Source organism: Somniosus microcephalus, chromosome 31, assembly GCF_052327205.1.
Source record: "Somniosus microcephalus isolate GS21.2 chromosome 31, FLI_Smic_1.0, whole genome shotgun sequence".
NCBI lineage: Eukaryota > Metazoa > Chordata > Chondrichthyes > Squaliformes > Somniosidae > Somniosus > Somniosus microcephalus.
In genome coordinates, this window is record NC_141017.1 from 31,623,982 (window position 1) to 31,740,288 (window position 116,307).

Here is a 116,307-nt window from a genome sequence, read left to right on the forward strand (position 1 = left end):
ATGTTCTGACCAATATTTATTCCCTAGGCAACATCACTAAAACAGATTTTATGGTCATTTGTTTCAGTGCTGTTTGTGGGAGCTTGCTGTGCTCAAATTGGCTGTCGTGTTTCCTACATTACAACAGTGACTGCACTTCAAAAGTACTTCATTGGCTGCAAAGCACTTTGGGATGTCCTGAGGTCGTGAAAGGTGTAAATTCTTTTTTTTATTCTATAGTGACATCCCTGGGAGTTTAAGCTACAGTAAGAATAGTTGCCAATTAATCTTGAGATCAGTGTACCTTTCCTACACTATTTCCAGGACCACTTCAAAAGTAATTCATCTTATACATCATTTGGCACTTTTACAGCTGGGTGCAGCTGAAGGAAATGGATAAATGTCTCTGAAAATGCATTCTGGTGGGTGATAAGAGCACAAAGTCCCAGGAGAATTTTCAGTAAGGTCACCAGTAGGCAAACCCAGAGCTTTTTCACACCTCAATGCATCGATGCATTTAAGGGGAAGCTGGATAAGCACATGAGGGAGATAGGAATAGAAGGATGCGCTGGTAGGGTGAGATGAAGAGGGGTGGGAGGAGGCTGATGTGGAGCAGAAGCACCAGCACGGACCAGCTGGGTATATTAATGATCCAGATGTAATAGGCAGGAATTTAATTCAGGAGTCGGGTAGGAGGCGGGACTACAACTTTCGGGGTTGTAGTCCCGCCTCCATCGAGATGCAGCCAGTCCACACGATTTTAACTTGATTGACCTTGTTGAGCCTGCCCAGCAGGCTCAGCAGGCCAATTAAGGGCCACCCGGCAACAGGTGATGTCACAGACTGAAATTTCATCTGTCAAGAGCTTTTGACAGATGAAATATCAGTGTTTCACAGCTGTTTGAAGCTGTCAAACACTGACAGTCTTACTTCTAACCCGAGTCCTTCTCCACAGACTCAGTTAGAAATCTCTCTGGCACAGAAAGCTGCAGGCTGTCACTTTTGACAGTTCGCAGCCATTCTGCTTTCTGTGCCGGTGAGATGAGGGACTCCCCGAACCTAAAGGAAGGAAGGCTGAAAAGGTAAGAAAAGGTAATTTACACTTCTTTAATCACTTTAGACACACCAAACACACTTACCTTTGCACTCATGCACCCGTCACTCACCTGAACACCGACATCTCGACCCCTCCAAGTCCTTCAGCCCGACGGCCCGCCTCCTCTAACTTGGCGTGGTTTGGAGCCGTCGGGAATCCCACACTTCAACCTTAAAAATAGGGATTAGGCTAAAAACTGCCTATTAACTACCTGTTAACAGACAGTTAATTGGCACTAATCCCTTCCCTTCGGGTAGGCGGGTCCCAGTGCGGGGCGGGTACCCACCTCCTTTTAGTACATTTACAATCTCTCTGTCGCGACAGGTGCCCGTTATGTCTGGAGCATTTAGGCGTTTTTCCAAAGATTAGGTGTCAATGGGCGCGATCTTGCCAGCCCTGGGGAGGCGGGTTTGGAGGCGGGGCTGCCGGGAAAATGGCAGAATCTGAGGGCGGGTGCCCAACCCGCCCCCAACCCGCTTCCGTGCCATCTTCCTAGGAGGCAGGTAGCCGACCCGTGCCGGGTCCCATCTCCTTGGAAGCAGGAAGGGATTAAAGCCTATTAACAGGTAGTTAACAGGCAGAAAATAGGATTATCCCTTTTTTGCCCTCACAAGTGTGGGCTTCCCGAAGGCTCCGAAAACAACCAGCTCAGCTCAGCTCAGCTCAGCGAGTACTGGGTCTGCGGGGGTTGGGGGGGGGCGGGGGGTGGGGTGCAAAAGTGTGGTGTGAAGGTAAGTGATGGGTGCAAGAGTGGAGAGGTGAGTATCTGAGGTAAGTGCAACGTGTTTTTAAAAGTGTACTTATCTTTGTTTCGTCCTGCAGGCTTTAGTCGGTTTGTATGCGGAGAGTCTTGCACCCTCCGTGTTGCAGATGAGAGATGGCCGTTGCATTTTGTAAAAGAAAGGCCTCATCAAACTGCAGAGAATGTCAGTGTTCACAGAGCTGTCAAACGATGACAATTCATCCGTCAAAATTTTTTGACAGATCAAACGTCATACGCTGACGTGCTCTGCAACTGGCTTTTCCTTAATTGGCCTGCTGAGCCCACTGGGCGGGCTTAACAAGGTCAATCAAGGGAAAATAGCGTGGGTTGGCTACAAATCGATGGAGGCGGGACATCGACCCCCCAACGCGCCCCCAGTCACAAAATCACCCCTAATATTTCAGTATCCATCTCCAACTAATTACCTTCATTGTCAGAGATATATTTTTACGTCCTCCTCCCCCCCCACCCACTATTCAATTTCTGTTCACCATTTTTCCTCTGTGTAGACAATAGTGCCCAGTTACCCATCTATTTACATGCCATGAATATCGGAACATTATTAAAATTGTGCATGGGCAATTCATGCAGGTAACAGGAGAAAATAGCGACTGCGTGCACCTTGTGAAAAATGACTATTTATACATAAACTAATGTGCAAACTGTTATAAATCTCATCATTCATCAAGAAACTACTCGTGAAATAACGCTGGACGGCCAGCTGGTGGCGCCGTCCAAGGAGTATAAATACTCGGGCGTGGGCCCAGCTTTCCAGGGACATTTTGTAAGACAAGGAACTAGTGAAGTACAACTAGACCTCCATGTTCTGAAACAAGTTGATTAAAGCCTTGCTTTATACTGAAACCAAGTGCGTAGTGAGTTTTATTACGTCACAAACAACAGGGTAATTTGAGACGTTAGCGATGTAATAGATTGCTAGACAGTGCTGCGAGGCACAGCTTTAAAATCAGCGCAGGAGAGAAACAATAGTGCCCGAATGAAGCTCACGGTTTATGGTGCCTGAATAATTCAAAATCTGCTTTAATTATGTAGAATTCTGAGTCAGGACATCAAAGATTTGGTGGATGGGGGGATTTATATGTAATGTGGCGCCTCCTCCCTTACATTTATTTCTATCTCTTCTAAAGTGTTTATACTCCTCCAGTCTTGTCTCCTGTTTGTGCTCCTATCCCTGCCAGGAATCCGGGGGAATGGGCCCCCCCGCAGGACAGAGAATGAGTGTAGTGGAGTTGGAAATCTCAGGGAATGAAGTTATTGGGATGGTTTCCAGGAGCAAGCAGTGGGAAAGAGGTTTGCTACTCTAGGAGTGCAGGTGGCCAGTGCTGTTGCAGCTCTGGGAGAGCCAGTGGCCGGCTGCTCTGGGAGAGCCAGTGACCAGTGCAGTTGCTGCTGGAGAAGAACCAGTGCTGTTGTAAGAGAGCCAGTGTCCAGTGCCAGGAGAGCCAGTGTCCAGAGTGAGGAGAGACTGTGTCCAGAGTGAGGAGAGCCAGTGTCCAGAGTGAGGAGAGCCAGTGTCCAGTGTGAGTAGAGCCAGTGTCCAGTGTGAGGAGAGACTGTGTCCAGAGTGAGGAGAGCCAGTGTCCAGAGTGAGGAGAGCCAGTGTCCAGACTGAGGAGAGCCAGTGTCCAGAGTGAGGAAAGCCAGTGTCCAGTGTGAGGAGAGACAGTGTCCAGTGTGAGCAGAGCCAGTGTCCAGTGTGAGGAGAGCCAGTGTCCAGAGTGAGGAGAGCCAGTGTCCAGAGTGAGTAGAGCCAGTGTCCAGAGTGAGGAGAGACAGTGTCCAGAGTGAGGAGAGACAGTGTCCAGTGTGAGGAGAGCCAGTGTCCAGTGTGAGGAAAGACAGTGTCCAGAGTGAGGAGAGCCAGTGTCCAGTGTGAGGAGAGCCAGTGTCCAGTGTGAGGAGAGCCAGTGTCCAGTGTGAGGAGAGCCAGTGTCCAGAGTGAGGAGAGTCAGTGTCCAGAGTGAGGAGAGCCAGTGTCCAGTGTGAGGAGAGCCAGTGTCCAGTGTGGGGAGAGGCAGTGTCCAGTGTGAGGAGAGCCAGTGTCCAGTGTGAGGAGAGCCAGTGTCCAGTGTGAGGAGATCCAGTGTCCAGTGTGAGAAGAGCCAGTGTCCAGAGTGAGGAGAGCCAGTGTCCAGAGTGAAGAGAGTCAGTGTCCAGAGTGAGGAGAAACAGTGTCCAGTGTGAGGAGAGCCAGTGTCCAGTGTGAGGAGATCCAGTGTCCAGTGTGAGGAGAGCCAGTGTCCAGTGTGAGGAGTGCCAGTGTCCAGTGTGAGGAGATCCAGTGTCCAGTGTGAGGAGAGCCAGTGTCCAGAGTGAGGAGAGCCAGTGTCCAGAGTGAGGAGAGTCAGTGTCCAGTGTGAGGAGAGCCAGTGTCCAGAGTGAGGAGAGCCAGTGTCCAGTGTGAGGAGAGCCAGTGTCCAGTGTGAGGAGATCCAGTGTCCAGTGTGAGGAGAGCCAGTGTCCAGAGTGAGGAGAGCCAGTGTCCAGAGTGAGGAGAGTCAGTGTCCAGTGTGAGGAGAGCCAGTGTCCAGAGTGAGCAGAGCCAGTGTCCAGAGTGAGGAGAGTCAGTGTCCAGTGTGGGGAGAGCCAGTGTCCAGAGTGAGGAGAGCCAGTGTCTAGAGTGAGGAGAGCCAGTGTCCAGAGTGAGGAGAGCCAGTGTCTAGAATGAAGAGAGCCAGTGTCCAGAGTGAGTAGAGCCAGTGTCCAGTGTGAGGAGAGCCAGTGTCCAGAGTGAGGAGAGCCAGTGCCCAGAGTGAGGAGAGCCAATGTCCAGTGTGAGGAGAGCCAGTGCCCAGTGTGAGGAGAGCCAGTGTCCAGTGTGAGGAGAGCCAGTGTCCAGAGTGAGGAGAGCCAGTGTCCAGTGTGAGGAGAGCCAGTGTCCAGTGTGAGGAGATGCAGTGTCCAGTGTGAGGAGAGCCAGTGTCCAGAGTGAGGAAAGCCAGTGTCCAGTGTGGGGAGAGCCAGTGTCCAGAGTGAGGAGAGTCAGTGTCCAGAGTGAGGAAAGCCAGTGTCCAGTGTGGGGAGAGCCAGTGTCCAGAGTGAGGAGGGTCAGTGTCCAGAGTGAGGAAAGCCAGTGTCCAGTGTGAGGAGAGCCAGTGTCCAGTGTGAGGAGATCCAGTGTCCAGTGTGAGGAGAGCCAGTGTCCAGAGTGAGGAGAGCCAGTGTCCAGAGAGCCAGTGTCCAGAGTGAGGAGAGCCAGTGTCCAGAGTGAGGAGAGCCAGTGTCCAGTGTGAGGAGAGCCAGTGTCCAGAGTGAGGAGAGCCAGTGTCCAGAGTGAGGAGAGCCAGTGTCCAGAGTGAGGAGAGCCAGTGTCCAGAGTGAGGAGAGCCAGTGTCCATAGTGAGGAGAGCCAGTGTCCATAGTGAGGAGAGCCAGTGTCCAGTGCGAGGAGAGCCGGTGTCCAGAGTGAGGAGAGCCGGTGTCCAGAGTGAGGAGGTCCAGAGTGAGGAGAGCCAGTGTCCAGAGTGAGGAGAGCCATTGTCCAGAGCGAGAAGAGCCAGTGTCCAGAGTGAGGAGAGCCAGTGTCCAGAGTGAGAAGAGCCAGTGTCCAGTGCTGTGCTGGGGCCTAGTGTTGTGCAGGCCGGGGTGAAGCCTGGGGCTGGGTTTCAAGCGCGAGCCCCGCCCTGTTTAATGTTCGCCGACTTTAATCCCGGAACCGAATCTCCGTCTGAAAGGGGCGGGGCCTGGAGCCCCGGAGGTGAGTCAGAGTCTGCACTCGGGGGAGGAGGGCTTTCCTGGGCCCTAACACCCCAAACCCTGCCCCCTCACCCCAAAACCAGCTCCCCAAACTCTGGCCCCCCTCACCCCAAACCCTGCCCCCTCACCCTAAACCCTGTCCCCTCACCCTAAACCCCCCTCACCCTAAACCCCCTTCACCCCAAACCCTGCTCCCTCACCCTAAACCCCCTTCACCCCAAACCCCCTTCACCCCAAACCCTGCTCCCTCACCCTAAACCCTTCACCCCAAACCCTGCCCCCTCACCCTAAACCCCCTTCACCCCAAACCCCCTCACCCCCAAACCCTGCCCCTCACCCCCAAACCCTGCCCCTCACCCCCAAACCCAGCCCCCCTCACCCCAAATCCAGCCCCCCTCACACCTCCCCAGCCCTGCTTGCCCCAGCCCTCACCCTCACCCCAGCCCTGCCCCTCTCGGGTTGCCCAACCTCCCGGTGATACTAGGGAATGGAGCGGGGGAATGGGGGTCTGGGGAGAGAGAGAGATGCGGACTGGGGAGAGAGAGGGGGAATGGGGACTGGGGAGAGAGAGAGGGGGCAATGGGGGTCTGGGATTCAGTCGGGGGTGGCGAGAGTGAGACTGGGGTTCAGGCTGGAGGAGAGAGGGGGAATGGAGATTGGAGAGATTGTGGCTCAGGCCGGGCACTAGATGGAGACTGGGGGTGGGGGTCTGGGGGCTGTGGCAGAGGGGGAGGAGAGGGAGACTGGGAATGGTGGTGGTGGTGGTGGTGGTGGTGGCAGGGGGGTGGTTTGGGACCAGCATTTTCTGCCAAGCCGGAAGTACTGCAGGAACACAGTGAGTGAAAATGGTGCCGAGAGCAGCAGCCAGTGAAGGGGTGAGTGAAACCTGGGGACCTTACTGTGGGCAAACAGTAAAAGCTAGTTTCCACAGGTGGGCGAGTGAGGAACAAGGGGACTGAGAACTATTAGACCATGGGATGCTTCACCTCATGACCATTGAGGTAGAGACTAGAACATCATTTAAAAGGGAATGGGGTAAATATTTGAAAAGGACATATATAAAAGGATCTGGGGAATGGGGTTAGAATCATAGAATGGTTACAGCACAGAAGGAGGCCATTCAGCCCATCGAGCTCGTGCCGGCTCTCTGCAAGAGCACTTCAGCCAGTCCCGCTCCCCCGCCATTTCCCCGTTGCCCTGCAAATTTTTTTTCCTTCAGGTACTTATCCAAGGTTAAAGAAGAAAAGAAAGACTTGCATTTTTCCCGCGCCTTTCACGACCACCGAACGTCCCAAAGTGCTTTACAGTCAATGAAGTACTTTTTGGAGTGTAGTCGCTGTTGTAATGTAGGAAATGCGGCAGTCAATTTGCACACAGCAAGCTCCCACAAACAGCAGTGTGATAATGATGTTGATTGAGGGATAAATATTGGCCCAGGACTCCCCTGCTCTTCTTCAAAATAGTGCCGCGGGATCTTTTACGTCCACCTGAGAGAGCAGGCGGGGCCTCGGTTTAACGTCTCATCTGAACGACAGCACCTCCGACAGTGCAGCACTCCCTCAGCACTGCACTGGGAGTGTCATAGAAACATAGAAACATAGAGATAGGAACAGGAGTAGGCCATTCGGCCCTTCGAGCCTGCTCCGCCATTCAATGAGATCATGGCTGATCTTCGTCTGAGATCATAGCTGATCTTACCAGTTCAGTACCCCGTCCCCGCCTTTTCTCCGTAACCCTTAATCCCCTTAGCCTTCAGAAATATATCCAATTCTCTCTTGAAAATATTTATTGAATTAGCCTTCACAGCCCTCTGTGGCAGGGAATTCCACAGGCTCACCACTCTTTGAGTGAAGAAATTCTTCCTCATCTCTGTTTTAAATGATTTGCCCGCTATTTTTAGACTGTGGCCCCTGGTTCTGTGCTCCCCTGCCATTGGAAACATTCTCTCTGAATTCAGCCTGTCCAGGCCTGCCATAATTTTATATGTTTTGATGAGATCCCCTCTCAATCTTCTAAACTCCAGTGAGTACAAGCCCAAACTATTCAATCTCTCCTCGTAGGTCATTCCCGCCATTCCAGGTATCAGCCTGGTGAATCGCCGCTGCACTCTTTCCATGGCAAGAACATCCTTCCGCAGATGGGGCGACCAAAACTGTACACAATACTCCAGATGCGGTCTCACCAGCACCTTGTACAGCTGTAGTAAGGTATCCCTATTCCTATACTCGAACCCCCTTGATATGAAGGCCAACATACCATTTGCCTTCTTAATCGCCTGTTGCACCTGCATGCTCTCCTTCAGTGACTGGTGCACAAGAACACCCAGGTCCCTCTGCACTTCCCCATCTCCCAATCTATTGCCATTTAGATAATAATCCACCCTCCTGTTTTTACCCCCAAAGTGGATAACCTCGCATTTATCCACATTATAGTGCATCTGCCACGTATCCGCCCATTCCCCCAACCTGTCCAAATCGCACTGTAGCCTCCTGACATCCTCATCAGAGCCCACCCCTCCTCCTAGTTTAGTGTCGTCAGCGAATTTGGAAATATTGCATCCAATTCCCTGATCCAGATCATTTATATATATTGTGAACAGCTGGGGTCCCAGGACAGATCCTTGCGGCACCCCGCTGGTCACTGCCTGCCACTCCGAAAACGAGCCGTTTATTCCAACTCTCTGTTTTCTATCCGCCAGCCAGTTCTCTATCCACGTTAATACTTTGCCCCCAATCCCATGAGCCTTAATTTTGCATGATAATCTTTTGTGTGGAACCTTATCGAAGGCTTTCTGGAAGTCAAGGTACACCACATCCACTGGCTCTCCCCCATCTATTTTACCAGTTACTTCCTCAAAAAATTCCAGCAGATTAGTCAAACACGATTTACCCTTTGTAAATCCATGTTGACTCTGTCCGATCCTTTCCCCATTTGTCAAGTGCTCCGCTATTTTATCCTTAATAATGGACTCTAGCATTTTGCCCACAACCGATGTAAGGCTTACTGGTCTATAATTCCCTGCTTTCTCTCTACCCCCCTTTTTAAATATTGGGGTAACATTAGCTACCCTCCAATCCACGGGTACTGTTCCCGAGTCAATGGAGTTCCGGAAGATGATCCTTAGAGCATCTGCTATCTCCAGGGCCACCTCCTTAAGTACCCTAGGATGTAGTTTATCAGGCCCCGGGGATTTGTCGGCCTTCAGTCCCCTCAACTTACCCAACACCATATCCCTAGAGATACTAATTTCTGTCAGCTCCTCCCTCTCATTAGTCCCTATGTTTGTCGATATTCCTGGGAGGTTATTTGTGTCCTCCTTTGTGAATACAGAACCAAAGTATGAGTTTAATTGGTCTGCCATTTCCTTATTCTCCATTATATATTCTCCCGAATCGGACTGCAAGGGACCGACTTGGGATTTTACCAGTCTTTTCCTCCTGACATACCGATAAAAGCTTTTGCAGTCTGTCTTTATGTTTGCTGCAAGTTTACTTTCGTATTCTATTTTCCCCTTCCTGATTAATCCCTTTGTCCTCTTTTGCTGTATCCTGTACTGCCCCCAATCTTCCGGTCTGGTGCTTTTTTTTGCCAGTTGATATGCCCTTTTTTTTGATTTTATGCTGTCCCTAATTTCCCTCGTTATCCACGGTTGAGTCACCTTTTTAGGTTTATTTCAGCCTAGATTTTTGTGCGCAAGTCTCTGGAGTGGGACTTAAACCCACAACCTTCTGATTCAGAGGTAAGGGCGCTGCCCACTTTTTTTGTATAAATATACTTTATTGAACATTAAGGACATTTACAACATCTTGATCATTACATTGTATGATACAAATCAATTCCGCCGCTCTGCACAGCCATTCCGCCACCACACTTTAACATCAAAACCTGAAGTTTAATTTGTCTCCTGTAACATATATTAATCGATTGTACTTTAAAAATTGGTTGTAAAATACTATCCTTAAATTCCTTTCTGAATAAAACATCCACAGAGCCTTATAATGATCTTTTAGCTTATATTTAAAATACTCTTTTAGATTGATTCTCCTCCCCTTAACAAACAGAGCATTCCTTCTTTGCACAATCACGAATCTAGCCAAACTGAACATTAAATTAATTGCCGCTCCGCTAGACTCGGGCAGACTCTCCTGCAATCCCCATCTCAAAATTGAGTCCCACGGGATTCCCATTCTCGCTCTTCGGTCCCCACCCAGCAAAAAAGCTTCACACAACTGTCGAACATAGTACTTAAAGTCATTTAACTGCGGACATAACACCAGTAAATGGGACAGAGTCTCATCCCGTGTCCCACACACTGGGCAAGTTGCCGCCTCCACTCGCCCAATCTTGCACAAGACCGTCATGGTAAAAATCCGGTTGTGAGCCAATTTGAAATCCAGTTCAATCCACTCTGGGCATTTAAAATTCGCCCGCACTCCCTTCCAAATTCTGTTGAAGTCCAGCTGTGGGTATATACTCTGCCAAAACTCCTGACCAGCAGGTGTCTTGAATCTCCATTCTCTGAATACTTCATAGAAATCTCGAGTATTATAGTTGTCAAATTGGACCAACTCTCCCCCTTTCTCCAGTACAAAGCTTGGAAAAGCAGGACGCATTTTACTTCCTTTGGAGATTTCCGCATTTATTTCTTCCATCCAATCCTGTGGCATTGCCCTCACAATCTTCTCATACATGATTCCTATTGCTTTTCCTTCTACCTCCTGATCCTCCTCCCACACCATGTCCCTCACTATCGCTTCTGACAACCAACCTGGAATCACCTCGTATAATACATCTTTCACAGATATAATCCCAGCTTTTATAAAAGCTTGATTAAATAAAACCTCTCCTTCGATGTTGACCCACCTGTTCAAAAATAAGGGCTGTTCTAAAAATTCCTCAGCCCCCTTGGGCATAAACTGCACACTTTTTAAAAATTGGGCCCAAGTCTCTACAACCCCCTTATAAAACCTAGGGAGAAGTTTAATCGATTTCAAAAACATATTATTGTATTCCATGTACAATATCCCCTGCCCTCCTATCCCACTTCGTTTTTAAAAATGCTCAAAACAGCTCTTCCAAAAACTTGTATTTGACTTCTGAAGAAATCTCTTCACCCATTTGATTCTAAAGGATTTTTTCTTCAAATCAATATCTGGGAAATTGAGTCCTCCCTGATTTCTCCGCCCAATGATGGTATTGTAAGCCACCAAGGCTGGTTTCCCTTCCCATAAAAACCTCACACAAGCCTCTCGGACGGACTTTTTCGCCCACTCAGGAATATCCTCCACCGTCAATAAGTACCATAGCTTAGATAGCAGGAGGGCAGACACCACTGTCGCTCTTCCTTGCACTTTCAACCACCTTCTTTCCCATCTTCCCAAAATCTTTTTAATTTTCATAACCTTCAGTTCCCAATTTAATCGATCCACTTCATCCCTGTCTTTCTTGCACCCCCAGAACTTCCAAAACCTCCACCATCTTAAAGGAACATTCCCCCAACCATTCCCCCCTACCCCTCCCTGCAACCAGGCATTGGGACTTATTATAATTCACTCTGGCTCCTGAAGCTCTACAATATTCCTCCACTACCTCCATAGCTTTCCTCACTGACTCCCCATTTCTCAATGTTAAGGTTGTGTCATCTGCATATTGGTGTATCACCGACACCAGCCCAGAACTGGGTACCACAATCCCAACTACACCTTGTTTCTTTCGCATCATGTAACCTAATGGTTCTGCTACCAAGGTGTACAACAATGGGGACAGGGGACAACCTTGTCTCACTGATCTCTGTATCGGAAAATACTTGGATAAAAAAACATTACATTTAACACAGCTAAATATGTTTGAATAAAAAATCCTTATCCACTGAATGAAATTTTCCTTGAAACCAAATGCTTCCAAAACCTTCAATAAAAACTCATGAGAGACCCTATCAAAGGCTTTCTCTTGATCTATCTTTAATACATAACCCTCCCTCCCACTCTCTTCCATGAACGCTATCACATCTCGGATTGAGACCACAGAGTCTGCGATGTCCCGGCCTATGACTCCATAGGACTGAGAGGGCCAAACTATCTGCGGTAACACCTCCTTCAAATGATTTGCCATAACCCTCGCCAAGATCTTATAATCCACATTTAATAATGTGATGGGCCTCCAATTCTTCAGATCCCGTCTATCCCCTTTATTTTTATATAAGCTAAGCTTATGATCCCTCTCCTCATAGATGGGGCCAGGCTTCCCTCAATTTTAATTTCCTTAAAAACTTCTAAGAGCAATGGACTTAAAATCTCGCAAAATTCTTTATAAAACTCTGCACTTAGTCCATCGGACCCTGGGCTTTTCCCCCCCTTCATTCCACTTATTGCTCCTTTTATTTCCGCTAATCCTACTTCTTTGTCACACATGCTTCTCTCATCCTCCTTTAAACCCTCTTGAATAAAAGCAGTAACCTTTCCCATCGCCAAATTGGAAATGTCTTCTTTTGTATATAACTCTTGATAAAAGCTGCTAGCCGCCTCTAAAATCTCCCCACTTTCATGAATGATCTTCTCCCCAACCTTCAACTCTTCAATTAACGATAATCTCTGTCGCAGCTTTTCTTGCTCTAGAAAATATCTAGTGCATCTTTCGCCCTCCAATGCATCTCTAGCCTTTGCACGGAGAATGGCCCCCTTGCATTTTTCAGCTTGCAATAATTCCCACTCTTCCTTTAGCACCCGGAACTTAGTCTCAGCTCCCTTATCCCCTCCGTCAACTGCTTTACAGACATCCGTAAACCTTTTGTTTATATTCTCTTCTCGACGCCGGTTAGCTGCCTCCCTCTTTTTCCCATAACGTACCGAAAAAACTTTTACCTCATATTTGAAATTATCCCACCAAACTCTTCTTTCTTTCAAGAACAAAGGTTCCTTCCGAGCATCCTTTATTATATTTATAATCCCTTCTTTATAAGCAATTTCTTTCAGGTATTGATTGTTTAAAATCCACACCCCTGAACCGATCTTAACTCTGCTGTTCCTAATTCTAAGAACCAAAGCCGAGTGATCACTAAAAAATACTTTTTTATAATAAATCTCCATCACCTCAGAACTTAACCGTTCCCACATTAACACAAAATCTATTCGGCTCTGTTTTAAAACATCACCCACCCAACCTGATCTGGAGAACTCCCTTTTTATGGGGTTCCGGTCCCTCTATAAGTCTCTCAAATTTAAATTTGCCATAATTTTTACAATCATCCCTCTGGAGTTATCATCCTTAAAGGTCATCTGGGCTGAAATATCCATCCGAGATAAAAATACATTAAAATCCCCCACTATACAAGGATTTTCCACCTCTGCCGCTTCAGTGAATAACCCCCGAAAAAACTCACAACGTTTGCAATGGTCGTTCGGTGCATAGATATTAAAGAGATCGCAATTAAATCCCTCCATTTTTACCCTTAGCCGTAAAAATCTCCTCTCAGTGTCCTTGTCCATCAAGGCAACATTCTCTTTTATGGACGGACTCACCAAAACAGCCACCCCTCTACGGTTATTGTTTGCACAACTTGCAAACACCTCTCCCTTCCAAATCTTCTGAACTCTTTCTAGGATATCCTCATCCCAAAAGGTTTCTTGCAGACACAAGTCCGTACCTTTAAAACCCTGCAACAACTGCTGCAATTTCTTCTCACCCCTCAGTCCGTGCACATTAATCGAGACCAATGTAATCATGGCTCCAAAGAAGGGAAGTATGCCTGATAATCTCCCCATCATTTAATCTCTGGCCCTTCCCTCCTCTCATGCTCCTTCCCAACTTCTCGGGCAGCTGTTGCTTTTTCCTGCAGCCTCCGGCTCTTTTTCCCCTCCTGTTTAAACTTTCCCTGCTGTTTCAGCCTCTTCCTTGTCTTAAGTTTGGACCCAGGAGCTGCCCTTTCTCCCTCCTTCTGCCCCTCACTAACCTTTCCCTTTCCACATGATGCCACCCCACCCCTGACTTCCATGTCTCTGTCCCCCTCTAATTCCCCACACTCAAGCTCTTCTGCAACCCCCTGTGCCTGCTCCCCGTCAGATACATAATCCTGCTCCCCATCAGATACTTCATCTCCCACAGAGAGTCTTCCTGCTATCGCAGTTTCACAGAATCACAGAATCTACAGTGCAGATAGAGGCCATTTCGGCCCATCGAGCCTGCACCGACACATAACCCACCCTATCCCCGTAACCCCATGTATTTAATCCCCTAACACTAAGGGTCAATTTATCATAGCCAAATCAACCTAACCTGCACATCTTTGGACTGTGGGAGGAAACCGGAGCACCCGGAGGAAACCCACGCAGACACAGGGAGAATGTGCAAACTCCACACAGACAGTTGCCCGAGGCCAGATTTGAACCCGGGTCCCTGGCGCTGTGAGGCAACAGTGCTAACCACTATGCCACCGTGCCCCCCACTGTGCTGCTCCCTTCGACCACATCTCCACCTCTGACCCTTGCACCCTGTTCCCTCTCTCCATGGGACAATGGCACACCTAAATTGTTCCCTTCTGACGTCTCCATCTCGCCGATCCCATCCTGCTGTCCCTTTAAGGCTCCTGCCTCTTGCTCCCTCTCCCTGTCCTGCCCCCTCCCGCTCACCAAGATATCCGACTGCCCGCCTCTCCCCGGAGCACCCACATCCACCACACACCCCGCTCCCGCCTCCTCTCCCCCCGCAGCCACCAGACTCCCCAGGGGGAGCCGAACTGCACTAAGACTCGAGTCTGCACTCGACCCTCGCTGCCCACTGCTGTCTTTGTTCCCCTCCACAGCACTCGGCATGTTTTCCGCCATCTCCATCCCGTCCTCCGCTCCGCCATCCTCTGCCTCTTCCTGTGCTCCTTTCTCCTTCATTTTACCGGCTGTGTCCTCCGACTGCACCGCTCCTCCAGCCATTCCACTCTCATCTCCTTCTCCTTCTCCCATCTCCTCATCACTCATATCGCTCCCTTCTGCCACACACTCACAGCGGGTGGGGCCTTTGTGACACACCCCACAGCTCTCCGTCTTGCAGCTCCGAGCGATATGTCCCGACTTACCGCAATTGTAACAATACAAATCTGGACAGTTTCTTACGAGATGGTCATGTCCCAGACAATAATAGCACACCTTTACTTGGTTATCGTGCAGCACACGAAAGTACTGCACTCCTTCCAGTGTCTCGAACTTCATACTGTACGGCAAAGACCTCACCCCCTCTGGGAACTGCACCTTTACATACCGGGTTCCGTCTGCTACCCGTGTTCCCGGATAGTACCTCCTCTTTATTTCAGAACAGATTTTAATGTCCCACGACTCCAACTTTTTGCTCAGCACTTCATCCTCAATGTACACTGGCAAGTTCAAAAATGAAACCACCACCTCCTCTGAATATAGCAGAGTCACCTCCAAGAATTTCTCACCAACTTTCAGACTGAGTAGCAGTTTTTCCACCTCCTCACGGCCACTGACCGTCACCTCGAATCCCACATTCAGCTTTGGTTGGCAGGCAAAGCAGCTTCCCTCGCCACAGTCCTCATGAACCGCCTGGATTATATCCCAGGTGCGAATCTTCTTATCTTCACACTGCACCACCACCGTATTTTCTTTACCAAACCTCCTGAGGTCCCGGCCCAAATCTTTGGGCCTTTTTTTCCCCCTTCCCACCACAGTTTCTTCCCTAATTAAATTCCTCTCGGGAACATTGTCCTCTGAGGGGCCCGGCTCTCCGGACCCCTCAGCAGCCATCTGGCTGTTTTTTGTGGGCCAAAAAAGGCCCTAAAACCTGAAAACAAAACCCACCACCAACATTTTACAAAACTCCCTCCAACACCCAGCTGCAATCAGGCAACCAGTAACACCTGGCTCACTCCTAGCCCCTCCCACCTAGAGAGTGCTCCCCACTGAGCCACAGCTCTTACAGGAGTGTGTACCAGCACCGGGGGCTGAATGCCCCCCTCCTGTGCTGTAATTTCTATCATTCTATGAAAACTCTCCTTTCTTGAGACCCAGCCCAGGGAGTGCTTTAGAAATGTTGGTGTTGAACTGAGTTTAGGATGATGTGTTGGGGCTCAGGCAGGGAGGAGAGAGGGAGACTAGGAGCAGGAGCAGAGCTGAAAAATCAGTTGGGGAGTAGAAGACTCCAAATCTGTTTTAATGGACCTGGGTGTCCTTGTGCACCAGTCACTGAAGGTAAGCATGCAGGTGCAGTAGGCCGTTAAGAAGGCAAATGGTATGTTGGCCTTCGTAGCAAGAGGGTTTGAGTACAGGAACAAGGATGTCTTGTTGCAGTTGTACCGGGCCTTGGTGAGACCACACCTTGAGTATTGTGTGCAGTTTTGGTCACCTTATCTGAGGAAGGATGTTCTTGCCATGGAAGGAGTTCAGCGAAGATTCACCAGACTGATACCTGGGATGGCAGGAATGACGTATGAGGAGAGATTGGGTCGATTGGGCTTATACTCGCTGGAGTTTAGAAGAATGAGAGGGGTTCTCATCGAAACTTATAAAATTCTAACAGGACTAGACAGACTAGATGCAGGAAGGATGTTCCCAATGGCGGGGGAGTCCAGAACCAGGGGTCACAGTCTAAGGATAAGGGGTAAGCCATTTAGGACAGAGATGAGGAGGAATTTCTTCGCCCAGAGAGTGGTGAACCTGTGGAATTCTCTACCACAGAAGGCAGTGGAGGCCAATTCATTAAATATATTCAAGAAGGAGTTAGATATATTTCTTAAGGCGAAAGGGATCAAGGGATCTGGGGAGAAAGCAGGGACAGGGTACTGAATTTGGATGATCAGCCATGATCTCATTGAATGCCGGAGCAGGCTCGAGGGGCCGAATGGCCTACTCCTGCTCCTATCGTCTATATTTCTATGTTTCTATGTTAAAGAACAACTGATCCAGGAAAGTCGAGTGCTTAGGGTCCTGAGGCTTTTCGAGTAGCTGTGATCTGGGAGTCAGTCGAGCGAGGCCATCAGGCGGTCAAGCTGGTCAGCGATCTGAGGCCGTTTGTGGTCAGTGGTCCTCAACTTCTAGGCGGGCAATGATCTGGGAGTGGAGGTCTGGTGGGCAGTGGTTCTCAAAGTAGCCTTGAGGCAATTTCCAGGCAGATCGGCAACCTGAAGACTTTAAGGCTAAAGGGATCAAGGGATATGGGGAGAAGGCAGGGACCGGGTACTGAATTTGGATGATCAGCCATGATCTCATTGAATGGCGGAGCAGGCTCGAGGGGCCGAATGGCCTACTCCTGCTCCTATCTTCTATGTTTCTATGTTAACACCCTAACAATATGCTGAGAGGTTGTTTCCCCCTAGCTGGAGAGTCTAGAACTAGGGGGCATAGCCTCAGGATAAGGGGTCGGCCATTTAAGACCGAGATGAGGAGGAATTTCTTCACTCAGAGGGCTGTGAATCTACATAAGAACATAAGAAGTAGGAGCAGGAGTAGGCCATACGGCCCCTCGGGCCTGCTCTGCCATTCAATAGGATCATGGCTGATCCGAACCTAGACTCACGTCCACTTCCCTGCCCTCTCCCCGTAACCCCTAATTCCCTTATCAGCTAGGAAACTGTCTATCTCCGTTTTAAATGTATTTAATGTCGCAGCTTCCACAGCTCTCTGAGGTAGCAAATTCCATAGATTTACTACCCTCTGAGTGAAGAAGTTTCTCCTCATCTCAGTTTTGAAAGGGCAGCCCCTTATTCTAAGATTATGCCCCCTAGTTCTAGTCTCACCCATCAGTGGAAACATCCTCCCCGCATCCACCCGATCAAGCCCCCTCACAATCTTATATGTTTCGATAAGATCGCCTCTCATTCTTCTGAATTCCAATGAGTAGAGGCCCAACCTACTCAACCTTTCCTCATAAGTCAACCCCCTCATCTCTGGAATCAACCGACTGAACCTTCTCTGAACTGCCTCGAGAGCAAGTATCTCTTTTCTTAAATATGGAAACCAAAACTGTATGCAGTATTCCAGGTGTGGCCTCACCAGTACCCTGTGCAACTGAAGCAAGACTTCCCTGCTTTTATACTCCATCCCCCTTGCAATAAAAGCCAAGATTCCATTGGCCTTCCTGATCACCTGCTGTACCTGCATACTAACCTTCTGTGTTTCATGCACCAGGACCCCCAGATCTTTGGCATTCTCTGCCCCAGAGGGCTGTGGATGCTGAATCGTTGAGTATATTCAAGGCTGAGATCGATAGATTGTTGGACTCTTGGGGAATCAAGGGATATGGGGATCGTGCGGGAAAGTGGAGTTGAGGTTGAAGATCAGCCAGGATCTTACTGAATGGCGGAGCAGGCTCGAGGGGCCGAATGGCCGACTCCTGCTCCTAATTCTTATGTTCTTATAATATGCACATTCGTGCTGACAGGCTTGGTGTGTTAATGCGTGCTCCTGTAAATATTATCTAAAGATAATTTACAGCTACAACAACATGCAAACCAGTGTGCAATCTTGTTTTCCAAAAAGTGACTGTTTTACTTCCTAAAACAAAGACTCACTGTCAAGCAAAAATTGTTATAAAGGGACACAAATGTGTGAGTCATTCTTGGCAAGTAGAGGTGCTGTCTGAATCAGAATGTTGGAAGGTACATAATCCTGTTAACAAATAAAACGATTTGTTCCAGTATATTAAAAAACCTCGTGGGATCCTCCAGGGCTTTTAAATATGGGAAGGAACACCGGTTTGCCACAAGGGGGCAGATGGTACCACAAGCGGACATCCATTTACCAAGGGTGTTCTTTCTCTCCCTTTACTCATCACATATTAACATTTCTTTTATCTTAAGATTATTCATTTCCTAAAAGCTAAATGTTAAAGGGATGCAGACTTCATAAGTGTCTAAAATAAACCAAAAACAGGTTTTCCCAAGCAAAAATCCTGATGATATATAAAAAAAATACATAAATTGCATTGAATTTTATCACCTGCACTAAGTGTCACTGTAACATAAAGCAGTGTGTACCATCTGCAAGGTGCACTGCAGCAACTCGCCAAGGCTTCTTTGACAGCACCTCCCAAACCCGCGACCACTACCGTCTAGAAGGCTCCTGCGAACACCGCCACCTCCAAGTTCCCCTCCAAGTCACACACCATCTTGACTTGCTCAAGGGGGCGCTAACGGGGTGCGCAAAGCGCCTAGCGCCCGGGTGTGGCGCCGCTAACGCCTCCCGTGAAATTCAGCGGGAGGTTAGCGGTGGCGGTAGCCGGTAACGCCCCGCAGCGCGGCGCCTCCAACGATGACGTCAGCGCCCCGGCTGCGAATTTGGCTCGCGCCCTCTGACCTACCGCCGGACGAGGTGTCCGACAGGGTCAGGGTGTCGTGTTTCCGGCCGGGTCGGCGCAAATTAAAGGGCAGGTGCCGGACGGCCATTTTTTTGGGCTGCCGGCCAGCACCTGCCCCCTCTGGCCTCCTCCCGTGGGGTGCCGGCTGCGATCGGTCAGCCCGGCGCTCCTCTCGAGTGCCGGGTTCTTTTGCCGGCACCCTGCTCCCCGGTGGTCCAGCAGGACCCCGGTGCGCGCTGTGTTAGGCCCCTCCCCTTTAATCAGGGGAGGGAGGCCTGCAGTACCACGGCACTACCTGCTGGCGCAGGTGGCGCTTGTTGCACGTAGCACCGCGATATTCAATGGGCGCACCCCAGGAGGGAGGGGGAGTGCTTCCAGTAGCCCCGCCTCCTGCTTGGGGCGTTACTGTTCAATTTCTGGCGCAGGGGCGCTAACTTTTTCGCGGCGCTAAAAGTAGCGCCCCGGCGAAGATATAGCCCCAAAGGGGGCGCGAGCTAATTGACGTAAGAAAACTACTAGGCACTTGGTCTAAGCGTTAAACGAAGCTTTAATCAACTGTTTTACAACATGGAGGTCTAGTTGTGTCCTTCACTAGTTCCTGTTAAGAATGTCCTGCGCAAGCTGGGCCCGTGCCCGAGTATTTATACTCTCTCTGGACAGCGCCACCTGTCATAAATCTCATCATCGAGAAACTACCTATGAAATAACACTGGACGGCCAGCTGGTGGCGCCGTCCAAGGAGTATAAATACTCGGGCATTGGCCCCAGCTAGCCAGGAACATTTTGTAAGACAGGAACTAGTGAAGTACAACTAGACCTCCATGTTCTGAAACAAGTTGATTAAAGCCTTGCTTTATACTCAAACCAAGTGTGTAGTGAGATTTATTACGCCACCACCCACAGGCTGCTCAGTATTATTTCATAAGTCTTTCTTTCATGAATGACTGATTCATGTCACTAATTTTTCTCCCATAATATTTATTTCGAATTTATGCCAATTTAGTGTTACTTTATGTCACCATGTCTGTCACGTCACAAACTTTCACGAAGTCAACACTGGTAAGTCCAGCCCAGCAGGATAGAAAATAAGTAATAATGAAGTTGGGCACAGTCTTTTTTTGACTAATAAGTGACAGTTTGGAAATAGAACATATATCGCGGACTATTAAATCTGGAACTCTCTCCCCCAAAAAGCTGTTGAGGCTGGGGGTCAATTGAAAATTTCAGAACTGGGATTGATAGATTTTTGTTAGGCAAGGATGTTAGGGATACGGAACTGAGGTGGGTAGATGGAATTGAGATACAGATGAGTCATGGTCTAATTGAATGACGGAACAGGCTCGAGGGGCTGAACGGCCTCCTCCTGTTCCTATGCTCCTATTGGTTTGTAAAGAATAAACTAGTTGTGTCAGAGTTGCATAACTCACTTGTACCTTACTCAAAAGTTACTAAGTTGTCACATGTAGTGAATTATTTTCCATAGCTCACCAGTCCTTGACCAATTCCTCATAATATTCAAATTGAGAAAAGTACAGACATTACACGTGCCGATACACTGCAACTTGAAGTGTTATTTTCTTTAGAGCACAGGAGGTTGAGGGGAGATTTAATTGAGGTGTATATAATTATGAGGGGCCTCGATAGAGTGGATAGGAAGGACCGATTTCCCTTAGCAGTAAGGTCAATAACCAGGGGGCATAGATTTAAAGTAATTGGTCGGAGGGTTAAAGGGGAGTTGAGAATTTCTTTCACCCAGAGGGTGGTGGGGGTCTGGAACTCACTGCCTGAAAGGGTGGTAGAGGCAGAAACCCTCATCACATTAAAAAAGTACTTGGATATGCACTTGAAGTGCCGTAACCTGCAGGGCTACGGACCAAGTGCTGGAAAGTGGGATTAGGCTGGGATAGCTCTTTATCGGCCGGCACGGACAGGATGGGCCGAATGGCCTCCTTCTGTGCCATAAATTTCTATGATTCTATGAACATATTATGTATGATGTTACAAAGAAAGCAATTTTAGAATGAGAAGTGCACAGGATAGTTTAGTGGGGCATCGTTGTCTTATTAGGGAGTTTTCACAAGCGGCACAGATCTTGAAACATCCTTGTACCAAAAAGTCTTCTTTTGGAGCTGTCATGTTGGCAACTGGGAAGTTGCTTGAAAAGTTGTTGCAATATTTGCTACTGTGGAACCTTCCTGATGTGTAAGGCTCAGCAGCTCCTTGCCTTTACCAACCGAACCATCGAGAAGGAGCTGGGATGAGAGGGTTGTCCTATGAGGAGAGATTGAGTAGATTGGGCCGATACTCTCTGGGGTTTAGAAGAATGAGAGGTGATCGCATTGAAACATACAGGAAACTCTTTGGTATCTGGCACCGACGGGACCGGCGTGTTGCCGGTTGATTAAAAATTCCGGATGACGGAGAGGGTTATCTACCGAGGCTATTTTTAACAAACAGAAATTAAAAAATCAAGGAATGTGCAGTGTACAGTAATTGGGTACTCACCTACAGAATGTTGTGTTAAATGGATGGTGGAAGATGCTTGATTAAGTACAGTACTGCCAGTTGAGGGTAATGCATAACTTTTTAATTACTTAACAGTGGCGGATCGGAAGAGACTCCCGGCAGCGCGGGAGAGTCAGACTCCTGTTATTGAGGTGTTCGGACTTCCGACAGCGCCAAGAAGCCGAGTAGTGGCAGTTTGGAGAACTACGCCCACTGACTAACTCGACCACCGCGGGAGACTCAATCTCGGACTCGGCAACATTTCCGGTTATTGAGGTGTTTTCAGAGTATGAATTTTGCCGGTTAATAGAGAATTCCGGATATTTAGGTGCCGTTTAAATGAGAGTTTCCTGTATAAGATTCTGAAGGGGATTGACAGGGTAGATGCTGAGAGGTTGTTTCCCCTGGCTGGAGTGTCTAGAACGAGAGGTCACAGTCTCAGAATAAGGGGTCGGCCATTTAAGACTGAGATGAGGAGGAATTTCTTCACTCAGAGGGTTGTGAATCTTTGGAATTCTCTGCCCCAGAGGGCTGTGGATGCTGAGTCATTGAGTATATTCAAGGCTGAGATCGATAGATTTTTGGACTCTAGGGGAATCCAGGGATATGGAGATCGGGCGGGAAAGTGGAGTTGAGGTCGATGATCAGCCATGATCTTATTGAATGGCGGAGCAGGCTCGAGGGGCCGTATGGCCGACTCCTGCTCCCAATTCTTATGTTCTTTCTCAATAATCTCTCTTCCTCTCCTGATGTCACTGTTATGGTGCCTTGTACAACTGGCCATTTTTCCTGTGTGACAGTGAGTTTCAGCAAGCTATTTGACAGTGGGAGGCGCCACTGCCAAGCCTAATCCTGTTCTCACACGTCAGTACACGCTTCCCAGCAGTGGATATCAATCAGCAAGAAACTTGCTCTTATTTCCACTGCTTAACTCAGGAACTCTGAAAAAAGACTTGTATTTCTACAGCACTTTTCACAACATCCCAAAGCGCTCTACAGCCAATGAAGTACTTTTTGAAGTGTAGTCACTGTTGTAATGTAGGAAACACGGCAGCCAATTTGTGCACAGCAAGCTCCCACAAACAGCATTGTGATAATGACCAGATAATCTGTTTTAGTGATGTTGATTGAGGGATAAATATTGGCCCCAGGAGACCGGGGAGAACTCCCCTGCTCTTCAAATAGTGCATTGGAATCTTTTACATCCACCTGAGAGAGCAGACGGGGCCTCGGCTTAACATCGCTTCCGAAAGACGGCACCTCCGACAGTGCTGCACTCCCTCAGCACCGACACTGGGAGTGTCAGCCTGGATTTCCGTGCCCGAGTCACTGGCACGGGGGACTTGAACCCACAACCTGCTGACGCTGAAGGCGCGAGTGCTACCCACTGACCCACGGCTGGCACTTCTAAACGGACACCGACTGAGCGGTCCGACACCCACCAGCTGAGAGACAGCTAACTCCGAACAAACCAGGGGCCAAACCGCAGCTTTCTGGTCTGCGGGAAGGGTCAGTATCCTTTACTAACTGAATGACCAAGAAACAACCTTCTTGAGGCAGTTTTTGCAGTGGGGTGGAGGGGGAGGCATCGGGGGGGGCCAAGGATAATATTTGTTTTACAAAGTACGATTGGTAAGACTGGTAACAGCTTTGCCAAGCAGTGCCGATGATGCCCCTTTAAGCGTAATATGACAGACGCAAGTTACATATTACGCAGTCAACGAGGCGAAGATGCAAAGCTTAACTCAGTTTTTTTCCTCCAGTGGAGAAAGAGTCGGAGAGATCAGGTGTGGAAGCAGAGTTTACACCAGGGGATCTGTGTGTGGGTGTATCTATGTGCGAGTTCAAAAGACAGCTTTCACTCAGGCTTTTAAAACAACACCACTCCTGCTTTGCATAGCAGATATCAAACAGGATTATAGACACAAAAACACTGGGCTGAGACAGAAAGGAAATCGAATCACCTGCAGATTAGGGGAGAATACAGCAGAGCTACTGCTTAAGGTAAGCAAATAGCAGTATTTGTTTGTCTAGTTTTCCTGCAATCGTGGGCTTCAGTTTCCGACTGCTATTAAATCCTGATTGTGTATGCACATTTCAATTACATGATTTGATTGAGATTTTCAGTTCTTTTTTTATTCGTTACTGGGATGTGGACATCGCTGGCAAGGCCCAGCATTTATTGCCCGTCCCTAATTGCCCTCGAGAAGGTGGTGGTGAGCCGTCACCTTGAACCGCTGCAGTCCGTGTGGTGAAGGTACTCCCACAGTGCTGTTAGGGAGGGAGTTCCAGGATTTTGACCCAGCGACGATAAAGGAACGGCCGATATATTCCCAAGTCAGGATGCTGTGTGACTTGGAGGGGAACTTGGAGGTGGTGGTGTTCCCATGCGCCTGCTGCCCTTGTCCTTCTAGGTGGAAGAGGTCGCGGGTTTGGGAGGTGCTGTCGAAGATCTTGTAGCTCTGCATCTTGTAGATGGTACACACTGCAGCCACGGTACGCCGGTGGTGGAGGGAGTGAATGTTTAAGGTGGTGGAGGGAGTGAATGTTTAAGGTGGTGGATGGGGTGCCGATCAAGCGGGCTGCTTTGCCCTGGATGGTGTCGAGCTTCTTGAGTGTTGTTGGAGCTGCACTCATCCAGGCAAGTGGAGAGTATTCCATCACACTCCTTACTTGTGCCTTGTAGATGGTGGAAAGGCTTTGGGGAATCAGGAGGTGAGACACTCGCCGCAGAATACCCAGCCTCTGACCTGCTCTTGAAGCCACAGTATTCATGTGGCTGGGCCAGTTAAGTTTCTGGTCAATGTTTTTAGTTTATTGATAAAAGATTTGCCCTGTGAGATGGCATATTTAATTCTACTTTTATAATATGTTCCAATTTTAAATTAAAAAAAACAAGCAGCTCTTAGAGTAAATTTTAAGTATGGCCAGAAACAGTAGCTATACTTTGGGTGGAAGAATGACTATTCACTCCCCCAGTTTGTTGAGTTCCTGGCCCAGTGGCATGAGGTGGGAGGAAAGTGAAGGGGAAAAGTCTAGCTGGTGTCACTCTGCATTGAGTTAATCTCATGTGCTTCCTGTTAGTTTAGTGATGGCCTGGGAGAAGGTCAGGACCACTTGAGTTACACGGCCTTTGTGAAAAAGAGAGGGAAAGGCAAAGGGAAGCATATTTACCAGATCAAATTAAAGTCAAAAAGACTATGAGGAAAGATTGAGTAGACTAGGCCTATATTCCTTAGAGTTTAGAAGAATGAGAGGTGATCTCATTGAAACATATAAAGCTCTTTAGGGGCTTGACAGGGTAGATGCTGAGAAGATGTTTCTCCTGGCTGGGGATTCTAGAACACGGGGTCACGGTCTCAGAATAAGGGGTCGGCCATTTAGGACCAAGATGAGGAGAAATGTCTTCACTCAGTGTGAATCTTTGGAATTCGCTGCTTCAAAGAGCTGTGGATGCTCAGTCGTTGAGTATATTCAAGATAGAAATCGATAGATTTTTGGATACTAAAGGAATCAAGGGATATGAGGATAGTGCGGGAAGGTGGAGTTGAGATAGAAGATCAGCCACGATCTTATTGAATGGCGGAACACGGTGGCATAGTGGTTAGCACTGTTGCCTCACAGCGCCAGGGACCCGGGTTCAAATCCGGCCTCGGGTGACTGTCTGTGTGGAGTTTGCACATTCTCCCCGTGTTTGCGTGGGTTTCCTCCGGGTGCTCCGGTTTCCTCCCACAGTCCAAAGATGTGCGGGTTAGGTTGATTGGCCATGATAAAAAAATTGGCCCTTAGTGTTAGGGGGGATTAAATATGTGGGGTTACGGGGATAGGGCTTGGGTGGGATGGCTGTCGGTGTAGGGACCGGGTGCTAGGGTTTGGATGATCAGCCATGATCTCGTTGAATGGCGGAGCAGGCTCGAAGGGCCGAATGGCCTACTCCTGCTCCTATTTCTCATGTTCTTATATACACCTCAACAACAAGAGGGCTGAGATACAACAGTAAGTGGACAGATATCTGCCCAGTTCTAAGAATTAAGATTTTGTAGCATTTTTCTTTAAAAAATTTAAACAAATTAATAAGCCACAAGCAATACTTTTTTAAAAATTCAAACATTTTTACAGCCTCCAAATTTAGAGTCATACAAGAAGCCTTGAAGTGATCAAAGATTGTTTTTTTGCTTAATTATTGTTAACTATTCTAAATGCATTTTTCACTGGTGAAGAGGGCTCCAGTTGTTCAAAACTGTAAAGCTTGGGTGGATTCAGCCAGCGTTGGTTGAGTGAATGATTAATTCTTGTTAAGCATTGAAGTCCTTTAGTTTTGAGACTGTTTGTCTCTCCTTGTATGTAAACTTTAATTGTGAATTTGTGCGCTTAATAATTGAAATGGGACAGATACATTTTGGTTCCTTTGCTTAAAAGTAAAGTAATGCCCAGGTAGGCTTAAAAAAAATTAATTGGCTGGAGCTGAGATTGTGGCTTGAATTAAAGAAGCAACTAAGGGGGAAAAAATTCGGTCTCGGCCATTTTGGGGCGCTAATATCGGCCGGGCGCAAAGTTTAGCGCCCGGTGCTAATTATCGCCTCCGACTGCAAAATTCGTCTCTATCGCCCCCCTGGAGGTGATTTGAGCGTTAAATCAGACGCTACACACCTCGCTTAAGGCGCAAACGTCAGGGAGCGAGGCGCTACCTCAGAACGCTACCGAAGCTCAGGCGATGTCCGTTACCATGGAAACCAGACAGACTGGCGCCGTCCAGTTTTTAAAGAGGAGGGGCCATCTTGCTGGCCAGCCACACCCTGCTCATTGCAGCCTTGAATCTCGGCCCGGAGAGACCTCCAAAGCAATTGTGTTGGAAGCACTAATGGAGAGGCCCAGGGAAAGAGCTCGGTGCTTAGGAACCTCAAAAGTGGTGCTGAGGGCCAAAACTCCTTAGGACAGCGTTAAAACCAAAAATTTTGCCGACAAGATAAGGCTGGAAGCGCCTGCCTTTAAATAGCGCTCCCCCAGCCCCTTCCCAATTTGAAAACGTTCCCCTCTACCTGTCGTTCCTAGCGGCAGGCGCTAAGGCCGGGGGCGCGACTCAATATCCAGTCCGGGGCGTTGCACGCTTGACTGACGTCACGATCTGCGGGCACAGGAGATCGTGGCGGTAGTGCTTAGCGCTGCCGCAAAACGGCTGGTCAATTTCACGAGTGGCGCTAACGGGAAGCGCTAACCAACCGAATTTTTCCCCCTAAGTGTCAGCTGTGGCTCAGTGGGCAGCACTCTCGACTGAGTCAGAAGGTTGTGGGTTCAGGCCCCACTCCAGAGACTTGAGCACAAAAATCTAGGCTGACACTCCCAGTGCAGTGCTGAGGGAGTGCTGCACTGTCGGAGGTGCCGTCTTACGGAGAGGCATTAAACCGAGGCCCCATCTGCTCTCTCAGGTGGATGTAAAAGATCCCCTGGCACTATTTTGAAGAAGAGCAGGGAAGTTATCCCTGGTGTCTTGGCCAATATTTATCCCTCAATCAACATCACTAAAAAGAAAAGAGATTATCTGGTCATTATCTCACTGCTGTTTGTGGGAGCTTGCTGAGCGCAAATTGGCTGCCGCGTTTCCTACATTACAACAGTGACTACACTTCAAAAAGTACTTCATTGGCTGTAAAGCGCTTTGGGACGTCCGGTGGTCGTGAAAGGCGCTATCTTTCTTTCTAAGATGGGATCTTATGGACGTACGATAGCAAATGGTACAGAAAAAGTAAATTGAGAATGCGTGCGTCACGTTAAACTCGGACAGTATGACAAGGTGGCACAGGTTCAAAATTCACAGGCAAGTTTAGGACTGTGTTCAGGAAGTTTTTCTTCACTCAAAGAGGGATCAAGACTTAGAATAGCTTTCTGAGTAGAGTGACGGAAGCAAATCTTGGAATCTTTCGATGGTGTGGTTGGGCACTCTCTGTGGGAGCTGGGCTGAGCAGAGTGGCCTTCCTGATCCATATCCATCCTGTGAGCTTGTGGGAGGAGAAGTAGTTGTTACCCGGTTGCTCCTACTCCGTGGTGCGCTTGTGTTGGTTATTGGGTGTATCTAGCCCCATGGCCCAGCTGTTTGCTGTCAATCACTGTTCAAGCACACGGCCTTCAAAGGAGCGAGTTACTGAGGGCAGCCACCACCTTGGAAATGATAACCCAGCATGGGTCACCACCTGAAGGGAGAAGGTAGAAAAGGGAACGGAAACTTCCGATTAGGCACTTTACAGCCTTCCGGACTCAATATCGAGTTCAACAATTTCAGATCATAACCTCGGCCCCTATTACATTTTTACATATTTTTTATCCACACCTTTGTTTTGGCCCTTCCCCCTTTTTTTCTCTCCCACATGGCAGCTGTCTCTCACTCTGCCAACGCATTTCACACCTAATCTAGAGCCGTCTTTTGTCTCCACTAGTCCTATCACCATCTCGTCTGGTTTTGAATACCTCTTAATGTCTCTTCACTTCTCCATTGTTCTCTCATCCCCATTTCCCAGCCCCCAAACTGGCCTTTTAATCTGTTTCATTTCCTGTGCTTTTTCAGTCCTGACGAAGGGTTTCAACCTGAAACGTTGACTCTATTTCTCTCTCCACGGGTGTTGCCTGGCCTGTTGAGTTTTTCCCAGCGTTTTCTGTTGTTATAAAGAAAAATATAGGTTGGCGTGCGTTACAACAAATCCTAGGATTGAGCCCTTTAATGCACAACACGTTAACGACTCACCCCGTTGAGTGGATTAGCTAACGAGTCCCATACGTCGAAGCATGTTTGTGTTATTAGACAGCTGTGCCCCTTGACTTATACAGTCATTTCAGAGGTGAACTATGCGCATGAAATTCACAGAAAAGTTAAAAGGGACTTACCGATCTAATAGACTGAATTATTTAAATATTGAACAATGGGTGTTTGTGAGCAGTGAGACATGATTTGCATCGTGTACTTCTTGCAGCCACCGGCAAGTGGAGTGTTATACTGAACCCTCTGGGATCAAGTCACTCTTTTTCCATGACATTACATCAACATTGTGCCCGCAAATAACAATAAAAAACAGTACTGTTTGTGCAGTTTAAATTGGACCCGGATACCCATGTGATTAAAGGCGGCAATAATAAAGGAGCTACGTGCCATTAGCTCAAGTTTAACATTCAAAGCAACTCCTCCAATTAAAAGGGACTCGCATAGCTCTTTTAAAGAGACAAATAAGAAGTCATGACAAAATATTTTTCCCGTGTTTGCCAAATACTAAGAAATGACGATGCACTCCTGTATGTGCTCAATGCCATCCTGCCAAAAATGACGCAGAGTTGCTCTTTACCAGCAAGAGTCTGACTCTTTAACTTGTTGCTTATTTAAGAATATAAAAACAGAAGGTGCACTAACTGTGGAACAAGAAGCTTAGCATTTTTTTTGAAGAGTAGATGCCCCATTTACCAGCCCAACTGAATCTCAAACTTTTAACTTGTTTTCTAACATAGTCATTGTGTCCGTGATACACCTGGCGAGACATATGTTGTCATTTTTTGTGGATCACAGTTGGCAAAACTGATTGTGTGTTATTCACTTAACAATATAAATCTTCCTTTGTATTTCAATCTCCGTCCAAACTTTGTTCACAATCAGTTACTTGGATACATTAATCTGGTGTTTTCATTTCTACAGTTTAAAATAAATCTCTCTATTTCGCCCCATTTTTAAAGAAACGTTTATCTGTACATCCTCAGAACATCCCAAAGTGCTTCACAGCCAATAAAGTACTGTACTTCTTAAAATGTGATCGTTGTTGTAACGTGGCAGCGAACTTGCACGCAGCCAGGTCCCACAAACAGCAATGAGATAACTGACCAGCGAGGTCGCACAAACAGCGATGAGATAACTGACCAGTGAGATCCCACCAGTAACAATGAGATAACTGACCAGTGAGATCCCACCAGTAGCAATGAGCTAACTGACCAGTGAGGTCGCACAAACAGCAATGAGATAACTGACCAGTGAGATCCCACCAGTAGCAATGAGCTAACTGACCAGCGAGGTCGCACAAACAGCGATGAGCTAACTGACCAGTGAGATCCCACCAGTAACAATCAGCTAACTGACCAGTGAGATCCCACCAGTAACAATGAGATAACTGACCAGCGAGGTCGCACAAACAGCAATGAGATAACTGACCAGTGAGATCCCACCAGTAACAATGAGATAACAATGAGATAACTGGCCAGCGAGATCCCACCAGTAGCAATGAGATAGCTGACCAGTGAGATCCCACCAGTAACAATGAGATAACTGACCAGTGAGATGCCACCAGTAGCAATGAGATAACTGGCCAGCGAGATCCCACCAGTAGCAATGAGCTAACTGACCAGCGAGGTCGCACAAACAGCAATGAGATAACTGACCAGTGAGATGCCACCAGTAGCAATGAGCTAACTGACCAGCGAGGTCGCACAAACAGCAATGAGATAAGTGACTGGATAATCTGTTTTAATGATGTTAATTGAGGGATATAGGTTTTCCAGGACACCGGGAAAGCTCCCCTGCTCTTCTTCGATTAGTGGACTAGAATCTATTACATCCACCTGAGAGGGCAATCGTCTTGTCCGGGGTACGGTAGCCTAGTGGTTATGTTACTGGACTTGTAATCCAGAGGCCCTGGACTAATGATTGGGGAAACTAGAGTTCAAATCCCACCACGGCAGCTGGGGAATTTAAATTCAGTTAATTAAATAAATTTGGAATGAAAAAGCTAGTACCAGTAATGGTAACCGTCAAATCGGACTGTTGTAAAAACCCATCTGGTTCACTAATGTCCTTTAGGGAAGGAAATCTGCTGTCCTTACCTGGTCTGGCCTCTATGTGACTCCAGACCTACAGCAAAGTGGTTGACTCTTAACTGCTTCTCTGTAGTTCAAGAAGGTGGTTCACCACCACCACCTTCTCAAGGACAATTTAGGGATGGGCAATAAATGCCAGCTTTGCCACCGATGTCCACATCCCATGAACGAATAAAAAAAAAAAAAAATCTTGTCTGAAAGATGGCACCGCTGAAGGTGCGGCACCTTCTCAGTACTGCACTTAAGTGTCAGCCTGGATATTTGGGGGTATTTTCATTATTTTATACATCACACATTTGCTTACATTTGCCTGGCACCTTCATCAGACAATAGAGAATTTATAAAACACCGTTGACAGCCTCGGGATATAACAACGCATTTCACAGCCAGTGAGTTACTTTTGGCATGTGGTCACTGTTATATAGGCAAATGCAGCAGCCAGTTTGCACATATCAGAAGGTTGTGGGTTCATAGTCCCACTCCAGGGACTTGAGCACATAAAGCTAGGCTGACACTCCAGTGCAGTGCTGAGGGAGTGCTGCACTGTCGGAGGTGCCGTCTTTCAGATGAGATGTTAAACCGAGGCCCCGTCTGCTCTCTCAGGTGGACGTAAAAGATCCCGTGGCACTATTTTCGAAGATGAGCAGGGGAGTTCTCCCCGGTGTTCTGGCCAATATTTATCCCTCAACCAACATAACAAAAGCAGATGATCTGGTCATTATCACATTGCTGTTTGTGGGAGCTTGCTGTGCGCAAATTGGCTGCCGCGTTTCCCACATTACAACAGTGACTCCACTTCAAATGTACTTCATTGGCTGTAAAGCGCTTTGCGATGTCCGGTGGTCATGAAAGGCGCTATAGAAATGCAAGTCTTTTTTGTTTTATATCAAGGTCCCACAAACAGCAATGAAATAAATGGCTCGTTGATCAGTTTTGGTGGTGTTGGTGGAATAAATGTTGGCCAGTGCATCAGGGGAACTGCCTCCTCTTCTTTGAATAGTGTTCTGCAACCGTTTACATTCATCTGATTAGGAAAATAAGGCCTCAGTTTAACATCTCATCTCAAAGATGGCATCTCCAACAATGCAGCACTCCCTCAGTATTGCACTGGAGTGTCAGTATAGACTACGAGCTCAAGGAAATTTAACTTGCGTCCAGTGTTGAATCACAGAATGTTTAGAGCGTAGAAAGGGACCATTTGACCATTAAGCCTGTGTTATATCTGAGTAGTAAGGTCCAATAACTACGATAAGTGAGACTTCAGGAACTCAAAACTTTACTTTTAATTACACAGAATAAGGAGAGAACAGAGCACTTACAAGCTACAGGCATGCACTTCTAATTCTACTGCACGAGCAAACCAACATGGAGGATGCTATGATGTCATACTACCCATAATGCAATTTTACCTTAAGACTAGTAAATATAATCCCTTTGCATTTGTCTCCCTCTGGTGGATAACTTAAGCATTACATCCGAGATTACTATATCCCCCCCCTCTTAAGTTACAACAATTCTTAACAACATTCTTAAAAAGTCCATAAGGAAACTCCTTTAACAATAGTCCATCCTGAACAAATTTAGCAGGTCGTGATCAATCGCTCTGGCGGCTTGTGAGACCTTGTTGAACGTCTTACAGTCAAGTCCCTGCTTGGTTGTGGTAGAGCCACCTGCTGCTCCTGAGCAGTACTCAGAGTATCTGACTCTGCTACGATGGTTTCCTCTTGATTAAGGGGTCCAGGTATAACTGTCTCTGTTCGTGGTGTTGGTACCACCAAGGCATTTGGATAACTGGGGACCAACTTGTCCTCCAACATTTCCTCTGGAACCTCCAGTTCGAGTTCCCTTTGTCTGGTCAGTATCTGATCCACATGTCTGCGTACTACCTGACCAGTTTCCAACATGACCCTATATGAAACTGGACCAGTCATTGAATCTATGACGCCAGGAATCCATTTTGGACCATAACTGAAATTTCTGGTAAGGACCGCATCTCCTTCTCCAAAACTGCGGCTCTTTGTCCTTCTGTCATGGTTCTCCTTTTGTTTGAACTGTCGGTTTTCCACCTTCCTTTTTAGATCTGGGTGAACCAGGTCAAGAGTGGAGCGTAGTCGACGTCCTAACAATAACTCAGCAGGAGAGAGTCCTGTGGTAGATTGAGGTGTTATTCTGTAGCTGAACAGAACTCGTGACACCTTTGCTGTCAAACTCCCTTCTGCACTTTTTTTCATCATCTCCTTAAATGTTTGTACGGCTCTCTCCGCAAGTCCATTTGAAGACGGATGGTATGGAGCTGAAGTCACGTGCACTATGCCATTGTTTCTCATGAACTCTTTTGTTTCTGTACTCACAAAACACGTGGCATTGTCACTTACTACAATCTCCGGTATTCCTTGATTACTAAAACTCCTACGCAGGCAGTCTATAGTAACAGTAGATGAAGCAGAATTTACAGGATACACATCCATCCATTTGGAATGTGCATCAATGATTATGAGGAACATCTTTCCCATGAATGGACCCGCATAATCTACATGTAATCTTCTCCATGGTTTATCCGGCCACTCCCAGGGGTGGAGTGGAGCCGCTGCCGGTGCCTTCCTGTGTTCTTGACAAGTGCTGCATGTCTTGACTAGATGTTCTATCTCCTCATCTAGCTTTGGCCACCACAAGTAACTCCTTGCCAAGGCTTTCATGCGCGAAACTCCAGGACGACACTGATGTAGTTGCACTAGGATAGACTGTCGTGTTGGCTGTGGAATAATCACTCAAGCTCCCCACAACACGCAACCATCTTGCACACTCAGCTCTGTTTTCCTGACACTGTAAGGTGTGAAATCAGTCCCTTCCGGATGTTGTGGCCAACCCCTCATTACATATTCGCGGACGCTAGACAGTACTGGATCTTTACCTGTCCATGTCCTTACTTGTTCTGCGGTCACAATTGCCATGTCCGTGTCCTCCAACATCAAAACTCTGTCCTCTGGAGCTGCACGGATAGGTGTACCTGGTAGTGGAAGGCGGCTCAAGGCATCTGCGTTCCCATGGTACTTGCCCGCTTTGTAAATGATGACATACTCATATGCCCTCAACGTCACCGCCCATCTCTGGATTCGGGGTGACACCATCTGTGGTACTGCTTTCATCTCATTTAAAAGAGATAGAAGAGGTTTATGATCGGTGCATATGGTGAATTTCCTGCCATATATGTATTTGTGAAACCTCTGTAACCCAAACATTACTGCTAATCCCTCTTTATCCAACTGGGAATAGTTTTTTTCCGCTGTGGTCAGAGTTCGAGACATAAACCCAATCGGTCTTTCAGTTCCATCTTCCATACAGTGTGAAAGAACTGCCCCCACCCCGTAAGGTGAAGCGTCACAAGAGAGAATGATGTCTTTCTCTGCATTGTAGTGCACCAGCACATCTGAGGATAGCATCAGTTTCTTGGACTGTTCAAATGAAACCCTCTGTTCCTCCTCCCACTGCCACTGTGTCTCCTTGCGCAGTAGTTTGTGAAGAGGTGCTAACACTGTTGACAAGTTTGGCAAAAACCTGTTATAATAGTTTAGCAGTCCCAGGTAAGCTTTTAACTCAGTCACATTTGTAGGATCTGGTGCCTCCTGCAGTGCTTTTATCTTCTCCTTGATTGGATGGAGCCCTGTGGCATCCACTCTGTGTCCCAGGAACACGGCCTCATTCCCCATGAAAGTACACTTACTCCTTTTGAGCCGTAACCCAGCCTTATCCAATCTTAGTAGTACCTCTCTCAGAGTGTTCAGATGCTCCTGGTCGGTTCTTCCCGTCACCAGAATATCATCCAGATAGATGGAAACATGTGGAATCCCTTGCAGTACACCCTCGATAGTTCTCTGGAAGATAGCTGGGCTAGATGAGACACCAAATGGTAAGCGGTTATAGGTAAACAAACCCTTGTGTGTATTTATGGTTACATACCTCTTGGATTCCTCATCTAGTGTAATCTGCAAGTATGCATGACTCATATCCAGCTTCGTGAATTTCTTCCCTCCAGCCAGGTTTGCAAAAAGATCCTCAGTTTTAGGAATAGGATACTGTTCTAGTTTAGACACCCTATTTACAGTCAATTTATAATCTCCACAGATTCTTACCGAATTGTCCGGTTTTAAAACAGGTACAATTGGAGCTGCCCATTCTGAACATTTCACGGGTTCCAGAATGTTCTCCAGCAACAGACGATCAAGCTCAGCCTCTACCTTCGGTTTCATGGCATAAGGCACAGGTCGTTGTTTAAAAAATCTTGGCAGTGCCTCCTTGTCGACATAAATCTTAGCTGGGGGGCCATTAAATGTTCCAAGTTCTTCCTTGAACACGTTCTCATGTTCAATCAACACGTCTTGCAAAGACTACTGGTTGCCTCTCTCCATTTGATTTATTGCTCCCCAATCTAATTTAAGTTCTTTTATCCAGCCCCGACCTAACAAATTTGGTCCAGAACCCGATACTACAACTACAGGTAGCTGTTCCACGGTGTCCCTGTGTTTCACAGTTACAATAGCTGTACCCAATGTTGTCACTCGTTCACCGGTATAGGTTTTAAGCTTCATAGAGCAAGACTTTAACTCTGGAACTTTTGCACGGTTCCACAATTTTGAATACTCTTCCCTGTTCATTATGGTTATGCCACATCCAGTATCCACCTCAAAGTTGACCTTAGTGTCATTTACTATCAGTTGCAAAGTGATAGGATCCACTTTTGGAATGTCCTCTACCATACTATGCAATATGAACACGTCATCTTCTTTCTCAGCTTCTCCACTGATGTGATGTGCTCCGTTTTTTCACTTCTCTTCCAAGGTTTTGCTTTTCTCCCCCTTTAGGTTTGTATACCTCCCGGGTAGCTTTTGCTCTACATGCACGTTTTATATGTCCTTTTTTCCCACACTTGTGGCACTTTTCCTCCAGAAACCTGCATTCCCTTGCCAGGTGATCTCCATTGCATCTATAACATGCTTTTAAATGCGCACGTTGTGGTGTACAACTCATATTTAACTTGTGCACCAGCATCTGACCTGCAACTTGCTTTGTAGTAGACCAGTCGCAACCTTGTATTTCTTTCACATCACGGCTAGCTGTCTCTATGGCTTGAGCAAGTTCCAACGCTTTTTCATATGTAAGCCCAGTCTCGGATAATAATCTCCTCTGCATTCGAGCATCCATTATTCTGCAAACCAGCCTATCTCTCAGCATGTCCTTCAAGCTGTTCCCGTAATTGCAATCATGTGCCAGTTTTCTCAACACTGCTACATAATCCAACACAGACTCTCCCGGTATCCTGTTCCGTGAATTAAATTTGAAACACTGTACAATCTCACTCGGTCTGGGATTGGAATGTTCCTTTAGCAAGTCCACTAATTCAGTAAATGATTTATCTCCAGGCTTTGCAGGACTGCATAAGTTTCTCAATAAACTATACGTCAGACTTCCCACCAAAGTTAGCAAAATAGCTCTCCTTTTCCCGACATCGACAATATCATTTGCTACAAAGAAATGCTCCAATAACTCACAGTACTCTATCCATGTTTGATTTTGAACATCAAAAGCAGAAATCTCTCCTACTCGAGTAGCCATGATTCAGATGCAGTGTTCTTGTATTTTCCCTTCTTCAAGTTGAAACAGTTAATCCTCGTCGCCAAATGTTATATCCGAGTAGTAAGGTCCAATAACTACGATAAGTGAGACTTCAGGAACTCAAAACTTTACTTTTAATTACACAGAATAAGGAGAGAACAGAGCACTTACAAGCTACAGGCATGCACTTCTAATTCTACTGCACGAGCAAACCAACATGGAGGATGCTATGATGTCATACTACCCATAATGCAATTTTACCTTAAGACTAGTAAATATAATCCCTTTGCATTTGTCTCCCTCTGGTGGATAACTTAAGCATTACATCCGAGATTACTATAGCCTGCACCTGTGTTTTTCTCCACAAGCCACCTCGTCTAATCCCAGTCCCTTGCTTGTTCCGCAGACACTTTAACGTTCCTCTTTCTCAAGGAACTAGGTCCCTTTTAAACAGATTCACGGACTCCACTTGTTTGGGATGAGGCTTTTTTTGTGTGCTTGTGCTAGAGGGGCCAGGGGAAGATGTTTTTCGAGGCATTTGCTCCTGATTTTGGACATTGCGGCCAGAGTCAGCCAGTAAAATGCTCTCCTCCACCTCTCCATTAACGAGTTTTCAATTCCGCCTCCCATTTGCAGTTCCTTGATGCCTGCCATTATACTCTGTAAACCGGAGAAGGTGCCTCTTGGCAGACGGTAGCAGCAAGTCTGTCTGTGGGTGACTCCATAGGGTTTAGCAGAGCTTGGCATCCTTCTTGGCTTCAATGCCAATATGGAAGAATCAGTAATTTTGAAGTCTACATGACCATGTTATTGCATTCAAAATAGTCATTGAAGAATCAAAAAAATACCGTCTCTACAACACTTCACCTGGCTGGAACATTCATGAATGGATCCCAAAGCTGGGCGCTAACAGGGAGCATCCACTTTTTTTTGTGTGAGAAATTAGCTGAAAATAATACCAACAAGTGCTTCTATAAGGCATTGCACAATGAAACATACAAAATTCTTACAGGGTAGATGCAGGGAGGATGTTTCCCCTGGCTGGGGAGTCTAGAACCAGGGGTCACAGTCTCAGAATAAGGGGTCGGCCATTTAGGATTGAGATGAGGGAGAAATTTCTTCACTCAGAGGGTGGTGAATCTTTGGAATTCTCTACCCCAGAGGGCTGTGGAGGCTCAGTCATTGAGTATATTCAAGACAGAGAGCGATAGATTTTTGGATATTAAGGGAATCAAGAGATATGAGGATAGTGCGGGAAGTGGAGTTGAGGTAGAAGATCAGCCATGATCTTATTGAATGGCTGAGCAGGCTCGAGGGGCCGAATGGCTGACTCCTGCTCCTATTTCATATGTTCTTATGCAACAGGACAATGGGGGGGATGAGGTAGCGATCGGGGAGGGTGTGGGAGGGAAGAGATCAATAGCCAGCAGGAGGGGTCTATGGTTTTTACATGGTGAGTAAAGTATCTTTTTGGTGGCGGCATTTAAGGACCGCTGGTTAGGCCGCATGTCGACCTTAAAATGATAACGTGTTTGTGCTTATAGAAATAAAGAGTGTCAATATTGGAAGGGAGCACTCACAACTTGTACTCCCAGTGTCACCGTTAAGCAACTTTGGGTCGTCAAGTAGAGGCGGACTCCATACAATTTGGTAAAGGAGGCATCAAACAGATGTTAGGCCCCTTATTTGCAAATGCAAACTGCCCCGAGGCCTGTTTTAGGCATGGGCCCTGGAGGCCTCTTTTAATGCGTGCATACCAATATGGTGGTCAGCGCACTTCCGGCTCAGCATGCGCGCGCGCGCATGAGATTAGACAGAAAGGTTGCAGGTATTCCATTCCTGAATATTAACGCTCTTCGGCCGCGATTTCACCTACCGAGGCACGGCCAGGGTCGGTGGCGGGTTGCGACCCCGCTGCTGGCTCCATCCCGCTCTGTGAAATGAATTTTACGCTGATTGGACCTGTTAAGCTCGCCCAGCGCGTCTCCCGTCCAATTGAAGGAAGCGGGTCTGACGACGTCACTTGATTACACATCATCAGCCGGTTTCCTGAAAGGGACCGTGCGCAAATTGATTTGGGCAGTTGTGCTGTCAGTGTTCTACAGCATTGAGGTGCTGCAAATATTGACAAGCACTGCACAGAGGTGTACGGCTGCATGCAGGTTCTCCCATGACTCCCTCCAAATGCTTATGGAGGGAGTCACAGCATGCAGGGAGATTCTCTTCCCTTCCCATGGGTGGAAGAGACCTCCCCAGGAGATCGACGCAGCCTGGTTGCACATTGCACAAGAGGACACAAGCAGTGATGTCGTCAGGTGGACCAGGCTGCAGTGGCGCCAACCTTTCAACGATCTCAATAGATCACAAAACGTTACTGCAAAGCAACACTCAACCTCATCCTGCTGTGCCACTCATCACATCCCCATCACTCTGCCTTCCCTACCCTACTCCTGCACATCCTTACTCACACCAACTTACCTTGCACCTCCACCCATCCCTCTCTATCTACATTATCATTCCCCTCTCACTAGCCACCCCTCACACTCACCCTCCTCCTGGTCCAATCATACCAACTAACACACAAGGATAGGCACTTGGGTGTTTTAGCCAATGTTCATGTGAAGTTTCTGTTAATGTGTTGTCAAACATTGAAATCTTTATTTTCAACACTTTGCATTTTTGACAGATTTTTGTGCACCTTTGGAAGTGGCTTAGTGAGTTGCAGTGAATGGTGAGACAGAACAGTATCCCCCACAATGATGATGAGTGTGAAAGGAATGGCTTGGACATTGTAGGGATGCTTTATGGTGTTGGTGTGGGGTGGTGCCAATCTGGCGCACCATGTGGCAGCCAGGGTACACAGCGTCAAGTGAAGTAAATCTGGCCATGGTGAGGCCATCCCTGGCGTCCCAGGCAGCAATGTGGTCACGTGCTGATGCCCTGTGTCCTGTGCAGCATCAGTTGATTTGGGAGAAGGTTGGTGTTGTTGTTGGTGCTGCTGGTGTTGGGGCTGATCGTGGTGGGATTCTGAGGAGCAAGGTGAGATTTTTTTCAAGGGCACCGATGCTGATGGAATAGAATGAGGTTGAGATGACAGAAGCGATCTGTCAATGGTGAGAGAGGTTGTTCCAATGAGGTGGCACTGGATAGAGAGTTTACTCCAAACACTTGCAGGCTGCATAATCCTCAATCTGTCTTCCAAATGCAGTAAGCAACAGCTTCTAACCTTGCAAAGTGAACACCTATGAAATGTGAGCTTTTATAGACCATTTGCAGCAGTCAAGTTAAGAAATCATCCCATGCTGACACAACACCCAACACCACCTTAACTGACGTGATCCCTGAGCAGCGGGGAAGCCTTTGGCGAACTCTAAAAATCTAAAGGTATGCTTAAAATACTACTTAATTGCCTCTTAACAATCTCTTAATGATCTAAATCGCCTCCCCCGCCACTTGATGTTGGGTCTGTTCAGCGCTGACAGACCCGACATCTAGGAGACTAGCGTGGAGGCGGGTTGACAGCGGGTTCCCTACCCGCTGTCAAAAAAAACATTTTCCCAGCCGACCTGCCACCAAATGCGTCCCCCCGACACCACTGAAAAATTCCGGCCTTCATTTCTATAAGCACAAAAACTTATCATTTTATTTTTAAAAACTGATAAAACTTCCCAATTTGGATGGGCAAACAACACAGCCAGGCAGGAGGCTGTCCAAATATGCAAATCGTCGTGCTACGCTGTTGCAGGACCAATTAAAATTCTGAAGGGCAGAGTGTGTGCCGCACGCACTCTGCCCATCTGTGCCAGGCGATGAACTGCCGAACCTTTGGTTCTTAAAGGGACTGCTGGTTGGCTGCTCCACAAAAGGACCCCACACCTCCAGTCCCCACTAGTGGACGAGCGGGAACAAGCACCCGTCTTGTGCCTACAGCTCGCTGGCTTCATTTGCATGGGGAGGCTTTGGTCCTCCTGGCACTGGCTTCGGGCAGGCAGCGCAGCCGCTCTCCCGGCCTCATGTCCATTTTCTGCAAGAAATCAAAACTCAAAAAATGCACAACTTTTGGCAACTAACCCATGGTGAATATTTACATCTGCGCAGTCGTAGTTCATTGTCTTTGTTCCACTGTAACAATCCAATGATCAAAATTCGCCGTTTATCGGGATTCACGCCTTTTTAACCTGGACGACTGCTAAATGGGAGCTAACTGCAGCGGACCAAGATCAGCTTCGAGTGAACCAGCAGCTCCACAGATGTCCTGAGAAGCCAGCATTCTCTGCTCTAAATAACAACAGAAAACACTGGAAAAACTCAGCAGGCCAGGCAACATCCGTGGAGAGAGAAACAGAGTCAACGTTTCAGGTCAAAACCCTTCTACAGAACTGAGAGAAAAGGCAGGAAATGAAACAGATTAAAAGGCAGTTTGGGGGCTGGGAAATGGGGGAGGGGATGAAAGAAGAGACATTAAGAGATATTCAAGGCGAGACGAGATGGTAATAGGACAGGTAAAGAAACAAACAATGGCTCTAGATGAAGTGTGAAATGCGCTGGCAGAGTGAGAGACAGCTGCCACGTGGGAGAGAAAAAAAAAGGAAAAGGCACAAACCAAAAGTGTGGATAAAAAATATAAAAATGTAATAGGGGTCGAGGTTATGATCTGAAGTTGTTGAGCTCAATATTGCGTCCGGAAGGCTGTAAAGTGCCTAATTGGAAGATGAGGTGCTGTTCCTCGAGTTTACAGTGAGCTTCCGTGGAACAATACAAGAGGCCGCGGACGGTGAGGTCTGAGTGGGAATGGAGCGGAGAATTAAAGTGACAGGCGACCGGAAGCTCGGGGTCACCCTTACGGACTGAACGGAGGTGTTCCGCAAAGCGCTCACCCAATCTGTGTTTGGTCTCCCCAATGTAGAGGAGACCGCATCGTGAGCAGCGAATACAGTAATACTAGATTGCAGAAAGTACTCTGCTCTGTTCCCCCTACTTGAAGAAGCTGGGTTTTGCTGGGGTCCAATTGCAGAGGCACCGACAGCCCTACACTACCTTGTATTAGTGGCCATTCTTCACTTATGAGCCCAGTGGTGCAGCCACAGGGATGTCAGAATTCAGCCCAATTCTGCCCTCACCGAATAGCAGTCAGAAAAAATCCTAGCTGTTTAGTTTTCTCTCTCCCACACCAAGGATGCTGGAGCCATCTGTCACATCCCAGCTAAAACCACAGACTGAAGATTGAACCTAAGCCATCCTCAATCCTGGTTAGGTATGGATTAATCCCACTCCATGCAGTTAACAAATTAACTTCTTTCACCAAGTCCCAAGCATTCCATTTTTAATTGTTTTGGATTCTTGTGTCTCATTCAGTAGCTATGGAGCGGATTATTTTTTTTGTACTCAATTCATGTGATGTGGGCGTCGCTGGCAAGGCCAGCATTTATTGCCCATCCCTAACTGCCCTTGAGAAGGAGGTGGTGAGCCGCCGCCTTGAACCGCTGCAGTCCGTGTGGTGAAGCTTTTCCTAGCGGTTTGGTATAACTGAGTGTCTCACTGGGCCATTTCAGGGGGCAGTTAAGAGTCAACCACATTGCTGTGGGTCTGGAGTCACATACCGGCCAGACCGGGTAAGGGCAGCAGATTTCCTTCCCTAAAGGACATTAGTGAACCAGTTGGGTTTTTACGACAATCCGATAGTTACATGGTTACTATTACTGATACTACCTTTTTATTCCAGATTTATTTAATTAGCTGAATTTAAATTCCCCAGCTGCTGTGGTAGGATTTGGATCATTAGGCCTCAGGATTACTAGTCCAGTAACATAACCACTGTGCTACCATCCCATAAATTATCTACAGTGTAGGAATCTCTCTTTCCCAATCTTGCAGATGCTGAATCTTGTGCTTTTTAAATCTTCAGAGTATTTACTAATATTTCAATCAATGCTTTTGCTTCACTTGGTCCCACTGGAGATTTTGGCAATAAGATGTAAGATTCAAGGCTTTGGTCTTCGAAACATTAATGCTTCAATTTTCTGGTGAGCAGCTGGTAACCAGTCGCAGACAGGGAATCTGTTTCGACCACACTTTATCCAAGAGAAGAACAGGAGGAGGAAGACCCACTGCAGAAAAAGCCTCATCTTTAACTGGTCTCGTTCCCACCAGAATAGAAAATATTGTGGTGTGTCAGCAGTTCCAGCAACCAGCCTCTTTAGCTTGATTCTTTCTACCCAATTGTTCTAGGTCGCAGATCAGCCATGATCTGATTGAATGGCGGGACAGGCTCGAGGGGCTGAATGGCCTCCTCCTGTTCCTATGTTGGCAGCAACCAACCATTAGCTTTAGTGGCAATTTAAAAATGCCCATTGGCAGCCATGTTACTGCCATGAGGGATTTTAGTCCATTGTTTTTAAGAAGCGGCTCCTTGATAGTTAAATTACAATGGGGCGCTAACGAGCAGCAAAGCAACTAGTGCCTGGGCGCGGCGCCGCCAATGCCTCCTGCGAAATTCAGCGGGAGGTTAGCGCCCCGCGCCGTTGCGCCGCCGGCGATGACATCATCGCCATGCGCAGCGCCCCGCTCACGATCTTCGGGAGTGCCCCCTGACTTACCGCCGGACGCTATGTCCAACGGGGTCAGGGGGGGCTACCTGCAGCCGGGGCGCCGCTATTTAAAGGCGAGGTGCCGGGCGGCCATTTTTGTTGTTGACCGCCTGCCCCCGCTGCTGTCCCCGGCCTCCTGATCTGCCCCCCCGCAGAGTGCCGGCTGCGCTCCATGAGCCCGGCACTTCTCTTGAGTGCTGGGCTCTTTTGCTGGCACTCCGATCCCGGTGGCCCAGCTGGGCCCCTCCCCTTTAAGAAGGGCAGGAAGGCCTGCAATACCGCGGCACGTAGCACCACGATATTCCCTCGCAGCGCCCCAAGAGGGAGGTGGGGCGCTTCCAGTAGCACCCCGCTTCCCTTTTGGGGTGCTACCACTCAATTTCGGCCGCTATGTCTGACGGGGTCAGGGGGACCTACCTGCAGCCAGGGTGGCGCTATCTTCTACCTCATCTCCACTTTCCTGAACTATCCTCATATCCCTTAATATTCAAAAATCTATCGATCTCTGTCTTGAATATTCTCAATGACTGAGCCTCCACAGCCCTCTGGGGTAGAGAATTCCAAAGATTCACCACCCTCTGAGTGAAGACATTTCTCCTCATCTCAGTCCTAAATGGCCGACCCCTTATCCTGAGACTGTGACCCCTGGTTCTAGACTCCCCAGCCAGGGGGATGCGTCCTCCCTGCATCTACCCTGTCAAGCCCTGTAAGAATTTTGTATGTTTCAATGAGATATATAGGTGAATAAATTCAAATTCAGATGCCAGTTTGTGTGTCTCCTTCACTTAGTTCATAAGACATGTTTACCATTGTTGCTAATTGTATAACTGTTTTCACACACAAACTGTTTGATAATTAAACATTACTTGGCAGGGACGTGGTCATAACTAGTAAATTCTTAATGGGTCTGTCTCTATGGGAGCATAAAGAGTGTCCTAAGGAAGAAATGTCTGAAGAGAATTGTTCAATGCCTCTTGCTGCTTAGGATGATGGTAAAGATATGTGAAGTAACAACAGAAAACGCTGGAAAAACTCAACAGGCCAGGCAGCATCCGTGGAGAGAGAAACAGAGTTAACGTTTCAGGTCGAAGACGAAAGGTCTTCGACCTGAAACGTTAACTCTTGTTTCTTTCTCCACGGATGCTGCCCTGGCCTGCTGAGTTTTTCCAGCATTTTCTGTTGTTATTTTGGATTTCCAGCATCCGCAGTATTTTGCTATCGTAAAGATATGTGACCTCTCTTTCATAAAAGATATGGGGGAAAAAAAATCTTTCCTTTTTAAATTTCAGATAACACAACATAAAACAGAAGATGGGGTGTTTCAAATTTTTGAAGATAATGATGTTCTGCTTCAATGCCATCGTCTTCGTAAGTAGCCCAACGACTGGAAGTTCTTGGTGCTGTCGCCTGTTCGTAGAATCACAGAGGGACAGACACAGGTTTGATGTCCAGACCCACCTTGAGCTGTGCCAAGTGGGGCAATACCAAGCAGAGACTGCAGAGTCTCCCTGTAGGCGAGAGAGAAAATTATAGAGGAAACTCTTACATGTGTTACATTCCGTGCTGCAGGTGGAATGTAATACGTCGACTCTGTACTACAGACTAGAAACTAGAAGATAGGAGGAGTAGGCCATTCGGCCCCTCGAGCCTGCTCCGCCATTCAATAATGGCTGATCATCCAAATTCAGTACCCTGTCCCTGCTTTCTCCCCATATCCCTTGATCCCTTTAGCCTTAAGAAATATATCTAACTCCTTCTTGAATATACTTAATGAATTGGCCTCTACTGCCTTCTGTGGTAGAGAATTCCACAGGTTCACCACTCTCTGGGTGAAGAAATTCCTCCTCATCTCTGTCCTAAATGGCTTACCCCTTATCCTTAGACTGTGACCCCTGGTTCTGGACTCCCCCGCCATCAGGAACATCCTTCCTGCATCAAGTCTGTCTAGTCTTGTTAGAATTTTATAAGTTTCAATGAGATCCCCTCTCATTCTTTTAAACTCCAGCGAATATAAGCCCAATCGACCCAATCTCTCCTCATATGTCATTCCTGCCATCCCAGGTATCAGCCTGGTGAATCTTCGCTGCACTCCCTCCATGGCAAGAACATCCTTCCTCAGATAAGGCGACCAAAACTGCACACAATACTCGAGGTGTGGTCTCACCAAGGCCCTGTACAACTGCAGCAGGACATCCTTGTTCCTGTACTCGAACCCTCTCGCTACTCTCTAAACACTTTATTCAGCATAGTTTCTTTTCAGTTCGATTGCAATTTAGTTTCTTTCTGTAAATTTTCTTCAAATTTAGCTTTGTTTTTGTAATTTCCCGTGCCACATCTTTTTTCTTTTCATCACAAAACTGAGCTGCCGAACTTTCTAGAGAGAAAACATGATACGCCTTTATTCATGCACAGACCAATTTTTGTGCGGAAATTTCCTTTTCTGTTGTTCTGAAAGAATCATGGCTATTTACACAGCACAGAACGAGTCCTTTCGGCCCATCGTGTCAGTGCTGGGACTTTGCAAGGCAACACTAATCTGGATGCCTTGTATCTTCCTCTGCTCCGACCGTTTACCCTTGAAAGACGCAAGATCCTGTGGCTCGGTGACTCCTGGAAGCAAACGTGACTCCCCCCAGTGACAAGCGGGTGGTCATCAATTTAAAACTGTCTGTCGGAACCATTTAAGATGGGCTACAGGTTCATAACGTGTAAATGAAATTCATGCATTATGTTGTCTGAGAAGCTCCTCAGGACCATTATCTAATTGGCTAAGAACCAAAGTTCTCTGCAAAAAGCCCACATTATGTATGACGGAGGGAAAACATGTTTGACCAGGCTCAGGGTCGCCCTCGCTGATTAAATTACAAGTACTCCCAGCTATTTCTCATGGGGAAGGAAACGCGACGGATGTTGTACTTACAGCATTGATGAGATTTGTTTGACATATAGTACAGAAGATGCCTACATCGGGCTTTGTGGGTTGTTTATTCTGGGATTGCCCATTAAAGGTGCTAAGGAACTGAACGAGTGGAATGCATTGTGGTTCTGGACTGACTATGTGCCTGGTGTTCCCACTCTTCTACTGCACGAACAAAACCCAGTTTCAAGTATAACAGCTTTTAGTTTTTGTTAATTAAAATGTAGTTTTTGAAATTGTATCTCACAGTGATCCTGATAAGAACATAGGAAATGGGAGCTGGAGTCGGCCATGCGGCCCCTCGAGCCTGCTCCACCATTCAATAACAGGAGAAACTTCTTTACCCAGAGAGTGGTTAGAATGTGGAACTTGCTACCACAGGGAGTAGATGAGGCGAGTGGCACAGAGGCCTTTAAGGGGTCGCTAGATAAGTAAGGAATAGAATGATAAGCAGATAGGGTTAGATGGTGGTAGGGTGGGAGGAGGCTCGTGTGGAGCATAAACACTGGCACAGACCAGCTGGGCCGAATGGCCTGTTTCTGTGCTGTAAGATCATGGCTGATCTTCTACCTCACATCCATTTTCCCCATATCCCTTGATTCCCTTCATTCCCAAAAAATCTATCGATCTCTGTCTTGAATATACTCAACGACTGAGCCTCCACAGCCCTCTGGGGTAGAGAATTCCAAAGATTCACCGCCCTATGAGTGAAGAAATTTCTCCTCATCTCAGTCTTAAATGGCCGACCCCTTATTCTGTGACTGTGCCCACCGTGTTCTAGACTCCATTTGTTTAACTCTGACATAGTTAAACAAATATATGTAAATGTCAGTTGTGTGCAGTATGTATAGATTGTGTAGACGGTCTATTCAAATATGTGCAGCATATTTGCATAGAATATTCAACCAGAAGTTATATTTACCATTAATTAATCTAGAGATAAGATGCACTCCTTCACTAATGCACCAACTCTTTCCAATTGAATTCACTAACAAGGATGCCACTCTTTTTGGCCTTTTCTAGCTCGGAGGCGGTACTATATTGGGAGTAGGAATCTGGATTAAAGTGGATGGCGGATCCTTTCTTGATTTCCTGGCGAAGCTGGCACCACAACTGCAGCAAATGGTGAACGTGGGGTATCTCTGCATCGCCATAGGGAGCGTCCTGGTAATCATTGGCTTCTTGGGATGCTTCGGAGCGGTGAAGGAAAACAAGTGCATGTTGATGATAGTGAGTAAAAACGTCTCATGCGAAAAGAAAACACTGCGGATGCTGGAAATCTGAAATTTAAAAAAAAACAGAAAATGCTGGAGATGCTCAGCAGGTCAGGGCAGCATCCGTGGAGAGAGAAACAGAGTTAACGTTTCAGGTCGATGATCTTTCATCAGAACTGGAAAAAAAGCAGGAAAAGGAACAGATTTTTAAGCAAGTGAAGGGGCTGGGAAAGGGGGGAGGGGATGAAGGAACAAAAGGGAAGGTCTGTGATAGGGTAGAAGGCAGGAGAGGTTAAGAGACATTAAGAGATATTCAAGGCAAAAGGAGATGGTAATGGGACAGGTTAAGAAACAAAGGATGGCTCTAGATGGAGTGTGAATTGCGCTGGCAGAATGAAAGACAGCTGCCATGTGGGAGAAGAAAAAAAGACACAGACAAAGAGTGTGGATAAAAAATATATATACAGGAAACTTTTTTTTATCCGGCACGGACGGGACCGACGTGGTGCCGGTTCATCAAAAATTCCGGATAACCGAAAGCTATAGTAAAAGATACGGAGCTGAGAGCTCCGTATAAAGCAACAAACCCTGTTGCTTAGCAACAGGTTCAGAACAATGGCCACAAGTTGCAAGCGTCTCTGTAGCTTAGCAACAGCTGCAGCCACACCCTTGCACAGCAACAGATGGAGGAACGCAAGTACAATATGAAGTAAAACTTACCTGAACCTACTCCTGAATTTTGCCGGTTAACCGAGATTTCCGGTTATTTAGGTGCCGGGAAATCGACAGTTTCCTGTATGATAGGGGCCGAAGTTATGATCTGAAATTGTTGAACTCTATGTTGAGTCCAGAAGGCTGTAAAGTGCCTAATCGGAAGATGAGGTGCTGTTCCTCGAGCTTACGCTGAGCTTCCGTGGAACAATGCAAGAGGCCGAGGACGGTGAGGTCTGAGTGGGATGGGAGTGGTGCGGAGAATTAAAGTGACAGGCGACAGTAAAAATGCCTTGTTTGTTATGTCTCAGGGCCCTGCTCTAAAGAGAGACAAAAGAGCAGTGGGTCTGTTTACAGGCTCAGCCGTTGAGACAGTTAGTGGAGCCACCCAGCTCAGCAACATCTCAGGCTCAGTTATCGTTCTGTGGTCCTCTTTTGTTGAACCAAATTAACTGTAACTTAATAAAACTTTAACTAAAACTTAACAAATTAAGCTAAAATTTGGTTTGCCGGGGTGACGATGCAGTCCAGTCCCCGCGGCGCCCACCGGTCTCGGAAGGCCTCGAGCGTGCCGGCGGACACCGCGCGCGCTCCATCTCCAGGGCCACCCGGGCGCGAACATAGCCGCGGAAGAGAGGCAGGCAATCGGGCCGGACGACCGCCCTCGACCGCCCGCTGCCTGGACCAGTTGATGGCCACTTTGGCCAGACCCAGGAGCAGTCCTACGAGGTGGTCCCCCTCTGACCTGCCTGCTCCCCTCCGCACCGGGTGACCGAAGATCAGGAGTGTGGGACTGAAGTGCAGCCAAAAATCGAGGAGCAGCCCCTTTAAATTATTGTTCTGTGGTGGGTTAGCTGGCCTGAGCTGGAACAGTGATGGGGATGTTCCAATTGCCCTCAGGACTCCCACGTTAACAAGGCGAGAAGACAGCTGGCATTCCTGCTCCTGATCACTATCGCGCGACCCTTGCTGTGCGAATGTCAGCTAAGGACAGGATTGGGCTTGGCTGTGAGACTTCTTGCAATCAAATTACAGGATACTCTCTCTTAACCGGCAAAATTCAGGAGTAGGTTCAGGTAAGTTTTACTATATATTAGTGGCCGTGTAACCAGGATTCCTGGAACTGTGGCCGTGTAACCGGGATTCCTGGATCTATGGCCGTGTAACCGGGGCTCCTGCACCTGTGGCCGTGTGCGGGGCTCTCGTACCTTGGTAAGTATACCTCTCCGTAATCCGGACTTTTTGATCAATCGGCACCACGCCGGTCCCGTCGGTGCCGGATAAAAAAGAGATTCCTGTAGCATGTTAACCCTCACATGAAAAAACAATGGGCACGCGGTTAAAAGGTGCCGAGGCTAATTCGCACTCACGCTTGGCTGAGGAATCAACTCCTGCAGAAGAGGGGAAGAAATTGGAAGAAGAAATAAAAAACGCTAGGGAAAATGAGAAATAGAAATTGTGCTGGCTCGGGAGCAATGCTCCGGGGGTTAAGCTGCACTGCTGCGGTCTGGAGCTCCCACGCAGCCGGCTCACCGGCGTATAAATGGAAAAAACGCACGCGCACACGGAATTTTGAACGGGCTGTGCAGCCCGTTAAAGGGGCCGACCCGGCCCAAGAAAAAAAATAAAGGGAGCATTGCTGGGGAGTGCGATTCATCTCTGTGTAGCGTAAGGAGGGAGCGTTAGTTGGATGTTTTTACTATTAATCATGCTGGGTCTTCACACCACACAGTACGACAGTAAACATTTCAGAATTACACAAGTCAGGTCAGAATAAGTTCTTTCCATTTCCAATATTCGGGTATGATTTAGCGCGCTGTCCTTTCACCTCTAGTTGCACATCCAGCCCTACTGGCATGAAAGTCTCCTCTCTCTGCAGGTGTAAGGGCAAAAAAATCGATATGAACTTATTATCAAAAGCAAATTACTGCAGATGCTGGAAATTGGAAATAAAAACAGAAAATGCTGGAAGCACTCGGCGGGTCAGGCAGCATCTGCGGAGGGAGAGAAACAGAGTCAGCGGGGGTGATTTTCATTCAGAAGTCGGGAAGGAGGCGGGACTACAACTTTCGGGGTTGTAGTCCCGCCTCCATCGAGATGCGGCCAATCCACGCGATTTTAACTTGATTGACCTTGTTGAGCCTGCCCAGCGGGCTCAGCAGGCAAATTAAGGGCCACCCGGCAACAGGTGATGTCACAGACTGAAATTTCATCTGTCAAGACGTTTTGACAGTTGAAATATCAGTGTTTCACAGCTGTTTGAAGCTGTCAAACGCTGACAGTCTTACTTCTAACTGAGTCCTTCTACACAGACTCAGTTAGAAATCTCACCGGCACAGAAAGCTGCAGGCTGTCACTTTTGACAGTTCGCAGCCATTCTGCTTTCTGTGCCGGTGAGATGATGGACTCCCGAAACCTAGAGGAAGGAAGGCTGAAAAGGTAAGTACAGCTAATTTAAACTTCTTTAGACACACCAAACATACTTACCTTTGCACTCATGCACCCATCACTCACCTGAACACCGACATCTCGACCCCTCCAAGTCCTTCAACCCGACGGCCCAACTCCTCTAACTTGGCGTGGTTTGGAGCCATCGGGAATCCCACACTTCAACCTTAAAAATAGGGATTAGGCTAAAAACTGCCTGTTAACTACCTGTTAACAGGCAGTTAATTGGCACTAATCCCTTCCCGCCTCGGGGAGGCGGGTCCCAGTGCGGGGCGGGTACCCGCCTCCTTTGAAACTTACATGGAGGAGGGTTGGGGGCGGGATGGTGTCAGGACCCCCAAATTCAGGACTTTAACCCCCCCCGCACGCCTCCAATCCCGACTCCACGGGACAATGAAAATCGACCCCAGCGTTTCAGGTCAATGACCTTTCGTCGGAACTGGAAGATGTTAGAGATTTAACAGTTTTAAGCAGGAGCAGAGGTAGGGAAAGGGGGGAGGGGGAGGGGAGGAAAGAACAAAAGGGAAGGTCTGTGATTGGGTGGAAGAGCAGGAGTGATTAAAACACAAATGGGATGATGGTGCGAGGCAAAAGGGGGTGGTAATGGGACAAGTAAAGGAACAAAAGATGGGTTCAGAGGAGGTGTAAATGGTTACAGCAGAATAACAGAAGGGGAGCGAAGCATGGGAAATCTGGCAAAGAGGATCCATAGAATGATAACTACTCCTAATTGGCAATCTCACTGAGAAAGGGCACGAGGACAGTTAAGGCACAAAACAGAAACATCACAAGAGCAGGAAGTGCTTTTCCGAGATTGCGATCGAGACTGCTGGCCGCGCTTTCTACCCTGTAACAGGAGATCTGCACCCGTACTGTTGTATCTGGGTATAATAAGATACAGACTGCAGCAGAAACGGTACAACAGGTGTTTACTCAACGTGGCTCACAGTTGAACTGACTGTACAGATTACTACTCAGTGCTATATACAGGTGTGGTCACTGCCAGTACTACAGTATACATGAGCTGTAAAAAGTAGTTTCCCCCCTTAAAGGTATATACATTACACGTACCGCTAACGTATTGGTGCCATTATGGCTAAAATAAATCAAGAAATTCCACAAGCGTAGAAGTCATGCGCGATTATGTGTGTTGGTGTGGTATTAACAGGAAGGTCGCAGATTCAGTCCCTTGTCACCACCGATCTAACAGCCTGGTGAATGAGCAAATGTGGATGTCAGAGGAGGGAAGAATCAGCTTTTGTGCCTTTATAGACAAATAACCCACCGACACGCATTGTCTGGCTTACAATTGAAGGTTGCCTTTTAGGTGAGATGGCAATGGCTAATATCCACATCGTTTCTCCTGTATGTGGACCTTCTTACTACACAGCGTTCACCTGGAACATAGTCCCCTACAAGCAGAAGTTCAATTCATAATTCACCTTTACTGACTGAACTTGGGGTGCTGGGTCAAATATTAGGCCACAGGGAGCTAAAGAAAGAAAGAAAGAGAGAGAAAAAGGGAAAGAAAGACTTGCAATTATACAGCACCTTTCACAACCTCAGGACATCCGAAAGCGCTTTACAGCCAATGAAGTACTTTTGAAGTGTAGTCACTGTTGTGGATCTGTTGGCAAGTTCTCTTAGTGTTTTCTCTCTCCCACATGGCAGCTGTCTCTCACTCTGCCAGCGCATTTCACACTTCATCTAGAGCCATCCTTTGTCTCTTTACCTGTCCTATTACCATCTCGTCTCGCCTTGAATATCTCTTAATGTCTCTCCACCTCTCCCAGACCTTCCCTTTTGTTCTTTCATCCCCTCCCCCATTTCCCAGCCCCCAAACTTACTTTTTAATCTGTTTCATTTCCTGCTTTTTTTCTCAGTTCTGACGAAGGGTTTCGACCTGAAACGTTGACTGTGTTTCTCTCTCCACGGATGTTGCCTGGCCTGCTGAGTTTTTCCAGCATTTTCTGTAGTTATTTCTCTTAAGTGTTTTTGTGTGCACAGTAACTAGTAGGGTTAATGGATCGACGCATCGGTCCACTTGATTTGCCTCCAGCTATGATTTGTTGTTATCTTACCAAATATACAAACAAAAATGTTTTTAAAGTACCTTGAATTCCCATGGTACCAGTCTATTAAGAGGCAGAAGTGTTGATTTTTGCTATTTCTCTTTACAGTTTTTCATCATAATACTGCTGCTCTTCATAGCTCAGATTGCGGGCGCTGTGGTCATCCTTGCGTTTTCTGGCTTGGTAAGTATCTCTGAAATAAAAAGCTTCATTGATATTGGAGCAAGGTCAGCCAGGGAAGGAAAAACGTTTAGGAGATGCACGTATAGATTGCACAATAAAACAACAAGAAATCCCGCAGCAAGCTCAGTAGCTGAAGGCAGCACGTAACTGAGCATATCGATCAGAAGATCTGTGCTGAGTTAAGCTGATCTTGCCCAGGGTAGCAGTTGCGCAGCTTGAATTACCCTCAGTAACCGGGTAAGAAAAAAGAAAGACTTGCATTTCCATAGCACCTTTCACGGCCACCGGACATCCCAAAGCACTTTACAGCCAATGAGGTACTTTTTTTGAAGTGTAGTCACTGTTGTAATGTAGGAAATGCGGCAGCCAATTTGCGCCCAGCAAGCTCCCACAAACAGCAATGTGACAATGGACAAAGGAGCTGAATTCCAGAGGTGAGGTGAGAGTGACTGCCCTTGACATCAAGGCAGCATTTGACCGAGTGTGGCATCAAGGAGCCCTAGTAAAACTGAAGTCAATGGGAATCAGGGGGAAAACGCTCCACTGGCTGGAGTCATACCTAGCACAAAGGAAGATGGTTGTGGTGGTTGGAGGTCAATCATGATGTGCAGTCATCAGCGAACATCAATGATCTTCCCTCCACCATAAGGTCAGAAATGGGGATGTTCGGTGATGACTGCACAGTGTTCAGCGCCATTCACAACTCCACAGATAATGAAGCAGTCCATGCCCGCATGCAACAAGACCTGGACGATGTTCAGGTTTGGGCTGATAGGTGGCAGGTAACATTCGCGCCACAGAAGTGCCAGGCAATGACTATCTCCAACAAGTGAGAGTCTAACCACCTCCCCGTGACATTCAATGACATTACCATCGCCGAATCCCCAACCATCAACATCCTGGGGGGTCACCATTAACCAGAAACTTAACTGGACCAGCCACATAAATACTGTGGCAACAAGAGCAGGTCAGAGGCTGGGTATTCTGCGGCGAGTGTCTCACCTCCTGACTCCCCAAAGCCTTTCCACCATCTACAAGGCACAAGTCAGGAGTGTGATGGAATACTCTCCACTTGCCTGGATGAGTGCAGCTCCAACAACGCTCAAGAAGCTCAACACCATCCAGGACAAAGCAGCCCGCTTGATTGGCACCCCATCCACCACCTTAAACATTCACACATTCACTCCCTCCACCACCGGTGTACCGTGGCTGCAGTGTGTACCATCTACAAGATGCACTGCAGCAACTCGCCAAGGCTTCTTCGGCAGCACCACCCAAACCCGCGACCTCTTCCACCTAGAAGGACAAGGGCAGCAGGTGCATGGGAACACCACCACCTGCAAGTTCCGCTCCAAGTCACACACCATCCTGACTTAGAAGTATATCGGTCGTTCCTTCATCATCGCTGGGTCAAAATCCTGGAACTCTCTCCCTAACAGCACTGTGGGAGTGCCTTCACCACACGGACTGCAGCGGTTCAAGAAGGTGGCTAACCACCACCTTCTCTAGGGCAACTAGGGATGGGCAATAAATGCTGGCCTTGCCAGCGACGCCCAGATCCCATAAACGATTTTTTAAAAAAGAATCTGTTTTTGTTATGTTGATTGAGGGATAAATATTTGCCAGGACACCAGGGAGTACTCTTCTTCAAAATAGCACCATGGGATCTTTTACGTCCACCTGAGAGAGCAGACAGCGCCTCGGTTTAACGTCTCACCTCCGACAGTGCAGCACTGCACTGGAGTGTCAACCTAGATCTTCGTGCTCAAGTCTCTGGAGTGGGACTTGAACCCACAACCTTCTGAACCAGTGGCTCAGTGGGTGGCACCCTCGGCTTTGAGTCAGAAGGTTGTGGGTTCAAGCCCCACTCCAGAGCTTTGAGCACAAAAATCCAGGCTGACACTCCCAATGCAGTACTGACGGCGGTGCCGTCTTTCGGATGAGACGTTAAACCGAGGCTCCGTCTGCTCTCTCAGGTGGACGTAAAAGATCCCATGGCACTATTTCGAAGAAGAGTAGTGGAGTTCTCCCCGGAGTCCTGGACAATATTTATCCCTCAATCAACATTACTAAAACAGATGATCTGGTCATCATCACATTGCTGTTTGTGGGAGCTTGCTGTGTGCAAACTGGCTGCTGCGTTTCCTACATTACAACAGTGACTACACTTCAAAAAGTACTTCATTGGTTGTAAAGTGCTTTGAGACATCCTGAGGTTATGAAAAGCGCTGTGGAAATGCAAGTCTTTCTTTCTGACTCAGAGGCGAGAGTGTGAGCCACGGGTGAGAGAGCAGACGGGGCCTCGGTTTAACATCTCATCCGAAAGACGGCACCTCCGGCAGTGCAGCACTCCCTCAGTACTGCACTGGAGTGCCAGCCCAGATTTATGTAGAAATATATTAAATTATACACTCTAGTGGCAGTCTACAATGTGTTTTTTTTTATTCGTTAATGAGAAGTGGGCATCGCTGGCAAGGCCAGTATTTATTGCCCATCTCTAGTTGCCCTCGAGAAGGTGGTGGTGAGCCACCTTCGTGAACCGCTGCAGTCCGTGTGGTGAAGGTACTCCCACAGTGCTGTTAGGGAGGGAGTTCCAGGATTTTGACCCAGCGATGATGAAGGAACGGCCGATACACTTCTAAGTCAGGATGGTGTGTGACTTGGAGGGGAACTTGGAGGTGGTGGTGTTCCCATGCGCCTGCTGCCCTTGTCCTTCTAGGTGGTAGAGGTCGCGGGTTTGGGAGGTGTTACATATTCGTTATTTTTCAATTTTAATTTATGTCTTTAGCTAAAACAATTTTCAGGAACAGTGAGCCTTGTTTTCAACTATTTAGTACAAGTATTTAGAATTGAGGATCCCATGAATGTACATTTCTAGAACTGGATAAGACCAGGAATATTTAAGGATGCCAGAAACAAGGCGGACCAAATGACACGAGAATCCCATCTGATTGTGTATTCGGGCTATATTTTTATTTGCATCGTTACTGAATTGCCTTACAAAATATGCTAACAAATCGAACTTTATTTGTACAAAAAGGATCAGAAAATCAGGTGTAAAAGTAGATGTTGCAGAGTGCACTGTGTCAGTAACAATTAATGAAATATGCTTCAACTAAATGCCTACCAAGCTGAATACTGTAGTTAAAGCTGGCCCCGCTAATCAGGGTGATAGAAAGAAAGACTTGCATTTCTATAGCGCCTTTCACAACCTCAGGACATCCCAAAGAGCTTTACAGTCAATGAAGTACTTTTTTGAAGTGGAGTCACTGTTGTAATGTGCAAACGCGGCAACCAATATGCACACAGCAAGCTCCCACAAACAACAATGTGATAATGACCACATCATCTGTTTTTTTTGTTATGTTGATTGAACGATAAACATTGGCCAGGACACCGGGGATAACTCCCCTGCTCCTCTTCGAAATAGTGGCCATGGGATCTTTTACGTCCACCTGAGAGAGCAGACAGGGCCTCGGTTTAATATCTCATCCGAAAGACGGCACCCCCGACAGTGCAGCATTCCCTCAGCACTGCACTGGGAGTGTCAGCCTGGATTTTTCTGCTCGAGTCCCTAGAGTGGGGACTTGAACCCACAACCTTCTGACTCAGAGACGAGGGTGCTGCCCACTGAGCCACAGCTGACACAGTAAAGCAATCTTAGATAGTCTTTTTTTAATACTTTAGAAGTTACAACATTGTATGTGTACATAGATATGACTCTTCATTTGAAAATGATTTTTTTTTTAAATCTTATTGTTTGGTTTTCCAGGCTGACATTTTTATTGGCTACATTAAGATTGAAGCAGTGAAATCAATTAAAGAGGAATATGGGCAAACATCAGACATAACCGCAGTATGGGCAGCAGTAATGAAAGAGGTAAATAATGTACAAGACATATAAATGTTTTAAATTGATAAGTGTGCAATCTAATATAAAGTTAAGACTCGGTTATACTGAATTTTCTAGTGAAAGTTTATTTTGTTTAACATGGCGTTTGATTGTCCTATCTACAGTAACACAGGATAATGTACAAGTTGCGTGCACCATGCAATAGTAACCAGTTCAGTTACAGCATAAACTACAAGAGTTGGTCTTTGGCGTGTCACTGGGCACAGGATTTTTTTTTTTTAATTCATTCACGGAATGTAGACATCGCTGGCAAGTCCGGCATTTATTGCCCACGGGAAGATGTGGTGAGCCTTCTTGAAGGCGGCTGTCGTGACTAGGCCATATCAGAGGGCAGTTAAGAGTCAACCACATTTCTGTGGTTTCATATAGGCCAGACCGAGTAAGGGCGGCGGATTTCCTTCCCTGAAGGTCATTAGTGAACCAGATGGGGGTTTTTACAGCAATTCAGGAGTTTCATGGTCACCATTTCTGATACAGTACTAGCTTTTTATTCCAGGTTTATTTTAATTGAATTTAAATTCCACAGCTGCCTTGGTGGAATTTGAAGTCACGTCTCTGGATCATTAGTCCAGGCCTCATGGATTACCAGCCCAGTAACATAACCACTATGTTACCGTACCCATTAGGACATAATTAAGACAAGGTACCTTGTCAGCAAAAGGAAGGGGAGTGGAAGAAAATCATTAAGCCATCTAACTCAAGACACACAAAAAAAAATACTTTGGAGTTGATGTGAACTTTGGGCGGACTTTGGGCAGGCAGGAGGCCGCTCTACGCCTGGTACCAATAGGCGGAGTGTGCGCGGTGCACGCACCACCCATTGGAACTTCAAAATGACATCGGGGGTCATACAACTGGCGCAAAACCTCAACGTGCACATTGATAATAGGCTTCCACCTGAAACAGGACTGGGAATGGGAGCAGGACAGTAAGTGGTGCCCTGTCACTCTGGGCCCACTACGGCCCTGTTCCTTCCAGCTGGAGTTAGTGAAAATCAGCCCTTTCTCTCAAATAAGCCTGTTGGCTCAATTTTCATTTGATGGGTTAAGCTGTGTAAAATGCTGCTTTTTTAGTTCAATTTTCCACTATTCTCACCTCACAGTTGTTATTTGTTAATGTTTTGCCTGGTTTATCGCAATACACTCTGGGCTAAAATTTGGTCTGAGGCACCCAAGCGGCGCAAAGTTCACCTGGGCGCTGGAATTTGCACCGCGATTGCCGCATTAGCGATCGCCGCAAATTCAGCTTGAGCGCCCCAAGAGGGACACGGGGCGAGGCTCAAGGCGCTCCGTGTCCCTCTTAGGGCGCTGAAAATGAATTTCGCAGCGCAACGTGCCATGCGCCACACGCTGCGGCACGGCACGCTGCGGTACTGCAAGCCTTCCTCCCACTGTTAAGGGGGAGGGGCCTGCAACAGCGCGATCCCCGATCGCGGGTGCCAGTAGAAGAGCCCGGCACCAAGGAGAAGTGCCGGGCTCTCGGGAAACAGCCGGCATTGCCGCGGGGGGGGGGGGGGCCAGGAGGCCGGGGAGGGAGGTGCTGGCAGGCGGCCGCTGAAAAAAGCGGCCGCCCCGCACCTCCGCCTTAACTTGCGCCTCTGCCGGCGCAGCAAGGCCCCGGGAACCTGGCGCTGTTTGCGAACGGCGCTACAGCGACGTTCGCAAACAAATTTCACGATCGGGGCGCTAATGGGGCGCTGCGCACACCGATGACGTCATCGGTGGAGGCGCAGCGCAACAGGCTAACGTCACCATTAGCGCCCCCGCTGAATATCGCAGGAGGCGCAGCCAGTGGCGCTACAGCTGACTGCCTCTTTAGGCGCTAAAATGTGGCGCTACTCACCCAATTTTTAGCCCTCTAGGTATTGCAGTGCAGTGTAGAAGCAAGCTGAAAAGTGCGGCTCACATGTGAGGATTTCTCCTCACACAACTTTTCAACAGGACCTAAAACCATTTTTTAAACCCGATTGTCACACGATGCGGGTTGTCGTGGTGAGACTTTGGCGCTGTAGTTGCACATGAGCAGGTTAAAACCCCCGCAATGCATCTCTCTCGTACATACACAGAACTTGTCAATGGCCACTGGAAATTCCCAGCACTTAGGCCCGAGTGAAATTGCCAACTCAAGACCCAGGCTGCAGGGTGTGCTGCAGTTCCATGTGAGGGGAAAGCGCACGCAGAGATTACTTGGCCAGTTTTATTTTGCAGTCCTCTTTCGTCCGCGACTTGCGGCCTTGACAAACAAAAAAACTCGATGGATTTGGTTTTGGCCAGTCTTGTGTTGGTTACCTCCTCGGTATGTTTTGCTACTCTGTGATTTGTTCATGTTTAGGCAAATGAATTGATTGGTAACTTAACAGAGAAATGCTTCTTTCAGCCAATTACTCGTTTTCTTTCAGTGTGGAAGTGTAACCTTTGAGGAGTTCATGCCCTGAGGTGTGACACCTCGAAAGGCATGACGTTATGGATGCATGACTGCAGCAAACAACTAGGGCTGGATCTTGCTGGCGCTCAGAGGGCGGGTTTGGAGGCGGGTCAAAGGTTAGAAACATAGAAACATAGAAGATAGGAGCGGAGTCAGCCATTCAGCCCCTCAAGCCTGCTCCACCATTCAATGAGATCATGGCTGATCATCCAAATTCAGTACCCTGTCCCTGCCTTCTCTCCATATCCCTTGATCCCTTTAGCCTTAAGAAATATATCCAACTCCTTCTTGAATATATTTAATGAACTGGCCTCTACTGCCTTGTGTGGTAGAGAATTCCACAGGTTCACCACTCTCTGGGTGAAGAAATTCCTCCTCATCTCAGTCCTAAATGGCTTACCCCTTATCCTTAGACTGTGACCCCTGGTTCTGGACTCCCCCGCCATCGGGAACATCCTTCCTGCATCTAGTTTGTCTAGTCCTGTTAGAATTTTATAAGTTTCTAAACTCCTGTTAAAATAGTTTTGATTGACAGCGGGTTGTGATCCCACCGTCAACCCGCCTCCAAATAACTTTCCCAAGTGTCGGGTCCCCGATTTGCGAATGGACCCAACACCTAGCGGCGGGAAGAGAATTAAAGGCAATTACCTGCCTATTAGCAGGTAGTTGGCAGTAGTTGACAGGCTATTTTTGAATTTTGCCGCTTCTGGCTCGGGTTTTCCGATGTCCGGACACCACGCCAGGTAAGTGTGGCGTGTTGTGAGTCTGCTGTAATGTTTCTGGATTGATGACAGCTGCAGAAGTGGTGTGAAGGATCCAATGTTGCACTGGTGAGTCTCAGAGGAAAGAAAATGTTGGGAACTGCATTTTTAATACATTTACACTTTTCTTTAGGTTACAAGTTTTTAAATCCATGTCCAGTGCCACTTCATTGGGAGAACCTCTCTCACCAGTGACAGATCGCTTCTGCCACCTCACCTGCAGCTGCCATCTATTCCGGCCTATGGAGGGAGTCATTGGAGAGCCTGGGTGCAAGAGCTCACCTTTGTGCAGTGATTGTCAGTGTTTTCAGCCCCTCAATGCTGTCAAACACTGAGAAATCAACTGTCAAAAAAAAAAATTGTGCGTGGTCCCTTTAAGAAAACCGGCAGATGACGTGTCATCAAACGGCGTCATCTGACCCGCTTCCTCTTAATTGGCCGGCAAGCCTGCAGGGCGGGCTTAACAAGGTCAATCAAGGCAAAATCACGACTGTGGGCTGGATGCAGCTGGGGGCGGGACTGGAAGCCGGAAACCACCTGAACCGCACCCAACCCGCCTCCATTGATAAAATCGCGGCCCAGGTATTCTAGTTAAAAACACAAAGAAGTCCAGATATGCCGTATAATTGTTAAACCAGAGACACAGAAACCCATGCAAATTTCTGATCAGCATTCAGAAATCTTGGGTAACAGAAAACCGAGCGTTCGGAAGCCACAACCATCTCTTAGTAAATCCATTCTTGTTTTTTTTTTGTTTCTGTTTCCAGTTCAAGTGCTGTGGATTCAATGACTACAACGACTTTACATACTCTCCTTTCTATAACCAATCGTCAGCGTCACTGTATCCTCAGGAATGTTGCTCCAGTCAGGCTCCGTGCGCGATCTACAACATCAACAAATCTGTGCCGGTAACGTATGCCCTTCTCAAAACACTTTTACATTACCATCTTGCTGTTGTGGACACTATGCCCGTATGAAATCCGGCTCAGCTGGCTAAAGCAGTGAACAACGCGGTTGTTAGGATGAAGAAGGTCCCAGGTTTAACGGTATGCAACAGTCATGACAGTTCTAGGTTCAATCCCGTCATCTGAGTTCAACCATACAGAAAGAAAAAAAACTTGGATTTATATAGCGCCTTGCGCGTCCACAGGGTGTCCCAAAGCGCTTCACAGCCAATAAATTACTATTTGAGATGTTGTTAAATAGACAAACACAGCAGTCAATTTGCCCACAGCAAGGTCCCACAAACTACAGGAAACTTTCGATTAACCGGCCCCTAAATAACCGGAAATGTCGGTTAACCGGCAAAATTCAGGAGTCGGTTCAGGTAACTTTTATTACTTGCACAGCAACAAATGGAGGAAGGCAAGGGTTTGGCTACAGCTGTTGCTAAGCTACAGAGACGCTTGCAACTTGTGGACGTTGTTCTGAAGCTGTTGCTAAGCAACAGGGTTTGTTGCTTTATACGGAGCTCTAAGGTCCGTATCCTTTACTATAGCGTTCGGTTATCCGGAATTGTTGATGAACTGGCACCACGTCGGTCCCGTCCGTGCCGGATACCAGAACGTTTCCTGTACAATGAAATAATGACCAGTTAACCTATTTTTTTGCCGTTGACGAAGGCTGAATGTTAGCCAGGACACCATGAGAACTTCCCTGCTCAACCAGGGCTGTGGGATCTCCTACGTCTAACTGGACAGGCAGACGGGGCCTCGGTTTAAGGTCTCATCCAAAAGACGGCAACTCTGACAGTGCAGCAGCCCCTCAGTACCGCACTGAAGTCTCGGCTTAGATTGTGCGTTCAGGTCCTGCAGCGGGGCTGGAACTCGCAACCTGACTCCGAGGCCAGGGTGCTGCCACTGAGCCAAGCTAGAACGCGTGGTCCAATTGGGTAATGTGCCCTGGTTTAGGGAGGGGCCAGCTGGCTAATGTTCCCGCTGCTGATCGCTATCCAATGAGCCTCACCAGAAGAGTGCATTTGCGGACAATTGGCAAGGACCGGATCGCCCTCAACTATGATAGTTCCTTAACAATACCAGCACTCGCTGGCAAACTTTACACATGGTAAACAGCCAGTTGAGTGAAGTAAAAGACTGTGACTATCGCCCGTAGAATCAAACCCCAACAAGAGCCATGATGAGCCTAGAAATTATGCTCACGGGGGTGCAGAATCGTGGCAAAGCTGTGGTGGTGAGTCGTAATTTGGGATGGAACCAAGATCGGCCTGGTTTCTGCCCTAATTTAACTACCCAGGAAATCCCAATGGAGGGAGGCTTCTTCTGCCTGTCCCCCTCTACCCCCCACACAATTCACAATTCACAATTCAAATCGCTTTATTGGCATGATAAGTTACATCTTATGTTGCCAAAGCATCAAAATACATTTATGGTTTAGCACATAAACGCAGTTCTATTCATACAGTGTATAAACAGGTATATCCCTGAGTGTATAAATATACATTTGCATTGTTTATATATATTCTTTTCTTAGTTTACTGGTTGTCCCTCTGTTCATGGCAAGCTGTAACATAGTGTGCTGCCAGTGTTATACAGCTTCTCTCCTCTCCCAGTAGGAATGGGAGTTTTTGGTTGTCATTCAGATTTCTGAAATCAGGGCATATTTGTGTGAATTTTTGGTAGAAATTGTCCCTGATGCCCTGATATTTTCCACAGGCTGTGAGGAAGTGCATCTCTGTCTCCACCACTCCCTGACTGCAGTGAGAGCATATCCTGTCCTCTCTTGGCAGCCTGGTCTGCCTGTGTCTGCCTTTTTCGATCGCTAGGCTATGTTCGCTAAGTCTGTACCTTGTCAAGGTTCTTCTCAGTTTGTTATCCTTTACCATGGTCAGGTAATCAGCTATGTTGTATTGTCTGTTTAGGGCCAAGTAGCAATTGAGTTTGCTTTGGGACCCCAAAAAAAAAGTCTTGGCAGCAGTTTGGGGACATATCTGAGGATGTTCAGCTACTCCAGGAATCTTGCCAGCTGCACTCCTGAAAAAATCTCATTGAAACTTATAAAATTCTGACAGAACTGGACAGACTAGATGCAGGAAGGATGTTCCCGATGGTCGGAGAGTCCAGAACCAGGGGTCACAGTCTAAGGATAAGGGGTAAGCCATTTAGGACTGAGATGAGGAGGAATTTCTTCACCCAGAGAGTGGTGAACCTGTGGAATTCTCTACCACAGAGGGCGGTGGAGGCCAGTTCATTAAATATATTCAAGAAGGAGTTGGATATATTTCTTAAGGCTAAAGGGATCAAGGGATATGGGGAGAAAGCAGGGACAGGGTACTGAATTTGGATGATCAGCCATGATCGCATTGAATGGCGGAGCAGGCTCGAGGGGCTGAATGGCCTACCCCTGCTCCTATCTTCTATGTTTCTATGTTTCTAACCCAGCATAATCTGCGTTTGCCAAGGGTAGGGGTAGGTCCTGTTCTGAGCCTAGCGAAGGTGGCAACAGTGCGAACCGCAACAGCAATCCAGCCCCCAGCTGATGGACTGGTGCCTCTGACTCTCGCGCCCAGCGGCAGTTCTGGGTTCCCTGCTGCCCTTGGGGGGGGGGGGGGGGGCGCGGGCCTCTGATGTGCTTCGACAGGCGCAGCTGCCCGACCCCAATTATTTAAACGATCCCGTTCCTGGGATTTGGAACGGCTCCACCGCGCGAGCATGGCGGCAGGCAGAAACGCTTTCCCGCCATACTCCCAGCCGCTCAATGTGGGGTGTTTTCACGTGACAAAAATTGGAGGGTGGGGGGAGGAGGTTAAAGTTTTAAAAATCTAAATCCCGATCCCAACCCGCCCACTTAAAACTTTTACTCGGGTGGGGGCGGGGACGGGCAGCCAACCTGCTGCCTGGAGGCAGGTTGGCATTTTAAATATGATAATGAGGCCTTCACCGCTGCTTTAACTGGCTGTGCAGGTTTAACAGCAGGTGGCCGGGGATCCCGGCAGCGGCAGCGAGGCGGGCACAGCCTCGGGGAGCAATTCCCGTGAGCCGGGAGGAGCAGGAGTGCATATTTCCCGCCGGCTCTTCCAAGCTCACCCACCAACAGCCCGCCCCTCCCCGGGGTCAGGGTTCAGACCCCCCTCCACTTGGACCCGCCCACCCCTCCACTCGGACCCGCCCCCCCCTCCACTCGGACCCGCCCCCTCCGCCACTTGGACCCCCCCTCCTCCACTCGGACCCGCCCCTCCCCGGGGTCAGGGTTCGGACCCCCCCTCCACTTGAACCCCCCCTCCACTTGAACCCCCCCTCCTCCACTTGGATCCCCCCCCTCCACTTGAACCCCCCTCTCCACTTGGATCCAGCACCTACCTGTTCCTCTTTTGGTTAGAACCATTTAACTGTAAATTAAATAGAACTTAAAATAAAACTTATCAAATCAAATTAAAATTACATTGCCCGGGGTGATGATGCACTCCAGTCCCCGCGGCGCCCACCCGTCTCGGAAGGCCTCGAGCGTGCCGGTGGACACCGCGTGCTCCATCTCCAGGGCCACCCGAGCGCGAACATAGCCGCGGAAGAGAGGCAGGCAATCGGGCTGAATGACTCCCTCGACCGCCCGCTGCCTGGACCAGTTAATGGCTACTTTGGCCAGGCCCAGGAGCACCTGTTGCTGCGGCGTCCTGACCAGTCGGCGTTCCCCCGCCCGACTGGAAGCCAGCCTGTCAATCGGGTGGGGAACCTGCCCATGACGTCACACACACGCTGTGGAAAATCTCAACTGTGGTTTTGCGCAGTCTACCGGCCCCCCGGGCGGGTCGGTAACTGGAAAATCCAGCCCAATGTCTCTGCAGGGTTTCTGTGCTCATATCTTTAAGGGAGGAGAAAGGGAAAAAATTGGTAAGAAAATAAGGACTGAACATAATTTTTTTTTTGATGAAGGGTCACAGGCCTGAAACGTTAACTCTGTTTCTCTCTCCACGGATGTTGTCTGGCCTGCTGAGTAGTTCCAGCATTTTCTGTTGTTATTTCAGATTTCCAGCATCCGCAGTATTTTGCTATTGTAATTTTTTTTTTATTGTCTTCAGGGCTGCTATCAGGCATTTCTGAAATATCTGAAGAGCAACACCATGATTCTCGGTATAGTTGCTTTGGGAATTTGTGTACTTGAGGTAATGTATTACCAGCCTGAACTGGAAATGTTTACAATGGGAATGATGACTGCATGCGTGGGCTAAAGGGGTTAACTTATGAGGACAGATTTCATAGACCTGGCTTGTTTTCCCTTGAGTAGAAGATTAAGGGGTGAGGTGTTTGATGATTAAGGTTGATCGGGTCGATAGAGAGAAACTATTTCCTCTGGTGAGGGGGGAGTTCCCCCCTGAAGGAACACCACGTCCTGCCACCACCACCGGCACACCGTGGCTGCAGTGTGTACCATCTACAAGATGCACTGCAGCAACTCGCCAAGGCTCCTTCGGCAGCACCTCCCAAACCCGCGACCTCTACCACCTAGAAGGACAAGGGCAGCAGGCGCATGGGAACACCACCACCTCCAAGTTCCCCTCCAAGTCACACACCGTCCTGACTTGGATATTCGGCCGTTCCTTCATCGTTGCTGGGTCAAAATCCTGGAACTCCCTCCCGAACAGCACTGTGGGAGCACCTTCACCACACGGGACTGCAGCGGTTCAAGAAGGCGGCTCACCACCACTTTCTCAAGGGCAATCAGGGACGGGCAATAAATGCTGGCCTTGCCAGCGACGCCCACATCCCATGAATCATAGAATGGTTACAGCACAGAACGTGGCCATTCGGCCCGTCGAGCCCGTGCCGGCTCTCTGCAAGAGCACTTCAGCTAGTCCCACTCCCCCGCCCTTTCCCCATAGCCCTGCAAATTTGTTTTCCTTCAGGTACTTATCCAATTCCCTTTGGAAAGCCGCGGTTGAATCTGCCACCACCGCCCTTTCAGGCAGTGCATTCCAGATCCTAACCACTCGCTGCGTAAAAAAGTTTTTCCTCCTGTCGCCTTTGGTTCTTCTGCCTGTCGCCTTGGGCTGGATTCTCTGAATGGGAAGCTTTTGGAGGCGGGACTGCTGCTTGCAGGGTTTCAGTCCCGCCTCCATCAGCTTCTGGCCAACCCGCGGGATCTTCCCCTGATTGACCTTGTTAAGCCCGCTGGGTGAAGTCAGTGACAGAGCACGTCAACGTATGACGTGTCACTGTCAAGAACTTTTGAAAGAAGAAATGTCATCGTTTGACAGCTCTGTGAAGCTGTCAAACACTGACATTCTGTGTAGTTTGATGAGTCCTTGTGTTCAGGACTCATCAAACCTTTCTACTTTGCAGAAATCAGCTGGCTGTTGGATCGGAGGATGGAACAGCCAGTCTGTGATCTCTACAATGGAGATGTCGGGGACTCCGGCTCCACAGCGGCTGAAGGCTGTAGACAGAAACAAAGGTAAGTTAATATTTTCGAACACTTTACACTCACCTCACATATTTACCACTCCACACTTGCACCCAAAACTCACCTCTACATTGCACTTTCAGACCCCTCCGACCCCCACAGACCTCCTATTCTCCTCCTACACCCTGGCGGGGTTCCCCCCAGGTCGGGAAGCCCACACTTCAGCACGAAAAATGGGGATAATCCTATTTTCTGCCTGTTAACTACCTGTTAACAGGCAGTTAATAGGCTTTAATCCCTTCCCGCCTCCAAGGAGACGGGACCCGGGGCAGGACAGCTTCCCGCCTCCTGGCAAGAGGGCACGGAGGCGGGTTGGGGGCGGGTTTGCCACCCGCCCCCCCAAATTCTGCAACTTTCCCGGCAGTCCCACCTCCTTGGGGCTGAGAAAATCCAGCCCCTTGACTCTGAACGAGTAAAAAAAAAAGTCCCTCTCCCCATAAGTGAAACAACTGTTATAATGCAAATAAATGGACAGTGAGTGACTGTTCTTTTTCAATTTTACAGATAGGGGCCATGGCAGCATCCTTGACACTGTACTGTCAAATCAAGAAAATGGAAAAGCTCGTATGAGTATGGAGCAGAAATTATGTGCTTGCTGCACCACTTTACTTTATAATATACGTTTTGTGTTTCTTTCAATTGCACTTGTTTCTTACTATGTAAAGGGCGTTTGTTGCTAATAAACTACAAGGCTTTGCAATAACTGTCGATCAGTATGTATCAGGTGTGCAGGATGTCAGTGAGGTAAAAATGTGATCTCTTCCAGCAATGATCACACTTCAATTCGGGTTCCCCACCTGTCAGGTTTAGGACTAGACAAGTCCCATGTTCTCAGTGGAAATTGATGAATTACATAAACCATTATGATCTCGAGGCATTCATTATTGTGCTCGCTACAGTCTGCCATTCGTTTTTATCATCAGCAAAAGCAAACCTCATATTTCCCTGCCCTGTCCCCTTTCTGCTTTGGACTGGGTCAAAGGTAGCGACCTAAGCTATCACTAAAATACAATTTTGAAAAAACTGTCTCCCTGCTCCCGTCAAGAAAGGAGTTACAGGTAGAGCGTAAAAAGACTGAAACCTGCACTTGGCAAACGTTTCATTTAAAGAAATGGGAAAGAGGACAATTCTGGTAGACATTGTAACAATAGCGTACATTTGCAAATAATTTTCAGGCCAATACAATTGGGTAGGGATTGCAATAGGAGACTGAGGGCTAGAAATTCATTATAGCCAAAGAATGGGCAGTGTTTAGACTAAAATTGGTGAATTAGCGGCAGGTGAAAATCGTCTAGACTGCACGCAAAATTCGTCCTCACTCCTCATTAAAATGATTGGAGCCATAAATCTAGTCTAAAAGCCCAAGCTCATTGGTGTAAACACTGAAAAGATGGACCAATATCGGGTGTAGTCTAAAGGCAAGTAATGATTGCCACAGGCTTTTTTCACTGCTTAAAGGGAAGGTCCATTGATGCTGCAGCACCTCGTTCTCAGCATTGTTGGGTGTACAGCTGCCTCAAAAACCATAAGAAGGACAAAGAGAAGGAGCACTTATTCACAAATGCTGATGGCACATCGCCGCCCCAGGGTGAGAGCCCGGGGGTTTTCTGAGAAAGCTTTGGAGACATTGGTTTTAGCAGTGGAGAGAAGGCGGGCAGTCCTGTACAAACCGGCAGGGGGCCCAGGTGGCACACCATGTCACGGGCAGCACTGTGGTCCCCAGGACCCACACACAGTGCAGGAGGAAGTTTAATGAGCTCAAACAGGTGGTCAGGGTGAGTGAAGGCTTCAACAAATGCTATATACCACCATCGGTACCACAAGTTTCACACACTGCTCAATGCACCACACCCCCAGCACTCACCCACCAACAATCTCTACATAGCAAAACTCACACCCACATCTCACACCTTGCACACAATAACAGCTATTCAGGCAGGCACAAAGGTTATTCATTATTAGAATGCATGTAATATGTGTGATATGTTTATGCATAAATTTATGAATAGAGTTTGGAATATTTTGTGGTCTCTCTCATTTCACCTTTGCGCCCAGGAGAACACTGTGACATGGCATGACACAGGGATGGTATGATGGGGATGTGGTGAGCAACGGGGATCTGGGGTTTCATTCATTCAAATCGGAGTCTGATGAGCTGGTCCCGGAGCGTCCGTCCAGAGGCCCGATTGTCCGGCTACCTCCTCCCTCACTCCTGTTCCTCGTCTTCTTCCCCCTTGTTTCTTCCTCCTCCCTCTGCGCACAAGTTCCCGTCTTCCTTGTTGCGTCCACTCCCTCCGCCGTGGATCCTGGAGGGCGAGGTGGACTGCCAGTACAGTCCCCATGACTTTTAGCAAGTGTTGTAGGTTGAATCAAGAATTTCTACTTGGCACACCACTCCTGCCAGCAAAGAACCTTCAAATCACTAAATAAAACTGTTGCATTATCAAGACCTAACACACAGGCACTGAAGCTTCACTATCCTGTCAGGTGCGAGTGATTGGGGCTGATCCCTTTAAATAACGTCCCTGGAGCCAGCTCTCCCTGTTGTTCTTAACTCCAGGCAGTGAAGTAAGTGGTGAGAAGCAATTTGGCAGATCGGGCGTTCAGTGAGTGTTGCACACTCACTGATGTCAAGATTTCCCTGGCGTTGAAGTCCCCGGCGGTTGCTGTTACCGGCAGCGCTACGGGGGGAGGTCCCGATTTGGCGTGCGCTGCTGGATGTGACAGGAGCTGTCGTTACAGCTCTCAACGCCGCATTAGCACCATCTATTGGCGCTAACGGGCGGCACTAAGGGGACGAATTTTTCCCACATAAAGGCCTAGAAATTCAACCACACAGCACTCATTTTTCAGCCTCCTAAGCATCCAATATGGCGGGCAGGAAGCGTATGCACATCTTTATCCGGAAGTGCGCCGCTCGCCATATTGGATAAGGTGGTTGCGCTGGCATCAAGTGCATACGTCAGAAACATTCAAAGGTGGAAATAATTTATTTAAATTAGGGTCCTGCACTTCTTACAGGACTTGTTCTCAATTGTCAAATGTCCCAGCGTTTCACTTGCCAGGTAATGAACTCAGACAGCACGTGGCAATAACCGGCAGGAATGCTCCCATACTTACCTGAATGAGGAACTGGGAGGACCATATTAAAACAACACGGGCAGCCCCACCCCACCCCACCCCACCCCACCTTCTACCGATCGCCCCGATCCAGTCCCTGAGCAGCCCCCCCCAACCCCCAGCCAACAATCGCAGCCCCAGCTAGTGCTCCCCTCCCCCAGCCCAGCGACCGCACCACCCCCCTCGTCCCCTCCAACTACCTGAGGTTCGCAGTAACCCGATCTTCAGCGATGCTTCGCCAAGCGAGCTGCCTCTTCCTCTCCGCGGCATGCCCTCCTCAAATGGCGGGGATTGTACCCTGCGCCCAAATTTCTAGGCCTTCTGAGCAAGGCATTATCATTCCTTGGCCTGTTGCAGACAATCAGAGCCCTTTCTGCAAAATGCGTTAATAGTTCTCACTTTCTACAAACTCCCAGAGGTTTCATATAAAAATGTTTTAAAGAAAGACTTGCATTTCTATAGCGCCTTTCACGACCACCGGACGTCTCAAAGCACTTTACAACCAATGAAGTACTTTTGAAGTGGAGTCACTGTTGTAATGTGGGAAACGCGGCAGCCAATTTGCGCACAGCAAACAGCAATGTGATAAATGACCAGATAATCTGTTTTTAGTGATGTTAGTTGAGGGAGAAATATTGGCCCCAGGACACCGGTGAGAACTCCCCCTGCTCTTCAAAATAGTGGCCGTGGGATCTTTTACGTCCACCTGAGAGAGCAGACGGGGCCTCAGTTTAACGTCTCATCCGAAAGACATTGGGTATAGGTCAGTTTAGTGCAGGATTCGCTTATCACTGTTCACTGGAGATGGGACCAAAATAATTTATTAGTCCTGATAGGATTATAATATTTAACCAGTGATTTACTTTCTAAGAAAATATGGATTTTTCTTCTGACCCTTAAGTACAGTGGAGGGGAGGAATTATCAGTTAAAGTCTTTCTAAAAAACCTGCTAACACCAAGAAAAATAACACGATGCTCACTAGATAATAGCCATCATGGCACTACCTTTGCCAGTTAAATATTTTGGGTTGTGACATGAATCAGTCATTCATGAAAGAAAGACTTATGAAATAATACTGAGCGGCCTGCGGGTGGCGCTGTCCAGGGAGAGCATAAATACTCGGGCACGGGCCCAGCTTGCGCAGGACATTCTTAACAGGAACTAGTGAAGGACACAACTAGACCTCCATGTTGTAAAACAGTTGATTAAAGCTTTGTTTAACGCTTAGACCAAGTGCCTAGTAGTTTTCTTACGTCAGGTTGTATTACATTTAATATTCACTTTCTTCTGTAAGAATAAACCTTTCTGGGAATCTTGAATTTAATACTTTCTGCCATCAATAAAATGCCCCTATTTTCAAAAGTTACGGGGTGGGAGCGGGTGGAGGAAGAGAGACATAATCTCTTTTCTTTGCACAAGTCACCACTCCAGTAAGTAACAAATTCCGCGCCACAGTGACCAGGTGAGCTGGATGCCTTACGGAAACTACACCCACAACTATGCAATTATTGCCTTCCGAGACCAACGTTTCAGTCCAAAAGCTCTTAGAGAATTTAGAATGGAAACGAATGGCAGCCGTGTCCTCTCTCCAAGAGTTAAGAATCATCAGAAATATTACTAACTTGTCTGAAAGGTTGCCGCTCCAGTGCTTTTGCCAAGGATGGCTTGTCATTTCAACAACAAAACTTATTTATAGAGTTTGCAGCAAGTTCAAACTGAACGGAGCAAGTAATTTCTACCCGAGCAACTGAGGACCGTCAATAGACTCAGAGAATGGTTACAGCACGGAAGAAGGCCATTCGGCCCGTCGAGTCCGTGCCAGCTCTCTGCAAGAGCACCCCGGCTAGTCCCATTCCCCCGCCCCCTGCCCATAGCCCTGCAACTTTCCCTCCTTCAGATATTTATCCAACTCCCCACCACCCCCCCTGCCCCCCCACCCCTGAAAGCCACGATTGAATCTGCCTCCACCACCCTTTCAGGTAGTGCATTCCAGATCCTAACCACTCGCAGAGTAAAAAGGTTTTTCCTCATGTCGCCCCTGGCTCTCCTGCTAATCGCCCCAAATCTGTGTCCTCTGGTTCCCGACCCCTCCGCCAATGGGAACAGCCTCCCGCCATCCACTCTGTCCAGACCCCTCATGACCCTGAACACCGCCATCAAACCTCTAATAGGTTAACAAAAAAGCATTCACATGCATCTGTGGATTAGTGAACACAGTTGCAGGAAATGCAATTGCACAAGGTTAGAATGTCATCATATTATGGACCTCAAACGTAGCTAAGTGCGGCTGTGGAAAACAATAATTTACCATCAATAATAATGTTATAAACGGCAGCCCTTATTTTCGCTTGTTGTTGTACACAAGGTAAAATTATAAATTAATTGACACTTTTTTTTAATCCATCCCAGAGTTTCATACTTGACTTTTTTTTTTCTTTGACACCAATAGTTTTATCAAGAGCTATAGGTTTATTATAGGAAGCAAATGTTTGCTGTTTGGAAAAGGCAGTATATTGATACAGTAACACCCTCCTGCTCAAATATAAATGATGATGATATATGAGTCCAAATTACGACTTCAACATAATTTGGCCCAGAAATTCAGGTCTCCACGGGTGAGTACGCACGGGGTACTCACCTGTAGGCCCAATGGAAGTGTCGGTTTTCTGCATGCACTGCGCATGCGCGGGAAACCGGCACTTCCGTTCCCCTGAAAGAAGGGGTTCAGAGGTGGAACGCGTGCGCAGGAGAGGCAGCGCGTGCGCATCGAACTTACGTATTTTTTGCAGGTTTTCCCGGGAGGGTAAGTCTCCAGGAGTTATACTTTTAAAAAGCAGTCGCAAGGCCTGCTTTTTACAAGGTAAGTGGTGAATTAATTAAAATTAAAACATTTTTTCCACAGGTTTATTATTTTTAAATACTTTAAAGAAAGGTAAGTTTATTTTTAGCCCTGTTAGAAAATGTAATTAATTTTTTCAAAATTTAAATTATTGTTTAAAATAGTTATTTCATGTAATTTATAGTTTATTTTAAAAATGTGATGGGTTTTGTAAATTTATTTGAAGTTTTAGTGATGTTTTGGGGCTTATAGTATTTATAGGTTTGACAGCTCTTCCTGTCAAACTTATGAATGAAGCATTCCCTGCTACCATTGGCTCTCCATGGCCCACGTGATCCCAGGGGACGCTTCGAACTAACTGCGCCCCTGGGATACGCAAGCACTGCGCGCCGGCAGTTGGAGGAGGCCCAGGAACGGAATCCCACGCGGGCCCACAGCTCAACGGCCGGCGCGCTAGGTAAGTGCAGGTCGGGGGCTTGCACCCGCGGGAAGCCTCCGACCCGAATTTCTGGGCCAATGTTAAATGATAAAACAATCAAGCTTTTAAACTTCAAAATTATTCAAGAAAAAAAATCAAGAAGCGTTCAGCAGAACCTTTTAGGAAGTAATGCATCTTTTTTTAAAAACAAAATCTTCAGATTTTACCACCAAATCATTGTATTTTTAATACTCACTCTTATGTATTCACCTGCAATAATTTCCAAATTATACTTGAGTAATAAATGATTAGCTGAATACATTTGTGGTCCTCTCCATTTTTTTCCTCGTTTCTCTTCCCTTCTCTTGGGGAAAAAAATTGCATTTCTATCGCGCCTTTCATGAACACCGGACGTCCCAAAGCGCTTCACAGCCAATGAAGTACTTTTGAGGTGTAGGCACTGTTGTAATGTGGGAAACGCGGCAGCCAATTTGCGCACAGCAAGCTCCCACAAACAGCAATGTGATAATGACCAGATAATCTGTTTTTAGTGATGCTGATTGAGGGATAAATATTGGCCCAGGACACCAGGGAGAACTCCCCCCTGCTCTTCTTCGAAATAGTGGCTGTGGGATCTTTTACATCCACCCGAGAGAGCAGACGGGGCCTTGGTTTAACCTCTCATCCAAAGGACGGCACTTCTGATGCTCAGGCTTGGGCTGATAAGTGGCAGGTAACATTCGCGCCACAGAAGTGCCAGGCAATGACTATCTCCAACAAGCGAGAGTCTAACCACCTCCCCTTGACATTCAATGGTATTACCATCGCCGAATCCCCCACTCCCCCACTATCAACATCCTGGGGGGTCACCATTAACCAGAAACTTAACTGGACCAGCCACTGTGGCAACAAGGGCAGGTCAGAGCCTTGGTATTCTGCAGCGAGTGTCTCACCTCCTGACTCCCTAAAGCCTTTCCACCATCTACAAGGCACAAGTCAGGAGTGTGATGGAATACTCTCCACTTGCCTGGATGAGTGCAGCTCCAACAACACTCAAGAAGCTCGACACCATCCAGGACAAAGCAGCCCGCTTGACTGGCACCCCATCCACCATCTTAAACATTCACTCCCTCCACCACCTGCGTACCGTGGCTGCAGTGTGTGCCATCTACAAGATGCACTGCAGCAACTCGCCAAGGCTTCTTCGGCAGCACCTCCCAAACCCGCGACCTATTCCACCTAGAAGGACAAGGGCAGCAGGCGCATGGGAACACCACCACCTCCAAGTTCCCCTCCAAGTCACACACACCATCCTGACTTAGAAATATATCGGCCGATCCTTCATCGTCGCTGGGTCAAAATCCTGGAACTCCCTCCCTAACAGCACTGTGGGAGCACCTTCACCACACGGACTGCAGCAGTTCAAGAAGGTGGCTCACCACCACCTTCTCAAGGGCAACTAGGGATGGGCAATAAATGCTGGCCTTGCCAGCGATGCCCACATCCCATAAGAGAATACATTAAAAAAAAAATTCTTCCCATATGAGCCTGTGAGTATCACAGAGGATTACGAGTAAGCCCAATTCTGTCTTCACAGAAAGGGTTTTTCACCTCGCTGCTCTGAAGACACTGAGGGAACTGTGCTGCCTTGATCTCACTTGTGTCATTAGGACTGCGGTCAAACCGGGCCGGGGGGGGGGCATGGTGAGATGGCACCCCGCAGCATGGGCGTGGCTGGAAAGGGCACAGGTGGTGGTGCTGTATCTCAGGGTGCCAACACACCTGGGTCCTCCAGCCAGCTCACTTCAATGATGCACAGGGGCCGGACAAACATGCAGGTCTCGGCTGCCCATACAACAGCTGCACAGGCCGCAGCACGCCTATGTCAGGACTCACTTGCTGGGAGGCGATGACCACCACAGTACTGAGGCTAAAATGAGCAAAGAGCCACCAGCTCACATATGACTGTCACTGGGCATTGCTGATCAGAAAGTTGACCCATTGCAGCATTCAGCAGCTGGTTTGACCAATAACTCTCTCAATGAAGACACTGTTTCCAGACTAAGTGTGTTTTTTATTTAAGAGAACCTTTTCTAAAGTCAAAAACACCCTAAAAAAAAAAGAAAACTAAACCAGGGCAAAACATTTCTCGCACTTAAATTTTACATTATTTACCCTCAATCCTGTTCTTTTCCTTTGCATGACATCCCTCAACCAACATAACAAAAAAACAGATCTGATCATTATCACATTGCTGTTTGTGGGAGCTTGCTGTGCGCAAATTGGCTGCCGCGTTTCCCACATTACAACAGTGACTCCACTTCAAAAGTACTTCATTGGCTGTAAAGCGCTTTGGGACGTCCGGTAGTCGTGAAAGGCGCTATAGAAATGCAAGTCTTTCTTTCTTTCCATTGTCGCATTAGCAAAGGAACTTCCATACAACATTATATCATTCCTGTCTCAGTAATTATTCTAATTACCCTCAATCCTGTTCCCAACTAGATCTTCATCCAACTCTTTTTAAAAATGTTAATTAACGTACTTTACTTAATGCACACATCCACTAATCTGTAGGGGAGGGAAATTCTATCTAATCAAATCTTGATTGAGGCTCATCCTTTATTCTGTGCTTGAAATCCAAAAGTTATTTTACCTCTATCCATTCTTCTCAGCATTTGAAAAACCTATTCCTCTCAATCTCCTTTTCCACTATGAAAATCGGTTCATTTTGTGAGCGACTCCTCTAATCTTAAAATTTCACTTCCCCGAATCATCCTCCACACTTCTCTCAACCCTCCCCTATGAATAAATGTAAACGGCAGTGTGCCGAAGATTGCACGCATTCTTCTAAATTTGACTTCAACCATGTACATTAAGATTAAATAACTTGTTTGGATTTTCTTTTTAAATTTGCGCTACTTGTCCAAACTGAATGGCTTGCTAGGCCATGGAGGTTTACATAGTGTGGACTAGAGTCACGTTGGGCCATGGTTAGGGAGCAAGTTCAATTCATTCATTAATTAACTAATTGGGTTTTTACAACAATCTTTTTTTCCCCCTGGTGATAACCCACAAAATCACTGCATTTATTGAATTCAATATCACCGTTTGGCAGAATGGGATTATGGGGAGCCTAGAACCAGGGGTCACAGTCTCAGAATAAGGGGTCGGCCATTTAGGACTGAAATGAGTAGAAATTTCTTCACTCAGAGGGTGGTGAATCTTTGGAATTCTCTACCCCAGAGGGCTGTGGAGGCTCAGTTGTTGAATATATTCAAGACAGAGATCGATAGATTTTTGAATATTAAGGGAATCGAGGGATATGGGGATAGTGCAGGAAAGTGGAGATGAGGTAGAAGATCAGCCATGATCTTATTGAATGGCGGAGCAGGCTCGAGGGGCCAAATGGCCGACTCCTGCTCCTATTCCTTATGTTCTTATGAACTCAACACCTCTAACTGCACCATTGCCACTGCCCTATTTATTCCATTTTATAGCCACTATACCAGTACGCCTTGAAATCTCACATCTATGCTTTGTCTTATGTTGACAGCACTGCCTGCATTGCAAATTCATGTACGCAGTTTCTTTCAAGTGGCCTTTGCCAATAGTTAAAACCAAAAATGAGTGGATTTTCATTCTGGCAAACCTGAAAGAACTTGACTTTCTCTCTCCCCCTCATGACTTTAACAAAACCAACACACCCTTCACGTCTCCCAAATCAACATACTTTAGCTGTAAGGTAAGGTCCTGCTGGAACTGGGAGTTGATGAGGCTGGCATGATTGTATCAGCGTCCAAAATGGGACGAGTCACTAAAAAAAAAAACAATTTATACAATAGTTTTGCAGTATAAAAAAAAGTTCACTGCAAGCTAACAAAAATACACTACAAAACAAAAACATACTACAAAAACAACAAAAATATAGTAAAAGGCGACAAAAAAAATGCCCTGAAATAAACATTTAACAGTTGGAGTGGTACTTTTAGTTCAAAGTACAGTACTGCATTTTATATATTATAATAATGGGGAGGGGGAAAAAGGCTGGCAAACTTTTCAGAGCTTGAGTAAGCGTGCAGTGGAAGGGAGGAGGAGGTGTAGAGAAGCCCACCCACCTACCTGCCATCTCCATCCAAGCTTCTCTCCTTGGCCAAGAGGTGGACAACCCTCCCCACGCGCCGGCTGTCAGTTGTCCTCGGGACCTTGGACCTCGAGCTCCCAAATTTCAAAACGGCCTCGGGGTTCTGTTCCAGTAACTCAACAACAAGGAACAACCAACAAAGCCATCGAGCTCAACCTGTAAGTTGGTTTTTTTCTTTCCTCCCACGCCTGCCTATCATCTTAAGGTCAAAAAAATAACCTCATTTTACTCACAGGCACCGGAGATGATGATTTGGATCACTTGGCGCCTGTCACAAGTCCACTTGTTTCTCAGTTGGCTGGTTGCACAGGTCACTCACACACTCCCTCCCCCCAGCCTGCGTTTTTGCAGTCTTTGGCCCGTTTCCCATCCTTTCCTCCCAGTTCAAAATGCTTTGGCTCGAAGGTAAGCTGTTATTGGAAATGGGAGTTGACGATGGTGGCAAGATTGTCTCAGCATCCAAAATGGGACGAGTTAGCTTTTCTTTGATAAACTATATTTCTGCAGTATCAAAACAGCACATTTTACTGCAGCTCACAAAAATATACTACAAAACAACAAAAATATACAATAAGGCAACAAAAAAATACTACAAAACCACATAAATATACTACAAAATGACAAAAAATATCCTCAAAAACCACACATATATAAAACCAAGGCGACAAAAATATAGTACAAACGCAAAATACTGCGGATGCTGGAAATCTGAAATAAAAACAGAAAATGCTGAAAACACTCAGCAGGTCAGGCAGCATCCGTGGAGAGAGAAACAGAGTTAACGTTTCAGGTCGATGACCCTTCTTCAGAACTGGTAAAAGTTGGAGATGTGGCAGGTTTTTAAGCAAGTGTTAGGGGGCAGGGAAAGGGAGGGAGGGGAGGAAAGAACAACAGGGAAGGTCTGTGATGGGGTGGAAGGCAGGAGAGATTGGGCAGATTGGGCAGAAACATGGCAAATGCACTATAATGTGGATAAATGTGAGGTTATCCACTTTGGTGGCAAAAACAGGAAGGCAGATAATTATTTGAATGGCAATAGATTGGGAGAAGGGGAAGTGCAACGAGACCTGGGTGTCCTTGTGCACCAGTCGCTGAAGGTAAGCATGCAGGTGCAGCAGGCGGTTAAGAAGGCAAATGGTATGTTGGCCTTCGTAGCAAGAGGGTTCGAGTACAGGAAAAAGGATGTCTTGCTACAGTTGTACAGGGCCTTGGTGAGACCGCACCTTGAGTATTGTGTGCAGTTTTGGTCACCTTACCTGAGGAAGGACGTTCTTGCCATGGAGAGAGTGCAGCGAAGATTCACCAGGCTGATACCTGGGATGGCAGGAATGACGTATGAGGAGAGATTGTGTTGATTGGGCTTGTACTCACTGGAGTTTAGAAGATTGAGAGGGGATCTGATCAAAACCTATAAAATTCTGTCAGGTCTGGACAGACTAGATGCAGGAAGGATGTTTCTGATGGCCGGGGAGTCCAGAACCAGGGGTCATAGTCTAAGGATAAGGGGTAAGCCATTTAGGACTGAAATGAGGAGGAATTTCTTCACCCAGAGAGTGGTGAACCTGTGGAATTCTCTGCCACAGAGGGCGGTGGAGGCTAGTTCATTAAATATATTCAAGAAAGAGTTGGATATATTTCTTGAGGCTAAAGGGATATGGGGAAAAGGCAGGGACAGGGTACTGAATTTGAATGATCAGCCATGATCACATTGAATGGTGGAGCAGGCTCGAAGGGCCGAATGGCCGACTCCTGCTCCTATCTTCTATGTTTCTAATAGACAAAAGGGATGATGGTGCGAGGCGAAAGGAGATGGTAATGGGACAAGTTAAGAAACAAAAGATGGCTCTACATGAAGAATACATGATCCTTGTGACTGTGCCCTTTTCAAGCCTAGTAACCCAAATGAATCATGTCGCGCCATCAAATGGACGGCAAAATGCATGGATACGTCAATGCATGGCAAAAAGAAAGTCTTATTAAGTGATACAAGTTCAAGTCCCTCCCCCACCTGGGAGTCAACAACCGAGTGATTTGGATTGGGCTTGACCATTGGCTCAAGTTCATTAAAAATCACAGTCCGATACTCTTGGACCCGCAGCACACTTCAGGAATTTGGGTCACTGACAATGCACTGAGCATTATACCTACACGGAATCTTAATTGAACTTTCCTGTAGGTGATTACAGGAGTAGCTATAGTAATAGCATTGGAGTTTTCCAGTCCTTATCTAGAATGTCTGTAAAAGTTGGCCCATGGCACTTCATAACGAGGCAGGAGGAGCTCACCAGATTTACATAAAGTTAAAATAAAATACAGCTTTAAAATCAGCTTATCCTCACAAACAGAGCCAGCTAAAATAGCACTCAAAGTTAACATGACCTGTATCCTCAGAGAAGCCTTTAAAGCAAAAAAAATGGCCCAGGAAAACGCTATTTTAGGAGAAAACGGAATCCAAAATAGAGGCAAAGATCAAACTGTTTATGCTCCAAAAGATAGGAGAAAAATTTTAAACTTAAAACGGCAGGAATAAGAACACTCCGGTGAGGGAGGAATGTCAGAACGATCCCAAATAGATGAGCAGGTGGACAGGTTCCGAGGGATGTGGAAATATTTGCAGTTAGCATCCCACATCTTTAGGCCATCGCCCTACAGTTATGGTTGGGGAATAAACCATCTCTATTCCAACCCACGAATGCTGCGGGTAGGCAAAGGTTCAGTACGACAATGACCTGAGTTATGAGTAATTGGGGACCCCCCATTCAACAGACTTAAACTAGAACACGAACATCAGTCATTTCTAATAGAATATGATAGTGGATGGTCAACAAACCTACACACACACGGAATTCAGGAGAAACTTCTTTACCCAGAGAGTGGTGAGAATGTGGAACTCGCTACCACAGGGAGTGGTTGAGGCGAATAGTACGGACGCATTTAAGAGGAGGCTGGACAAGCACATGAGGGGTGAAGGGAATCGAGGGTTACGCTGATAGAGTTAGATGAGGAAAGACGGGAGGAGGCGCGAGTGGAGCATAAACGCCGGCACGGACTGGTTGGGCCGAATGGCCTCTTTCTGTGCCGTATATCCGACGTAATCCTACGCACTGAGAGTATTTGAAATAAGTAAGATTACCTACCCATCAGGAGGATTTGAAATAGGCAAGGAAGTCTTGGCGCGAGGCCGCGCTACAAAACACCAATCCCCCTTGATAGAGAGGTTGAGCGCAACCATCTCATCACAGACAAGCTTAGTGCATCGTCACCCCGGGCAATGTAATTTTAATTTGATTTGATGAGTTTTATTTTAAGTTCTATTTAATTTACAGTTAATTTACAGGTAATTTGGTTCAATAAAATAGGACAGACAAGCTTAAAATGAGAAGGAAGAAAGTTGACCCAGTCGGCAATGCTGTACTGCCTGCATTAATTAATCACAATATTATTTGTATTACATCTGATTAAAAACAGAACATTCTCATGAATAACTGCATTATCACTGGTGACAGTTTATTTATGAAACGGATTAATTGGGTTAACCGTTACTAATCCATTGTCAAAGCCTGCTTCATGCAATGTAAACTCGTTACACGAATAAAATGTATTGTTTTCACGAATATTCTTTTAAAACCGTTTTCTTTAGATGGTGCAATTTGAATAACAGAAAGCTGAGAAGATGGAGTCGCATGCCCAGAGTACTTTCTTCTGTATAAAGTTCTTAATGATTGGGCTCAACGCCATTATAGCCGTAAGTACTTTAAGATATCTCTACCAGTGCATTGTAAATTATTTTTGCATTAAAGTGCACACCGCCCCCCCCCCCCCCTCCTGCAGCTGAGAACCAGTGGGTTAACACACTGTCATTTCAATCTGGCACTGAGGGTCAGCCCAGCCTTATGGCATTGAGGTTTCTCTGTCAATTCCATCCATTCCTGCCCGCAACGTCCTCCATTTATGACGAAAGGACCACAGTATCTCAGAGATCCACCAGGTTGGGTTTTCTTGCTGCCAGCCAGCTCTGGTGACACCACCGTCTGGAACGAGTCCCTTTCTATCCCTGACCAATTCTGTCTCTCTGCCGTGGGCTCTGCCTGACTTCAGACCAGTCTGGCAGCCCAACTCCCTTCAGCTTTCAGTAGGGACCGCTCCCTCCGAGACACCCTAGTCCACTCCTCTATCACCCCCAACACCCCTTCCCCTTCGCCCGGCACCTTCCTGTGCAAGCGCAGGAGATGCAACACCTGCCCTTATAACTCCCCCCTTCCCACTGTCCAGGGCCCCAAACACCCCTTCCAGGTGAAACAGTGATTTATTTGTACTTCTTGCAATCTAGTATACTGTATTCGCTGCTCACGATGTGGTCTCCTCTACACTGGGGAGACCAAACGCAGATTGGGTGATTGCTTTGCGGAACACCTCCGTTCAGTCCGTAAGGGTGACTTCGAGCTTCTGGTCGTTTGTCATTTCAATTCACCGCTCCATTCCCACTCAGACCTCACCGTCCGCGGCCTCTTGCATTCAGAAATCACAGAAACTACACAGTGCAGATAGAGGCCATTTCGGCCCATCGAGCCTGCACCGACACATATCCCACCCGATCCCCGTAACCCCTACACCAACACATATCCCACCCTATCCCTGTAACCCCACGTATTTAATCCCCCTAACACTAAGGGTCAATTTATCATAGCCAATCAACCTAACCCGCACATCTTTGGACTGTGGGAGGAAACCGGAGCACCCGGAGTAAACCCACGCAAACACGGGGAGAATGTGCAAACTCCACACAGACAGTCGCCCGAGGCTGGATTCGAACCCGGGTCCCTGGCGCTGTGAGGCAACAGTGCTAACCACTATGCCACCGAGCTGCCACGGAAGCTCAGCGTAAGCTCGAGGAACAGCATCTCATCTTCCGATTAGGCACTTTACAGCCTTCCGGACTCAATATCGAGTTCAACAATTTCAGATCATAACCTCGGCCCCTATTATATTTTTATATATTTTTTATCCACACCTTTGGTTTGTGCCTTTTCCGTTTTCTCTCTCCCACATGGCAGCTGTCTCTCACTCTGCCAACGCATTTCACACCTCATCCAGAGCCATCCTTTGTCTCTTCACCTGTCCTATTACCATCTCGTCTCACCTTGAATATCTCTTAATGTCTCTTCATCTCTCACAGACCTTCCCCTTTGTTCTTTCATCCCCTCCCCCATTTCCCAGCCCCTAAACTGGCCTTTTAATCTGTTTCATTTCCTGCTTTTTTCTCAGTTCTGACGAAGGGTTTCGACCTGAAACGTTGACTCTGTTTCTCTCTCCACGGATGTTGCCTGGCCTGCTGAGTTTTACCAGCGTTTTCTGTTGTTATCCCAGAAAGCTATGCTGCCATTTACCCCCCTTCCCTCCCCCTATTATCTGACCCTAAGGTCAGGTACACTCCAATGGTATATGAAGGACAGTTCAGATACGGAGCACGCAGAAGGCTCTGCCAACTGTGAAATTTTATTTTGGTAAATCCGCGCCCCCCCCCCCCCCCCGAGCAAATCCGTGTCACGATGAAGGGAAGCTGCGTGTGATGTGAAGAGACGGGGTAAAAAATGAAAAGAAGCCCTTTCTTTCATTCACGGTTGTGTTCTCAGCCAGTATTAACATTTCTCACCTCGGGCACCTGTCCAGCGCCAGGCTCGGTGTTAGCCCGCGGGATTCCTCCTGCCCTGGGGTTTTTCCCCAATTAACTGATGTTAGTGGACTCGGGTCCCTGATGTGAGGGAAGGCCAGAAATGCCCAGTCAGGTAGAACATTTTTATACAACCTTTTATGTATTACATGGCTGAGGGAAATAACTTGATATATTCAAAATGGTACGTGGTTAATGACTATTATAAAGTGCATTTTTTACTGACTGATTAATAACTACATTATTGTAGGCACATCCTATAGACTTATGCAGGAATATTTTTAATTATTACTAGTTCCATGATAGTTTCTTGAATACAGGTCACGACATGTGAAAGATTCGAGCTTTAATATCTGCCTTATTAAATTTGACAACGGGCGAAATTCCCCTAGAGGGCCATTTGAGGTGCCAAGTCAAAAATATTTGAAAAGTTAGCGCCCGGCGCCAACCTTTTCAAACATTTGAGAAATTCCCATGTTTTGCTCCCGAGAGGGAAGTGGAGCGCTAAATCAAGCCACTTGCTAAATCAAGTGCTCCGCAGGCCCCCCGGAGCGCAGGGGGCGAGGAATGTTCCGATCCGGGGCGATGTGCTCAGCAGAGCCACGTGTGGCTGCTGGAGGTGCAAACGAGGGAAATTTGCGCCCCCCCCCAATTTTTAAATTAAAAAAAGGTACTGTATTGTGCATGTTCATTTTAAAGATAACAAATGAGCAGATTTGATATGAAATTAATTCTACTGTACTGAGAAATAGTAGGGGAATGGGGAGAAGTCCTGATTGGCGCAGTTAGTCACCACAGCTCTGAGTCCAGGCCAGACTAATGGGGTGAAGATGTCCTCTGACTGCTGGCTTTGAGGGTCCTGCATGCAAAGGGTGGGCAGTCTCAGCCCAGTTCTTGGCGGGCACGGAACCACATTACAAAACCACCTTTAATTGGGCATGGGATTAGCAATCTGGCTCAGAAAGGCCACACGGACAGCTGGTGTAAGAAACTGAACATCACACTGGTGCAGATGGCCTGGCTCTTTCGAGGTTTGGGCTCGGGGGCTACTGTTGGGGCCTATAGAGAGAGTGTTACCGCTTCCTCTAATAGCGCTGTGCTGAGCCTGGCGGTACTTGATGTCAACACTGGGCGTGTGAAACAGGGAAGTACTCCATTCTCCAACAACTTAACAAGCACCACAAAAACTGCCCGTTCCAAAAAGACGGTCTACTGAAGCAATGTTTGTTTGATATAACAATGTGATGCACAGGTCTGCAATATTGAAATGTTCTTTTCTAGGTTGCTGGTTTTGTGCTTCTTGGATTCGGGGTCTGGGTGAAGGTTCATGGTGATTCTGTCCTGCAGATCCTGGGCTCACATGCAGGACATCTTATGAGCGTTGGCTATTTCTGTATTGCTGCAGGGTGCTGCCTTGCAGTGCTGGGGTTCGTTGGCTGTTGGGGTGCTATCAAGGAAAGCAAGTTACTTTTGATGCTGGTAGGTTCATGATATTAGTACAGATTTCCAAAGGATAGTCGAAACTGGGACAGTTTTACAGTGTCTCAGCTGTTATGAAGTCACGAGATTCCATACGAAACACTCACCCAGAGATTATGTCACATATCTAATGTTGTTGAAGTGGAGTTGTGGTGCATTGCATGACACATCCCTTCACCTCTGAGATGTGGGTACGAGTCTATTAAAAAAACATCTTGCAAAACTGTAATTAGGTGTAACCAATTAAACTAATTGTGAAAGGAATATTATTTCAATTGTTTATTTTTTTTTGTCAAAATCGTCCACTTCACGTTTAACTCATTAACTGCTGTATTTTGTAACAATTGATGATATGCTGCCTGGTTTACTACAGCGTGTTGATAGAAACATAGAAGATAGGAGCAGGAGTAGGCCATTCGAACCCTCGAGCCTGCTCCGCCATTCAATGCGATCATGGCTGATCATCCAAATTCAGTTCCCTGTCCCTGCTTTCTCCCCATATCCCTTGATCCCTTTAGCCTTAAGAAATATATCTAACACCTTCTTGAATATATTTAATGAATTGGCCTCTACTGCCTTCTGTGGTAGAGAATTCCACAGGTTCACCACTCTCTGGGTGAAGAAATTCCTCCTCATCTCTGTCCTAAATGGCTTACCCCTTATCCTTAGACTGTGACCCCTGGTTCTGGACTCCCCGACCATCGGGAACATCCTTCCTGCATCTAGTCTGTCTAGTCCTGTTAGAATTTTATAAGTTTCAATGAGATCCCCTCTCATTCTTCTAAACTCCAGCGAGTACATAGAAACATAGAAGATAGGAGCAGGAGTAGGCCATTCGGCCCTTTGAGCCTGCTCTGCCATTCAATGAGATCATGGCTGATCATTCAAATTCAGTACCCTGTCCCTGCCTTCTCCCCATATCCCTTGATCCCTTTAGCCTTAAGAAATATATCCAACTCTTTCTTGAATATATTTAATGAACTGGCCTCCACCGCCCTCTGTGGCAGAGAATTCCACAGGTTCACCACTCTTTGGGTGAAGAAATTCCTCCTCATTTCAGTCCTAAATGTCCTACCCCTTATCCTTAGACTATGACCCCTGGTTCTGGACAACCCGACCATCGGGAACATCCTTCCAGCATCTAATCTGTCCAGGCCTGACAGAATTTTATAGGTTTCGATGAGATCCCCTCTCAATCTTCTAAACTCCAGTGAGTATAAGCCCAATCGACCCAATCTCTCCTCATACGTCATTCCTGCCATCCCAGGTATCAGCCTGGTGAATCTTCGCTGCACTCCTTCCATGGAAAGAACGTCCTTCCTCAGATAAGGCGACCGAAACTGCACACAATACTCAAGGTGCGGTCTCACCAAGGCCCTGTATAACTGTAGCAAGACATCCTTGTTCCTGTACTCGAACCCTCTTGCTACGAAGGCCAACATACCATTTGCCTTCTTAACCGCCTGCTGCACCTGCATGCTTACCTTCAGCGACTGGTGCACAAGAACACCCAGGTCTCTTTGCACTTCCCCTTCTCCCAATCTATTGCCATTCAAATAATAATCTGCCTTCCTGTTTTTGCCACCAAAGTGGATAACCTCACATTTATCCACATTATAGTGCATTTGCCATGTTTCTGCCCATTCACCTAACCTGTCCAAATCGTACTGGAGTTTCATGACATCCTCCTCACAGCATACCCTCCCACCCAGCTTTGTGTCATCTGCAAATTTGGAGATATTACATCCAATTCCCTCATCCAGATCATTAATCTATATTGTGAACAGCTGGGGTCCTAGGACCGATCCTTGCGGTACCCCACTAGTCACTGCCTGCCACTCGGAAAACGACCCGTTTATTCCAACTCTTTGCTTTCTGTCCGCCAACCAGTTCTCTATCCAAGCCAATACCTTGCCCCCAATCCCATGTGCCTTAATTTTGCACGCTAATCATTTATGCGGGACCTTATCGAAAGCCTTCTGAAAGTCCAAATATACCACATCCACTGGTTCTCCCTTATCTATTTTACCAGTTACATCCTCAAAAAATTCCAGTAGATTAGTCAAGCATGATTCACCTTTTGTAAATCCATGTTGACTTTGTCCGATCCTGTCACTGTTTTCCAAGTGCTCTGCTATTACATCTATTATAATGGACTCTAGCATTTTCCCCACTACCGATGTCAGGCTTACCGGTCTATAATTCCCCACTTTTTCTCTGCCACCTTTTTTGAATAGTGGGGTAACATTAGCTACCCTCCAATCCATGGGTACTGTTCCAGAGTCTATTGAGTTCCGGAAGATGACCAGCAATGCATCTACTATTTCTAGGGCCACTTCCTTAAGTACCCTGGGATGTAGATTATCAGGCCCTGGGGATTTATCGGCCTTCAGTCCCATCAATTTTCCTAACACCATTTCCCTACAAATACTGATTTCTTTCAGTTCCACCCTTTCATCAGACCCTATGTTCCCCGGTATTTCTGGGAGGTTATTTGTGTCCTCCTTTGTGAAGACAGAACCAAAATATGTATTTAGTTGGTCTGCCATTTCTTTGTTCCCCATTATGAATTCCCCCGATTCTGACTGCAAGGGACCTACGCTTGACTTCACCAATCTTTTTCTCTTCACATATCTATAAAAGCTTTTACAGTCAGTTTTTATGTTCCCTGCAAGCTTACTCTCATATTCTATTTTCCCTTTCTTAATTAATCCCTTTGTCCTCCTTTGTTGAATCCTGAACTGCTCCCAATCCTCAGGATTATTGCTTTTTCTGGCCAATTTGTATGTCCTCTCCTTGGATCTTATGCTATCCCTAATTTCCCTTGTTAGCCACGGTTGAGTCACCTTTTTTGTTTTATTTTTATGCCAAACTGGGATGAACAACTTCTGTAGTTCATCCATTCGGTCTTTGAATGTTTGCCATTGCCTATCCACCGTCAACCCTTTGAGTGCCATTCCCCAATCAATCCTACCCAACTCGCTCCTCAGACCATCATAGTTTCTTTTATTTAAATTGAGGACCCTAGTTTCTGAGTCAACTACTTCATTCTCCATCTTAATGAAGAATTCGATCATATTATGATCGCTCCGACCCAAGGGGCCTCGTACAACAAGATTGTTAATTAATCCTTTCTCGTTACATAATACCCAGTCTAAGATGGCCTGATCTCTGGTTGGTTCCTCGACATATTGGTCCAGGAAACCATCCCGTAAACACTCCAGGAATTCCTCCTCCACAGTATTGTTACTAATTTGGTTAGCCCAATCTATATGTAGATTAAAGTCACCCATGATGACTGCTGTGCCCTTATTGCACACTTCTTTAATTTCCCTTTTAATGCCATCCCCAACCTCCGCCTTACTGTTTGGAGGTCTATATACCACTCCCACTAATGTTTTTTTCCCCTTAGTATTTCTCAATTCTACCCATACAGATTCCACATCATCAGAGCTAATATCCTTCATTACCATTGTGTTAATCCCTTCTTTAACCAGTAATGCTACCCCACCTCCCTTTCCTTTTTGCCTATCTTTCCTGAATATCGAATACCCCCTGGATGTTGAGTTCCCAGTCTTGGCCATCCTTGAGCCACGTTTCCGTAATCCCAACCAAATCATATTCGTTTACCTCTATTTGCGCAGCCAATTCATCCACCTTATTACAAATGCTCCTCGCATTAAGACACAAAGCCTTCAGGCTTGTTTTTTTAACACTCTTAGACCTATTAGAATTATTATTTACTGTGGCCACGTTTGATTTAAACCCTTGATTTCTCTGACTGCCACTTTTGTTTTTCTCCTTCCTATCTTTTGCTTTTATCCTTGTTTCCCTTTCCTCTGTCTCCCTGCTCAGGTTCCCAATCAACCCAATCTCTCCTCATACGTCATTCCTGCCATCCCAGGTATCAGCCTGGTGAATCTTCGCTGCACTCTCTCCATGGCAAGAACATCCTTCCTCAGATAAGGCGACCAAAACCGCACACAATACTCAAGGTGTGGTCTCACCAAGGCCCTGTACAACTGCAGCAAGAGATCCTTGTTCCTGTACTCAAACCGTCTCGCTACGAAGGCCAACATACCATTTGCCTTCTTAACCGCCTGCTGCACCTGCATGCTTACCTTCAGCGATGCCATGCTGGAGAACCCCACACCAATTACTAGTAGACTTTCTCCACAATCTTCAGTGTGTTGCAGTTGTTCCCCGGCAGCGAGCCCAATAACCTTCAACAATTGCTGGGGCACCGAAAGCATCCCTCGTTTGAACCTGGGCCCCCCCCCCACCCCCCCCGAGGTTTGCCCAGCTGTCCTCCTTCAGACGACTTAGGAGGCGGCGCGGCTGCCTTCTGGTGAGCCACTCTCTGGGCTGTCCTTTCCCGCCTGTTCCCCCTCAGTTGTGCTAATTTTCCGGGGGCACCCATCGCCCATCGGAGGGAAAGAGGAAACCTGCTTCCTGTTCCTCACTTGCTCCACGAGCACCTCCATGGCCGCTTCGAAGTTGAGGGGCCCTGGACTGCCTGAGTAACGTGCTCTCTGTTATAAATCTCATCTTCATCAAGAAACTACTCATGAAATAACGCTGGACGGCCAGCTGGTGGCGCCGTCCAAGGAGTATAAATACTCGGGCGTGGGCCCAGCTTGACCAGGGACATTTTGTAAGACAAGGAACTAGTGAAGTACAACTAGACCTCCATGTTCTGAAACAAGTTGATTAAAGCCTTGCTTTATACTCAAACCAAGTGCGTAGTGAGTTTTATTACGTCACCCTCCACCTTGAAAAGTGAACCACACCTTTAAGTGGCGACAGGCCTGGCAAAACTCCCACCTTACCATTGCCAATTTAAATACTGTAGATGCGTTTATTTATTTTTTTTAAATCCTAGACTTTTTAACCTTTATAAAATGAACTTTCTTGCGCCGGTGAAGCCCTACTTTGTCGGGTCTCCTTGCCTCCAGGCTGCCCCGGTGGCATCACTGAGGAGGAGGTGCCCCTTATGTCCCAGAGCAACTCCAGTCATTGCAGCGGGGACAGTGAATTCAAACCTTGTGGGAATTAACCTGGAACCACGTGATCCCGGAAAAAACATGCTGTGTACGTTATACATTCCCCCTGGACTAGCCTTCCCATATAGCAACTGAAAGCATCTCAAATGTTCCAGAAAGGCATTTTAAAGGCTAGTCAATTTGAACATTTACCATTGCCGAGTGTTTATTATGCAGATTATCTCATCCAGGTTGAACAGAACTCCACTACACTGTCGCTGCCTTGGCGCTTTTGTATCTCCTGTCGTTCAATTTTCCTCTTTTTCTCCCTGTTCATAGAAACATAGAAGGTAGGAGCAGGAGTAGGCCATTCGGCCCCTCGAGCCTGCTCCGCCATTCAATGAGATCATGGCTGATCATCCAAATTCAGTACCCTGTCCCTGCTTTCTCCCCATATCCCTTGATCCCTTTAGCCTTAAGAAATATATCTAACTCCTTCTTGAATATATTTAATGAATTGGCCTCAACTGCCTTCTGTAGTAGAGAATTCCACAGGTTCACCACTCTCTGGGTGAAGAAATTCCTCCTCATCTCTGTCCTAAATGGCTTACCCCTTATCCTTAGACTGTGACCCCTGGTTCTGGACTCCCCCGCCATCGGGAACATCCTTCCTGCATCTAGTCTGTCTAGTCCTATTAGAATTTTATAAGTTTCAATGAGATCCCCTCTCATTCTTCTAAACTCCAGCAAGTATAAGCCCAATCGACCCAATCTCTCCTCATACGTCATTCCTGCCATCCCAGGTATCAGTCTGGTGAATCTTCGCTGCACTCCCTCCATGGCAAGAACATCCTTCCTCAGATAAGACGACCAAAACTGCACACAATACTCAAGGTGTGGTCTCACCAAGGCCCTGTACAACTGCAGCAAGACATCCTTGCTCCTGTACTCGAATCCTCTCGCTATGAAGGCCAACATACCGTTTGCCTTCTTAACCGCCTTCAACACTCTTAAATCTGCATTTACTGTATTAGAGCAATAATTGTGAGAGAACTTTTTAAAAATTATTTAGCTGCTTAAGAGTAGTGAAATTGCATTGCAAAATTGACATTTTTCTTTATTTAACTTGCAGTTCTTCATATCCATGTCAACGATTTTCATCGGAGAAATAATTTCTGCAGCTGTCGCTTTGATCTTTCGATCAATTGTAAATATCAGTCCTTCGGTCTTAGTCCTGATAATGCTGATGCTTTCTGTATTAAAACTGCTAATATGCCCGCCTCCTACAAATGGTTCGCCAAAGCATTCCCTCCATTCCTGCCCGACTTTCTGCTCAAGCTTCCTTCAGAAGTAATGCAGGAAGCATAAACTGTAGGTCTCTGCGCTTGGGTTCTTTATACATAGAAGATAGGAGCAGGAGTCGGCCATTCGGCCCCTCGAGCCTGCTCCGCCATTCAATGAGATCTTGGCTGATCATCCAAATTCAGTACCCTGTTCCTGTCTTCTCCCCATATCCCTTGATCCCTTTAGCCTTAAGAAATATATCTGACTCCTTCTTGAATATATTTAATGAATTGACCTCCACTGCCTTCTGTGGTAGAGAATTCCACAGGTTCACCACTCTCTGGGTGAAGAAATTCCTCCTCATCTCTGTCCTAAATGGCTTACCCCTTATCCTTAGACTGTGACCCCTGGTTCTGGACTCCCCCGCCATTGGGAACATCCTTCCTGCATCTAGTCTGTCTAGTCCTGTTAGAATTTTATAAGTTTCAATGAGATTCCCTCTCATTCTTCTAAACTCCAGCGAGTATAAGCCCAATTGACCCAATCTCTCCTCATACGTCATTCCTGCCATCCCAGGTATCAGTCTGGTGAATCTTCGCTGCACTCCCTCCATGGCAAGAACATCCTTCCTCAGATAAGACATGTTGTGTGCCATTGAGATCAAATTGTTATTCTATCCCTTGCCGTCTAATCAGTGTTTGGTTAACTAGCTTTGCTATTTTCTAGTCAAATCATCTCAACGTGTAATGCAAATATGAAGGCAAAATAATGACTGATATCTCCCACAAATAAACTTGATGGATTAGTTTACCAACAGATTCATGTCTGTAGGATGAATAACGATGCCAGAGTCTCTCGATCCTCAGCACGTGGAGCAAGAATTCAATCAAATTTTTGTCCACAAGAAGCACATGTACACACGGTGCTCCACCTAGCAACTCACTAAGAAAAAAGGAAAGAAAGACTTGCATTTCTATAGCGCCTTTCACGACCGCCGGACGTCCCAAAGCGCTTTACAACCAATGAAGTACTTTTTGAAGTGGAGTCACTGTTGTAATGTGGGAAACGTGGCAGCCAATTTGCGCACAGCAAGCTCCCACAAACAGCAAAGTGATAATGACCAGATAATTGTTTTTTGTTACATATTATACATGATAAATATTGGTCAGCACACTGGGGAGAACTCTCCTGCTAGTCTTCGAAATAGTGCCACGGGATCTTTTACATCCACTTGAGAGGGCAGATAGGGCCTCAGTTTAATGTTTCATCCGAAAGACGGCACCTCCGACAGTGCAGCACTCCCTCAGTACTGCCCCTCCAACAGTGCAGCACTCCCTCAGTACTGCCCGCTCCGACAGTGCGGCGCTCCCTCAGTACTGCCCCTCCGACAGTGCAGCACTCCCTCAGTACTGCCCGCTCCGACAGTGCGGCGCTCCCTCAGTACTGCCCCTCCAACAGTGCAGTGCTCCCTCAGTACTGCCCCCTGACAGTGCAGCACTCCCTCAGTACTGCCCCTCCGACAGAGCGGCGCTCCCTCAGTACTGCCCCTCCAACAGTGCAGCACTCCCTCAGTACTGCCCCTCCAACAGTGCGGCACTCCCTCAGTACTGCCCCTCTGACAGTGCAGCGCTCGCTCAGTACTGCCCCTCTGACAGTGTGGCGCTCCCTCAGTACTGCCCCTCCGACAGTGCAGCACTCCCTCAGTACTGCCCCTCCGACAGAGCGGCGCTCCCTCAGTACTGCCCCTCCGACAGTGCAGCACTCCCTCAGTACTGCCCCTCCGACAGTGCGGCACTCCCTCAGTACTGCCCCTCCGACAGTGCAGCACTCCCTCAGTACTGCCCCTCCGACAGTGCGGCACTCCCTCAGTACTGCCCCTCCGACAGTGCAGCACTCCCTCAGTACTGCCCCTCCGACAGAATGGTGTTCCCTCAGTATTGCCCCTCCGACAGTGCGGCGCTCCCTCAGTATTGCCCCTCCGACAGTGCGGCGCTCCCTCAGTACTGCCCCTCCGACAGTGCGGCACTCCCTCAGCACTGCACTGGAGTGAAACGAAACAAGTGACTGGTTTAGCACAGTGTGAATTCACTCATTGGATCTGACTGATCTGAATCCTGTCCAGACCCCGCTCTGTCAGCTCCAAATGTCCTACATGAAATAAGTCTGAGGGAGTCTCAACTCAATCCCTAAAGGTCTTGGACTCAGTAGCCTAAACCTGCACATAATTTGGGAGAAATTCAGTACCCTGTCCCTGCTTTCTCCCCATATCCCTTGATCCCTTTAGCCTTAAGAAATATATCTAACTCCTTCTTGAATACATTTAATGATTTGGCCTCCACTGCCTTCTGTGGTAGAGAATTCCACAGGTTCACCACTCTCTGGGTGAAGAAATTCCTCCTCATCTCTGTCCTAAATGGCTTACCCCTTATCCTTAGACTGTGACCCCTGGTTCTGGACTCCCCGCCATCGGGAACATCCTTCCTGCATCAAGTCTGTCTAGTCCTGTTAGGATTTTATAAGTTTCAATGAGATCCCCTCTCATTCTTCGAAACTCCAGCGAGTATAAGCCCAATTGACACAATCTCTCCTCGTACGGCATTCCTGCCATCCCAGGTATCAGGCTGGTGAATCTTCGCTGCACTCCTTCCATGGCAAGAACATCCTTCCTCAGATAAGGCGACCAAAACTGCACACAATACTCAAGGTGTGGTCTCACCAAGGCCCTGTACAACTGCAGCAAGACATCCTTGTTCTTGTACTCGAACCCTCTCGCTACGAAGGCCAACATACCATTTGCCTTCTTAACCGCCTGCTGCACCTGCATTATTTTACTGGACTAATAATCCAGAGGGCCGGACTAATAATGAGTTCAAATCTCACCATTGCAATTTGAGAATTTGAATTCAGTTTAAAACAAATCTGGAAATATAAAAAATATATATCTGGTATCAGTAAAAATGACATTAAATGACTAGGGTTTATTTCTAGAGTGATAGAATTGAAAAGTAGGGAAGTTATGCTAAACCTCTATCGAACCTCGGTTAGGCCACACTTGGAGCACTGCGTACAGTTTGGTTGCCATATTATAAAAAGGATATAGAGGCACTGGAGAGGGTGCAGAGAAGATTTACAAGGATGATACCAGAAATGCGAGGGTATACATATCAGGAAAGAATGAACAGGCTGGGTCTCTTTTCTCTTGAAAAAAGAAGGCTGAGGGGTGACCTAATAGAGGTCTTTAAAATTATGAAAGGTTTTGATAGAGTGGATACAGAGAGAATGTTTCCACTTGTGGGGAAGAGCATAACTAGAGGCCATCAATATAAGATAGTCACCAAGAAATCCAATAGGGAATTCAGGAGAAACTTCTTTACCCAGAGAGTGGTGAGAATGTGGAACTCGCTACCACAGGGAGTGGTTGAAGCGAATAGCACTGATGTATTTAAGGGGAGGCTAGACAAGTATCTGAGGGAGAAGGGAATAGAGGGTTACGCTGATAGAGTTAGATGAGGAAAGACGGGAGGAGGCTCGAGTGGAGCATAAACGCCGGCATGGACTGGTTGGGCCGAATGGCCTGTTTCTGTGCCGTATATCCGATGTAATCCGATGTAAAAACCCAACTGCTTCCCTGATGTCCTTATGTGGTTGGAAACCTGCCGTCCTTACCCGGTCTGACCTACATCTGACGCCAGTTCCTCATCAACGTGGTTGACTCTTAACTGCCCTCTGATGTGTGACCTAGCAAGATTCTTAGTTGTGTCAGGGCAACGAAGGATGGGCAATAAATGCAGGCCGTGCCAGCGACGCCCACACTCCAATAAGGGGTCACAAGAATGGGGCAGGGCGGGGGGTGGTGTACAGGAAGATACGTGGTCGCTGAATGGTACTGTTTGTATTCCCCTTAGGTTACAACTATATTTCAAGAAGAGGCACTTCAATTATTGAAAAACAACTACACTGGATTTGGTGATAAAAACTTTGCAAGTTTTGGATGGGATTCTATTATGACAACTGTAAGTCACACACAGATCCATTGCATTATTCTGTACTGTTGTTATTGTGGAAAATCAAATAACTACCCTGGCGTGCTAATCCAGAGACAAGGGGGCGATTTTAACCCGACTCGCTCAGCAGAAACCTGGCGGGCGGGCAGTTAAAATCGCCCTGTCTCTTACCCGTCCGAAAGCCGCCAGGATCGCAACATCTGCAATTTGAACCTGCTCCCCTGAGCAGGCAGCCAACAGGGTCCTTCTTTAAAGAAAGACTTTCATTTCTATAGCGCCTTTCACGACCACTGGACATCCTAAAGTGCTTTACTGTCAATGAAGTACTTTTTGAAGTGTAGTCACTGTTGTGATGTAGGAAACACGGCAGCTAATTTGCACACAGCAAGATCCCACAAACAGCAATGTGATAACGACCCAGATAATCTGTTCTAGTGATGTTGGCTGAGGGATAAATATTGGCCCAGGACACCGGGGAGAACTCCCCCCTGCTCTTCATCAAAATAGTGCCACGGGATCTTTTACGTCCACTTGAAAGGGCAGACGGGGCCTGGGTTTAATGTCTCATCTGAAAGACGGCACCTCCGACAGTGCAGCACTCCACTGGAGTGTCAGCCTAGATTTTTGTGCTCAAGTCTCTGGAGTGGGACTCGAACCCACAACCTTCTGACCCAGAGAAGAGGGTGCTACCCACTGAGCCACAGCTGACACCTATATACACGTGCATATGCACGTTGCGGCCCGATGACATCTTTGAGACCCGACTGTAATTTTACCTCAGGCCTGAGCGGGGAATCCACCTGTAGTTAAAATTGGGGCCGAGGAGTTCACTAAACACTACACATCTGCAAAACAAAACTGGTCGGAAAAGTAAGGATGGCTAACATAGAAAATTCCCAAATGGCTCGGCAAGTTTATCCCTTGAACAGATGAGCTATCTGGACCATGGAGACCTGAGTTCGATCACTAGTTTGTTTTGTTAGCTTATCTTATTTGAGGAATGAGCATATATGTGCGGAATTTGGATGACCAGCAAGGTTCCTATGTACTTGACATCACGTGAACCTTTTTTAAATAATAGGTTCGATTTTTGGGGGCTTTTAGCCATAATGCCACAAAGGTACTTTAGAGAGGTTCTATGAAGCCTACAACACCTCGAACTTAGCGTCCCCCGGCATTTGTCAGTCTGTAGAAATGTAACCCCCCAATTGAATAGTAGCCACAATTATCTACATTGTCTGCACCTATGCACTAAATGAGCCATTCAGCCTGTGAACATGATGCAACTTATTCTGATAGCGGTAATAAACACACAAAATAACACCTGTAGAACGCCACTTATTCGAAAAATCAAGCTTTGTAACTTCGGAGATGGAATTCTGAAAGTAAAAGAGTAATTCTTTGGAACACAACCACAAGAACAAGCGAAGTCATGGGCTAGCATATTGATCTAAAAACGAACAGATATTCAAAGTATAGCAGGCCGAAATCTATCAGATTGTCAAAGATGCATTTATGGATGATGGGCGATTTTAGCCGATTGATTGAAATCAGCGAACATTACGTTACACTGGTCAGAAAATAAGACTTGGCGTTAACGATATATAAACACATTTTACCCCAAGGAAGTCTAAAAAAAACAACCAGAACCAAAACATCATAAGCACTGCTCCCATTTTTTTCAGACAGCAGGTGCTGGTAATGATTCCGCCATTGCCATTTACACCTCTTCTAGACCCATCTTTTGTTTCTTAACTTGTCCCATTACCATCTCCCTTTCGCCTCGCACCGTCACCCCTTTTGTCATTTAATCTCTCCTGGCTTCCAGCCTATCACAGACCTTCCCTTTTGTTCTTTCCTCCCCACTTTCCCCGCCTCTGCACTTGCTTAAAAACCTGTTACATCTCTAACTTTTTCCAGTTCTGACGAAGGGTCACCGACCTGAAACGTTAACTCTGTTTCTCTCTCCATGGATGCTGCCTGACCTGCTGAGTATTTCCAGCATTTTATATTTTTATTTCAGATTTCCAGCATCCGCAGTATTTTGCTTGTGTATAAAGAAACAACATCCTGAGCGGTCAATGGAGTGGTTGCAGTAGGATGGAAATGCTCCAGTAGATAGCTACAGTACATAGCAAATGTTATAGCAGATAGTGCTTTTCACAGGTTGTGATGGAGGCATATTGTAGAGGCAACTTTATTCTGCAGTAGAGCAGCATCATACTTAACTTGAGAGTTCTTGATTCTGACACCCAATGAAAGGGAAAGGGTTCCATCCCCACCACTGTCGTCACACGTCCTGAGAAGCACAAATATTCTCCCCTTGGAACAAAATAAAATGAAATCTGAACATTGCACGATTTGGAGCGCTGATAAATTGAGGCAATTGTTTCAAGATGATAGGTAACAATATACTCTTACCCAAAGGCAAAATACCACAGATGCTGGAAATCTGAAATATAAGCAGAAAATGCTGGAAATACTCAGCAGGTCGTTCTGGCAAAAGGTCACCAGCCTGAAACACAGACGCTGCCTGACCTGCTGAATATTTCCAGCGATTTTCTGTTTGTATAACAGTATGCTCGCCAAGGCTCCTTTCGACAGCACCTCCCAAACCCGCCACCTCCACCACCTAGAAGAACAAGGGCAGCAGGCGCATGGGAACACCACCACCACCAAGTCACACACCATCCTGACTTGGAAATATATCGGCCATTCCTTCATCATCGCTGGGTCAAAATCCTGGAACTCCCTCCCTAACAGCACTGTGGGAGCACCTTCACCACACGGACTGCAGCGGTTCAAGAAGGCGGCTCACCACCACCTTCTCAAGGGCAACTAGGGATGGGCAATAAATGCTGGCCTTGCCAGTGACGCCCACATCCCAGGAACGAATGAAAAATTACTTTTAGACTAAAAGAAGCATTGGGAGTGAAAAGACCTTGATCAAGCCCGTCTTCTGAGTCAAGAAGGTGCACGGTGTAGAGATATTACGGCATGGAAATAAATGGAGCATAAAGTCATAACATAAATTACAACAAACATAGAAGATAGGAGCAGGAGTAGGCCCTTCGGCCCCTCGAGCCTGCTCCGCCATTTAATGAGATCATGGCTGATCATCCAAACTCAGTACCCTGTTCCTGCCTTCTCCCCATATCCTTTGATCCCTTTAGCCTTAAGAAATATATCCAACTCCTTCTTGAATATATTTAATGAATTGGCCTCAACTGCCTTCTGTGGTAGAGAATTGCACAGGTTCACCACTCTCTGGGTGAAGAAATTCCTCCTCATCTCAGTCCTAAATGGCTTACCCCTTATCCTTAGACTATGACCCCTGGTTCTGGACTCCCCCGCCATCGGGAACATCCTTCCTGCATCTAGTCTGTCTAGTCCTGTTAGAATTTTATAAGTTTCAATGAGATCCCCTCTCATTCTTCTAAACTCTAGCGAATATAAGCCTAATTGACCCAATCTCTCCTCATACGTCATTCCTGCCATCCCAGGTATCAGTCTGGTGAACCTTCGCTGCACTCTCTCCATGGCAAGAACATCCTTCCTCAGATAAGGCGACCAAAACTGCACACAATACTCAAGGTGTGGTCCCACCAAGGCCCTGTACAACTGCAGCAAGACTTCCTTGTTCCTGTACTCAAATCCTTTCGCTATGAAGGCCAACATACCATTTGCCTTCTTAACCGCCTGCTGCACCTGCATGATTACCTTCAGCAACTGGTGCACAAGGACACCCAGGTCTCATTGCACTTACCCTTTTCCCAATCTATTGCTGTTCAGATAATAATCTGTCTTCCTGTTTTTTGCCACCGAAGTGGATAACCTCGCATTTATCCACATTATACTGCATCTGCCCAATCACCCAACCTGTCCAAATCGTACTGGAGTTTCTCGGCATCCTCCTCACAACACACACGCCCACAAAAGCCCAGAAGAGCTTGTTTTTGCACGACAGTAGTTGTCAACTATGCATTTTTCTTCCTGATGTCTTGCATTGGATTAGATGCTGTTTGCAACAGGGTTTGAAGAGTTTTCTTTTGTCATTTCAGTTTCATTGCTGTGGGTTAAATAATTACACCGATTTTGAAGGTTCACTCTATCAGGCACGAAAAGGACGACTTTATCCCAAGAGTTGTTGCCGAAAGCCTCTTTCTCTTGAATGCGATGGAGTAGACACAACAGGCGGAGTTATCTATAGAAAGGTACAGGGTTTGCTATGAAATGCTGAATAGTAAGAATGCCCAGAAAGATGGGATTTCAAATTCAGCGTTTTGCATTGTTAAATTTTATGAACTAGAAGCAAACATACCAATTTTATTATTATGTGTTTTAAGGGATGTTTAGCTTCTGTAACCTTAATGATCAAAAAGAACAGTGCCGTTATTGGTGGCGTGGCAGTTGGAATTGGTTTAATCGAGGTAAGATCTAACAAACGCAGTCAAGAGATTAACAGGGCTGGATTTTCCTGAGATCGGTAAAATGCCAGGGTGGGACTTCCGCCTGCTCGTGTAATCCCACCGGCCACCGGATTGGATTTCCTGCGGTGGGGCAAGGAACTCGAGCTGCCCTTCAAAACTCAAAAGCCATGTCGGAAAAGGGGAGCATCATCTGGGAGGTCTGCAGTGACTTAGGCCCCGAGATTCTCAGAAACTGCAGTGGAGCTCACGCTGGTAGAGATAAGGTCCAGAAGACAAAGGCTCTTTGGCAGCCAGACGGTTACGCCCCAGAGAAAGAAGCTTGGAGGGAGGTGGCACTGGCAGTCAGTGCCAACTCGACCATCCCACGAACAGCTATTCAGTGCCAGAACCTTGTTACGAACATACGAATTAGGAGCAGGAGTCAGCCGCTCGGCCCCTCGAGCCAGCTCCGCCATTCAATAAGATCATGGCTGATCCGATTACTCCACATTCCCGCCTACCCCCGATAACCTTTCACCCTCCCTTGCTTATCAAGAATCTATCTACCTCTGCCTTAAAAATATTCAAAGACTCTGCTTCCACTGCCCTCTGAGGAAGAGAGTTCCAAAGACACACGACCCTCTGTGAGAAAACATTTCTCCTCATCTCTGTCTTAAATGGGCGACCCCTTACTTTTAAACAGTGACCCCTAGTTCTAGATTCTCCCACAAGAGGAAACATCTTCTCCACATCCACCCTGTCCAGACCCCTCAGGATCGTATATGATTCAATCAAGTCACCTCTTATTCTTCTAAACTCCAGCGGATACAAGCCTAGCCTGTCCAACCTTTCCTCATAAGACAACCCGCCCATTCCAGGTATTAGTCTAGTAAACCTTCTTTGAACTGCTTCCAACACATTTACATCCTTCCTTAAATAAGGAGACCAATACTGTACACAGTACTCCAGATGTGGTCTCACCAATGCCCTGTATAACTGAAGCATAACCTCCCTACTTTTGTATTCAATTCCCCTCGCAATAAACAATAACATTCTATTAGCTTTCCTAATTACTTGCTGTACCTGCATACTAACCTTTTGTGATTCATGCACTAGGACACCCAGGTCCCTCTGCATCTCAGAGCTCCACAATCTCTCACCATTTAGATATAATATGCTTCTTTTTTATTCTTCCTGCCAAAATGGACAATTTCACATTTTCCCACATTATACTCCATTTGCCAGATCTTTGCCCACTCACTTAACCTATCTATATCCCTCTGTAGCCTCCTTATGTCCTCTTCACAATTTACTTTCCTACGTATCTTGTTAATGACCTCACCAGGCTGGCCAAGGGAAGCAAAGGCACACGTGCCCAAGCAGATGCTGAGACATTGCTGCAAGCATGACGCACCACCACGCTATCCAAGACCATAGTATCTACCCCTAGTAGACACAAGAAGCCCTCACCATCCCCCTCATGGGTGTACTGCCTCTCCTACCATTCCACTGTCCCAGTTAACATTTCCTGCAATGTTTGACTGAGGCAGGAGTTACATTGCCTGCACCTGACAGCATGCTCACAAGGGTATGTAGGAACATCTGCAGAAATTGCGACTGTTATTTTTAGGGAAAGAGGGCCTCTCTGCCCCATTTTGCTGGCCAGACCAAAAACGGGCATTTTCTTAAGGAAAATCCAGGCCTAATTGTTTTTATCAATAAAGTGTTGAAGATTGAGGTCTCCAAATGTTCCACATTATTTTGCCTTTTTTATGCGAAATCATCCTTTGGTATTGTCAGAATTGTCTAATACTTGACAGAGATTTGAGAAAAAAAGTGAAAAATTTCCATTTGGCAGCAGTTGACATCAACAAAGTTGACTCTCATAGGTTGGATTCCCTGTTAGCACTGACAGGGTGAAGACTCCTTAAGCAATGATAATTTCCAACCAATTGTCACCATAGGTCAGCACGCCTATCTCCGCCTTCCAAGATATCCTGCTCCTTTACCACACTATCTTGTTCTCTAAAGCTACTGATTCCTCTCAACTCTACCTTCATTCTCGCAGTTAGGTAATCTCCCAAGCCCTCCTCAATGGTTGATCCAATCGGCTCACCTTGGGTGGCTGGGAATTTGAGGAAGAGGAGAAGATCATTACTGCAGCCTCCCCACTGTTTTCCTTCCCCTCCTCCCCCATCCCCATTTTCCTCTGCATCACCTCAAACCCTCTCTCAGAATAGGCAGCCTCTTATTTTTCTTTGTTGGAAATAAACAGCAATCCGTTCGTTTTAATTCTCGTTCTAAAATAGATTTGCTTCTTATGACAGCGATTGCCACTTCAACTGAGATTTTTAACATTGTTCCTTCTTTATTTTCTCGGTCCAGCTGATAGCCATGGCCATTTCACTGGCATTATTCATCAACCTTTTCCGCATTGTATAGTTTGGATTCCGAAATCTTGGGTTTCTATTGGACTCCGCTTGGTCTATTAAATATGCATGTAAATAAAGGATTGGAAAAAAATGGGCGAACAGCAACAGTTACAAGAAAATCTCCTCAGAGGGTTTCAATACCATCATAGAGCACTCCAGCATCGGGCTAGTTGTTTAATGCAGCCTGTTTTCATTGTAACTCAATCTCCACCACCCATTCTTTTATTTTTGATATAAATACTAGTCTTCGTGACATTTATACGTTGTTCATGATGTTATTGAGGAAGTCATTTGTGATATCATTACTGCACGATTGGAGGGATTCAAGCTGCAGTGGCTTTGCTCGGGGAAATAACACTGCTCCATCTACAGGAAACTCTCGATTTACCGGCACCTAAATAACCAGAAATCTCTGTTAACCGGCAAAATTCAGGAGTAGGTTCAGGTAAGTTTTATTTCATATTAATGGACGTTCCTGGATCCGTAGCTGTGTAACCGGGATTCCTGCACCTGTTGCTAAGCAACAGGGACGCCTGGATCTTGTGGCCGGGGTTCCTGCACCTGTTGCTAAGCAACAGGGAAGCCTGGATCTGTTGCTGTGTACGGAGCTCTCATACCTTTTAACTATGCCTCTCTGTAATCCGGACTTTTTGATAAACCGGCACCACGCCGGTCCCATCGGTGCCGGATAAAAAAGAGTTTCCTGTATTGGGCTTATTTCATTTAACTGTAACCGTGCCCTTCCACATGTTCCTCATAGTCTAGCAGCCCATTGGCAAGAGAGTTTATTGCAGAGTATCAGTGATTACCCAGTCAGCAGTCTACCCTCCTCTCAATCTTGGCCCGCCATAAACCAAACGCAAATAATAATAATAATAACCAACTTTATTGTCATTGTTAGTGCACAAGTGCAGTACAACGAAATGTAGGCTTGTGGCTCCCGAGAGCGTACATTTTGATTAAGACATTTAACATTCAACATTCATTTGGCTTGTAATACATAAACATAAACATAATAAAGTGCATTGGCAGACGTGCAGGCTTTAGAGTTTATTTGTGGAGTTCAGTAGGATGACAGCCCTGGGAAAGAAGCTGTTCCTAAATCTGGTCGTTCGGGTGCGAATGCATCTGTAGCGTCAGTTGGAAGAAGTGCTCCGTTCTCGATGAGCGTGAGAAGTGTGTGCAGAATGCTGCAGCTGGATTGTGGATTTAGTAATGTCTTTCCAACCGCACGTCTCTCAGTCTGCCTGTGTCAGTTAGCGTCTCCCAATTCCGAATGCGTTTACGGTTTATGCAGATTGTTGCTGCCCAGACTTAAATACGAATATCACTGACTGAGAGAGCACTATTGTTAATTTAATACTGTTTCAAAAAACCACCAATACATACAGAATTATGGATGGTTAGGGGTTATGATGCTATAATATGATCAAGAGATTCCAATGATGTCGTGAACCACATCGACTTTTGACCAATTTTTTTGTCATCATAAGTCTACGATGAAATTATAGTCTTCTGCCATCTAATATTTTTATTTTGTATATAACTATATATTCTATCGCTTTAATAAAACACTATGATTTTGATTTAATACAGAAAGCATTTTCTAATAAAATGTAATTGTTTGATTTCAGTCTTCAAATACAATCCATTCTTTTTTTTCTTTAATGATTTCTTTCTATTAACTTGGAGGTTGGCACGATGGTATAAGGACATAAGAAATAGGAGCAGGAGTCGGCCATACGGCCCCTCGAGCCTGCTCCGCCATTCAATAAGATCATAGCTGATCTTCGACCTCATCTCCACTTCCCTGCACTATCCCCATATCCCTTGATTCCCCTAGAGTCCAAAAATCTATCGATCTCTGTCTTGAATATACTCAATGACTGAGCCTCCAGAGCCCTCTGGGGCAGAGAACTCCAAAGATTCACAACCCTCTGAGTGAAGAAATTCCTCCTCATCTCAGTCTTAAATGGCCGACCCCTTATCCTGAGACTAAGCCCTGTCTTGCTCAGTTGTGATACAAATACTGTTTCACAAGACAATCCTCCTTCAACGATACAGCATTTTTCATAGTTACACTACATCAGGACATTTATGAGCGGCCTTGGATTCAAACCCAGCACTGGCAGCATCGTGATCAGCAGCAGGTCTTTCCAACCGCACTTCTCTGTCTGCCTGTGTCAGTTAGCGTATCCTAATTCCGAATGTATTCACGGATTTTCTTGCGAGATGCACACCGGGAAGGGGGAGGGCAGAGAGATTGGGGCATCCATCCACCTGGTGCCACAAGCGAGAGGCCCGAACCACAGACCCGCTGGGAAGGGCTTGCGTACCACGGGCACCACGTGTTCCAGCATCAAAATGGCGTTGGGGCCCAATATAAGAACATAAGAAGTAGGAGCAGGAATAGGCCATACGGCCCCTCGAGCCTGCTCCGCCATTCAATAGGATCATGGCTGATCCGAACCTAGACTCACGTCCACTCCCCGTAACCCCTAATTCCCTTATCAGCTAGGAAACTGTCTATCTCCGTTTTAAATTTATTTAATGTCGCAGCTTCCACAGCTCTCTGAGGTAGCAAATTCCATAGATTTACTACCCTCTGAGTGAAGAAGTTTCTCCTCATCTCAGTTTTGAAAGGGCAGCCCCTTATTCTAAGATTATGCCCCCTAGTTCTAGTCTCACCCATCAGTGGAAACATCCTCCCCGCATCCACCCGATCAAGCCCCCTCACAATCTTATATGTTTCGATAAGATCGCCTCTCATTCTTCTGAATTCCAATGAGTAGAGGCCCAACCTACTCAACCTTTCCTCATACGTCAACCCCCTCATCTCCGGAATCAACCGAGTGAACCTTCTCTGAACTGCCTTGAGAGCAAGTATATCTTTTCTTAAATATGGAAACCAAAACTGTACGCAGTATTCCAGGTGTGGCTTCACCAGTACCCTGTACAACTGAAGCAAGACTTCCCTGCTTTTATACTCCATCCCCCTTGCAATAAAAGCCAAGATTCCATTGGCCTTCCTGATCATCTGCTGCACCTGCATACTAACCTTCTGTGTTTCATGCACCAGGACCCCCAGATCCCTTTGTACTGTAGCACTTTGCAGTTTCTCTCCATTTAGATAATAACTTGCTATTTGATTTTTTCTGCCAAAGTGCATAACCTCACACTTTCCAACATTATATTCCATCAATATACATCGTAGGATGTTGGTCTTTCTGCTAAAAAAAAAACAGGGCAGCACTGAGCTTCAAATCAGCTTCACTCTTTACCAGAGCACACGGCACCATGTGGGTGCGGCCCTCCAAAGATGGCTTTGTGCAGTTGACACTGGAGGATTTATTCACATCATTGAGCTAGAGCCTGGTGAAAGTTCTGGTGCCAGCTTCCAAGGCACTCCTTATCCAGGCAGCTCCTAGAGAAATGAGGCCTTGGCCCCAACAGGGGATTATTTACCCCCTCTTCCCAAGTGCGGTCAATTTTAGTTCCTTTTTTTTCCTCAGTTAATGCCACCTTCACTGCATTTGTGCAAACTTAAATACAAAACTATACAAGGAAATGGTTAGCGTTTCTGCAGATGTGCCAGTATACCACAGTGAAACAGATGCAGTCAGATAGGAATCCTCCCTTAGCGTTTTTTAAAAATGTATTCGTTCATGGGATCTGGGTGTCGCTGGCAAAGCCAGCATTTATTGCCCATCCCTAATTGCCCTTGAGAGGGTGGTGGTGAGCCACCTTCTTGAACCGCTGCAGTCCGTGTGGTGAAGGTGCTCCCACAGTGCTGTTAGGGAGGGAGTTCCAGGATTTTGACCCAGCGACGATGAAGGAACGGCCGATATACTTCCAAGTCAGGATGGCGTGTGACTTGGAGGGGAACTTGGAGTTGGTAGTGTCTCCAGTTCTGGCTTTGCTTATTTTCAGGAAAAGCTAAAGAGAAACTGTCTCAACCAGCATCGCCAAGAGGGACTGCTGATAGAGCACAGTCACTCATTCCTCTGGCCTCACAATCAATCATAAAGAAACATTGGAGGAGAGCTGGGAGGGGGACAGGTAGCACATAGGGACCAAGCGGAGGTCTTGGTCCAGCCCTCACAGTCAGGTAGAACAGGAAAGATAAAGGAGGGACCACCAAAAGCAATAAACTTTTAAAAGTACAGGAAGAGAACATAATGGCCCATTATGGTCCATAGTTATTTCATGTAATTTATAGAAATATAGTTTATTTTAAAAATGTGATTAAAAAAAAAAATTATTTGAAGACTTAGTGCTATTTTGGGGCCGTAGTATTTATAAGTTTTGACAGCATTCCCTGCTCCAATTGGCTCTCCATGGCCCACGTGATCCCAGGGGACGCTTCGAACTAACTGCGCCCCTGGGATACGCAAGCACTGCGCGCCGGCAGCTGGACCAGGCCCCGGATCGGAATCCCACGGGGGCCCACAGCTCAACGGCCGGCGCGCTAGGTAAGTGCAGGTCGGGGGCTTGCACCCACGGGAAGCCCCCGACCCGAATTTCTGGGCCATTAATGCTTTGACTTTGGAGAGATAATCCAGGCAATAATGAACTCCAGATGCTAACAATTCAGTGTGCTCACTTTGCACAATGCATAGGTACCCTGGCCAACAGACTCTTGCTGCTCCCTGCTGACATGCCCCGAGACTGCATCATCGGTTGTGGTTCATGTGTAGTTGAACTTTAGTATCCTCACAGGCTGGTACTTTACCAGTACTGTACTCGGAGAAGGTAAATTTCTGGAGGGGTTCTGCTTATAGAGTCAAAGAGTCATGCAGCACAGAAAGAGGCCCTTTGGCCCATCGTGTCTGCGCCGGCCATCAAGCCCTGTCTATTCTAATCCCATTTTCCAGCACTTGGTCCATAGCCTTGTATGCTATGACGTTTCAAGTGCTCATCTAAATGCTTCTTGAATGTTGTGAGGGTTCCTGCCTCTACCACCCTTTCAGGCAGTGAGTTCCAGATTCCAACCACCCTCTGGCTGAAAAAGTTTTTCCTCAAATCCCCTTCTTGTCCACCATAAGTTTGGAGCAAGTGTCGCGGAAATCTCGGAACCCCCCCCCATTTCGATTGCTCTTCTGTCACAATTCCAGCAGAGGATTGGGAGAACCCAAATTAGTAAAAATTCTGAGGAGGAGGAATTCCTGGAATGTTTTCGGGACGGTTATCTGGACCAATATGTCGAGGAGCCGACTCGAGATCAGGCCATTTTAGACTGGGTATTGTGCAATGAGAAGGGACTTATCACCAATCTTCTTGTACGAGGCCCCTTGGGTCAGAGCGATCATAATATGATCGAGCTCTCAGTCGAGATGGAGAGTGAGGAAATTGAATCAGAGACTAAGGTCCAGAACTTAAATAAAGGGAATTACGAGGGTATGAGACGGGAATTGGGTAAGATTGATTGGGTGGTGTTTCTGGGGGGATTGACAGTGGATAGACAATGGCAAGCATTCAAAGATAGAATGGAAGAATTCCAGAACATGTTTATACCGGTTTGGCATAAAAATAAACCTAAAAAGGTGACTCAACCGTGGATAACGAGGGAAATTAGGGACAGCATAAAATAAAAAAAAAGGGCATATCAACTGGCAAAAAAAAGCACCAGACCGGAAGATTGGGGGCAGTACAGGATACAGCAAAAGAGGACAAAGGGATTAATCAGGAAGGGGAAAATAGAATACGAAAGTAAACTTGCAGCAAACATAAAGACAGACTGCAAAAGCTTTTATCGGTATATCAGGAGGAAAAGACTGGTAAAATCCCAAGTCGGTCCCTTGCAGTCCGATTCGGGAGAATATATAATGGAGAATAAGGAAATGGCAGACCAATTAAACTCATACTTTGGTTCTGTATTCACAAAGGAGGACACAAATAACCTCCCAGGAATATCGGCAAACATAGGGACTAATGAGAGGGAGGAGCTGACAGAAATTAGTATCTCTAGGGATATGGTGTTGGGTAAGTTGAGGGGACTGAAGGCCGACAAATCCCCGGGGCCTGATAAACTACATCCTAGGGTACTTAAGGAGGTGGCCCTGGAGATAGCAGATGCTCTAAGGATCATCTTCCGGAACTCCATTGACTCGGGAACAGTACCCGTGGATTGGAGGGTAGCTAATGTTACCCCAATATTTAAAAAGGGGGGTAGAGAGAAAGCAGGGAATTATAGACCAGTAAGCCTTACATCGGTTGTGGGCAAAATGCTAGAGTCCATTATTAAGGATAAAATAGCGGAGCACTTGACAAATGGGGAAAGGATCGGACAGAGTCAACATGGATTTACAAAGGGTAAATCGTGTTTGACTAATCTGCTGGAATTTTTTGAGGAAGTAACTGGTAAAATAGATGGGGGAGAGCCAGTGGATGTGGTGTACCTTGACTTCCAGAAAGCCTTCGATAAGGTTCCACACAAAAGATTATCATGCAAAATTAAGGCTCATGGAATTGGGGGCAAAGTATTAACGTGGATAGAGAACTGGCTGGCGGATAGAAAACAGAGAGTTGGAATAAACGGCTCGTTTTCGGAGTGGCAGGCAGTGACCAGCGGGGTGCCGCAAGGATCTGTCCTGGGACCCCAGCTGTTCACAATATATATAAATGATCTGGATCAGGGAATTGGATGCAATATTTCCAAATTCGCTGACGACACTAAACTAGGAGGAGGGGTGGGCTCTGATGAGGATGTCAGGAGGCTACAGTGCGATTTGGACAGGTTGGGGGAATGGGCGGATACGTGGCAGATGCACTATAATGTGGATAAATGCGAGGTTATCCACTTTGGGGGTAAAAACAGGAGGGTAGATTATTATCTAAATGGCAATAGATTGGGAGATGGGGAAGTGCAGAGGGACCTGGGTGTTCTTGTGCACCAGTCACTGAAGGAGAGCATGCAGGTGCAACAGGCGATTAAGAAGGCAAATGGTATGTTGGCCTTCATATCAAGGGGGTTCGAGTATAGGAATAGGGATACCTTACTACAGCTGTACAAGGTGCTGGTGAGACCGCATCTGGAGTATTGTGTACAGTTTTGGTCGCCCCATCTGCGGAAGGATGTTCTTGCCATGGAAAGAGTGCAACGGCGATTCACCAGGCTGATACCTGGAATGGCGGGAATGACCTACGAAGAGAGATTAAATAGTTTGGGCTTGTACTCACTGGAGTTTAGAAGATTGAGAGGGGATCTCATCGAAACATATAAAATTATGGCAGGCCTGGACAGGCTGAATTCAGAGAGAATGTTTCCAATGGCCGGGGAGCACAGAACCAGGGGCCACAGTCTAAAAATAGCGGGCAAATCATTTAAAACAGAGATGAGGAAGAATTTCTTCACTCAAAGAGTGGTGAGCCTGTGGAATTCCCTGCCACAGAGGGCTGTGAAGGCTAATTCAATAAATATTTTCAAGAGAGAATTGGATATATTTCTGAAGGCTAAGGGGATTAAGGGTTACGGAGAAAAGGCGGGGACGGGGTACTGAACTGGTAAGATCAGCTATGATCTCAGACGAAGATCAGCCATGATCTCATTGAATGGCGGAGCAGGCTCGAAGGGCCGAATGGCCTACTCCTGTTCCTATCTCTATGTTTCTATGTAACCCCCTCCCGCAGAAACTCCTCTCCCCTGGGCTTCCCTTTTTTTCCCCCACCCGTCTCCTGTAGGCGCTGGCAGCCGGTTGTGTTACAGTTTCAAATCACTGGCAGCTCTCAACAGCCTGCAGATGCAGTATAACGTGGATAAATGAGAGGTTATCCACTTTGGTGGCAAAAACAGGAAGACAGATTATTATCTGAATGACAATAGATTGGGAAAAGGGGAAGTGCAACGAGACCTGGGTGTCCTTGTGCACCAGTCGCTGAAGGTAAGCATGCAGGTGCAGCAGGCGGTTAAGAAGGCAAATGGTATGTTGGCCTTCATAGCGAGAGGGTTCGAGTACAGGAACAAGGATGCCTTGCTGCAGTTGTACAGGGCCTTGGTGAGACCACACCTTGAGTATTGTGTGCAGTTTTAGTCGCCTTATCTGAGGAAGGATGTTCTTGCCATGGGGGGAGTGCAGCAAAGATTCACCAGACTGATACCTGGGATGGCAGGAATGACGTATGAGGAGAGATTGGGTCAATTGGGCTTATATTCGCTGGAGTTTAGAAGAATGAGAGGGGATCTCATTGAAACTTATAAAATTCTAACAGGACTAGACAGACTAGATGCAGGAAGGATGTTCCCGATGGCGGGGGAGTCCAGAACCAGGGGTCACAGTCTAAGGATAAGGGGTAAGCCATTTAGGACTGAGATGAGGAGGAATTTCTTCACCCAGAGAGTGGTGAACCTGTGGAATTCTCTACCACAGAAGGCAGTGGAGGTCAATTCATTAAATATATTCAAGAAGGAGTTAGATATAATTCTTAAGGCTAAAGGGATCAAGGGATATGGGGAGAAAGCAGGGACAGGGTACTGAGTTTGGATGATCAGCCATGATCGCATTGAATGGCGGAGCAGGCTCGAGGGGCCGAATGGCCTACTCCTGCTCCTATCCTCTACGTTTCTGTTTCACCTCGGTGCCCATTCTTCCTGTGAGTCTAGACAGTGGGACTTCAAGCATGCCCCCCCCCCGCCCAAAAGCCATTTGCAGTTTGTCACCCTTCACCCTTTTTGCGAGGCGAGGCCGGTGAGTACCAGCCAATGATTTGACAGCAGGGGGCATCGCAGCTAATCCAGGCCCATTCCTCGCCCAACCCAAACGCCCGCCCACCTTTCAGCAGGAGTTTCCGGGTTTGCAATCGGGAGCTATGAAAGCTGCCCGACTTTCCCCTCCCAGCACTGGGATGCTGAGGCCAATTGGTAGCACCCCTCAGCCACCACCCTAGGATCAGCTTACCCGGTGTGGACCAGTGATCAGAGCTGGGATCTTCCTACTCTGCATGACTCAGTGCCACGCGAGTTGGTGCACTCACCCACCACTTCACCTGGCAAAAGCAGCTGATGGAATGGGTGACCTACGGTGCTTCCTCAAAGCTTCAGACAATCTTCAATTTCCGAGCACCCAAGATACACTTAATGGCACAGTTTTAAAGAGTGTGCAGGGACAGAGGGACCTGGGAGTTACTGTGCATAGGTCCTGACATGAATCAGTCATTCATGAAAGAAAGACTTATGAAATAATACTGAGCGGCCTGCGGGTGGCTCTGTCCAGGGAGAGTATAAATACTCGAGCACGGGCCCAGCTTGCGCAGGACATTCTTAACAGGAACTAGTGAAGGACACAACTAGACCTCCATGTTGTAAAACAGTTGATTAAAGCTTTGTTTAATGCTTAGACCAAGTGCCTAGTACGTTTCTTACGTCAGGTCCCTGAAGGTGGCAGGACATATTGAGAGAGTGGTTAGCAAAGCTTATGGGATCTTGGGCTTCGTAAATAGAGGTATTGAGTACAAAAGTAGATAAGTTATTCTGAACCTTTCTTTATAAAGCGCTGGTTAGGCCAGTATTGCGTCCAGTTCTGGTCACCACACTTTAGGAAGGATGTAAAGGCCCTTGAGAGGGTGCAGAGGAGATTTACCAGAATGGTTCCAGGGATGGGGGAATCTTAGCTGCAAGGACAGGTTGGAGAAGCTGGATTTGTTTTCATTCGAGCAAAGGAGGTGATCGAGGTGTACAAGATTATGACGGGTTTGGATAGGTTAGACAGGGAAAAGCTGTTCCCACTTGTTGATGGTACAAGGACTCGGGGACACAGATTTAAGGTTTTGGGCAAGAGATACAGGGGGGATGTGAGGAAAAACTTTTTTACGCAGCGAGTGGTGAGGACCTGGAACTCGCTGCCGACGGAAGTGGTGGAAGCGGAGACATCAATGTTTTCAAGGGGAGACTGGATAGGCACTTGAGGGAAATAAACTTGCAGGGCTACGGGGATAGAGCGGGGGAATGGGACTGACTGGATTGCTCTACAGAGAGCCGGCATGGACTCGATGGGCCGAATGGCCTCCTTCTGTGCCGTTATGACTCTATGACCCTTTACAAACTCCCTGCCTACATGGAAAATAATGATTTATGATTAAAAATACTGGGTCGACAGAGCTTAAAGCAATGCAGTTCTTCAACAGATACAAGTACTGGGTCAGTTAGAAATACTGAATGACTAGGAAGGGTCATTCGAAATTATCCATATGCAACTAACATATGCTTTACAGAAAGATGTTTTAACTGTAGTTAAACCTCCAAGTTCCCCTCCAAATCGCCCACCATCCTGACTTGGAAATATATCGGCCGTTCCTTCATCGTCGCTGGGTCAAAATCCTGGAACTCCCTCCCTAACAGCGCTGTGGGAGTACCTTCACCACACGGACTGCAGCGGTTCAAGAAGGCGGCTCACCACCACCTTCTCAAGGGAATTCAGAAGAAACTTCTTTGCCCAGAGAGTGATGAGAATGTGGAACTCGCTGTTAAGTCTGTGTGTTATAATGAGAATTACTACACAGACCACAAGAGTAACTTTTAACAGGTCTTTACTATACGAAGGTCCGGGCTGAACTGCCCAATAAATCATTACACAGCACTTATATACCGGTGTGGTCACCACCGGTATTACAGTATACCGCAGCCAAGATAAAGTAGTGCAACCCTTAAAATAGTTCTCTTAAAGGTGGAATGGTTACATACACTACAATCCTCCCTTTTTAGCTTAACAGTATATATTCCCCATTAACATAACATCATCATAACATATATACACAACTTCATGTAAAAACAGTTCACAGATTCAGTCTCTCTGGAGGCTTCCTGACTCGGTCCGGATAACGCCTCGGTGGTGTAGTAGTTTTCGGTGGTGTAGTAGGTTCTTTTGGCAAGGTCGATTCGGCTTGAATGCCAGTGTCGGGTTCATCTGATTCCAGTATCACCGGATCGGAGGTAGATACTATGGGTATCTCTGCTTCATCATTAGGCGTATAGAGTTGTGGAGTAGGTTGTCCCTTTTCGGATGACTCTATGATCTGGTCAACATGGCGCCTTATTATGCTTTCACCAATGTCCACGGTATACATCAGCGGTCCTAGTCGTGTGCAAATAGTTCCAGGATGCCATTTCTCGGTACGGTAGTCCCGGGCCAAAACTTGTTGACCTATCTGGAAGGTTCTAGTTGGCCTTTCATTCATGCCTTGAAATTGCCGGTTCTCTACGTCCCTTCTGATGTTTGGCTTGATCAAATCCAGCCGGCATCTTAGTCTTCTATTGAAAAACATCATGGCGGGAGTTTGGTTTGTAACCGCATGTGTTGCATTCCTGGACGCCAACAAGAAGTTATCTACCTTATGTTGTAGATTTATGTCTTCATGAGGATAAATTAGGGCAGGTGACCAAAAGCTTGGTCAAAGAGGCCGGTTTTAAGGAGCGGCTTAAAGGAGGAGAGAGAGCTAGCGAGGTGGAGAGGTTTAGGCAGGGAATTCCAGAGCTTAGGGCCTCGGCAACAGAAGACACGGCCGCCAATGGTGGAGCGATTATAATCAGGGATGCTCAAGAGGTCAGAATTAGAGGAGCGCAGATATCTCGGGGGGTTGTGGGGCTGGAGGAGATTACAGAGATAGTGAGGGGTGAGGCCATGGAGGAATTCGAAAACAAGGATGAGAATTTTGAAATCGAGGCATTGCTTAACCGGGAGCCAATGTAGGTCAGCGAGCACAGGGGAGATGGGCTATTCTGGGTCTTCATTCTCATTGCGAGCACGCTGGCCTTTTAAGAAATATTTTATGTATTTGCACCCTGTTGAGTTTAATGTGGTAATACCTCTGACAGAGAACCAGAGCTCTCGTGCAGGATCGAGGTGCAGGATTGAGAAAATGCTGGGTCAAGCCATTACATGAGTCTAACACCAGATGGTGCTGATGCCCAGATTCCGTGTCTCGGCCTTGAATCCTTGTATCTTTATCCTCTTCTCTCCCCTCTGGAAGATACTGACTCATGCTGGGATCCAACTCCTATCGCTATGGCGTCCCTGCATTACCTCAGTAGGTCAGCAGGTAACCGGAATTGCAGCAGGCTTGAAAGCCTTACATTTTCCACGCTACTGTACTTGAGGGAGCGCTGCGCTGTCGGAGGGGCCGTCTTTCAGATGAGACGTTAAACCGAGGCCCCGTCTGCTCTCTCAGGTGGACGTAAAAGATCCTGTGGCGCAATTTCGAAGGTGAGCAGGGGGAGTTCTCCCCAGTGTCCTGGCCAATATTTATCCCTCAATCAACATCCCTAAAACAGATTGGGGGAGAAATTCGGTGGAGCCGCAAACGGGGCGCCAAGCTCGCCTGGGCGCCGGAATTAGCGCAGCGATCGGAGCAGTTGCGACCGCCGGAAATTCAGCTTGAGCGCCCCAAGAGGGACACACAAGGCTCGAGGCGCTCCGCGTCCCTCTTAGGGCGCTGAAACTGAACATCGCAGCGCAACGTGCCGCGGCGCCACACGCTGCGGCATGGCGCGCTGCGGTACTGCAGACCTTCCTCCCAGTCTTAAGGGGGAGGGGCCTGCACCAGCGCGATGAGTGATCGCGAGTGCCGGCAAAAGAGCCCGGCACCGAGGAGAAGTGCCGGGCTCTCGGAAAACAGACGGCAATGCCGCGGGGGGAGATCAGGAGGCCGGGGACGGAGGTGCTGGCAGGCAGCCGCCGAAAAAAACGGCCGCCCCGCACCTCCACCTTAATTTGCGCCACTGCCGCCACAGGAAGGCCCCGTGAACCGGGCGCCATTTGCGAACGGCGCTACAGAGGCGGGCGCTGCCGAATATCGAGATTGGGGCGGTAGCGGGGCGCTGCGCACACCGATGACGTCATCGGTGGCGGCGCAGCGCAACAGGCTAACGCCGCCATTAGCGCCCCAGCTAAATATCGCGGGAGGCCTGGCCAGTGGCGCTAAAGCCACTGAGTGCCCTCTTTAGGCGCTAATTGGTGGCGCAGCCCACCGAATTTCTGGCCATTATCTTGTCATTGTAACGTTGCTGTTTGTGGGAGCTTGCTGTGCACAAATTGGCTCCCGTATTTCCTACTTTACAACAGTGACCGCACTTCAAAAGTACATCATTTGGCTGTAAAGCGCTTTGGGACATCCTGAGGTTGTGAAAGGAGCTCCAGAAATGCAAATCCTTTTTTTTTAAATACTTTTCTACACTCCTACTTTTCAGCAGGAGTCACTGGGTGGCTGTCAAGAGTTTAACTCTAGCTGACCATTGACCTTTCCCTGGGACTCCCAGGCCAACTACAACACACTCACCAGCTCTCAGTCAAAGCATCTGGAACTCTTACGCAACGCAGACTGGGTGGCCGCTTTGCGGAACACCTCCGTTCAGTCCGTAAGGGTGACCCCGAGCTTCCGGTCGCCTGTCATTTTAATTCACCGCTCCATTCCCACTCGGACCTCACCGTCCTTGGCCTCTTGTATTGTTCCACGGAAGCTCAACGTAAACTCGAGGAACAGCACCTCATCTTCCGATTAGGCACTCTGCAGCCTTCCGGACTCAATATCGAGTTCAACAATTTCAGATCATAACCTCGGCCCCTATTTCATTTTTTCTTGTAATTTTTCCACTCCTTTCCCCCCCCCCCCCCCTTTCCTTTTGTTTCTCTCTCACACCTGGCAGCTATCTCTTGCCCTGCCAGTACACTTTACACCTAATCTCAGCCTATTACCATCTCGTCTAGCTTCTAATCTCTTTTACTTCTTTTGTTTCTTATATTCTTTTGGCCGATCGCAGACCTGCCTTCGATCTGGTTTCTTTTCTTTCCAGTTTTGAAGAAGGGTTCGACCCAAAACGTCAACTCAAATTTCTCTCCACGGATGTTGCCTGATGTGCTGAGTTTTTCCAGCATTTTCTGTTGTTATTTTGGATTTCCAACATCTGCAGTATTTTCTATCGAACTCTTACATGGTATTTACAGCACAGAAACAGGCCACTGGGCCCAACTGGCCCGCGCCAGTGTTTATGTTCCACACCAACCTCCTCCCGCCCCTCTTCATCTCACCCCCATCTAACTCCAGAATTATTTCCCCTCTCCTAGCTCTTTCACTGCCTCTCAAATACCCGTTTGTTTGGTCAATTATCCTGATGGTACTACAGTGACAACTCACCCGACCCCATGGCATCTGAGCGGCAAAAAAGTTAGATATATTTCTTAAGGCTGAAGGGATCAAGGGATATGGGGAGAAGGCAGGGACAGGGTACTGAATTTGGATGATCAGCCATGATCTCATTGAATGGCGGAGCAGGCTCGAGGGGCCGAATGGCCTACTCCTGCTCCTATCTTCTGTGTTTCTAATGAGTAAGACCTCGTTGGTCTTAGCACATGACACATCGCTTGAGTTGACGGCCTAAAGAGAGGGTGAGTGACACAGTACAGAATGATTCATCGCAGGAACTGTGTCACAATCTGAGCTAGCAGGAGCTCTTAGGTTTAATCTTAAAAGCCAAATGAGTCACTTTCACTCCCCCACCCCCGACCAATTTTCTCTTCACCTCCCCCCTCCCCCCACCCTACTGAAAACACTGATTCTTGCTAAGGTTCCGCTCTGCAGGTAATGGCGGGCTTCCGATCCCTCGACCAAAGGGCCGTTCTCCACGTGACCCTAGGCACAGCCTGATCCTGCTCTCACCCGTTATCCACAGACACGGGCCCAGAAATCCAGGGCTAGACCATTTCTGGGGGCCGCAGGGAACGATCCCCGAGCCTGAATGGTGAGGCCCGAGGCCCAGTATTGGGGTGTGGGGGGGGGGGGGGGGGCGATGCCAGCTGCGACCCGTGGATATGTGAGGAAGTGGGGGATGTGGGGGTGGGGCGACCAGGTTTTAAATGGCTGGGGTACAACCGGCTCGGGAAGCAGCTATGGCCTGGGGTGGAGGAGGGAGTATCGCACACAGTTCCATCTTTCATTAATGGAATGAGGGAAATTAGGAGGACGTTTTTCCACATATGGAGGTGTTAGGCCAGGGAATGCTTCACTTTGTGACGCTCTTAAAGCAAAGTCAATCAGGACATTTAAGTGGGAATTAGATGAGCATGAAGAAGAATAGTCGAAAGGTACAGGGAAAGCGCTTGGGTTTAAGATTACAGCAGCGAGCTCCACTACCAGAAGGCTGACCAGCCTCGTATTGACCTGGCCAATATCTATGCCTCAACCAACATCACTAAAACAGATTATCTGGTCATTGTCACGTTGCTGTTTGTGGGAGCTTGCTGTGCGCAAATTGGCTGCCACGTTTCCTACATTACAACAGTGACTACACTTCAAAAAGTACTTCATTGACTCTGAAGCGCTTTGGGACGTCCGGTGGTTGTGAAAGGCGCTATAGAAATGCAAGGCTGTCTTTTTCTTCCCCGGCCTCTCCTGAAGGCGCGGATGATGTTGGGCACCATTCCCTAGGTCCTGGCTGCCCTGAAGTATCTCGCCCAAGTGTCCATTCTTTGTCTGCGAGACTGGACCAAGTCTCGGCAGGCTTTTCTACGATGGGGGAACGTTGCAATCGAGTTTGATGCTCGCGTCAGCCGTGGCTCAGTGGGCAGCACTCTCGCCTCCCGAGTCAGGAGGTTGTGGGTTTAAGCCCCACTCCAGAGACTGGAGCACGAACTCTACACTGACACTCTACGGAGGTGCCGTCTTTTGGATTACAACAGTGACAACTATTCAAAAAGTACCTCGTTGACTGTGAAGCGCTTTGGGAGGTCCCAAGGTCGTGAAATGCGCCATATAAATGCACATCTCTCTCTCTCTCTTTATCCTCTTTCTCTCTCAAGTCTCACTCATTGCACAAGTGGAACGAAGTGTGAACAACTGAGAAACAAACCCAGAGTGTTGCTATTTGAATATTAATCTTTATTTTTTGAATGAATTTTTCCAACGTTAAACACACAGAAAATGTGCAACACAAACAAGATGGCTACTTCTGGGGGGACAAAAAGTACACGTACAAGACAAGACAGAAAGGCCAACGTTCATAGTGTCTTTTTATCCTCCATTTGCAGACTTCCTCCCCTCCCAAATCTGGCACAAAAAAACCCCAAAATATTATTCCCAGGCAACATGGA

General features: G+C 47.2%; 2 protein-coding genes across 2 annotated transcripts; both read left to right on the forward strand.

Moving 5' to 3' along the window:
- Positions 1-23,113: 23,113 nt before the first annotated feature.
- LOC147097706 (tetraspanin-1-like) lies at positions 23,114-66,157 on the forward strand. Its single transcript, XM_085971735.1, has 8 exons — positions 23,114-23,363; positions 43,687-43,765; positions 46,338-46,544; positions 51,868-51,942; positions 55,715-55,822; positions 59,808-59,948; positions 64,073-64,156; positions 65,959-66,157. The coding sequence occupies exons 2-8, from the start codon at positions 43,709-43,711 to the stop codon at positions 66,022-66,024; spliced, it is 738 nt and encodes a 245-aa protein (XP_085827861.1). The 5' UTR covers positions 23,114-23,363; positions 43,687-43,708; the 3' UTR covers positions 66,025-66,157.
- Positions 66,158-75,997: 9,840 nt separating this feature from the next.
- Positions 75,998-100,487, forward strand: LOC147097707 (tetraspanin-16-like). Its single transcript, XM_085971736.1, has 8 exons — positions 75,998-76,131; positions 79,614-79,718; positions 82,926-83,123; positions 89,238-89,312; positions 93,295-93,402; positions 97,455-97,607; positions 97,740-97,823; positions 100,188-100,487. The coding sequence occupies exons 2-8, from the start codon at positions 79,647-79,649 to the stop codon at positions 100,242-100,244; spliced, it is 747 nt and encodes a 248-aa protein (XP_085827862.1). The 5' UTR covers positions 75,998-76,131; positions 79,614-79,646; the 3' UTR covers positions 100,245-100,487.
- The last annotated feature ends 15,820 nt before the right edge of the window (positions 100,488-116,307 follow it).

Excerpts from the sequence above, each read along its gene's own strand:
- LOC147097706 (XM_085971735.1), top strand. The coding sequence starts at position 43,709 with ATGGGGTGTTTCAAATTTTTGAAGATAATGATGTTCTGCTTCAATGCC. Across the intron at positions 43,766-46,337 it reads GCTTCAATGCCATCGTCTTC|CTCGGAGGCGGTACTATATT; the intron begins GTAAGTAGCCCA and ends GGCCTTTTCTAG. Across the intron at positions 64,157-65,958 it reads TGGGAATTTGTGTACTTGAG|ATAGGGGCCATGGCAGCATC; the intron begins GTAATGTATTAC and ends TCAATTTTACAG.
- LOC147097707 (XM_085971736.1), top strand. The coding sequence starts at position 79,647 with ATGGAGTCGCATGCCCAGAGTACTTTCTTCTGTATAAAGTTCTTAATG. Across the intron at positions 79,719-82,925 it reads GGCTCAACGCCATTATAGCC|GTTGCTGGTTTTGTGCTTCT; the intron begins GTAAGTACTTTA and ends GTTCTTTTCTAG. Across the intron at positions 83,124-89,237 it reads GCAAGTTACTTTTGATGCTG|TTCTTCATATCCATGTCAAC; the intron begins GTAGGTTCATGA and ends TTTAACTTGCAG.